This window comes from Schistocerca cancellata, chromosome 5, assembly GCF_023864275.1.
Source record: "Schistocerca cancellata isolate TAMUIC-IGC-003103 chromosome 5, iqSchCanc2.1, whole genome shotgun sequence".
NCBI classification, from domain to species: Eukaryota; Metazoa; Arthropoda; class Insecta; order Orthoptera; family Acrididae; genus Schistocerca; species Schistocerca cancellata.
In genome coordinates this window covers 48,451,863-48,596,041 of record NC_064630.1, presented here as the reverse complement: position 1 = coordinate 48,596,041, position 144,179 = coordinate 48,451,863, and positions in this window count along the sequence as shown.

Below are 144,179 nucleotides of genomic sequence, written 5' to 3'. Positions count from 1 at the left end.
TGTCCCTCAACTCTTATAACTGCCATCTGCTTTCTGTACAAATTTTAAATACCCTTTCGCTCCCTGTATTTTACCCCTACCACCTTCAGAATCTGAAAGAGAATATTCCAATCAACATTGTCAAAAGCTTTCTCTAAGTCTACAAATGCTAGAAACGTAGGTTTGCCTTAATCTTTCTTCTAACATAAGTCGTACGGTCAGTATTGCTTCACGTGTTCCAGTATTTCTACGGAATCGAAACTGATCTTCCCCGAGATCGGTTTCTACTAGTTTTTCCACTCGTCTGTAAAGAATTCGTGTTAGTATTTTGCAGCTGTGGCTTATTAAACTGATTGTTCGATAATTTTCACATCTGTCAACACCTGCTTTCTTTGGGATTGGAATTATTATATTCTTCTTGAAGTCTGAGGGTATTTCGCCTGTTTCATACATCTTGCTTACCAGATGGTAGAGTTTTGTCAGGACTGGCTCTCCCAAGGCCGTCAGTAGTTCCAATGGAATGTTGTCTACTCCGGGGGCCTTGTTTCGACTCAGGTCTTTCAGTGCTCTGTCAAACTCTTCACGCAGTATCGTATCTCCCATTTCATCTTCATCTACATCCTCTTCCATTTCCATAATATTGTCCTCAAGTGCATCGCCCTTGTATAGACCCTCTATATACTCCTTCCACCTTTCTGCTTTCCCTTCTTTGCTTAGAACTGGGTTTCCGTCTGAGCTCTTGATGTTCATACAAGTGGTTCTCTTATCTCCAAAGGTCTCTTTAATTTTCCTGTAGGCAGTATCTATCTTACCCCTAGTGAGATAAGCCTCTACATCCCTACATTTGTCCTCTCGCCATCCCTGCTTAGCCATTTTGCACTTCCTGTCGATCTCATTTTTGAGACGTTTGTATTCCTTTTTGCCTGCTTCATTTACTGCATTTTTATAATTTCTCCTGTCATCAATTAAATTCAATATTTCTTCTGTTACCCAAAGTTTTTCATGGCCTTTCTCGCCACATGCGATACGCCTCTCTCGACAAAGGCGAACAGCAAGATGGCGTAATATTCTGGATCAGAACCAAAGTGCAAAAGTTTTGTTTTTCTGTGTACAAAAGCAGCCACATACCATCCAACGAACGTGAGTACACGAATAGCTAAGCAACAGATCAGTACACACCAAATAACTGGTTTCCACAACACTACCACAACCGCAAGTATATACTGCTGACATACGAAGTTCACCTTGTAGTATTTGTTTACTAACAGCTGTTCACATGGTTGCAAAATGGCTCTGAGCACTATGAGGTCATCAGTCCAACAGAACTTAGAACTAATTAAACCTAACTAACCTAAGTGACATTAAAAGCTACGGTGGTAACATTAAGAGTGCAACGGGAATTCCACTGTTAAATGCAGAGGAGAGCAGATAGGTGGAAAGAATACATTGAAAGCCTCTATGAGGGTGAAGATTTGTCTGATGTGATAGAAGAAGAAACAGGAGTCGATTTAGAAGAGATAGAGGATCCAATATTAGAATCAGAATTTAAAAGAGCTTTGGAGGACTTACGGTCAAATAAGGCAGAAGGAATATATAACATTCCATCAGAATTTCTAAAATAATTGGGGGAAGTGGCAACAAAACGACTATTCACGTTGGTGTGTAGAATATATGAGTCTGGCGATGTACCATCTGACTTTCGGAAAGGCATCATCCACACAATTCCGAAGACGGCAAGAGCCGACAAGTGCGAGAATTATCACACAATCAGCTTAACAGCTCATGCATCGAAGCTGCTTAGAAGAATAATATACAGAAGAATGGAAAAGAAAATTGAGAATGCGCTAGGTGACGATCAGTTTGGCTTTAGGAAAAGTAACGGGACGAGAGAGGCAGTTCTGACGTTACGGATAATAAAGGAAGCAAGGCTAAAGAAAAATCAAGACACTTTCGTAGGATTTGTCGACCTGGAAAAAGCGTTCGACAATATAAAATGGTGCAAGCTGTTTGAGATTCTGAAAAAAGTAGGGGTAAGCTACAGGGAGAGACGGGTCATATACAATATGTACAACAACCAAGAGGGAATAATAAGAATGGACGATCAAGAACGAAGTGCTCGTATTAAGAAGGGTGTAAGACAAGGCTGTAGCCTTTCGCCCCTACTCTTCAATCTGTACATCGAGGAAACAATGATGGAAATAAAAGAAAGGTTCAGGAGTGGAATTAAAATACAAGGTGAAAGGATATCAATGATACGATTCGCTGATGACATTGCTATCCTGAGTGAAAGTGAAGAAGAATTAAATGATCTGCTGAACGGAATGAACAGTCTAATGAGTACACAGTATGGTTTGAGAGTAAATCGGAGAAAGACGAAGGTAATGAGAAGTAGTAGAAATGAGAACAGCGAGAAACGTAACATCAGGATTGATGGTCACGAAGTCAATGAAGTTAAGGAATTCTGCTACCTAGGCAGTAAAATAACCAATGACGGACGGAGCAAGGAGGACATCAAAAGCAGACTCGCTATGGCAAAAAAGGCATTTCTGGCCAAGAGAAGTCTACTAATAACAAATACCGGCCTTAATTTGAGGAAGAAAGTTCTGAGAACGTACGTCTGGAGTACAGCATTGTATGGTAGTGAAACATGGACTGTGGGAAAACCGGAACAGAAGAGAATGGAAGCATTTGAGATGAGGTGCTATAGACGAATGTTGAAAATTAGGTGGACTGATAAGGTAAGGAATGAGGAGGTTCTACGCAAAATCGGAGAGGAAAGGAATATGTGGAAAACACTAAGGAGAAGGGACGATGATAGGACATCTGCTAAAACATGAGGGAATGACTTCCATGGTACTAGAGGGAGCTGTAGAGGGCAAAAACTGTAGAGGAAGACAGAGATTGGAATACGTCAAACAAATAATTGAGGACGTACGTTGCAAGTGCTACTCTGAGATGAAGAGGTTAGCACAGGAAAGGAATTCGTGGCGGGCCGCATCAAACCAGTCAGTAGACTGATGACAAAGAAAAAAAATGTTGTTCATGTTCGAACGTAAATAACTGTGAATGGTTCAGAATGTTATAGAGAAGATTTAGACACGTTATGGGAATAGGCAGGGGCCGACCTCTGGGACGGCAATCGGTGGCTGATTATAGAGAGAGGTATCAGAGTGTGTCTAGAAAGAATTTGATAAACATTCTGATAAACTGAAATTACAAGCATGGCTCTTACATGATAATGTTTTTGGTATTTTGCCTTTTTCTTGTCGAATGGAAACACCTGCTGTTGGAGACCACCATGCGCCACAGACTCGAGGAAGTAAGGAGCGAGTAAAGGAAGGAAGGAAGGAAGGAAGGTAGGACGGAACGAAGGAAGAAGCTCTGTAGTAATCCTGTTCCTCTGCGCTCTCTCTCACTCTCTCTCCTGGTGGTGTGACTTAAATTTAGGAGGTCATTGACCTAGGTTTCGTGACGCAGTAGTATGTAACGCCACCTTCACTCTCACCTGCGTTTTATAAACTAGAAAGCTCACTACTTCTTTTGAAACTGAACTAGTTTATTCCTGTGAAACTATGAATTTGCTTTCTGTCATGAAATGTACCCACAGACACTGAACATAATGTAATTTGACTGTTACTCTGGTGATTAGGAGATGGTAAAACTTTCGCATGTCCAACGAAAGGGGATGGCGGGAGGAAGAAATGTTATTCGAAAGTACCACAGACGAAGTTAACATTAGAGCAACGACCGAAAGCACCGTAGTACACTGTCTCACATTGCTTTACACTATTAAACTATGCAGAAAAAATGTCTTTGTCATTCGTGAGGTACGCTGGGTAGCAACGTGAACAATTAGAAGTTCGTGCGGAAGAAGAAATGTTTCTATGACGCCATATATGCGGACGAGTGAATCGAAGTACTCCATTTATGTCGCACAGTACATTATAGGCAGTAAGGTGAAAAAATCTTTCGATACTGAAATTAACATTAATGTTTCCTTATTAGCGCAAAACGACACATAACCTTCTTGTCGCTATGCCATCTTCTAGATATATACCACATGTGAAGAATGGTATAAGCATAGGTGCTGTGCGGTTTTTACATAAGATAACTGTAAGTGCTGCGCATCTATGCTTATACCATAGAATGTATTTCTTCACATGTGGCATATATCTACAAGATGGCATAGCGACAAGAAAGTTAGGTGTCGTTTTGCACTAATAAGGAAGCATTAATGTTAATTTCAGTATCGAAAGATTTTTTTACATTACTGCCTATAATGTGCACTCACGTTCAGAAAAAAAACAGAACACCTTGAACGACCGGAAATAGGACGTTCATATTCACAGGACATTATATTAGTATGTTCTGCAGAAACGATTAACATTTCAGTCACTTCGGTTCAGCACGTGTCGTGTTGCCTAGTAGGCACAAGGTCCGCTATGCACCCTGATAACTTGTTGCACGCGTGATGGCATCGACGCGTGTAAGACGCGAATGGCGCCTGTAGTACAGCCATCCATGTCACATTCACCCGGTTCCAAAGTTCATCTGTGGTGGTTGGCACTGGGTCACAGTATTGCACCAGTTGTTTCACCATACCCCACACTTCAATTGGCGACAAGTCTAGTGATCCGGTGGGTCAGGGCAAAAGACTGACCTCCAGTGACACCAAGAAGGCATGTGTTCATGCAGCGTGTGGTCGTGCATTGTCTTGCTGAAAAATGGCGTCTGGAATGTTGTGCAGAAATGGTACGGCTATGAGTCGCAAGATGTCATTCTCGTACGTCACACTGGTCACAATGTCATGGTCACGCACCACCTGTGATTTGTGGTTGACCCAATAGCACCCCGCGCCATAAGGCCTTGAGTTGGCGCTGTACGCCTCGTGTGAACACAGCCACTGTGATGCCGCTCCCCCTATTTGCGGCAAACCAAAATGCGGCGATCATTTCCAAACAAACAGAACCTGGATTTGTCCGAGAACACTATCTGATGCCATTTCTGTTCCCAGTGACGTCGTCCCAAACGCCATTTCCGTCTGTTATGCTTTGCACATTCGTCAAAGATCGGAGGAGAAGTGGACGACGCGCACGTAACCCAAGCCGTAATAAACGGCGACAGACAGTCAACCCTGACAGTGTACGATATTTTACACTGTTCCACTGTTGCGCCAGAGCAGAGGAAGACGCAGGTCTGTTCTGCAATGTTATTCGGATGAGATCTCAATATTCTCGGGGCGGTCGTCTCGGTGGTGCAACTTGACCCATCTCGTCGTTTTCTACAGCCTTCCGTGAACTTCTGCCCAAACCCGTTGCACTGCTGAAACACTGCGTCCCACAAGAGCAGCATTTTCCCGGATGGATGCATCACATTCTCTCACGCCAATAATGCGCCTTCTTTTCAAACTCATTGATTTGAGGGTACGGTTCGCGCATATGTCTGCGAGGCATCCTGCGCGTCCGCTCGAGTCATACTGATCCATTATAGTGACAAAGAGAGCCGCTGCCACATTTTTGCGATAGGTGCTGTTGCGCTGCGATATCGATGCTGACGCTGAATCCACGGGCCGATGTGCTTCAAATGCTAATCATTTCTGCAGAAAATACTAATGTACGAGTACACGTCCTACGAATATGAACGTCCTACCTCTAGTCAAATGGCTCTAAGCAGTATGGGACTAAACATCTGAGGTCATCAGTCCCTTAGACTTAGAACTACTTAAATCTGTCTAACACAAGGACATCACACACATCCATGCCCGAGGCAGGATTCGAACCTGCGACCGTAATAGCCGCGTGGTTCCGGACTGAAGCGCCTAGAACCGCTCGGCCACAGCGGCCGGCTACCTCTAGTCGTTCAAGGTATTCTGTTTCTTCTGAACATGAGTCTACATCGAAACTCTGCTTACTCCATAACCGAATAAAAATGTTTCCACACCCATAACGTGCTGTTTGTGTACCAAGTAAGATCAGGCATGGAAACGCGATGCGCAGCGGACACACACGCACACACCCACACACACAAACACTCATAGACAGTGTTCTGCACCAGGAATTAGCTTACAAAAACAGACTAATGTCTTATGGGATAACAGCAATCAGTGATTTTATAAAGTTACTTAAAATCCGTCTTGATTGCAAATTTTTGTTTTATATTCATATGACGTAGCATGTGAAAGTTGCTGGATTTGGACGGGTTACTCCTGTAACTGAAATATCAGATCTGAAAATGGTTCTGAATGAACCGAAACCGGTCATATGAATATAAAACAAAAAATTGCAATCAAGACGGATTTTAAGTATCTCCATAGGAATTAATTTAGTTCAGTGTTTGCAGTCAGGTCGGTGCAGTGTTCTGAAGATTACCTTCCGACGTAGCAGTCGCTATTTATGGAGAACCAGGACCAGTACAGAGTTTCTGCGAACATTACATTTAGTTACAGTGAATTACAAGAGACAGCAAAGTTATCATTATGTTAGGTTTATGACATCAAGAGCCAATCTGTGATTTCTTATTGTGTTATTCTGCCCTATCAGATAAGTGTTTACTTATTGCAGCGAACAATGGCTACCTTAACAAACTATAGCAGTTACCTGCTGCCATAGATGTTTCTTAATGGACTACAGCAGTTTTATGCTGCTATGAGTGTTTGGACTGGGTTAATATTAGCATTCAGTTACTACATTTACAATCGTGTTTATCGCTGCATCTTGAATAATCACAGTATTCTGCATGTGTTAACCATTTAAGACACTCTGGCTACAGTTGTGTTCATTAATTTTTGCCATGTCTTTGCTGCTACAGAAATTTTTTTTTTTTCAATGGAAACCCGAGGTACACATTTATTAATGTTCAACCTTTTCATCATATGCAAGTTCTACCAACTGTTGGGCATCACTATGAAAATATCAGCAAGCCAATGTTGCAGCTTGTGACCACCAGAATAAGGGATATTGTTGGTTCGCTATACTCCAATATATAATTGATTATTGTCGTTGTTATTTTGCATGGTTATTACTGAATGATCATTTTACTATTTATAATACTAGAGAATATTTTGTAATTAGTTAATTTAGTCCATAAAATGAAGCAAAGTATATAAAGTATGTTTTGAAAAGGGTACATATTTTTGTATAAATCTAGCATTTAAAATCATTAAGAAATCACCTGAGAGCATTATCACATAAGAAAAATTTTTCTTCCTCCAGCAAAAATTCAGGTCTGAAAAAGTTAAAATGGTAAGGCTTTGGACGAACATGGGAGATGCATCAAAGATACCGAGATATATTAATGTTAAGGAATTCTTAGATTAACGCAAAATACTCCGTTAGATCTATGTTTTCGTGTGTTTTTCCTATCAGTCTCAGTCTTGGAGAAGCAGTCCTTTACGTCCGAAGTACGTTTTTCTCAAAAAAGGCTGGTTAACAGATAATTTTAGCTTCATTCAAATATATAATAGGCTCCAAGAACCTTATCCGTAAATTTAATGACAGAAAGTCTTTTCTTTGTACACCGTGTCTGTCCAACCTGTCGAATGTGTTTTGTTTCCGACGTTTATTCTATCAAGGCCACCTGTGTGGAAAAATAATCAGGGTCCTGATTAAGCTGTAGGAATTGTAACTTTTTGAGAAATTAACTTCAAACAGACAAAATATTTAAAATTTCAGTTCTGTCTACGTAAAAAAAAAACAGCGAAAGGAATTCTGAACTAACTAGTGAATACTTGTACGGTAGAAGGTATTCATTGTTATACACTCGCGAGGTATGGATAAGTCTTCTGTAAACTCAAAGAGGGTTCCTACGCTAGCCAATGCTGTCCACTGGAAGTGAGTCTTTGCAAAGTAATAGGCAGGTATCTCTTAGGGACACGTACAAGATATTCAGAGAGCAGGCCGCACAGTATTCAGTTGGGACGCCTCATGCCGTTAAGGCACAAAGCTCTCCGGCTTCTGGTACCAAATTAAATAGACCTGATTTATACACTTGTTTTGTGTTTGCGAGATGGGAGTATTCAACTGACAACTTTCAGTAATACAGTGCAGTTGCAGCAATGAGGAGCATTCTGGTTGTGTTTATGAGCCTGGAATTCACCCGTGCTTAAAAGTTATGCGGAACTGTGTTCTTTTCACGCTGCATTTTGCATTTGATATCAGTGTGGGAATCGTTATACCTTTGTCCCCATTTTTCATTTTTTTTTACCCTTTAGCCGCTGGCTCTTCCATAGCCTTTTTGAAATGTGATGAAGTCAACACTGCTGCTTTACCTGCTCTTAGTATTGTGTCTGATGGAGGAAGCAGAGCGACGGGCTGATTTCAAAAGTAGAAATCGCTGTTTCTTCCATTCCATGAACTGCAGTCGACAATGGGCCTGCTTTAGTTTCTGAGGTCATATCAGCATTTGCAGCGTATTTCTGAGGAGGAAAATCCATAGCTGAACGAACCAGAGGGTCATAAGGGTAGATGCCACGTTTCTTGTAAACCATTTGCAGCTACTTCTAGAGTTGCTGCACTACTATATGCCCTACCTATCAATGGCCCTAACCCCTTTGTCTCTCAAAAAGTAAAAGGATGTCCAGCGAGCAAATTTCTATCTCTTGAGAACAGGAACATTTGAATGCGACCGTAAAAGACACGTCGAAATGCTTTAAGCGATGCGTTTTATGATATGGCTGGCAGATTAGAGTGACGTCCCGTCTCGAGTACGATCAACAACATTAATGTTAAGAGTATGAGAGTGATGTCGATCGAAAATAGGCAACCTCACTTGTAGGTTTTCCATTGTTTGTAAAGTGTTCGAATCACTCAGTGAAAAGTGAAAGCTGCATCCACCCACGTTTATGACACTTTACCACAGAGCCCATAGCAATTCAATTGACAAGGTTAGGATCTTTGTTTTTGCACGGAAAAACAATGAACTGAGGTACAAAATGGCCAGTTTGATTCATACATACAAAAAAGGTGAAAAGAACGCCTCTCTCTGCAGAAGATATTTTCGAGACACGCTTTTTGCCTTTGAAACTTACAATCTTACTAGATCTACCGCGAAGAACTGTAAATCCAGTCGTGTTCCAATTGAAAATTCAGGGAAAAGCAAATTGCAGGACTTCTGAGTCATCTTTCATCAGATGAAAGAAAGAATCTGCTGTCTCCTTTGTGAAGGCTGTAACTCTGGCTACATAAAGCTTACCAGGTGTCCGAAATCCCAGTGCAGGATGTTGTTTCAGGAAACTCTCGGCCATCTTTTATCCTCAAAAGTCTTATCCCAATCGAAAAAATTTGGTAATTGATTACTCACTGGACGTTGGAATGCCACAGATCTAATACGTCTTGTCTTAGGTTCAGAATACCTCTGGTCCAGTCCTGCAATAGACTGAAATATCATATTCTATATGTGACGGACCTACAGGTTTTTTGTCAACACACTGATTAATTACTCTATTTACATCTTATTCTTTGCAATTCTTCTCATAGTCCTCTAAAGTTGACTGAAGTACCCGTACGTTGAATCTTTTGGAAGCTTTGAAGTAGTTCATTTCCTTCTTCTGGACAGCTTCCATGGCATTCTGCATAGTTTCAGATTGCCACAAACTTCCTTGGAGGCACCTGGAAAAAAATTCACATCGTATGTTTGTTTAAACTGAGCCCAAATTTCGGGAACCGAAGTAGAACAGCCTATTCTACCCACTGTTAGGGACAATTCCTTACTTTTATTTCGGCGCATCCTAACCTTGAAGTGAATGGTGGACAATACGTTGCTCAAATGGATAAGAAAGCTTTAAACTACTGTCTCTTATGATATGCTTGAAAGTGTGTCTTATTTGACTTGGGGAATGACTTCCATCTGAACTCTGTAGAAACTGTTTATCTAAATCAATGAAACATGGCTGTGGAGAACGAAACGTTAACAGCGCCGGCATCAAACCCACAGTGGTGCATCAGAATGTTGTTGACTGTCTTCAGTTTACATGTTGTTTAAATTTGACAGTTCCAAACTAAATCAGTTGTAATGTACTTTGATTACATTCCTGTAGCTGGTGCTCTCTATCCTTTGACTGTTATTAATCTCAAATGTATTACTTTGACTGGTGGGTTTGAGTACAGTTTGATGAACGTAAGTATGTTGCTCCTAATTTATAAATTTCATTATGAAACAGTTACACAAATTAGATATCCAACATGAAACATGTCTCAGTAGTACTCCATAATTTTTACAAATGATTAACTGAGCAGAACTTTTACTGAATCCGTTGTCGAATATTCAAATTGTATTTTTACAAAAGTGTCATTTGTACCTCGATCTTAGACCATAGATAGTAATCTCTTTCCTATGGCTCCTGTATAATGGTTATTACTATTCAAAACAATAAACTGGTAGCCGAGATAGCAGGAATTCTTTTTATTCCATGATTACCGGCTTTGGAGAAACTAAAGCCGCCTTCATCGGGTCTAGGGAGGACAGAAAATACTATAAAAGTGGGCTTGGATTCCACTTATATAACATGTATACATATAAATTTAGTTACATACCTTAGGACACATACAGGTTACAACATTAAGGCAAACAATGGTGATATTAATAGTTGCCTATAACACGCAGGCCTTACAAAATTGTCGTAAGTAGCACATAGGCGTCCAAGAGAGATAACATTATTAATGTTAAGTGCCTCCATCACATACAAGCGCAAGCTAGGTACTACCGCAACTCCGGCTCTGTTCTTACACTAGAGGCCGCGTCGCGACATGGCGCTAGCAGAAGAGGCGCCAATGAATGTCACAGCTCGCGTCATAATAGGCTCTACGTGTGTCGTAACACTACGTCATTAGGGCTTGTACATAATTCTAGAGATTGTCTGGTCTTATACGTAATAAGACACGATCATACGTAGATATTTTATGGAATCTGCAGGGTTATACACAGCACATCAGTCTGGTGATACGTAAAATCTACCGAGAGTATATACAAATTTAAAGAATATTACAGGGTTACACAGTGCATACCGTCTGGTCATATATAAAAATACCAATAAAACACACCTTACGTGTGAGCGCAGATTTTTCCGGTCATATCAAATGCATATCTGTCTGGTTACATATAAAACACACCGAAAAGAAATGCAAATTTTCTGGGATTGCCGAGTCACACAAGTGCACATCTGTCTGGCATATATAAAACCTAGCAAAAGTCATATACAAATTTAAGAACACTGCAGGGTTACACAAATGCATATTCGTCTGGTTTTATATTAAAAATCATACCGATAAAATACACATTGCGTATGAGCGTATGGGTTTTGGCCTTAACAGAACCACTTAATATATGAAGTACAACTATGTGACAGCCTCATGTAAATGAACCACAGTCATCTAACAAAACCAATATCAAAACGTTATGTCACGTTATGTCGACTTTATACTTATTTAGTCGTATAAGACCCTGTTATGTATAGGCAGATGTGCAATTGTGTAGGTCTGCAGCTTTCATAAGTTTTGTATATGTTAACGTGATACAGTAATCTCTAGAATTATGTACAAGCCCTAATGACGTAGTGTTACGACACACGTAGAGCCTATTATGACGCGAGCTGTGACATTCATTGGCGCCTCTTCTGCTAGCGCCATGTCGCGACGCGGCCTGTAGTGTAAGAACAGAGCCGGAGTTGCGGTAGTACCTAACTTGCGCTTGTATGTGATGGAGACACTTAACATTAATAATGTTATCTCTCTTGGACGCTTATGTGCTACTTACGACAATTTTGTAAGGCCTGCGTGTTATAGGCAACTATTAATATCACCATTGTTTGCCTTAATGTTGCAACCTGTATGTGTCCTAAGGTATGTAACTAAATTTATATGTATACATGTTATATAAGTGGAATCCAAGCCCACTTTTATAGTGTTTTCTGTCCTCCCTAGATCCGTTGATGGCGGCTTTAGTTTCGCCAAAGCCGGTAATCATGGAATAAAAAGAATTCCTGCGATCTTGGCTACCAGTTTATTGTTTTACAAGCATCTAGACCACTCCCACATGAGCACTATGTGCTCCATTCCTATTCAAAACGTATGGGTAAATCAAATTTCGCTCTGATTATTTCGCTTTTCATTACTACCCCACACACAACTGCTATAACGAAACCTCCATTGTTATTTTCTCTTCACGGTTTGATAAATTCTGTGCAACATAATAACTACACCAATGCAACTCAGTTTATAGTGCAGAACTTCAATTTTAAGGTAATCTGCATTCTGTGTGAGGTCTGATGCAAGACAGCAGCGAACCTGCCCCACAAATCCTTCAAGGAGACAACCACAACACCATCAGCCCTGGGTGGAAAAGCACGACAAGCGTGTTGGTCCTGCTTAACAGAGGAACTAACCCTAGCCGGACTGTCGGGGCAACTGAGCGCTGAAGCACAATAGAGTGGCAGCTGGCTGGTGTTGTAGCTAGGCTGGAAGGATAACGGGAAACTCTGAAAATCTTGGACGCAGCAGAGAGCAACAAGGAAGCTTTACTTCGGATATCACGCAGGCTGGGTTATTTCCGAGGATGTTTACTCTGAGAAGGGTGCCATTGTATGAATTCCTAATTAACGGGGATAGGTATTTCCTCACAAACTTTCTGCACTGGACGACAAAAGACTAAAATATGGTTGGTCGGCGTTTGGAAGAATCTGCAGAGAGGGAGAATATTCCGTGGTTTCGAGCATATGATTTGCCTTCTGCAGTTAAGAGGGAGGGAAGCCGTGCTTTGCTGGGAAGCCAGCGGTGGAGAGAAGGAGGTCTTCCGTTTTGAGCCCCCGTGTTTGACTGTCACTTAATATCAGCTTTTGTTGGTACAGACGGACTTGCTGTCTCTGCTCTCAGGAGATTTTACAGTTAGAACGGTTAGGGATTGTACGGTTGCGAACTTATACAATTCTGGACTTCGCCTCCGGGTAGGGAGTCGTCGTTGAGTACGCAGTGTTCAGTGATTGAGAGCACTTATTCTGTCTATCTCACATAGAGACCTTATCTGAATTCTGTCCTTGTGGCTGGGAGTTCGCGTTTCTTGTCTGTGGAACACAGAGAGGAGAAGACGGTATTACATTGTACTAGTCAGAGGACTGCCTTCTATCATCCTTGTGTTTGAACGAGTTTTTTTATTTTGTGTCTGGAGTTCTTCCATCGTCACAGACGTGTACAAGAACCATCACACCGACACACCGGACGCAGTACATACGGTGATATTGCTAATTCATTTGGCTTCTTAGGGCTATAAGGCTACACAGCTGCGACCACGCAAGTTTTATTTCCACTGAGGTTGCACACCACCGTAGATCATCTTTGAAGGTAGTGTCTTCTAGTGTTTGGTGCATAGATGATGTCATGTCCATTATAATTATCCGGGCTGTTATGCCGTGGTCGGTTGATGAATTCTATGGTGATTCCCAACGTTTCGTCTCCGACTGCGGGAGACATCTTCAAGGGGGTCCGTAGCTTGATGGAAGGTCCAACACACACACTGGCTCGCTACTGACTGCCGCTAAATTCCGTGTCCGCGCGCCCCCGCGCGCGGACACGGAATTTATGGGCAGTCAGTAGCGAGCCAGTGTGTGTGTTGGACCTTCCATCAAGCTACGGACCCCCTTGAAGATGTCTCCCGCAGTCGGAGACGAAACGTTGGGAATCACCATAGAATTCATCAACCGACCACGGCATAACAGCCCGGATAATTATAATGGACATGATATTTCCGGCCGTGAAAGTTTACATTTTAGTAATAGATGATGTCAGTCATTTTGTGTTAGTGATATTAGACCGCGCAGTCATAATAAGGAGCAGAGTTGGGCAACTGATCAGTAAATATTAGTTAGGAAATATAAACATTTCTAATATAAAGGGGTTTTTAATCTACAATAAATATATAAACAGAAACAACATTTATCATTTAGTAGTTACTAGTTCCCTTAATCATTCATTTATGTTTAGGTTGTAATTTATATGTTAAAGAGCAATAAGGAGGAAATAATATCACAATTACGAGATCCTAAGATCTGCTTCAGGGGGTGGTGAGACAGGGCGAAATCTTGATTTTCGCGTTCATTATTTTCCGTTGAGCATATTCATTTTACACTCGCCTGGAGTAGCATCTTGGACTCTCACAATTTCCTAGAGCCGAGGAAGGGCGCTACATGCTATATTTTTCGCACTCTTACAACTTTTGAAAGTATGGGATGGTAGAATGCGATGGTGGACGCTTATACTTGTTATTGTGTTATTTATTGAAGAGCAGGTATTTTTCTCTTTTAGTACACACACGGTAAAACACGTCGGCATTTTTCTTGGAAATTTATGTTTCAAAATAATGTTATTGCTAGTATTTTCTGTGCATTCATTGAGCCTCGGATCTGTTGTGGAGTTAGCTGTCATATCATCTATTATTTGTATATAGTAATTGGGATATTTGTGATATTCATATTTAAGTTAAGATTTCTAGAACGACTAGATTCAAATCAGTTATTAGAGGACTAGGGGAAGCTGGTTCTAATGAGTTATTAGATGTAGAAGAGGTGAGTGAACGGAGGCTGAGGCGTAGCGCCGTATACCGATCCTGCCTTGTAGGCGGTTAAGTGGGACATGTCTCTCAGAGCTGGGTAGTGACAGATGGTGACGCGAGACTGGACGCGCACGTAGTTTATGTATCAGCCGATAGAGGACAATATTGGATAGGGGGACAGTGATTTTAGTTTCGATTGTGCCCACTAGAGTGCACTAAAGTAATAGAATGTTTTTCATAAACTGTTCTAGTATTTTCATAAAGTGTTGTTATGTATTTTTGTGTATGTAAAATGTTATAAATGTGTTTTAGCAGTATGAATGGTGCGTGAGTGTGGTTTAAGGTTAATATGAAAATAACTGTTTAACGCGTTGTGTAGTAGGATTTAGTGTGGGAACATTTCGAAGAAATATGGACAAAGGGGATTTTTGTAGAGTAGATTTGCAAAGTAAGTTTATGGTAAAGGGATAGTTAATTCAGGTATAAATAACAATAGTAAATAACTTTATGCATAAGCAAAACTTGAGCATATTAGGTAATTACTTCGGTAAAAAGTGCAGTCGCTATTTTTACTATTTTGCGACTGGTTATTGATGAAAAGCGCGGATTGACGCGGGAGAATGTTGGTTTGCTATTGGCTGTTGGGTAAACTGACCAATGGTAAAGCAATATTCTTCGAGCGCCTTCCTCTGTTGGTAGAGAAGACTTAAAATATTCTAAGGAGGAGTCGAAGCCGAGCCATGAAAGAGATCGGACGTGTGTAGTAGTAGTTCCGATGGAAGTGATAAGTTGCCGGATCTAGCAGTGTTTCATACATCAAAAGTGTTGGAAAGTGACGGCATAATTATTCCGATGTGTGCGTAGAAATTTCGGAATTTTTAAGTGAATTTTGTGACGAGATAAGACATATATTCCGCGTGGCGTATTGAGCAGGTCGGTGGCTAAAAACTGTGACTCCATTTGGTACCGACAGATTTAATATTTGGCGAGCATTATCGATCTAAAACAATCCGTATTTTTGTAGCTATTACGTTTTCGGGAAATGCAAAACCATAAACTTGCTAACGTGAGTGAAAGGGATTGTGAGTGACTGTGTTAAGACTAGCACGGGCTTGGCAGTGATACTTGTTCACCTAAGTTTCAGAATATATTAATAGAGGACAAAATTTCCAACCTTTCATTTCGTGTGAAAACTTTCTCCCGAAACGTAGATTAGTGACTTTAATTGCAGCCTGGTTCACATCTACATCTACATGTACATCCATACTCCGCAAGCCACCTGACGGTGTGTGGCGGAGGGTACCTTGAGTACCTCTATCGGTTCTCCCTTCTATTCCAGTCTCGTATTGTTCGTGGAAAGAAGGATTGTCGGTATGCCTCTGTATGGGCTCTAATCTCTCTGATTTTATCCTCATGGTCTCTTCGCGAGATGTACGTAGGAGGGAGCAATATACTGCTTGATTCTTCGGTGAAGGTATGTTCTCGAAACTTTGACAAAAGCCCGTACCGAGCTACTGAGCGTCTCTCCTGCAGAGTCTTCCACTGGAGTTTATCTATCATCTCCGTAACGCTTTCGCGATTGCTAAATGATCCTGTAACGAAGCGCGCTGCTCTCCGTTGGATCTTCTCTATATCTTCTATCAACCCTATCTGGTACGGATCCCACACTGATGAGCAGTATTCAAGCAGTGGGCGAACAAGCGTACTGTAACCTACTTCCTTTGTTTTCGGATTGCATTTCCTTAGGATGCTTCCAATGAATCTCAGTCTGGCATCTGCTTTACCGACGATCAACATTATATGATCATTCCATTTTAAATCACTCCTAATGCGTTCTCCCAGATAATTTATAGTATTAACTGCTTCCAGTTGCTGACCTGCTATTTTGTAGCTAAATGATAAAGGATCTATCTTTCTGTGTATTCGCAGCACATTACACTTGTCTACATTGAGATTCAATTGCCATTCCCTGGATCATGCGTCAATTCGCTGCAATATCTCTAACGTCGATCAGTTGTAGAATTTTGGAACACGTATTGTGTTCGAGTATAATGACTTTACTGGAGACTAGAAATCTACTCTGTAAGAATCAGCATGGGCTTCGAAAACTACGGTCTTGTGAAACCCAGCTCGCGCTAATCGTCCACGAGACTCAGAGGGCCATAGACACGGGTTCACAGGTAGATGCCGTGTTTCTTGACTTCCGCAAGGCGTTCGAGACAGTTCCCCACAGTCGTTTAATGAACAAAGTAAGAGCATATGGACTATCAGACCAATTGTGTGATTTGATTGAGGAGTTCCTAGATAACAGGACGCAGCATGTCATTCTCAATGGTGAGAAGTCATCCGAAGTAAGAGTGATTTCAGGTGTGCCGCAGGGGAGTGTCATAGGACCGTTGCTATTCACAATAAACATAAATGACCTGGTGGATGACATCGGAAGTTCACTGAGGCTTTTTGCAGATGATGCTGTGGTGTATCGAGAGGTTGGAACAATGGAAAATTGTATTGAAATGCAGGAGGATCTGCAGCGAATTGACGCATGATCCAGGGAATGGCAATTGAATCTCAATGTAGACAAGTGTAATGTGCTGCGAATACACAGAAAGATAGATCCTTTATCATTTAGCTACAAAATAGCAGGTCAGCAACTGGAAGCAGTTAATACCATAAATTATCTGGGAGTACGCATTAGGAGTGATTTAAAATGGAATGACCATATAATGTTGATCGTCGGTAAAGCAGATGCCAGACTGAGATTCATTGGAAGAATCCTAAGGAAATGCAATCCGAAAACAAAGGAAGTACGTTACGGTACGCTTGTTTGCCCACTGCTTGAATACTGCTCAGCAGTGTGGGATCCGTACCAGATAGGGTTGATACAAGACATAGAGAAGATCCAACGGAGAGCAGCGCGCTTCGTTACAGGATCATTTAGTAATCGGAAAGCGTTACGGAGATGATAGATAAACTCCAGTGGAAGACTCTGCAGGAGAGACGCTCAGTAGCTCGGTACGGGCTTTTGTCAAAGTTTCGAGAACATACCTTCACCGAAGAGTCAAGCAGTATATTGCTCCCTCCTACGTATATCTCGCGAAGAGACCATGAGGATAAAATCAGAGAGATTAGAGCCCACACAGAGGCATACCGACAATCCTTCTTTCCACGGACAATACGAGACTGGAATAGAAGGGAGAACCGATAGAGGTACTGAAGGTACCCTCCGCCACACACCGTCAGGTGGCTTGCGGAGTATGGATGTAGATGTAGATACCGGTAGTAATGCAGAACTTTGAGGGCCCTCCTTCGCAACTTACACAGATTAGTGTAATCCCTATCTCTTTAAATAGGAATCCTATTGCTGGGAACGTGGAAAAATGCAAATTTTACTGGCAGCGATTAAAGAAAGTAGTAAATTACAGAAACAGAATTTCAAAAGACAAAAGGACAATATTTGTAAAAGGCTTAGGGATGAGATTTAGAATGATGATAGATGGCTTAAGGATGAACTTTTCCTTCAGATTAAACGAGAAGTGCATGAGGAGATTAAACCTGCGTTAAATAAGAGTCTAGACCTGGGTGGATGGAAACCATTGATATTACTAATCTGAAACAATAAGGATAACAGTCTTACAGAAGAATAGGGCGTGAAGCAGAATCGCTTAAATCACAAATGGAAACTCAGTCATTAAAAATTACAACATAGACAGAGGAATTCGCTACAAATATGGAACAACTGTGTACTAATTCTCATAAAAATTTCGATAACACTCAAACAGTACAGTTTACCGATTCGATTAACTCCAATCCTTACAACGTTTCAAGGATGGACAGATTGATGAACAACATAAACAAGAGGTAAACAGAATAAAGAAATAACTTTCTCATACTGAAAATAAAATCGATCAGTGAGGTCATGCCACTACGTCTAATCGTTCTCATTTTGAAAATGTGGCGAACAAGCAACGGTATGGCTTGGGGAGCTTACTAGTGGACTTAGTATTGAGGAAGGAGTAGTTGCATCAGACAGTGAGACTGATTCTGGAACAAAACACGTCTTAGGTGACTCGATTAGTACAACAAATGCAAGGACAGTTACTAATGAAGATGTCGTTAAGCAGGGTTATCAGTAAACGAAATATAGAAGAGGGTTGTAAAGGACAGGAAGAGAGTATTGTTGTCTTGTTATCAAATAGGCTAAAGAATGTAAATAGGAGAATAAGCAACTAGTAGATGAGGATTGCAACAAACAAGAAGAGAGTATTAGAACTCAGGAAGAGATAATGGGGAACATTATGGATTTTACGGGGAAGCTAGAGAATAGGAAAAGCCTTGAGAGTAGTGAAACAATGCCTGGAGGGCAGCCACGCTCTGGAAATACCGAGTATAATTCTCAGATAGTAACTGTAAATAAATTAGAGACTACCTTAAGAAAGGAGGAAAATGTTAATACACTGACAGGCCAAGTTGTAGTACGTAATGAGAATATTGAACACAGTAATCAGCTAATGAACACAAACAAATTAGAAACTTCTCCTGGAGAAAGTTAAAAGTTTGATTCAGTAATACGTCTGGTGGTTGTACCTATTGAGAACACTGAGTTCACCTGTCCTGCAATGTCAATAAGCCAGTTACTAACTCCTCTAGCGGTAGGTCAAAGTGTTAATGCAGCAGCAGATCAGAACACTGTAAACAGTGAAATACCTAATGGACGAAGAAGCCAAGTGCAAGACGAAATATTGTCTGAAATTGAAACAACATCTGTACAAATTTGTCAAGAGGTGCGTGTAACATTAGAGTCTGATACTAATAACATTAAGATTAGACCTGAAAACACAAAGATCGAATCAGTAAGGCAAAGGATAGTATTCACAGATGTAGTAGCATTAGTGGGGGTGGAATTTTTGGTTAAGGAGTCATGTACATTTCCAAAAAAAAAAAAAAAGGTTCAACTGGCTCTGAGTACTATGGGACTTAACTGCTGAGGTCATCAGTCCCCTAGAACTTAAAACTACTTAAACCTAACTAACCTAAGGACAACACATACATCCATGCCCGAGGCAGGATTCGAACCTGCGACCGTAGCGGTCGCGTGGTTCCACACTGTAGCGCCTAGAACCGCTCGGCCACTTCAGCCGGCTGTACATTTACAGCTCTCGTAAAGGTAACTGTTTAGTTGCGTAATAACCAATAGCTAGGGTAATGTTATATCATAAATCGGTGAATTAGTATCTATTGTAAGCTATCTTTTGAAGGTTTCACCTTTATTTGCGTATTTTTCAGAAAAAGAAATCATTCCACAGAGGCGAATTTTAGCTATGTTTTATTTACTCTATCAGATACTGTACATACGTGATTATTCCAATAAATAACAGTTTGTGTTGTTAGTGCAATCTTAAATACTACCCATTTGACTCCCTAGTAAGTAGCTGAAGTCAGAAAGTTCGGAAGTAAGTCAAAAGTTCATATGGTGAAGAATCAGTCCTTTGTTTTCTTTTGTTTCGTTACGTAAACAACACAGATTTAATCGTTTCTATTTCTCCGAAAGTTTTTAACTAGTATCCAAACTTTAGGGCTGAGCTATCGAAGAAATTTGATATCTTTATTGATATGTCTAGAAAATTATTCTTGTTTAACTCAGACTAAAGCTAAAGTTTGTTTGTTTATGAGATGTGAAATGTGTGACTTTCCCTAGGATTGTTAGTTCTGGGTTGTGGTTTGAAGGTTGTTGCAGCTTCATGCATGTGGGTGACCGTAGTAGCGTGGGAACTGGGGAAATAAACAAGGATCATTGGTGTAGTAGGACTTTCTGCAGAGACAGGAAGATAGGGGAAGAGGAGTACAAAATTGCTGCACTTCAGGCGGAACTAGATAAGGCAAAACAAGGTCTGGAAAGGTTAAGGGGGGAGAAGGGGAAAAAGAGATGGGACGTGACAACAGGTTATAGAAAAAAGAGTAGTAGGATTTTCTCAGACAGGTTTGTTGTTAATGAGGAAAACATGTTTGATCTGTTGTCAATGGTTCAAATGGTTCAAATGGCTCTGAGCACTATGGGACTTAACTACTGTGGTCATCAGTCCCCTAGAACTTAGAACTACTTAAACCTAACTAACCTAAGGACATCACACACATCCATGCCCGTGGCAGGATTCGAACCTGCGACCGTAGCAGTCGCGCGGTTCCGGACTGCGCGCCTAGAACCGCTAGACCACCGCGGCCGGCGTTCTGTTGTCACAGTTGGAAACTTACAAGGCACAAGTTGATGTAGGAGTAGACAGAACACAACAAACTTTCAAAAAATGTGTGAAAAGTAAGAAATCAGAAAAAGTTGTGAAGAAAAGAAAGTTCTGTTGATATGTATTTCACATGGAGAGTTGTTGGACAACTATTGCAGGATGAGCTGTGGTCGTGTTACTAGGTCACAACTTTTTTTTTTTTTTTTTTACATCTAGTGCAACTCCAGGTCAGGTGATAGAGAATGTAGGTTTACTTTGCAAATATTTCACAAAGGAAGACACCGCAGTAACTGTGGGTGGGGCAGGCAACAGCATAGACAGGGCCCCAGTTATTAAACTGAGGGTGACCTGGTAATGATAACTTCAGCAACGAGACATACTGATGTGGGCTGTGTGTCTGTTCTGAGGGGCCATGATCAGCCTTATTTAAAGTCTTCTGTCAGGAGAGGTAATTTAGAGGTGGTACAGCTGCTTGGGTTAGGTATGGGGTCTTACATTTGTATAGTTTCTGTTAACTCTATCCGTAAGTGGGGCTATAATAGGCATAACCTTTTCCTCAACAGTAAAGGGAAAACTGTCTGGGCTAGTAGCAAATATCTTAAGGCACTATTACATGTGGTACAGTACCAGTGGCTACAAGTGACAGTACAGCAGTTATTTTAGGGGAGGAACGGGAGAAACAGAAGAGTTCAGAGATGGGTTGAAAATGGCATTCATATTGATAAAACGGTCACCCAGAATTCAATATTTAATATTCACAATTCATACAAACAGCCCCTAATAGAAACTGGAGATGTTCAGGATCCATCCATCTGTATTCAGCCAGTACACAGAATCAGATATCCCTATTGCATCAAAATATCGGAGGACTGAGGGGTAAGCTTAATGAGTTACTTATTTGAGTTGAAGAACTAGAGTTGAGCAAACCAGCTGATATAAGCTTCCTCTCTGAACATATTGTGACCACTGGTATAGATATGTTATATGTTACAGGAATTAATTTAGCTTCTTACTTCTGTAGAGAAAATACGGAAAAGGAATAGTTGCCACATTTGTTAGAAACTGTTTTAATTTCAAGAATACTGATATTAATACATTTTGGTCAGAGCAGCACTTAGAAGCTTATGCAACGGAAGTAGTATTTATAGTAAGTCTAGTAAGAGCATCTTCAGGAAACTTTAACCTCTTCATAAAACATCTGGAAGCTCTGTTCTGATGGTTTTAGTGTGCATTTATTGAAAATATCTGTCAGTGAACAATTATTGCAAAAAGTAACACTATCATTAAGTTTAATTCCTACTGTGAACTTTGCAGCTAGGGTATGTAAATTCTCTGGGACTGCTACTGATAAAATCTTTGAAGACAAATCTAGGGTAGAAGAGCCATATCACAAAACTAATAGTAAATGCATTATGTGATAATGACATGCAGCATCTTACGTTAAGTGATGGAACTTGTCAGAATATAATATCTATTAAACCTGAGTACAGGAGGGTAATAGATCAATCAAAATTTGGGAATTTCAGGAGATTGTTCAAAGACATGAACTGGAAAGATGTTTACAATATTTCTGTCTCAGTTGGGAAACACAAAGCATTCATTAATAAAGATATTTCCTCATTCGAAAATTGTTTTCCCCTAAAGGTAACTCAAAGCAAACAGAAGTCTAATATTAAAGTTTGAATAAACTAAGAATGGAGGTATCATGAGGGACAAAAAGGGAACTGTATCTAATATCTAGGAATAGCTCTGATGTTAGTATTACAATGCACTGCAAAGAATACTGCAAAATATTGTAGTACATAATCCAGAAATCTAAGCAGCCTTATTCCGAGAAGAAGATAATAACGCCAAGCAACAAAATAAAAAGTATGTGGGATATAGTGAAGACAGAGACAGGTCGGGCCAGAAAGGAAATAGAACAGATAGCTCTAAAAGTAAATGAGGCATTTGTAACAAATGCATGCAGTGTTGCAAACCTCTTAAAAAGTACTTTGTTTCTGTTACTGGCAGCTTGGGGTTATCAGGTTCAGTAAACATTGCATTGCAATATCTGAGACCAGTCTCTACAAATAACTTCAGTAAAATTAAGTGACGGTTATATCTTCCAAAAAAAGTAGCATCTATCATAAAAATTTTGAAATCAAAGTATTCTAATGGTTATAATAACATATCAATCAAGTTAATCAAAGAGTGTTCATGATGAGATAAAAGAAATTAGGCAGATAATTAAAGGAGACGAAAATTTAATTGTGATGGGGGAATGGAAATCGATAGTAGGAAAAGGAAGAGAAAGAAAAATAGTAAATGACTAAGGACTGGGGGAAAGGAACGAAAGAGGAAGCCGCCTGATAGAATTTTGCACAGAGCGTAATTTAGTCATAGCTAGCACTTTGATTAAGAATCATAAAAGAAGACTGTGCACATGGAAGAGACCTGGAGAAACCGTAAGATTTCAGATTGATTATATAATGGTTAGAAAGAGATTTAGGAACGAGATTTTAAGTTAGCAAGGGCAGGTGTGGTCTCTGAAATGTACATGAAAACTTAAGAAACTGCAAAAAGGTAGGAAATCAAGGAGATGGTGCTCGGATAAGTTGAAAGAACAAAGAGCTGTTAAGTGTCAGAAAGAACATTAGGCAACGGTTTACTATAGCAGGGAAAAGGAGTACAGTGGAAAACGAATGGGCAGCTTTAAGAGATGAAATCGTGAAGGCAGCAGAGGATGAAATAGGTAAAAAGACAAGACCTAGTGGAAATCCTTGAATAACACAAGAGATATTGAATTTAATTGATGAAAGGGGGAATTTAAAAATGCAGGAGATGACGTAGGTGAACGGGAAGAAAGACGCTTTAAAATGAGATTGACAGAAAGTGCCCGACTGCTAAGCAGGAATGGCTAGAGGACAAATCTAAGGCTTTATAAGCATATTTCACTAGGGGAAAGATAGATACCGCCTACAAGAAAATTAAGGAGGCCTTTGGGGAAAGGAGAAGCAGCTGTATGAATATCAAGAGCTGAGATGGTAAACCAGTCCCTAGCAAAGAACGGAAAGCTAAAGGGTGGAAGGAGCATGTGCAGTGCCTATACAAGGGAGATGAACTTGGAAGTAATATCATAAAAAGGAAAATGGATGTAGATGAAGGTGAGATGGGAGATACGATACCGAGAGAAGAATTTGGGAAAGCTCTGAAAGATCTTAGTCGAAACAAGGCCCAGGGGATAGACGATATTCTGTCAGAACCACTAATAGCCTTGGGAGAGCCAGCCGTGACAAAACTCTTCCTTCTGGTGTGGAAGAGGTATGAGACACAATTCCGAAGAAATAAGTTGCTCACAGGTGTGCAAATTACCGAACTATCAGTTCAGTAAGTCCTGGTTCCAAAACACTAACAAGAATTCTTTACAGAAGAATGGAAAAGCTGGTAGAAGCCAACCTCTGGGAAGATCGCTTTGGATTCTGGAGAAATGTTGGGACGCGCGAGGTATTACTAATCCAACGACTTCTCTTAGAAGATAGGCTAAGGAAAGGCAAAGTTATGTTTATAGCATTCGTAGACTTAGAGAAAACGTCCGACATTGTTGTTGGAATACTCTCTCTGAAATATTGAAGGTAGCAAGGGTAAAATATACGGAGCTAAACGCTGTTTACAACTTGTACAGAATCCAGACGGCAGTTGTAATAGTCTAGGGGCATGAAAGGGAAGCGGTCGTTGAGAGGGGAGTGAGACAGGTTTGTATCCTAATTAAACATTCCCTATTTAACACGTTGTAACACGGAAGTAACTACCATACTAGTACCAAACTTGGTAGCATTAATGTTACGAGCATGGGGTGCATGATTTCCATGCGTCACAGCGCCACAGTCAGGTTCCAACTACGGCCGTCAAGTGCCGTGATCAGTCATTGTGATTTATGGTCTCACATACCTGACCTGTCGCAGTGCACTTGTTGACATGTCAATATGAGCTTGGACAAAAGGAGCAGGGCATTATTGGTGAAGCTGTATTATCAAAACAACAGTAATGCTGCAGCTGAACTTCGAGAATATCGCATGCTGAAACGATTACGGAAGGATCTCCACCCGTTGTGTGGAGCATGATGTAGTAGTTCGAATCAACTGGAGAACTGGGCGTCACTTCAGGAAGAGGCCGACGACCGTTTACACCACAGGTGGTTGATGAAATCGCGGTTGCTATGGCAGACAACGCTGCGCCTAATTCCCGATAGTCAGGCAGTGCGCGTGCTGTGCGCGTGCTGTGTCACATCCCGTGGTCCACTGTACGGAAGCTGCTTTGAACCATTCTCAAGTGTTATCCGTACAAGATCCATTTCGTACAGCAGCTTGCGCCACGGGACGCACAACGACGGGTGTGTAACACCACAGCTCTTATGCTGTATGGATTTATTTTTTTTTCATTTAATATTACATCAGTAAGCTCCTGTAAATGTCTTTGATTGAACACAGAACACAAAATTGTATACTCTTTTCTTTGTAAAAACTTTGGTGTCTTGATTTGATTCTATGCAAAGTAGTGTATCTGCAATTTATATTCTTTGTCACATTTGGAGGGAACAAAACTTACTGTATATAATTGTAATTTTGTGTGAATAATTTTTTGTAGAAGTGTCAATATGCGAAAATGTTCTGTTTTATTTAATGTATTTGTTTGCTGTTATGTAAACTGCTGATCTTCAATTAGGGCTCTTAGTTATTCTGTATGTAAAAGGTGTAGTGGTTCCCCTCGGGAACAGAACTGTGTAGCGCGCGCAAATTGTGGTTGGCCTAGGTGGAAAAGGTGGAACTGATAGTCAGTCGGGGACGAGCCAGCAGTCGGAGACGAGCTACGAGCCCTTGCACTGCCATGTAACAGATGCATATTGCGCTGGTTCCGAGAGAGGCTTTTCCTGCTACTTTCCAATGCCTCGGATGGATGGATAAATAGCTGGAACTATTCTGGAGATTGTATCTATCATCGCCACCAAGAAATGACAGAGTCCAGCAATTCTGCCTACAATTCCACCTACCAACATGCAGTTACCACCACTTTGCGCAATCATTGCAACGTAATACTATAATGATGTACAGTGAAGGATCAGCTTAATGGACGTGATAATGTGCCGAAATATAAGGTAATTTGTATCTGAATTTATGTACCTACCTTGATTTTTCTCCTCATCATAACACCTCTCCGGTTCCTCTCCGTTTGAGTTAAAGTGATATCCGAGTGTCCTTACTAAAAGAAATTAAAGCCTAGAGTTTTGCTAATTAATGCCTCTTGAACTTAGTAAAAAGAAAGTTAAAGTTAATGTGGCAATAGATTGAGTTAAAGTAAATGTTATTTGCTCAAAATAATTTTCCTATTAAAACTGCTATTTAAAGTGCTGTTGCTAACTTCAATATTAATAGTTCTTAAGACTGAGGCTTATAAGCCAAATGATCACATTATTGTCTGTAGTAAATTCTAAAAGGTGAGTCAGTTTCTTGCAATTTGGTCAGTATTGTGTTTCGCTGTGGTAAAAGTGGGAAACTGCAATAATAGAAAACTATATGTTCATGATTGCTAAGTGTTTGTCTCTCTTGTGTATTGGAAGTGCATATTAATAGTATAACAAGATACACAGTTTGTCTCTTCTATTAATGCGCAGTAACAAGTAACGGAAAGACCACTAATTAGTAAAACCATAATTTCTTTAAGCCCCGAAAGTAATAGTGTGTTTCGCTATCTCTTATAATTTTGCAAATAGTTCTGCTGCTCTAACTGTTAGCTTCAATTTTAAAATATATGTGTGTGTCAGAGTTCATTGCACTCGCGTGTGGTTAAGTCTAAGTTGTGTTTGTCCATTATAGTTACTTATACCTACTTTCTTAAACGAGAACATTAATCTTTCTCTTGCCTAATTAGGCTGGCGACCGTTTCCCTTATTCTATAAACAGTATAGCTAGGCAAAATTTTGTTTGCTATTGTTCAAATATTTGCGTAATTCTCACTTTCATTTCCGATAAGCCACCTCCGTTAGGAACAACACGGTCAACTTAACAAAATTCCTCTCAGAGGGTAACACTGTTCTGTTGCTTTATACCATTATTAATCCAATAAAATAATTCTGTTTTACAAATTGCCTTCAGTTTTGTGGTTATGGTATAACAATAGCAGAAAGGAGTATTATAGGTGGACTTCGCTCTCCACTTCCTCTCAAGGATTGAAGTTGACGAGGCCAAGCCCTGGACTATCCTATGGACAGACGAAGCTCGTTTTTCTCTGACGGGTGAGGCGAACACACAGAATTTCCAAGCGTGAGGATCTTCATTTCCAGTCATTGTGCGTGAAGTTCCTCTGTATGGTGAACACGTCACAGTCTCATTCTTTTTTGGACAGGTAGGCGCTCAAGGACTAAAGACGTGCAGTGTAACTGGCAAGCGTCACTGCGATATGCTTCGCCAGCATGTCATACCCGTCCTACAGAAGAGAAACACGTTGAATGCAACAGTTTTGATGCAAGATGGGGCCCCACCGCACATCCCTCGTGAAGTTCACCTGCTTCTCCGAAACACATTTGGAAACGATCGTATTATCAGCTGATCATTTCCAAATGCTTGGCCGGCACGATCACCTTATCTCACTCCCAGTGATTTCTGATTGTGGGGCTACCTGAAGGACAGGGTTTACCACAGGAACATTCACACATGCGCTGATCCGAAGCGCAGCGTATCAAGAGAGGTAGCCAGTATACCCACGGACAGGCAGAACGCAATCCTGCGCTTTCAGAGTCTTCTGGACACTGATGGGTGCCTTATTGAGTCCCTTTTATAGAAGTAATGGTACTAGTACGTAATGGTGTGATGTACTGTAGTAGCACATTGAAAGACTTTCAACTGAATATATTCTGCACTATTTATCTTCCCCATGTCCTTGACGTTAATGCTACCAGGTTTGATGCTTGTACGATAAGCAGTTTCCATGTTACAGCGTGTTAAATGGGGAAGGTTTAATTACAACTACTCAGTAGGGGTTGGTGAACTGAAATGGAAAGAAGACGAGGATATCCGGTCAGACGAGTATAGGGTAATATCAGCAGCAGCAGAAAATGGTATAATGACAGTAGGATTCGTTATGAATGAGAAGGGAGGGCAGAGAGTATGTTACAGTGAACAGTTCAGCGATAGGGTTGCTCTATCACAATCAATAGCAAACCAACACCAACAACAATAGTTTCGATATACATGCCAGCATCGCAAGCTGAAGATGAAAAGATAGAGAAAGCATATGAGGATACTGAAAGGGTAATACAGTACATGAAGGGGCATGAAAATGTAATAGACATGGGGGACTGCAATGCAGTTGTAAGGGAAGGAGTAGAAGTAATAGTTACAAGAGAATATGGGATTGTGACAAGGAATGAGAGAGGAGATAGACTAATTGAGCTCTGTAATAAATTTCAGCTAGTAATAGCGAATACTCTGTTCAAGAACCACAAGAGAAGGAAGTATACTAGGAAAAGGCCAGGTGATACAGGAAAATTTCAGTTAGAGTACATCATGGTCAGGCAGAGATTCCGATATGAGATACTGGATTGTAAACTATACCCAGGAGCAGATATAGACGCAGATCACAATGGTATAGTGATGAAGAGTAGGCTGACGTTTAAGAGATTAGTCAGGAAGAATCAATATGCAAAGAAGTGGGATACGGTTGAAGTTCTGTGAGACTTGGATACAGCAGTAAAAAGTAGTTCAATAGGCAAGAGAGTTGAAAATGAATGAACTTCTTTAAAAAGGGCAGTCACAAAAGATGGATAGGAAAACAAAGGTACAAAGAAGGTTACTGCGAAGAAATGATGGGCAACAGAGGAAGTACTTCAGTTGATTGATGAAAGAAGGAAGTAAAAAATGTTCAAGGAAACTCAGTAATACAGAATTAGAAGACGCGAGGAATGAAATAAACAAAAAATGCAGGGAAGCTACGACGAAATGGCTGCATAAGAAATGTGAAGAAATCGAAAAAGAAATGATTGTCGGAAGAACTGACGCATCTGGCAAGTCAAAACAACCTCCGCTTAAACTAAAAGCAACAGCGGTAACATAAAGACTGCAATGGGAATTCCACTGTTAAATACAGAGGAGAGAGTGTTTAGGTGAAAAGAATACGTTAAAAGCCTCTATGAGGGGGAAGATTTGTCTGATGTGGTAGAAGAAGAAACAGAAGTCGACTTAGAATATGTAATGTGACAACGTGCCGTCTAGTGAATGCCAGGCATAGTCAAGGCACAACAATAGAGAAAGTAAACGCTTATGCCATCTGTGGGTCAGAATCGAAGGCAAAGCGAAAGCCCTTCCGCCTGGTGGCAGCTAAATTAAAGAACGCTGTGCGGGAGGGATAATTCAGGAGTAGATTTAATAATGAATAACAAAATAGGAGTACGGGTAAGCTACTACAAACATCATAGTGAACGCATTATTGTGGCCAAGATAGACACGATGCCCACGCCTACTACAGTAGTACAAGTTTATATGCCAACTAGCTCTGCAGATGATGAAAAAATTGATGAAATATATGATGAGATAAAAGAAATTATTCAGGTGGTGAAGGGAGACGAAAATTTAATAGTCATGGGTGACTGGAATTCGAGAGTAGGAAAAGGGAGAGAAGGAAACATAGTAGGTGAATATGGATTGGGGCTAAGAAATGAAAGAGGAAGCCACCTGGTAGAATTTTGTGCAGAGCATAACTTAATCAAAGCTAACACTTGGTTTAAGAATCATGAAAGAAGGTTGTATACATGGAAGAATCCTGGAGATACTAAAAGGTATCAGATAGATTATATAATGGTAAGATAGAAATTTAGGAACCAGATTTTAAAATTGTAGGACATTTCCAGGGGCAGATGTGGACTCTGACCACAATCCATTGGTTATGAACTGTAGATTAAAACAGAAGAAACTGCAAAAAGGTGGGAATTTAAGGAGATGGGACCTGGATAAACTGACTAAACCAGAGTTTGTACAGAGTTTCAGGGAGAGCATAAGGGAACAATTGACAGGAATGGGGAAAAGAAGTACAGTAGAAGAAGAATGGGTAGCTCTGAGGGATGAAGTAGTGAAGGCAGCAGAGGATCAAGTAGGTAAAAAGACGAGGGCTAGTAGAAACCCTTGCGTAACAGAAGAAATATTGAATTTAACTGATGAAAGGAGAAATTATAAAAATGGATAAAGGAATACAAACGTCTCAAAAATGAGATCGACAGGAAGTGCAAAATGGCTAAGCAGGGATGGGTAGAGGACAAATGTAAGGACGTAGAGGCTTATCTCACGACGGGTAAGATAGATACTGCCTACAGGAAAATTAAAGAGACCTTTGGAGAATAGAGAACCACTTGTATGAATATCAAGAGCTCAGATGGAAACCCATGTCTAAGCAAAGAAGGGAAAGCAGAAAGGTGGACGGAGTATATAGAGGGTCTATACAAGGGCGATGTACTTCAGGAAAATATTTTGGAAATGGAAGAGGATGTAGATGGAGATGAAATGGGAGATATGATACTGCGTAAAGAGTTTGACAGAGCACTGAAAGACCTGAGTCGAAACAAGGCCCGGGAGTAGAGAACATTCCATAAGAACTACTGACGGCCTTAGGAGAGCCAGTCATGACAAAACTCTACCATCTAGTGAGCAAGATGTATGAGACAGTCGAAATACCCTCAGACTTCAAGAAGAATATAATAATTCCAATCCCAAAGAAAGCGGGTGTTGACAGATGTGAAAATCACCGAACTATCAGTTTAATAAGTCACAGCTGCAAAATACTAACGCGAATCCTTTATAGACGAATGGAAAAACTGATAGAAACTGACCTCGGGGAAGATCAGTTTGGATTCCGTAGAAATGTTGGAACACGTGAGGCAATATTGACCCTGCGACTTATCTTAGAAGAAAGATTAAGGAAAGGCAAACCTACGTTTCTAGCATTTGTAGACTTAGAGAAACCTTTTGACAATGTTGATTGGAATATTCTCTTTCAAATTCTGAAGGTGGCAGGGGTAAAATACAGGGAGCGAAAGGCTACTTGCAATTTGTACAGAAACCAGATGGCAGTTATGAGTCGAGGGGCATTAAAGGGAAGCAGTGGCTGGGAAGGGAGTGAGACTGGGTTGTAGCCTCTCTCCGATGTTATTCAATCTGTATATTGAGCAAGCAGTAAAGGAAACGAAAGAAAAATTCGGAGTAGGTATTAAAATCCAGGGAGAAGAAATAAAAACTTTGAGGTTCGCCGATGGCATTGTAATTCTGTCAGAGACAGCAAAGAACTTGGAAGAGCAGTTGAACGGAATGGACAGTGTCTTGAAAGGAGGATATAAGATGAACATCAACGAAAGCAAAACGAAGATAATGGAATGTAGTCGAATTAAGTCGGGTGATGCTGAGGTAATTAGATTAATGAAATGAGACACTTAAAGTAGTAAAGGAGTTTTGCTATTTGGGAAGCAAAATAACTGATGATGGTCGAAGTAGAGAGGATATAAAATGTAGACTGGCAATGGTAAGGAAAGCGTTTCAGAAAAAGAAAAATTTGTTAACATCGAGTATTGATTTAAGTGTCAGGAAGTCGTTTCTGAAAGTATTTGTATGGAGTGTAGCCATATATGGAAATGAAACGTGGACGATAAATAGTTTAGACAAGAAGAGAATAGAAGCTTTCGAAATGTGGTGCTACAGAAGAATGCTGAAGATTAGATGGGTAGATCACATAACTAATAAGGAGGTATTGAATAGAATTGGGGAGAACAGGAGTTTGTGGCACAACTTGACCAGAAGAAGGGACCGGTTGGTAGGACATGTTCTGAGGCAACAAGGGATCACAAATTTAGCATTGGAGGGCAGCGTGGAGGGTAAAAATCGTAGAGGGAGACCAAGAGATGAATACACTAAGCAGATTCAGAAGGATGTAGGTTGCAGTAAGTACTGGGAGATGAAGAAGCTTGCACAGGATAGAGTAGCATGGAGAGCTGCATCAAACCAGTCTCAGGATTGAAGACCACAACAACAACAACATAAAGTTTATATAGTAACATAATATTTACTTGTAGTCGGTCATATGCATTGTGGTTATAAGGATTGAATGTAATGTTCGAAATATTGCACACAGGTAATTTAAGCACAGAAGTTTTGTGTGCAGTACAGTTAATGATTACAAACACCCTCTAGTCAGGATAAACGTGTATCACGTGCACAGTCAGGTTACAGTCTAAAGGTTTCACTGAGAAGCTAAAGTAAAAAGTCTCTCTAAACGTTACAGTTAGACATTCATACAGGTAACAAAGTTAGTGTATAAAATTTACATTCCTTACTACTCTTTAGGCGACTTCGACAATCCAAATAAATGGTAACGATACTTGATCCGTGTCAAGTTGGTTCCATTGATTTGGATTGGGACTGGATCTTTGCACCACTTCAGCCTTTGTTTTCCAGATATCAACATTTATTAATTACATAAATGTTTCAAGTAGTGAAGTGACCGTTATAAGTCCTGTTTTACTAGCAGTACGTATCGTCTGCATAAAGTATAATGCTACCTTTTCAAGTTTTGATACATCTGTCGATACGTTAGTTCTAGAATTACATAACACCATTAGAACATATATTTAAAATCATATGTGATATTTCTCACACTGTCAACCTCTATTACTTATAAAAAAATCGCGTTCCTTGTTTGATACATATTTACTCATCTACCCATTCTATGGCCCATAGTAGTTTCCTGAACATCCATTATTTTCCATTACTGTCGGAAGTTTATTTCTGGTTTTATCTAGTTCTTTTACAGTGTCTACAATGACTATGTGTGTCTGTATATTAAATTCTCGATTTTCCTCTAAAATATGTTGTATAAGAATCGTAGTTAGTGTAGTTGATCTAAATCTGATCTCTTCTTTGTCAATAAGAATTTCTGAATAAATCTAATCGTTACTTTGCGCCTAATGTTCGTACACGAAATTATTAATTTTTTTGGTTTTTCAATCTATCTCGTATATTGTTTGTCAGCACATACTGAATCAGCTTTGCAACATCATGAATCCATATTAAAACTATCTACGATACGAATTGCAGAGAGCTTGTGCATTGTCGCATGGAGTGGGAGGAGAAACTGCAGTAGACAAATTATTGGAAGGATGAAACGCAACAGTCACAATTATTACAGAAACAATGGGACACACGTATTTCTATGTCAAACTAGGGGTCGAAGAGGAAACCCTATGAAAGCTTAGGCAGCAGCATTCTCGTAGAAAAGCACACACACACACACACACACACACACACACACACACACACACACACACACACACATTGATTGTATTGTATATACAACTATAGATGGCACAGGGAAACGTAGAGCAAGGAGTAAGTTGAGGGAAAGATAAGGGTCGGGTGATACACGGATCTCGAGAAGTCCTACTGTAAAACCTGGTAGGTAGGTAGTTCATGTTGCTCCGTACGAGGCTAGTGGCCAGGGGAAAGGACGGAGCCGACAGCCACTCGTGGAACTGACAGTCCTGTTAATGCCGTCAGCTGTATGGATGTTTCGACATTATCATATTTTTACAGTTTTCTGTGATTACATTCAACCGCATAACATTATATCCATTCTGGAACAGAATTACATATAAATCCTCGTGACCAAATGAGCACATCTGCCCGATAAAATATTACTGCCGATGCATGGCACACGTCAATTGTCCGCTTTTATGCCCGCTTTGTGGCAGATACTGCACCCGCGGGAACGAACGGTGAGCTGTTTTCCATTGTGACTTCATGCGCCGAGTTTTCACGGCAGTCAGTCAACACGTATGTCGTTAGTGCCACAGGCTGTTTTCGTCGATACAAATTGCATTTTTAACAGCACAGCAAACGCTGAAAAGGTGTGATAAGTAGTGAGACGGTCAGAGTGTCGTAACTGGATTTATTTCAGCTCTGTTCATAGACTCCATCTGCTATTCTTTTTCCCACGGGTCGTAATTCCACCAGAGCTCTGCCCTATAACCCCAATCTTGGTTTCCAAATCATTCCTGTTTCTATCCTGCTTATGGAAATACTACACCTGCAGCTTCGTAAGAGAGTCTGTGATGCTTCGGAACCTCTCTGAGACCAGGTTGTCGAACTGAGAATAGAGATCTACATCTACAGCTGCATCTACATTCTGCAAACCACCGTGAGGTGCATGGCAGAGCTACGTCCCATTGAACCAATTATTACGGTTTCTTCCTGTTCCATTCACGTATGCAGCGCGGGAAGAATGATTGAAAGCCTCTGCGCTCAGAAATTATTCTAATGTTATCCTCACGGTCCCTGTGTGAGCGATACGTAGGGCGTTGTATTATATCCATAGAGTAATCATTTAAAGCCGGTTCTTGAAACTTTGTTAATAGACGTTCTCGGAATGGTTTATGTCTATTTTCAGGAGTCTGCCATTTCAGTTCCTTCAGTATCTTCGTCACACGCCACCATGGATTAAAAAATGCTTGTGACCATTTGTGCTGCCCTTCCCCGTTCAATATCCTCCGTTAGTCCTATCTGGTACGAGTCCCACAAACATGAGCAATAATTTAGGGTGGGTCGCACGAGTGGTTTGTAAGTATTTCCTTTAGTAGACTGATCGCACTTCGCCAGTGTTCTACCAAAAACCGAAGTCTATCACCTGCTTTACCCAAAACTGAACCTATTTCATATCCCTACAAAGTATTGCACACAGGTATTACATGAGTTGGCCGATTCCACCAGTGACTCATTGAAATTGCAGTTATGGGATACTGCGTTTTTTCGTTTTGTGAAGTGCACAGTTTTACATTATTTAACACTTAGAACAAGTTTCGAATCTCTGTACCATGTTTATTTATGCAGGTTCTCTCACATAGTGTTTCATTATGGATAACTGCATCATTTTAAAAATGCCTGATTTTACTATTTATATGGTCTGCAAGGTCATTAATATACAATATGTATAGCAAGAGTCCCAACACACTTTCCTGGGGCACACCCGAAGTTACTTCTACATCTGATGATGACTCTCCATCCAAGGTAGGATGCTGTCTCCTCCTTTACAAAATGTCCTCAATCCAGTTACAAATTTCATTTGATATCCCATGCGATCGTACTTTTGACAATAAGGTAGGCGCGGTACTGAATCAAATGCTTTTCGGAAATCAAGAAACACTGCATCTACCTGGTTGCCTTGATTCAATGCTTTCTATATGTCATCTGAGAAAAGTGAGAGTTGGGTTTCACATGATCGATGTTTTCGAAAACTATGCTGGTTCGGATTAAGCAGGTCATTCTCTTCGTTGTGACTGTCATTTTATGCAGCACGAATACATGGAGTTACTTGACGATCTGATTCCTTAAGACATAACAGAGTCGAAATAGGCATAGCAAAGCATCGACGTTTCACTATCTGTGACAGTGGAGAATATTTCGATGGTGAGAACGGCAACGTTGTCTTTCTCCATAATAATGTCAATGGAAGGTTTAAAAGCAAATTTTCCATATTTGTTCGGATTAAGCAGGTCATTCTCTTCGTTGTGACTGTCATTTTATGCAGCACGAATACATGGAGTTACTTGACGATCTGATTCCTCAAGACATAACAGAGTCGAAATAGGCATAGCAAAGCATCGACGTTTCACTATCTGTGACAGTGGAGAATATTTCGATGGTGAGAACGGCAACGTTGTCTTTCTGCATAATAATGTCAATGGAAGGTTTAAAAGCAAATTTTCCATATTTGTTCGGATTAAGCAGGTCATTCTCTTCGTTGTGACTGTCATTTTATGCAGCACGAATACATGGAGTTACTTGACGATCTGATTCCTCAAGACATAACAGAGTCGAAATAGGCATAGCAAAGCATCGACGTTTCACTATCTGTGACAGTGGAGAATATTTCGATGGTGAGAACGGCAACGTTGTCTTTCTGCATAATAATGTCAATGGAAGGTTTAAAAGCAAATTTTCCATATTTGTTCGGATTAAGCAGGTCATTCTCTTCGTTGTGACTGTCATTTTATGCAGCACGAATACATGGAGTTACTTGACGATCTGATTCCTCAAGACATAACAGAGTCGAAATAGGCATAGCAAAGCATCGACGTTTCACTATCTGTGACAGTGGAGAATATTTCGATGGTGAGAACGGCAACGTTGTCTTTCTGCATAATAATGTCAATGGAAGGTTTAAAAGCAAGTTTTCCATATTTGTTTTAAGCTCAAGGTTTTAAAATGCTTGACATTTCTAAAAATAAGCCAATTTTTGATGGTAAAATTTATGTTTTTTCCATATGCTACACACTGAGGGTAAGTCCGGGGGAGTTGAACCACTCGGTGAGACGGACCAGTGGCGTTTTTCACAAAAGCGCCGCTCGAGAGTCGCTCCCGCTACTTTGTGAACAAATGTGGTGCAAAAATGTTGCTGTTATTTTCGTGTTAGTTTTGCAGAGAAAGCACATTCCCTGTTCCGGTAAGCCGAAAAGTTTCATCGTGTAGTTACATAGTTTTAGAATTTAGACTTCGTTTCCGCAATAGTGATGCAGTTCTTTTACTGTGAGCTTGACAGATGTCTAGGCATGAAACTAACCTAAAATAGTCACCGATTTCTCTACCTGCAGATAGCACTGCGATGGCTCGTCTCCCTCAGACAATCGGGAGAGATGCGTTATTTGGGAGAGATGACCACTGGTTTTAATTTGGCAGATATTGAGCGCAACTAAATACAGCTTCAAGGCATGTACAATAATTCCACTGAAGATGGGCGCAGTCGCAGACTATGCTTATTTATCGGGAGATACGTCTGCGCAAGCAAATGGAAGATCATAATCTCACACACAGGCCAACACCCTCTTCTAAACTCATCAAAAGACCTAGTGATCCCAAGGACATCGAAAGAACAGAGTCATCAGCACAAGTGAAATTCCTTCGCTGACACTTCGGACTCCACTCCTACTAAACCAAAAACTTCCAAGATTACCACTTCAAAACCAACTACTCCTAAGCCAACACAGACTAAATTTGCGGAAGAAATATCATCTGTTCCTCCTATCGATAAAATTATGAATTTTAAGAGGAAGGCAGAAACTGTATAGAAATCTCTAAACGCTGCTGAAACTACTGAAACTGTGAAGAGTTGATAAGAAAAGAAAGGAAACAGGAAAAAGGCACAAAAAGATCGTAAAAGATTAGAAAAACAGACTGAAGAGGCTATAAAGGAAAAATACTGCACCTAGATCACTGTGTTCATCAGAATCTACTATGTAGGAATCAACATGGATTCCGGAAACAGCGATCGTGTGAGACCCAACTCGTTTTATTTGTTCATGAGACCCAGAAAATATTAGATACAGGCTCCCAGGTAGATGCTATTTTTCTTGACTTCCGGAAGGCGTTCGATACAGTTCCGCACTGTCGCCTGATAAACAAAATAAGAGCCTACGGAATATCAGACCAGCTGTGTGGCTGGATTGAAGAGTTTTTAGCAAACAGAACACAGCATGTTGTTATCAATGGAGAGACGTCTACAGACGTTAAAGTAACATCTGGCGTGCCACAGGGGAGTGTTATGGGACCATTGCTTTTCACAATATATATAAATAACCTAGTAGATAGTGTCGGAAGTTCCATGCGGCTTTTCGCGGATGATGCTGTAGTATACAGAGAAGTTGCAGCATTAGGAAATTGTAGCGAAATGCAGGAAGATCTGCAGCGGATAGTCACTTCGTGCAGGGAGTGGCAACTGACCCTTAACATAGACAAATGTAATGTACTGCGAATACATAGAAAGAAGGATCCTTTATTGTATGATTATATGATAGCGGAACAAACACTGGTAGCAGTTACTTCTGTAAAATATCTAGGAGTGTGCGTGCGGAACGTGATAGCGTTACGGAGATGTTTAACAAACTCAAGTGGCAGACTCTGCAAGAGAGGCGCTCTGCATCGCGGTGTAGCTTGCTCGTCAGGTTTCGAGAGGGTGCGTTTCTGGATGAACTATCGAATATATTGCTTCCCCCTACTTATACCTCCCGAGGAGATCACGAATGTAAAATTAGAGAGATTAGAGCGCTCACGGAGGCTTTCAGACAGTCGTTCTTCCCGCGAACCATACGCGACTGGAACAGGAAAGTGAGGTAATGACAGTGGCACGTAAAGTGCCCTCCGCCACACACCGTTGGGTGGCTTGCGGAGTATAAATGTAGATGTAGATGTAGATGAAATGGTCGGCAATAGCAGATTTATTTGGCTGCTGTAATCGTGTGTGCCGTTTATGCTCAGTACATCGGTCCTCCACGGTCCTGATAGTTTGACCAATATATGCCATGCCGCAGCTACAAGGAATACGACATACACCCGCCTTACGCAGTCCAAGATCATCCTTAACGGAACTCAAAAGTGCTCTAATCTTAGATGGAAGTCGGAAAACGCATTTCACATCGTATTTCCGTAAAATACGACCGATCTTGTTGGACGTGTTTCCTACGTGACGCAAAAAGGCGGTAGATTTAGGTGTTGACTCAGAAGTTTAACGAATTCCTTTAGACACTCATGTGGATGACATCGCACTTTTCGTTATTTAGGGTCAACTTCCACTTTTCGCATCATTCAGATATCTTTCCTAAATCGTTATGCAATTTGTTTTGATCTTCTGATGACTTTATTAGTCGATAAACGACAGCGTCTTCTGCAAACAACCGAAGACGGCTGCTCAGACTGTCTCCCAGATCGTTTATATAGATAAGGAACAGCAAAGGGCCTATAACACTACCTTGGGGAACGCCAGAAATCACTTCTATTTTACTCGATCACTTTCCGTCGGTTACTACGAACTGTGACCTCTCTGACAGGAAATCACAAATCCAGTCACATAACTGAGACGATACTCCATTAGCACGCAATTTCACTACTAGCCGCTTGTGCGGTACAGTGCCAAAAGCCGTCCGGAAATCCAGAAATACGGAATCGATCTGAAGTGCCTTGCCAATGGCACTCAACACTTCATGTGAATAAAGATCTAGTTGGGTTTCACAGGAACGATGTTTTCTAAACCCATGTTGACTGTGTGCCAATAGAGCGTATTCTTCGAGGTAGTTCATGATGTTCGAACACAATATATGTGCCAAAATCCTGCTGCATATCGACGTTATCTATACGGGCCTGTAATTTAGTGGATTACTCCTACTACCTTTCTTGAATATTGGTTTGACATGTGCAGGTTTCCAGTCTTTGGGTACGGATCTTTCGTCAAGCGAAAGATTGTATATGATTGTTAAGTATGGAGCTAATACATCAGCATACTCCGAAAGGAACCTAATTGGTATAAAGTCTGGACCAGAAGACTTGCTTTTATTAAGTGATTCAAGTTGCTTCTACGTTACTCATGTTGGCAGCTGTTCGCGATTCGATTTCTGGAATATTTACTTAGTCTTCTTTTGTGAAGGCATTTCGGAAGGCTGTGTTTAGTGTCTCTGCTTTGGCAGCGCTGTCTTCCATAGTATCTCCATTGCTGTCGCGCAGAGAAGGCATTGATTGAAACTTCCTGGCAGATTATAACTGTGTGCCCGACCGAGACTCGAACTCGGGACCTTTGCCTTTCGCGGGCAAGTGCTCTACCATCTGAGCTACCGAAGCACGACTCACGCCCGGTCATCACAGCTTTACTTCTGCCAGTAGAGCACTTGCCCGGGAAAGGCAAAGGTCCCGAGTTCGAGTCTCGGTCGGGCACACAGTTTTAATCTGCCAGGAAGTTTCATATCAGTGCACACTCCGCTGCAGAGTGAAAATCTCATTCTGGAAACATCCCCAAGGCTGTGGCTAAGCCATGTCTCCGTAGTATCCTTTCTTTTAGGAGTGCTAGTTCTCCAAGTTTCGCAGGAGAGCTTCTGTAAAGTTTGGAAGGTAGGATACGAGATACTGGCAGAAGTAAAGCTGTGATGACCGGGCGTGAGTCGTGCTTCGGTAGCTCAGATGGTAGAGCACTTTCCCGCGAAAGGCAAAGGTCCCGAGTTCGAGTATCGGTCGGGCACACAGTTTTAATCTGCCGGGAAGTTTCATATCAGCACACACTCCGCTGCAGAGTGAAAATCTCATTCTGGAAGGCATTGATTACCCATACTAACTCACAGGAAGTATCTGCTTCTATTTCGCAACAAGATAAACTACTTCTAACAGCAACAAACACTCCACCGCCAACCGTGTTTAGCCTATCTTTTCGGAACACCGTTAGGCATTGATTGTTTTTGCCGCTAACATACTTCACATACGGCCAGAACCTCTTTGGATTTTCTGCCAGGTTTCGAGACAGTTTCGTTGTGGAAACTGTTATAAGCATCTCGTATTGAAGTCCGCGCTAAATTTCGAGTTTCTGTAAAAGATTACCGATCTTGGGGATTTTGTGTCTGTTTAAATTTGGCATGTTTGTTTCGTTGTTTCTGCAACAGTGTTATAACCCGTTTTCTGTACCAAGGAGGATCAGCTCCGTCGTTTGTTAATTTATTAGGTATAAATTTCTCAATCGCTACCGATACTATTTCTTTGAATTCAAGCACATCTGGTCTACACTTCTATTGTTAATTTGGAAGGAGTGGAGTTTGTCTCTCAGGAAGGCGTCAAGTGAATTTTTATCTCCTTTTTGGAATAGGTATATTTTTCGAGGATTTGGAGATTACAATATTCAATCTCGCTACAACAACCCTGTGTTCACTAATCCATGAATCGGTTTTGATGCTCGTTATTAACTCAGGATTATTTGTTGCTAAGAGGTCAAGTGTGTTTTCACAACCGTTTACTATTCGCGTGGGCTCATGAGCTAACTGCTCGAAATAATTTTCAGAGAATGCGTTAGGCACAATTTCGGATGATATTTTATGCTTACCTCCGGAATTAAACATATATTTTCGCCAACATATCGAAGCTAAATTAAAGTCACCACCAACTATTATTGTATGAGTCGGGTACGTGTTTGAAATCAAACTCAAGTTTTCTTTGAACCTTTGAGCAACTGTATCATCTGAATCGGGAAGTCGGTAAAAGGATCCAATTGTTATTTTATTCCGGTTGTCAACAGTGACCTCTGCCGATACTAACTCACAGGAAGTATCTACTTCAATTTCGCAACAAGATAAACTACTTCTAACAGCAACAAACACTCCACCGCCAACCGTGTTTACCCTATCCTTTCGGAACACCGTTAGGTTCTCCGCAAAAATTTCGGCTGAGCTTATGTCCGGCTTTAGCCAGCTTTCAGTGCCTATAACGATTTGAGTATCAGTGCTTTCTATTAGCGCTTGAAGCTCTGATACTTTCCCAAGACAGCTACGACAATTTTCAGCTGTTATACCAATGGTTCCTGTATCTATGTCCTTTCTGTGTTCAGCCTGCAGCCTTTGTGACTGAAGCCCTTCTTGTGTTTTTCAGACACCCTCAAATCTAAAAAAAACGGCCTGCTACCCGTGTAGCCGCCTCCTGCGTATGGTGGACACTTGACCTATTCAGCTGTACCGGAAATCCAACCAACCTTTGGCGCAAGTCGAGTAATCTGCAGCGTACACGGTCGCAGAACCGTCTGAGCCTCTGATTCAGACCCTCCATTCGGCTCTGTACCAGAGGTCGGTAATCGGTCCTGTCGCCTATGCTGCAAATGGTCAGCTCCGTTTTCATCTTTCAAGTAAGACTGGCAGCCTTTACCACTCCTGTTAGCCGCTCAAAACCAGAGAGAATCTCTTCTGATCCAAAGTGACACACATCATTGGTACCGACGTGAGCAACCACCCTGTGCTCTTCATGGCATCTGGGAGGACCCTTTCCACATCTGGAATGACTCCATCAGGTATACACACGGAGTGCACATTCGTTTCCTTACCCTTCTTGTCAGCCAAGTCCCTCAGGGGTCTCATAACGCGCCTAACGTTGGAGCTCCCAACTACCAATAATCCCACCCTCTGTGATTGCCCGGATCTTGCAGGCTGAGTGGTTTCCTCTGAAGCAGGACAGGCGACACATCTGGCTCAGCGACAGTGTCAGCCACAGACAGATGATATAAAATTCGCTCCTGGTTAGGAACTGGTAAATGTTACAAAAGCGGTTACTTCCCTGTTGCTGCGTCTGTTTTAGTCGGCTACTGCTGCCCTTAATGCCACCTCCTGGCGCCTGTTGGTGTCAATGCTGAGCGGCGATGTGTTTCAAGCATTTTCTTGAGCCACCCATAAGAAAACCACGTGATTTCGATAATGGGCACCACGATTCTGCCTTCCGCAGCAGAGGCATCAAGAGAAGGGGTGAGTTGTGGGTAACAGCGAGAGGGGAGGTGACGACCTGCGCATCGTGTGACACGTCCACTGTGGCACTGGACAGAATTTTGGTGCCAGCATGACATCATCAACCCATCTTACACCTCACGTGAACTTCCGAGGTTTGGCCGTTCTCGCATTCGTCGACACCTTGCTGGCTGAAGCGTCGCCGAGCCCGAGGGTAACCCCGCAGGGCGTAACGCTTTTGTGAAAGGTTGTGGGCGTCTTTGAGCCAAATTTCACACTCCTTCGTCGCATTGTTGGGAAAATGATGGGTTTGGAAAAAGTTACTCTTTTATAGTCTTGCACATCGTACACCTGTACTCGTACTAACTTCATTTGAAGTCGGTGGCAGTCCGTAACCACGCACTCGCTGCGAGCATTATCCTATACTTTCACCTGTGACAGTTTTCGCTACTAATAGTTTTTCCCTCAATATACAATCTTGGCAGTGGGCGGATCTGGTGCCCCTCTCAGCTGGGCTCCCCGAGCAACCATTGAGTCTCTGGATCCTTAAACCGGTCCTGTGCCGCATCACGAAAGAAGAACAACAGGCGGCACTTCAAGTATCAGTTAATTGATGCTACAATGTCTAAACGTCGCCCTTAATTCCCTTGTGCAGCCAGACTGTCCGCTTAACCGTGAACTAGAATCAATGTTCTCTCTCTTTTTCCATTCGTGAATGGTACACGAGAATAAAAACTGTCGCATCGTCTGAGTATAGTGCCGAATCTCACCGGCTTTACCGTCGTGATCGTGACGTAAGATACAAGGAAGAGAGGGTAAGCAATATGTCTCCTAGAAACTGGGCTCTAGGAATTTTTACAGGAAGACTCCTCGAAAGGTAATCACCTTTCCTGTAGCGTCTCCCGTTAGTCATTTAAATGTGTCTCTAACGCTTTGTTGCTGGTTAAACAAATTCGAGATATTCACTTCCACATTGAGCCTTGTTGTCTTTGGGTACTACTGTCTATGTTTCTCAAATGGCCAATATCAAGCACCAAGTCTTCCCGTGGCGTAAAATTACATTCGAAAGTCGTCATCACTGTATTCGTGAAGTATAGCGCTCTGTTAGATAATCGTGAACTACTTATTATGAACTCAGACAATATTTTCAATAGCAACTTTACAGCTAATGTTTTGACTGCATTAATGGGCTTATTTTGATTTATGAATAGTACTGATACTATTTACAGTTTCCTTGAGAGATGTCACGCTACTCTCGTATTTTAACAACATTGTCAGTCAGATTAACATTCATATTTTAGGTCGTGATTTTGGTGTTACCCCATACTATATTTGCTTCGTGTGCTTAATGACGTTTTGTATATGAGAAAATTGTGGGAAGAATGCTCTTGTAACTGTATGTGTAAACTGTAGAGAGCTAGTACCTGGGGGACTGTAGCGGAGGCAACCGAGAACAATGAGCGAACCAAATTGGAGGCCATAAATCCTGAGTGCAGAGACCTGGCTGTGTGAGTGATTCTGAGAAGCAACGCTCAGTGGTTGTGACCTGCAGAGGTACTTCTGGCCAAAGCTCTCTCCTCCTTTCACTTAAAGTCAGACAGAAGGGCTCTAGTTTGCAAAAAAATTTACCCGGGCCTGGCCCCAGTCCCTTCGAAAGATGGCCGGATGGCTTAAAGTGGGTGGAGGAAGCCATTTAAAAGAGACTGCCGTAAACTGAGCTTTTGGGCAAAGGTCATAAAACCCTGTGCATTATCATGTTAGAAACTGGGACGATATGGACAAAGCAGCTGGTGTACATGTCTGGTGGAGGTAGGACTGTAAGCCCTCTTGACGCCAGGATGTCACCAGGATTTTTAGTGAACGGTAAAAACATATATGTAATCGACACTACAGTCTGGGAAGCCTAATAGCCTTCTTTCAAAAACTGGGAATGATTGGCCTGGAAAGATTAGATCATTCTGTAAATAAGAGAGTGTGGACCCATTTAGGTAGCTGATTGCAATTGATTCCATTTGAAGAGAGTTGGGTTTCACAGAGCATTCATGTAAACAAAGTCAGATTGCACCCTAAAATGGATTAATTCAGAGGAGAATTCGTATAACTCCCTCCATAATGTATGCTTTGCCTATCGAACACCATTCCTTAACGATTTGTGTCTGTCATTTTTGTGTAAGAGTTATCAGCTGGTTCTCCAGAGAGTTGTAATTACTAAAGGTTTATGAAAACCTGTCATTGTTTTGTAAACTTAAATACGCCAATATTCTCATTCATGCTCCCTCTACTAAACACTGTTTTACTTTACCGTGTTGGTACATGGGTATACCAGCAATTTGAGGTTCTGCATTATTAAATTAGTTAATCTGGTTATTAATTTCACTTCTGAAAGTGACTACATGCACAGGCCAACGAAAGTGCCATAATTAAATTCACTAATTCATATAGAAGGGTCAGGCGAGTAGCACGTGATTTGAAGGTTGTTGCCAAGATAACACTATTGTTTATGTAATTGTAATAACATTTAACTTCACTCAGACATAGGTTATATTTATGATTAAAGCAAGCCATGGCTTGCATCCTCTAAGGCTAAATAATTCCAGAAACAATTTTAATCTAATCATGTGTTTTATTATATAGCTTTGATCCCCCTTACTCCAGCAAGTACCAGATCATTTGCTGGTAATAAATTTCCTAAAATACCTTTCTACGGTAATGTCTCCAGTAGAATCGGCAAATTTTCGTTTCCAATGAATATTGACCAAAACTTGAGGCATAAGGAAACTATAATGTGGGATAAATTTATGTCACCAGGTGTATATAATATTACATGCGAAGACTGTAACGCTAAATGTATAGGTCAGACGGAATGAAATTTCGGAACCCGTTCTAACTCAATGTCGGCAATAAGTGCGCATTTGCGCGAAGCTGTTGATCTTATAACCGACATTCTAAAGATTATGCAGGTACAACATTTCGAAAGCAAAGATAATACCCTTACTGTTTTAGAAGAGGTTGACATTTACTAAGCTCTAAAACAATTCCCTGATTCCACCCTGAACGCGTAGACAGATCTGCAACACAAGCGTCTTTTAGCAAATTTTGGCTGTCTAAGGACATAGGCATTACTCCAACAGGCAACTATTTTATTATCACAGGTCTTTACCCTCGCAGATTAGCCTTTTGCGTTTTTTCGCTAATATTGTGTTATAAATTTATTTCCAGGCGCGCGGAGTGGCCACGCGGTTTGAGGCGCCTTGTCGCGTATTGCGCGGTCTCTCCCGCCGGAGGTTCGAGTCCTCACTCGGGCAAGAGTATGTGTGTTGTTCTTAGCATAAGTTGGTTTAAGTAGTGTGTAAGTCTAGGAACCGATGTCCTGAGCAGTTTGGTCTCTTAGGAATTCACACACATTTGAACTTATTTTTATTTCCACTCAGATTTTATTAATATGCTACATTTTAATTGTCCACTTTCAATTTTTCTTTTATAAATGGGACTCAATATTTTCTATACTGTGTTACATATTTTTAAGTAGTTTCGCGTAAGTTCTGCTGCTCCCCACCCGTCACTCTTCCATAGCGATAGTTTTGTTTCCGTCGCCTCTGACGCCTCCTGTAACCATCTTCCGCATTGCATAGTTCAGTACTATGTCGCCTGCTGACACTCAACCACCTTCACGCTCATTGCACGGTAAGGCTCTTCTTGTTTATGGTCCTATGCACTGAAATTCTCCAGGTGCGTTACTAGTCTACAGTTTTGTTTGTCCCACATGGTCTTTATTGAGGTTTTATTTTGATACGTTCTATGCTATCCCATTTATTTTATCTAAGGCATATAGATTTTAGCGCGCTGCTTGTTTATAACTTGACATGCACGACGGGAAGTGGCCCTAAAGCAGTTACTGTTCAGCTATGAGTTGGTAGATAGAATATCTGTACCTTCCAAGTATTGGTATTGATACTGTACTTCAGCATCATTTTGTTCTTAAGAAAATGGTTGGTGCTCAAGTATTGTTATGCTATACTGTACTTCAGTATTCTTTTATTCTTCGGAATATTGTTAAGAATTCTTTGTAAGAAAATTTTTTCTTTATTAATTTTTGTACAGACCACTTGAAGATGCGTCTTCAATAGACGCGAATCCGGTCGTTACTTCGAACAGAAGTATATTACAGTCACTGCTGATCACTTCATTGAAAATGTAGAAATTTGGCTCCGGTGGTGTGCAATTTACGCTGGCCGTGGTGGCCGAGCGGTTCTAGGCGCTTCAGTCCGGAACCGCGCGACTGCTACGGTCGCAGGTTCGAATCCTGCCTTGGGCATGGATGTGTGTGATGTCCTTAGGTTAGTTAGGTGTAAGCAGTTCTAAGTTCTAGGGAACTGATGACCTCAGATGTTAAGTCCCATAGTGCTCAGAGCCATTTGAACCATTTAAAATAATTAATCATGTAATTCCTGCAAGTAGCTGGCTGATCTTTTAAAATAACTTGATGGCTCATCAAATTTCTTTAATTATGCGAGTTTTATAATGTAAACATATTTTATAGGAATTGCTCAAGGTTAAGCACAAACGCTGGTTGTAATCACTACTTACAGAGGTCAGAGTCAGGTAATTATTGCTTTATCCCAAAGAGAGAGCATTTATTTTGCGGCCATGTTATCGGTTTTGTCTCAGGTACTGTCTCCTACGCCACTGAGCCTTGGTTCCCCTCTACCAAAATTCTATCACTCTCCATGACTCTGCTTCACTTTCTACAGCTGGCTATCTTCACCCATTCGTACCCTGTATGTACTCCTACCAATGATTCCTAGCCTTTCCCACATCGAACACCTTCGGATCTCCTACGTTCTTTGGAAACTCGATACCAGGCACCCAATCTTTTCATCATTTGTTTCCCAACTCCGCACTTATACTAGTACATACCCCAAACTCACAGCTTCGTACTCTCCATAAATATCAGAATGACATTACAACCACCCTCAATATTCGCCCGTGAAGTATGCTCATACATTTATCCATCCTTTCCAGTTTAACAGAATATTCGTTTTCTCTACTTGTTATGGCTCTTGCTCTTCCGACTCCTATTTTTCGACTTGCTGCCTATTTAAGGCTCCTCTTCTTCATCGCTCGACTCAGCTTCATTTGCTGGACACTATCCCAGACAAAACCTATGTTAGCTATCTACTTCAAAAAAATCCAAACCTTTTTCTCTTCTTATCCATCCATCTCTCTAACCAACGTCGCAATGAGTAGAAGACAATAGTATTCTTTTCTTAGTCAACAACAGAAATTACCCGTAACTTCTTGATAGGATAATGGCTGACTATAGTGCTCTACTTGATTTTCCAGCATATTTCAACACTACTGTAACTACATACAGAAGGCATTGACTTAGTAACATTTTATCACTGGTGAATCATACATCCATGATTATAATTAAGAAACAAATAGAGTTCATTGGGCCATGAAGTGATTTATACACCACATAGAAATAAACAGTAAGAAAAACCTATTTATTTACGTGGAGTATTACAAAATTATCCTAACCTGTAAATGTATGCTTCTTTTATTGCAAATGAGTGTGTGCCATCGGTTACATGCTCATACAGGGGCAAAGGAAAGTGTAGCTCATCCAAAGTTTGCAGAAAGATTTCCACGAGGCGCACCAAGTCGCCATACGATTTGTTGTTGTTATTGTGGTCTTCAGACCTGAGACTGGTTTGATGCAGCTCTCCATGCTACTCTATCCTGTGCAAGCTTCTTCATCTCCCAGTACTTACTGCAACCTACATCCTTCTGAATCTGCTTAGTGTATTCATCTCGTGGTCTCCCTCTACGAATTTTACCCTTCACGCTGCCCTCCAATGCTAAATTATCTTATTGTAATTCTTCCCACCGCGGCCACTTTCGCCAACGCGCCACGAGCGGCCGAGACGGACATCGTGGGGCGAGCGCCCGGGGGGCAGACACTGCAGTCATTCTGCAAGGACACGGAGGGAAGCCGGGGCGGACGCCCGCACCTTGCTGAAGGAGGGACACGATGCGAAGAGCCTGTCTGACAACGAGAAGCGTGCCGAGAACTGATGGATCTGCAGCCATTAGGACGGAACGACAAGAATGTACCCGCAAAAGCATCTGAGTTCTTCTGGCCTGGCGGCAGTCATTTTACCTGCCTTACAAAGCAGGAACGTGCCGACATTTCCAGCACCCCATGGGCACAGCGAGGGGGGTGCACAAAGCGCGGGGAATTGGCGCAGGGAGGCGTGTGAAAGAAGCCAGCGTTCTTAAGAAGATGATGGAGCCCAAACGTGAGTATATCCAGGGCTCACGCAGAGAGAGCGGCTATAAAGAAGTGTTGTGTAGCTGCTCTCCGAACAGCCTCGGAATGCAGGGAACACATCTTAAGAACGTGAAATCGTGAGAAAGATGCTATTTCACGAGGCACACGCTAGCCAACGCCTGATAGGAAATTTCCACCCCACACGGAGAGGCGTGGCGATGAAACGGCGATCTGTCATTAGGCTACATTGAAAATTTAGTCCGCCAATGACAACGCCGAAAGGAAGAATATCTCGAAGAGGAGTTGAGCTGAGAGATGGAGGAGAAGCGTGATGGGAGTGGTGGAGATACCATAGAAACAAGAGGACTTGGGCAGGAATTGTTAGCGCTAGAATTTCACCCGGAACAAGTCCCGCCCACTCACCCCCGGTTTTCCCGGTCTTTGTTCGGCGCCTGGGCATCGTTTCAATTGACCCACGTGGTTTACCGCGTTCGGCTGCACTTGAAGTGAATGTTAAATTAATATCTTGCTAGGTTTTAAATTTTGCCAGATAGTTAAAAGACACTTTACAAAAAACGTGCACAATAGGCCTCAGCTGTGCCAGATACTTCCAAAGCATACGTAAGAGAAAACAATTAAGCACTGAATTCTTTAAATACAAAAACTCAGTATTCAGATGAGTAGCCTATAAAGAAACATACTTCTATGTGAGAAAAAGCACCCAAAGCTACAACAGGAAAAACCTACCCTCAGAGAATAATTTGCTTGGAGAAAGAGGAAGCACAGTATACTCGACATTTAAGTTTCAAAACTCAGACAGTATATGTGAAACAAGCACCAGTGTTCACTACACTTCCAGATGGCATCAAAATTACTTTGTTCTTGCTAGATCGATCCAAGCTGTTTTTGCATGTTATTTACTGAATAGTTTTGCTGAAAACTTTTAGGGGTGGAAGAAGAACTAGCACAGCATGAAGGACATTTTACAGCCGTGAAACACCGCAGCATTTATTTCCTCCATAACTGCTCTGTGATAAACATACACATTATCATTATCATTTTTTAAAAAATGGTTTGAATGACATTTACGAAATTATAAATCTTTTGGTTAAAAACAAACAGGATAAAGAATAACGACAGATTTTTTTCCTGAGACGCTTGCAACAGCATGTAGGACACTAATCAAACAGAAACAGCCACAATTCTTTATAACCTCGTTTATAATGCGCAGGTATGGCACTGGAGGAATTAACATGTTAAAATTCATTACCCATACAAATACTAACGAAATATGGAATATAAGCAACTGTCTTACTGCTCTCATTAGGCATTTCTACTTTATGGCATTCTTATATTCTTTAATTTTGGTGAGCTACTATGAGGGCCTACATAAACAAAACGACTTTCACTTATTTCTATATAAAGTTAATTTTAAACAACAGAGTTAGTCGACTGCATCTGTGGCTTTACTCCCGACATGACAGATTCAAGATAATTGTTTTTGCACTGTATACTTGCTCTGCTGTTTCCCTGAAATAAACGTATTATAATAGGTGAATTATTTAATGAAAATTTGTCCTTATCACGTTATTTTCTGTTTTCTATTGCTGGCGATGCTTTCAGTTCTCTAATCCTTTTGTTTTTGTAATAATGCACATTCGTATTATATTACTACCCAGAAAAACTTAAATTTCTTATCATTACTGAATCTCATCACAGTGTAACACGAGTTGGACTGTGACGATAACAACTTTGATGTAGCTTCCAGTTTGTGGAACTGGCGGCTGTTTAGTGGAGGGCCTTACACTATGGATAGGCACGGTGGAGGAGGGGGGGGGGTGAATGGGCAGGAGTTGTTCCGGGTGAAATCCTAGCGCTGAGGACATGTGACATGGGCGCTCTTCCACCATCGCCAACATCCGCCTTCCAACGCCGTGGTTTCTACACTGCTGGCCATTAAAATTGCTACACCAAGAAGAAATGCAGATGATAAACGGGCATTAATTGGACAAATATATTATATTAGAACTGACACGTCATTACATTGTCACGCAATTTGGGTGCATAGATCCTGAGAAATCAGTACCCAGAACAACCACCTCTGGCCGTAATAACGGCCTTGATACGCCTGGGTATTGAGTCAAACAGAGATTGGCTGGCGTGTACAGGTACATGCAGCTTCAACACGATACCACTGTTCATCAACAGTAGTGACTGGCGTATTGTGACGAGCCAGTTGCTCGGCCACCATTGACCAGACGTTTTCAGTTGGTGAGAGATCTGGAGAATGTGCTGACCAGGGCAGCAGTCGAACATTTTCTGTATCCAGAAAGGCCCGTACAGGACTTGCAACATGCGGTCGTGCATTATCCTGCTGAAACGTAGGGTTTCGCAGGGATCGAATGAAGGGTAGAGCCAGGGGTCGTAACACATCTGAAATGTAACGTCCACTGTTCAAAGTGCCGTCAATGCGAAAAAGAGGTGACCGAGACGTGTAACCAATGGCACCCCATTCCATCACGCCGGGTGATACGCCAGTATGGCGATGACGAATACACCCTTCCAATGTGCGTTCACCGCGATGTCGCCAAACACGGATGCGACCATCATGATGCTGTAAACAGGACCTGGATTCATCCGAAAACATGACGTTTTGCAATTCGTGCACCCACGTTGTCGTCGAGTACACCATCGCAGGGCTCCTTGCGTGTGGTGCAGCGTCAAGGGTAACCGCAGCCATGGTCTCCGAGCTGATGCTCCATGCTGCTGCAAACGTCGTCGAACTGTTCGTGGAGATGGTTGTTGTCTTGCTGACGTCCCCATCTGTTGACTCGGGGATCGAGACGTGGCTGCACGATCCGTTACAGCCATGCGGATAGGATTCCTGTCATCTCGACTGTTAGTGACACGAGGCCGTTGGGATCCAGCATGGCGTTCGGTATTACCCTCCTGAAGCCACCAATTCCATGTTCTACTAACAGTCATTGGATCTCGACCAACGCGAGCTGCAATGTCGCGATACGATAAACCGCAATCGCGATAGGCTACAATCCGACCTTTATCAAAGTCGGAAACGTGATGGTACGCATTTCTCCTCCTTACACGAGGCATCACACCAACGTTTCACCAGGCAACTCCGGTCAACTGCTGTTTGTGTATGAGAAATCGGTTGGAAACTTTCCTCGTGGCAGCACGTTGTAGGTGTCGCCACCGGCGCCAACCTTGTGTGAATGCTCTGAAAAGCTAATCATTTGCATATCACAGGATCTTCTTCCTGTCGGTTAAATTTCGCGTCTGTAGCACGTCATCTTCGTGGTGTAGCAATTTTAATGGCCAGTAGTGTATATAACGTTAATTTTAAACAACAGAGTTAGTCGACTGCATCTGTGGCTTTACTCCCGACATGACAGATTCAAGATCATTGTTGTTGCACTGTATACTTGCTCTGCTGTTTCCCTGAAATAAACGTATTATAATAGGTGAATCATTTAATGAAAATCTGTCCTTATCACGTTATTTTTTGTTTTCTATCGCTGGCGATGCTTTCAGTTCTCTAATCCTTTTGTTTTTGTAATAATGTACGTTCGTATTATATTACTATCCAGAAAAACTTAAATTTCTTATCATTACTGAATCTCATCACAGTGTAACACGAGTTGGACTGTGACGATAACAACTTTGATGTAGCTTCCAGCTTGTGGAACTGGCTGCTGTTTAGTGGAGGGCCTTACACTATGGATAGGCGTGGAGAGAGGTGAATGGGTAGGACTTGTTCCGGTGATATCCTAGGGCTTAGGGCACGTGACATGGGCGCTCTACCAACATCGCCAACATCCGCCTTCCAACACCGTGGTAGCACAGCTTCGGCCACGCGACGGACAACTGTCAGACAACGTGGAGGTCGTAGCTGGACCGCGCCGTAATGCCTCGATTGCTGACGAGGGCAGCCGACTCTCGCAGCACAGCTCCGAGGCTACGCGTCGTCCGATGCAGCGCCTGCCGCCGTCAGCAGTATAAGACAAACGATTACGAAGAATGCTGAGACGATTCGTTCCCTCCTCCTTCCCCTAAATAAATGGTTTAAATGGCTCTGAGCACTATGGGACTTAACATCTATGGTCATCAGTCCCCTGTAACTTAGAACTACTTAAACCTAACTAACCTAAGGACAGCACACAACACCCAGCCATCACGAGGCAGAGAAAATCCCTGACCTCGCCGGGAATCGAACCCGGGAACCCGGGCTTCCCCTAAATAACTGTGCCGTGTCCACGCCCAGTGAAATCGGCCCTACGATGTATAATTTTGTTTTGGTTTGTGTAAACAGCACGAAAATAAATACATTTATTTCATGTTTTGATCATAAGCAATCTTTTCTACTCATACATGAGCCCCTTAATTTTGTGCCCTTTGTGTTTGATTTCATTTAAACGTCGATAAGAATTATTGGCTCCTGACGTGGAGGTATCTCATCAGTCATCCGCTCGTCATTTCACGTCCGACAGCAGAGGGAAGAATTCACAGTCCACCACATTTTAGGCGCCCAGCGTGGGGCGACCTCATTGGTAATTTTCATGGTATCAGATGGTTCAAATGGCTCTGAGTACTGTGCGACATAACTTCTGAGGTCATCAGTCGCCTAGAACTTAGAACTAATTAAAGCTAACTAACCTAAGGACAGCTCACACATCCATGCCCGAGGCAGGATTCGAACCTGCGACCGTAGCGGTCGCTCGGTTCCAGACCATGGTATCAGATGTCACAAAATAATTTCTGTAGTTCAGTACACTATTTATGGAAAGTCTGGTACGTGTATTTCAGAAGCAGATAACCTACTGAGGTCGCACAGCATAGCTGTCAACAGACAGATGTGATTTTCGCAGAGTCCGTAGTGAGCAAGACATCCATATTGACTTTTTCACCTGTTGTTTGATGTATATGAGTAACAATGCTAATTTCTCCATACAGCGGTATCACATGGTTAATTGTGATGTTCACTTAATATGCAGATCATGATGGGAGTATATAGCGGGTACGAAATGACGAGCTAAATGGGTGTAATTTCTTATTTCAACTTCGAATCAGTCGCGAAATGGAAAACCACAGCGAAAATTAAAAAAAAATTATTTGCATCATTTAGCTACAGCTTCGAGCTATTTCACATATAGTCGCCTCTGCGACTCACACACTTATCGTAGTGTGGTACCATCTTTCCAGTAATAGAAGGCAGCCCCTGTGATTTTCGCCAATGCGCTAAGTTGGTCTGCAGATCATAGTCTGTGCCAAAATGATATCCTTATAGCCAGCAGTTCATGTGAGCCAAGCGGTGAGTATGAGGGGGGAGCCAAGTCTGTGCTGTACGGCGGGTGATCAAACACTTTGCATCGAAAACCTTGCAGTGTGCAGCTGAGCATTACCCGAAGAAGAAAATGCATGGCAGTTATGTTATGTGGGCTTCATGAAATCAGGCGAAACCCTTCAACAGGCACTTTACACTTGGTAGGAGAAACTATTGTTATGGACTTCTTCAGGTGCTCACTGTGCACTCTGAGCTGAAAAGTGCGAAGTCTCGCGGTATACAGGCATACCAAAGACACTGCGCAACACATATGCGCAAAGCTTCACCAGACATTCATTGTGGTTTTAATTTCGTGACCGATCCGGAGGATGAAAAGAAACAGCCGTCATAATACAGGGTTTAATGGGTATAGGTGCAGATATTCACACATATGAATGGGTTGGTTGCTTTTGCTTTGTGTGGAACAGCCTTACACGTAACAAACTTCATGATCTGATATTTTCTCCATGGTCGTAACTGTACTACTAAGTGGAGAGTTGTTGTTGTTGTTGTCTTCAGTCCTGAGACTGGTTTGATGCAGCTCTCCATGCTACTCTATTCTGTGCAAGCTTCTTCATCTCCCAGTACCTACTGCAACCTACATCCTTCTGAATCTGTTTAGTGTATTCATCACTTGGTCTCCCACTACGATTTTTCCCCATCCACGCTGCCTTCCAATACTAAATTGGTGATTCCTTGATGCCTCAGAACATGTCCTACCAACCGATCCCTTCTTCTGGTCAAGTTGTGCCACAAACTTCTCTTCTCTCCAATCCTATTCAATACTTCCTCATTAGTTATGTGATCTACCCATCTAATCTTCAGCATTTTTCTGCAGCACCACATTTCAAAAGCTTCTATTCTCTTCTTGTCCAAACTATTTACCGTCCATGTTTCACTTCCATACATGGCTACACTCCATACAAATACTTTCAGAAATGACTTCCTGACACTTAAATCTATACTCGATGTTAACAAATTTCTCTTCTTCAGAAACGCTTTCCTTGCCATTTCCAGTCTACATTTTATATCCTCTTTACTTCGACCATCATCAGTTATTTTGCTCCCCAAATAGCAAAACTCCTTTACTACTTTAAGTGTCTCATTTCCTAATCTAATACCCTCAGCATCACCCGACTTAATTCGACTGAATTTCATTATCCTCGTTTTGCTTTTGTTGATGTTCATCTTATATCCTCCCTTCAAGACACCATCCATTCCGTTCAACTGCTCTTCCAAGTCCTTTGCTGTCTCTGACAGAATTACAATGTCATCGGTGAATCTCAAAGTTTTTATTTCTTCTCCATGGATTTTAATACCTACTCCAAATTTTTCTTTTGTTTCCTTTAATGCTTGCTCAATATACAGATTGAATAACATTGGGGAGAGGTTGCAACCCTGTCTCACTCCCTTCCCAACCGCTGCTTCCCTCTCATGCCCCTCGACTCTTATAACTGCCATCTGCTTTCTGTACAAATTGTAAATAGCCTTTCGCTCCCTGTATTTTACCCCTGCCACCTTTAGAATTTGAAAGAGGGTATTCCAGTCAACATTGTCAAAAGCTTTCTCTAAGTCTACAAATGCTAGAAACGTAGGTTTGCCTTTCCTTAATCTTTCTTCTAAGATAAGTCGTAAGGTCAGTATTGCCTCACGTGTTCCAGAATTTCTACGGAATCAAACTGATCTTCCCCGAGGTCGGCTTCTACTAGTATTTCCATTCGTCTGTAAAGAATTCGTGTTAGTATTTTGCAGCTGTGGCTTATTAAACTGATTGTTCGGTAATTTTCACATCTGTCAACACCTGCTTTCTTTGGGATTGGAATGATTATATTCTTCTTGAAGTCTGAGGGTATTTCGCCTGTTTCATACATCTTGCTCACCAGATGGTAGAGTTTTGTCAGGAATGGCTCTCCCAAGGCCGTCAGTAGTTCTACTGGAGTGTTGTCTACTCCGGGGGCCTTGTTTCGACTCAGGTCTTTCAGTGCTCTGTCAAACTCTTCACGCAGTATCGTATCTCCCATTTCATCTTCATCTACATCCTCTTCCATTTCCATAATATTGTCCTCAAGTACATCGCCCTTCTATAGACCCTCTATATACTCCTTCCACCTTTCTGCTTTCCCTTCTTTGCTTAGAACTGGGTTTCCATCTAAGCTCTTGATGTTCATACAAGTGGTTCTCTTATCTCCAAAGGTCTCTTTAATTTTCCTGTAGGCAGTATCTATCTTACCCCTAGTGAGATAAGCCTCTACATCCTTACATTTGTCCTCTAGCCATCCCTGCTTAGCCATTCTGCACTTCCTGTCGATCTCATTTTTGAGATGTTTGTATTCCTTTTTGCCTGCTTCATTTACTGCATTTTTATATTTTCTCCTTTCATCAATTAAATTCAATATTTCTTCTGTTACCCAAGGATTTCTACTAGCCCTCGTCTTTTTACCTACTTGATCCTCTGCTGCCTTCACTACTTCATCCCTCAAAGCTACCTATTCTTCTTCTACTGTATTTCTTTCCCCATTCCTGTCAATTGTTCCCTTATGCTCTCCTTGAAACTCTGTACAACCTCTGGTTCTTTCAGTTTATCCAGGTCCCATCTCCTTAAATTCCCACCTTTTTGCAGTTTCTTCAGTTTTAATCTACAGGTCATAACCAAGATTATGGTCAGAGTCCACATCTGCCCCTGGAAATGTCTTACAATTTAAAACCTGGTTCCTAAATCTCTGTCTTACCATTATATAATCTATCTGATACCTTTTAGTATCTCCAGGGTTCTTCCATGTATACAACCTTCTATCATGATTCTTAAACCAAATGTTAGCTATGATTAAGTTGTGCTCTGTGCAAAATTCTACCAGGCGGCTTCCTCTTTCATTTCTTAGCCCCAATCCATATTCACCTACTACGTTTCCTTCTCTCCCTTTTCCTACACTCGAATTCCAGTCACCCATGACTATTAAATTTTCGTCTCCATTCACTATCTGAATAATTTCTTTTATTTCATCATACATTTCTTCAATTTCTTCGTCATCTGCAGAGCTAGTTGGCATATAAACTTGTACTACTGTAGTAGGTGTGGGCTTCGTATCTATCTTGGCCACAATAATGCGTTCACTATGCTGTTTGTAGTAGCTTACCCACATTCCTATTTTCCTATTCATTATTAAACCTACTCCTGCATTACCCCTATTTGACTTTGTATTTATAACCCTGTAGTCACCTGACCAGAAGTCTTGTTTCTCCTGCCACCGAACTTCACTAATTCCCACTATATCTAACTTTAACCTATCCATTTCCCTTTTTAAATTTTCTAACCTACCTGCCCGATTAAGGGATCTGACATTCCACGCTCCGATCCGTAGAACGCCAGTTTTCTTTTTCCTGATAACGACATCCTCTTGAGTAGTCCCCGCCTGGAGATCCGAATGGGGGACTGTTATACCTCCGGAATATTTTACCCAAGAAGACGCCATCATCATTTAATCATACAGTAAAGCTGCATGCCCTCGGGAAAAATTACGGCCGTAGTTTCCCCTTGCTTTCAGCCGTTCGCAGTACCAGCACAGCAAGGCCGTTTTGGTTATTGTTACAAGGCCAGATCAGTCAATCATCCAGACTGTTGCCCTTGCAACTACTGAAAAGGCTGCTGCCCCTCTTCAGGAACCACACGTTTGTCTGGCCTCTCAACAGATACCCCTCCGTTGTGGTTGTACCTAAGGTACGGCTATCTGTATTGCTGAGGCACGCAAGCCTCCCCACCAACGGCAAGGTCCATTGTTCATGGGGGGGGGGGGGAAGTGGAGAGTGCCTGTCAGTATAGATTAACTGCGTTGTGTCCATTTAAACATCTGACCTGTTGCGTAGCGAAAATAAGCATTAGTGGTTTGCTCTTGCCACGTGTCCTTGGAGGTACTACCCAATTTAAGAACATACGACTTGTAATAGCTATAATTATTAGTCTGAAAGTGCCGTAAATACTGATTTACTGAATTCATGTACACCGTTCCTTGCTAACCAACAGAAATACCTGCACTTACGCTGTTACACCTTGTATATCGGACGGATGATATGTGAAGCCGACCCTGGACAGTAATTGAAACATACAAGGCACCTGCCAGTCAGACCCAACGAAGAGTGGCTAGGAAGCAGAGTGGCTAAGAAGCAGCCAAATGGAGCGGCCTAAACGTCTCCCGTTAAAGAGGCTGTGTGGCGAGGGGGAAGGGGGGAGGGAGGGAGGTGAAGGCGAGGGTGTCGCTTGGTGTGTGCTGCCAGCCCATGAAAGCCGCTGCTGGTTGGTCTCCAAATGTCGGTCACACCAGATGGGACGGAGGAGGGCCATACTCGCCTATAGGCTGGTTGTAGTTACATCAACATAGGCCTCTTGTGGACAGATCTTGCAAAACCGATATTCACAGGTACTGGAAAAAACACAGATTGTCACACCGAAGGAATACCTTCCGTGAGAAACTTCCTCGGCGATTGTGATCTGTTGGCAACAAGAAGGAAGTGGGCTGGCCGATAAGACTTAGGTGAGCACCAAAACAAGGAAAGGGAGATGTGGTCCTAGTGTGGTACGTTACTGGTAGACTTCAGAGGAGGGACTTCGTTGCTAGCCTTGAAGAGACGCACTTTTGTGCAACTAAGAAATCGCTTGAGACTTTGCTTCTGAGCGCCGTGTCAATGGGAATAATTGCCACTAACTCTGGAAATCGTCACCAGCACAGGCCGCAAGAAAACACGTCACCGCCACTGCCCTAACATTTCCCTACACTGCTCGTCAGTGTGGTGTGCCAAGAGCACAGCTTCACTAAATCTCATTGCCAGCGCGCCATATGCACCGCTTGGTAATTACAAGCACTAATTCCTCCCTGCACAGTCCGTCTACCACTGTTTTGGTCGTCGCAGAGTAACAAATAACACACTAGTAACGATCGTAAGATATTTTCATTAGTAAGCAGTCACCGACAAAAAGTTGGTCATCCGCAGAGACACAGATTCACGAAACCTCATCGCTATTATGCACCGCTTGGTAATTACAAGCACTAATCCTCCATGCACAGTCTGTCTACCACTCTTTTGGTCATCTCAGAGTAACAAATAACACACTAGTAACGATCATGAGATAGTTTCATTAATAAGCAGTCACCGACAAAAAGTTAGTCATCCGCGGATACGTCACACTAATACCGTCAGAAAAAGCTGTAGTCTGGTTAATGATCTCAGTTTGGAGAGGGACCATCCACAAGTTTCCTCACGCACGCCATTCCCAGATTAAAGCACTCGTTGCTGATCAGATGCTATAAAGCTACGAAACTACGAGACGTTGATTGCTATGTTTCATCCGCTGCTCGATATGGTCGCAGACATTTTGTGTTAGTTTAAGATGGGGAAATTTAGTGGGTTAGTCGAGATGATATGCGGGGATTTAGTATTCGTAAAAATAGGACTGACTGTGTGAACATGGCTGTTGTCATCTTGGAAGATGGAATTGTCCACGGCATACTCATCATGAAAATGTAGAAGATGGGGAAACGTACTTGTTCACGTTAAAAGTTACATGAATAATTGAGTCCAAGTCATAGTAACAAAAAAGAACTCAAAAACATCGAACCTAACCTAACATCCAGCTGCACAGTCCCGTTACATTAACACGACCAGCGCCTATGTTCGATGTCAACGTACAATAGCTACACACAGATGGCACGTTGTAACAACAACGACGCTGTACTATTGTACATATAAGTAATTTTTTTTCCATCTGATTTTTCGATAAACTTGTGTAATTGATGTTCTGATTTCAATTTTTTTGTTTCACGCCATTGTGTTAAGAAAACTGTGAATAAGTTTCAATGTGAATATTAATGTTGATGTCAAATGTCAATCAATATTACAATAGAATTGAAATGTAACAAATGTTGAGACTGTTGTAAGATGCTTAAGATTGTAACTGTGCGTCTGGTCCATACGTAGGCCATGTGTTGTAAGTAGGCTGTTTATGTTTTCTTATTGGCGACGTTACGTAGCGCTCTGTATGAAAATCACTGGCTGTGCTGTGTGTAGTCTGTGGCTAGTTTGCATTGTTGTCTGCTATTGTAGTGTTGGGCAGCGGCAGCTGGATGTGAACAGCGCGTAGCGTTGCGCAGTTGGAGGTGATCCGCCAACAGTGGTGGATGTGGGGAGAGAGATGGCGGAGTTTTGAAATTTCTAAGACTGGATGTCAATTATGATTATTAAGGTAAATACATTGTTTGTTCTCTATTAAAATCTTTCATTTGCTAACTATGCCTATCAATAGTTAGTGCCTTCAGTAGTTTGAATCTTTTATTTAGCTGGCAGTAGTGGCGCTCGCTGTATTGCAGTAGTTCGAGTAACGAAGATTTTTGGTGAGGTAAGTGATTTGTGAAAGGTACAGGTTAATGTTAGTCAGGGCCATTCCTTTGTAGGGATTTCTGAAAGTCAGATTGCGTTGCGCTAAAAAATATTTTGTGTCAGTTTAAGAATAGTCTTGTATAATTTTTTCTAAGGGGACGTTTCATATGTCGACCCTTAGAAGAGGATACCTCACTGGAATCTTCTGATTTTTTCTTGTAGTTTGTGTAATTAGTGTAGCTTTTGTTTATTGCTAGAGCGTAATTATAGAGAGAATTTCCTTTGTAGTTGCAGTTTTTCATTGTTGTACACAGTTGTGGCATGCATTTAGATTTGCACCAAGTATTTTGCAGCTGTGCTTGCAATTAACTACATATTATTTTCAGTGCTATGTTAATGTGTTCTCTTATTTTTGCTCTTCAAATTGTGCTTTTCTGTGTTATCGTGTGAAATATTGTGACAATAATGGCGTGTGAAAAACGTAACACTAGGCTCCAAAGTAAGCTGAGAAATAATAGTGACGACGAGCGTAGCTTATCAGCACCACTGTGTAGTGAATTAACAGACATTCATAGTAGTAATTTGGTAACTGTGCATAGGGAAATGGAGCGGGCGGCAAATAATGGTGTAGACGGTGAAACAATTAGTGAACAGGGAAGCATTATCGATCGATCGGTCGGCAACAGCTCGCCTCAGGAATCCGAAATGATAGGACACAATTTTGCAAATACTGTAGATTCAGGTTTTGCGTCCTCACCGTTTTCTCAAATAAGTCAAGATACATTTTCTGCTTGTCAAAATGTGAATGTTGCTGGTGCAAATGCACTGCCGAAATGCGTAGAGGAACAGATTCCAGACACTAATGCATTGTTATTACAATTAATGCAACAAATGGGACAAAATCTTCAAAAGTTAGAAACAATGGAACAGAATCTTCAAAAGTTAGACACAACGTAACAAAATCAGAGACAAACACAGCAAAAGCTTCAAAAGTTAGACACAATGGAACAAAATCAGAGACAAACACAGCAAAAGCTTCAAAAGTTAGACACAATGGAACAAAATCTTCGGAAGTTAGACACCACACTTGAACAGACACGTGAAGATTTAACTACTGAGTTACATAACATTGAATCGAAATGTCAAAAGTCTGTAATGACGTAAAAACACAAATTTGTGAGCATTTTCAACCTATTTTTTCGCGGCATGAAAATGCATTACAGAATCACGAAGCAGCCATAAAAGAACTGCAAACCATTGTTCATGAGAATCATGAGACCTTGTGGGCTAAAATTGACTCAGTTGCATCTACCGATTCGGTTACGCAACTTGTAAAAACTCAGGAAAACTTAAAGGACACAGTAGATTCGATTTCAACACAAATGGATACTCTGAAACTTGGTTCAAAAAAACACACTGAGGACATGTGTTCACTATTGGAGAAAGTAGCTGAACTTTCGGATCAGGTCACTAACTTATCTACAAAGGTAGATGATGATCTGAATGACACAAGACCCGTAGCCTTCACTAACACAGAAGAGTATGAACAAATTAGAAAATTCAAACAAAATCAAAATCAAATCTGCTTTTTAACTTTGTCTTCGCCATAACTTTTCACTTTACATTGCTAGTATGCTTTGTCAGACTTAGAAACTGTTACCATGCAACAATGTTTGAAGTTAAATATCCAGTCAAGAACCAAGAGAACTTATTTAAACAGAAATTACGAATGCATTGTTATTGCGAACAGACGTCACAGTGTTATTGTGTGTGTACATTCTTGCTTGTTAGTTGCATGATTACGTAACGACTATAAGGCTCACATACTTAGAACATATACTGGTACTGCTAATGAGATTTTCATGCAACATTTTGGTTTCTTGAGAGTGGATTCTGGATTTGAGGTGCTTTCTGTGAAATGCCAGATGACACACTGGTTGGTTTGTGTGACAGCTACATGATTTTAACACGACGCTACTAATGAGTGACAATTTACAATGTTGCTTATGCGGTGTATCTGTTTTATATCTGCACAGTTTTTCTGAATTATTCTGGAAAGTAAAACATGTTTAATAATAACTTTTGTGATATAGCTACAATGAGACAGCCTTTTCTGTAGCACAACAATATGTTACAGCACAGTAATTTCTTCATGACAACAATAAGCGTAATAACTAAGATATCTATACGCAAAGCATTTCACTTTTGTTTATCATGAGGTAAGTACATTGAGTTCTGCAGAACTTAGCTTTCGGAGGACGATAACTATGACACTTCCACAGAGATTATCTTACAACAAGACGCACAATTTAGTGCTACAGAACACGTATTTGAGTAATTAATTTTGTACTTAAAACATTTATTTTTAAAGATATTTGAAGTACAATGTTACAAAAGTTTTCCGTGATACATTTGATTCCATTTCTGTAATCTGTAACACCTGAGACTATAATTACATTAATCCTCAGGGGGGTACATGCTTACTTTGTGTGCCATGTGTTTGGCAAGCACAAGGAGCCCTAGCTAATATGGTATTTGCTTATACAACTTTACACATCGGTACCATATTTCTCTAACACACAAATTACACACCTATCTGATCGTTTAACCGAGAGAGACAAACTTTTTTATTACGTCAGTGACACATGTTTACGCAATTACACCGTTGGATAACTTCACACTTACGAAATTGTATTTTGTCTGTACTTTGTGAACTGTTCATATTTTTTCGGACCCATTGTGATATTATGAGAGCTTTGAATGATATATTTGGTATGGGATCACGATTTTTAAAGTACGTTTGAGGCAGATGACACTTTTGACATGAGCAGAGAATTTTTTTTAATTATTGGAGGATGCTACGACGATTTTGAGATTTGACTGAGGTGTTTTGATGTTATTATTACGACGACGATGTGTATTATGCTGCTGAGGTATGTTTATGATCAATAAGCTGATGCTATATGAGTTATTTGATTAAGGTACGTATCTGTTATGATGAAATATTGAAGAAGTGTCGACGAATAAGGTAAGGAATAATGAGTAGTGTTTAGGGACTCTGACTTGTGAAAAAGGTTGTTGGAAACCAAGAATCGTACTTTAAGAGTTATGAAATGTGTGTAAATGCGTGAATGTATCACAATGCCGGCAAAAATTTTTTGGACGCTGTTATATTCATAAGATTATGTTTCTACACATTTGCAACGCAAATTCTCGACCTGTGAAAATTTTTTATATGAGACTGTCACTGTAGCAGAAACTGCTGTCGTAAATATTTCCGTAAGAAAGTTAAGTGATCACCTGCGCGTAATGCGTCGTGGGCACCCAGCTGTGTCAGTCACCTGACAAAAGAAAGCCATTAGGGTGTGCCTTTCCAGAGGCACAGGTAGAAAAGAAAAGGGAGGCCATTATCCTCGCTATTGACATTCCTTTATAGAAAGCATCGTAAATAAGACACCCTCAAACTTGAAAACATGATAACACTGTGGAGCTCTTAATTTATGATATTTACTGCAATGCCTAATGAAATGACGAGAAATATTTTTATGTCTATACACCTGATGATGACTACTGTCTTTCTAGTTGAGAGAAATGCCATATGGCTTGCTTTATGTATTTATTTACTCATTTTGTTTAATATCTAGTTTCTAGCTGCCCTGCAGCATTGGTTAAAATAAAATTTTATAGATGTACTAATATACATATTTTATGCCTACAGCCCCAGTAAAGAATAACTTTGATGTACTTAAAAAAAAAACGAAGGAGCACAAAAAGACATTTCCCTTCACAGGACTTGCATACATAATTTTCTTTTCGACTACTTGGTAATATTTTTCGTAGAATAAGTTGTGGTGCACCACTTTAATTACATAGACATTAAGATGTGAATATACATTTCCCTTATCTGCATTGTTGTTTTTTCTGTAATATTTTTTCTGCTTGAGCTATGTCTTGTTTAAGTATAAGCTACTGCTGTTTGCCAGGCATAGTGTTACTGAATTTGACTTTGTGTTACTCTGCTAAGCCAGTTTACTACTGATTTGTTTTTCTTGTTTGCTGCTCATTGCCTCATATTAGTTGTAATATTGTTGCTTACTTTGCCAATCTGTATTTTTTTTGTCATTGCCGTTCGTGTTAATTGTTTTGTGCTTCTGCATTGCCTCATCCCTTAGTTTAGCATCTGAGCTCAGTAGATTTAAGTTAGCTTAAGAAGGGGTAGACTATATAAGAGAATGAGTTGCGACGAATTTGAAGAAATGCACTGAGAGGTTATGCGAGAAAAATACAGAAAGCATGCTTGGATAGGATTTTTTTGGTGGAAGCAAAGGTTGAAATAAGACGAAAGATCTATGGAATGAAGTTTTGGGTTGGACTACAGTACCAAATGTTACACTTAAAACAAACCCTGTCCATTCCTTTTGTGTCATCCCTCTATATGTTTGTGTACCCGTGTGTATTTGTGTTTTTCCTGTCTTTATGTGTTTAGCTGATGAGAGCTATGTTATAGAATTTTTCTAATACTATGTTATTTACTTTGTAAAGATGTTTAGACATTATTTATTCTGTTTTGTTTTAATGCTCATGTGTGAAGTTGATGTTTCAATAATTATTCTGATCTTTTATGTATTTACTTCTGTCATAATTCCTGTAACACTGATGTATATGTTTGTTTCTATTCTGTTGTAAAGCCTGTACTACAAATGTTATCTGTATTGTTATGTTCTTTAATGATGTATTTTGTACCTTTGTAATTGTATTCTCATGTTATAAAATCGTAATGGACACCGGTTCATCATATTAGGGACTTGTAAGTTACATTTCACTGTACACGTTTCTGTTGGTCATACTATATGGACAATATGTGAGAAGTAGGGACTGATAGTGTTTGCACGTGTGTTAACAATTCAGCAAGGGACTGGATAACAGCATTGCTGGTTCTAAGGACAATTCCAAAAACTTTGTGAGTGCACAAGTGGTGGTTTATGGACTTGCTATATTCTCTGCAAGACTCTTTGATGGTGATTGTGCACCTGAACAGTCGCAACAGATGGCTGCTAGCCATCTCTACAAGGACTACAGTGGGTCTATACCTTTGATGACTCACCAATACCATTATTTCTACCAGGACTACAGTGGGTCTACACCTCTGGTGGCCCACCAATGTCACAATCTCTACCATGACTACTCTGTGATGACCTACCTACCAATATTCTTCAAAACGCCGGATGACTCTGCTGTGGGTTTGCTTTGTTGTGGCCCATTACCTGTCAGCATGTCAAGAGTCAGCACTGTCTTTCCGTTGGAAGGACAACACTACTTCTTCAAGACTGCATGGAAATCCACTACTTCCGTGTGCATTTCCTTTTACTGCTCAGACTTTGAGAAAAGAAACGGCAGTTTCACTGTGATGAATGATCAGGACTGTCTTTATGGACTGTGAGAAAATTTTAGCTTTTGACCAACATTGTATCAATAAGTGTGTGCATTTGATATCTTTATTATTGTAACTATGATAAATTTTTTCAAATCTGTATTGGCCACTGCCCAAAACAATTTGTAAATTTTTTTGTGGGGAGCATGGAGGCTATGTAAGTAGGCTGTTTATGTTTTCTTATTGGCGACGTTACGTAGCGCTCTGTATGAAAATCACTGGCTGTGCTGTGTGTAGTCTGTGGCTAGTTTGCATTGTTGTCTGCCATTGTAGTGTTTGGCAGCGGCAGCTGGATGTGAACAGCGCGTAGCGTTGCGCAGTTGGAGGTGAGCCGCCAGCAGTGGTGGATGTGGGGAGAGAGATGGCGGAGTTTTGAAATTTGTAAGACTGGATGTCAATTATGATTATTAAGGTAAATACATTGTTTGTTCTCTATTAAAATCTTTCATTTGCTAACTATGCCTATCAGTAGTTAGTGCCTTCAGTAGTTTGAATAGTTTATTTAGCTGGCAGTAGTGGCGCTCGCTGTATTGCAGTAGTTCGAGTAACGAAGATTTTTGGTGAGGTAAGTGATTTGTGAAAGGTACAGGTTAATGTTAGTCAGGGCCATTCCTTTGTAGGGATTTCTGAAAGTCAGATTGCGTTGCGCTAAAAAATATTGTGTGTCAGTTTAAGCATAGTCTTGTATAATTTTCCTAAGGGGGCGTTTCAGTGTTAGGATATGTAGAATGCAAAACCTCGGGTGAATACCCTGTCTGTAAGGGAGCGGTATAAGGTGGATGGCAGGCGAGCGCGGGAAAATGCGCGCGGGCACTGCACGGCACAACGGGCACTGTAGTTGTAGGAGTTTGGCGTTTGTTTGAGCTACACCTTCTGGAGCGAGGAGGCTCTCCTGGAAGACATAACTTCACTGAGCTTCGGGTATGCCGTTTCAATTCCCACACAGCATGGCAAAATTCCATAGGCACCAAATGGAAAAGTATTGCGACGCTAAGAAGAATTAAAATGCCGATACATCAAGAGCCATAGCTGTGGTTGCATGTGTGCTCTGTGCCTCGCCATCTCTCCGCCCGCCAACCGTCGATACAAGCAGGTTGAAACTATTAGTATTTTATTCGTGTGGATCAGAGAGTGAACTGTGTTTGTTTGGTGCAATAATAACCTAAATTTTACCAGAACTTTTCCATCATTTAATTATCCTCACAACTAACCTAGAAAGGGTCCTTTCCAAATGTTGTGCAATCCGAGTGTCCCTATATGAAAATTAAAATTTGTGTTAATAATAATTATTTGCAGATCTAGCTACATTAGAATTGTGTTTAAAGAAATGTTTTGTTAATGAACCAGTAAATGAATAATGTAGGTCTAACGAAGTCGAAAGATAACTTTAGTATTGATATAGTAATGAAGTTTATTATTTCGAGACAGATTTAAAGGTATTTAAATTAGCAGTAAATAAGATGAAAAGAGTAGTTCATTATATACTGGAAATCTTGAACGCATAATAAATTCAGTAAACTTTTTTTTTTTTTTAAATACAGCGGTCATAACAGTTTCTGGGTCCCCCTCATTCATTTGAATTCTGAAGTGTTCTAAATTGGTTTCATCGGCAAAAGTTAAAGTCAATATAAAAGACAAAATTTATCAGTGTTTCATCTTCATCAAAATTGGCATTTTGTGTGTGACACGAAAGTGGAATTTCTAGGGTAACCTATGCCCGATTTTAATCAGATTAATAGACAGTATAAAGTTTTGTAGTAGACAGTATAGTGTAGTGTTATGCATTCATGATTTTCCATATCAGTACAGAATGTCAAACTATCAGTTCAATAGATTTTCTGGTTCCAAAATTCTACTATATTATGCAGTGTTACAACTTGTTGTTTTGCATGAATATATACCAACTTGTACAGGGAAGAAACTCAGTTAATGCCCAATTAGGCTGGCGACCGTATTATTATCTAATTGGTAGCATCTTCTGGGTTGCTTTTGATCCATCCTGATGTGTAATTGCATTTCGAACTTACTTGCCGGATCATTGTTATTACAGAGTGGATGTAAGTCTGATTTACCACCATTCAGGTACACGCGGTCGATATCTATACGTAAATCCTTTCTCATAAGGTGAATCCCGCTCACTTGCCATAGAACAGGCTTTAACGAGTACTGTGTCAGGGATTACAAGGTAGCAGCACTAGCAGTGAAGGATATATAATGTGTGTCAGGCGACGCGAAAGACAGCGCAGTGCTTGTCATAATGCAGAAACGGAGCGATGCATCTGACGTCCAAAAGGGCATGATCCTTGGCTTTTGGGCCAATGGTGGAAGCATTTGAGAGGAGGCTAGGTTTGCAAACTGTTCGCTTTCCGCTGCGGATAAAGTAAACTGAGCATGGCAGAATGGCGCTATCCAAAACTGGGGCCGAGGCAACTGCGGTGCACCACGGGACTTACATGACAGGGGTGAAGCAGGGCCGCGTCGATGTACACGGGCAAAGAGAGGTGCAAGTGTTGAGCAACTGAGCGTCCAGATGAACCGAGGGCTGCCATCAGTGACTCCTCAACGATTGTTTAGCGAACGTTGCCGTATTGGCCTCTGCAGCAGGCTCCTGGTTCATGCACCATGCTGACTGCTATTCATCGGCGATGAAGGCTGGAATTTGCACGCCAGTACCGCAAGCGGACATCCACCGAGTAGAGACAGGTAGCCTTTTCAGATGAATCAGGTTTTAAGCTCCGTCGGACAGAAGGAAAACACCCTACAACAATCGTCGGAAGGGTATTCATGGAGAAGGGAGCCTTTTGCTCTGGAGAATGTTTTCATGGTGTTCCCTGGGTGATCTCGTCATTCTGGAAGGCACAATCCATCAACAAAAGTATGCATTTATGCTTGGGGACAACGTTCAAGCGTACCTGCACTTTGTTTCTTCTCGGCAAAATGGCATATATCATCACGACAGTACAACGTGGTACACAAATACAGGGCTATTACAAATGATTGAAGCGATTTCATAAATTCACTGTAGCTCCATTCATTGACATATGGTCAACACACTACAGATACGTAGAAAAACTCATAAAGTTTTGTTCGGCTGAAGCCGCACTTCAGGTTTCTGCCGTCAGAGCGCTCGAGAGCGCAGTGAGACAAAATGGCGACAGGAGCCGAGAAAGCGTATGTCGTGCTTGAAATGCACTCACATCAGTCAGTCATAACAGTGCAACGGCACTTCAGGACGAAGTTCAACAAAGATCCACCAACTGCTAACTCCATTCGGCGATGGTATGCGCAGTTTAAAGCTTCTGGATGCCTCTGTAAGGGGAAATCAACGGGTCGGCCTGCAGTGAGCGAAGAAACGGTAGAACGCGTGCGGGCAAGTTTCACGCGTAGCCCGCGGAAAATTGGCTCATGGCAGAACTGGAGACCGACAGCGCCGACTTCATCTTTCAACAGGATGGTGCTCCAGCGCACTTCCATCGTGATGTTCGACATTTCTTAAACAGGAGATTGGAAAACCGATGGATCGGTCGTGGTGGAGATCATGATCAGCAATTCATGTCATGGCCTCCACGCTCTCCCGACTTAACCCCATGCGATTTCTTTCTGTGGGGTTATGTGAAAGATTCAGTGTTTAAACCTCCTCTACCAAGAAACGTGCCAGAACTGCGAGCTCGCATCAACGATGCTTTCGAACTCATTGATGGGGACATGCTGCGCCGAGTGTGGGAGGAACTTGATTATCTGCTTGATATCTGCCGAATCACTAAAGGGGCACATATCGAACATTTGTGAATGCCTAAAAAAAACTTTTTGAGTTTTTGCATGTGTGTGCAAAGCATTGTGAAAATATCTCAAATAATAAAGTTATTGTAGAGCTGTGAAATCGCTTCAATCATTTGTAATAACCCTGTACTAGTGTACAGGCGCGGTTCTAAGAGCACCAGAATGAGTTTACCTTACTTCCAAAGCCATCAAATTCCCTTGATTTAAGCCCAATCGAAAATCTGTGGGACCACCTTGCTCGGGCTATTCGCACCATGGACCCTGTTGTATTCTCCAACAGTTTATTGAACGTAACTTCTTCTACAATACAATAGCTGGCTGCGCAATAGATGTAGACGTCCGTCGATCTAGCCGGAGATGTGGGTCCTCTCGGTCGGCTCGTACTTCGATCGGCGGTGCAGTACAGCGGCTTCGGTGATATCTTCTCGGAGACTCTGCTTTAGCGGTTGCCATTATCAGCGAACGAAGAGTGGTCTGCCTTCGACCGGCCGGGCCTATATAGTGAGCTAGAGCGAATAGAAACCCGGCGTAGGAATCCGTGACCGGATATGTCGCGGCGACCTCTGCAAGGAAACGTTCCTATTAATCGACTGGAATCTTCGGCGTGTTTACCTGATGTCTTCGCCTGTTTGGCTGTTGGTTTGTTTTCCTCATAGCGTGGCTGTTATGCTGTGCTGCCTGCCATTTAGGGGAACCCGATGGCAGACAGTACAGACCCTAAACCGAGATAGGTCAGTTGGCCACGGGCACGGTACTGGAGTTGGCATGTCTCCACATCCCTGTCGGTGCCTTTTAGAACCTCACTGATTCCCATCCTGCACATCTCGCGTTGCAAAGGGTCGTTATTCTGGCTTTTGATAGATGGTCACATTAATATGACTGAACAGTGTACACCCACCGCATACTGTGGGATAAACACCGCATTACGTGATCGCTGCGGTCGATGCCTTGGATCATTTGAAGAAAGAGGAGAAAAAGTGACTCATATGACCAGAGCACACGCTTCCAGTTAGTTACTGTACATTTTCTGCGTTGATTTGTGAGCAATAGCTGTCTGGTACCCGACTTCAAATGTCCACTACATGCAGATCCCTTCATAATGTTCGCCTGGGAACTCGTTGGGATGAACCTGCTTTCGCTCAAAGCAGTAAATCCCACCGTGTTTGAAATCACCTGTCATTGACGAGGCGCGGCGCTCGCCTCTGGTCCCTGTGTGTTAGGATCATTTTGCGAGCACTGATCTTACGATATCCCACGTCATGTTATTACCTGGTTGTGAATGGCACACCATTCCTTGTATATATGTAGCTTGCTCGCATTGATTAGACCTATAAACGGGAGAATTTCATTCATGGCGTGATCATGGTGAAGTCGTAACAGTTCGCACATACACCCTACATCATTGCTGTAACTTATGTCAGCGATGGTAGATTACAAGACCAACTGGTACCACTTCCACATCATCTGCAGAGCTCGAAAGTGACTAGCGTGCTCTTCTGAGTGGGTGGCCAACATTCTGCCTGGTGGTCTTGTAATGGGCATATACCAAGTGATCAAAAAGTCAATATAAATTTGAAAACTGAATAAATCACGGAATAATGTAGATAGAGAGGTACAAATTGACACACATGTTTGGAATGACATGCGGTTTTCTTACAACCCAAAAAATACAAACGTACAAAACATGTCCGACAGATGGCGCTTCATATGATCAGAATAGCAATAATTAGCATAACAAAGTAAGACAAAGCAAAGATGATGTTCTTTACACGAAATGCTCAATATGTCCACCATCATTCCTCAACAATAGCTGTAGTTGAGAAATAATGCTGTGAACAGCACTGTAAAGCATGTCCGGAGTTATAGTGAGGCATTGGCGTAGGATGTTGTCTTTCAGCATCCCTAGAGATGTCGGTCGATCACGATACACTTGCGACTTCAGGCAACCCCAAAGCCAATAATCGCACGTACTGAGGTCTGCGGACGAAAGTGGCGGCTGAGCACACGATCATCACCAAACGACGCGCGCAAGAGATCTTTCACGCGTCTAGCAATATGGGGTGTTTTTTTTTTGTTCTAATAAAACCCCATGTCATTCCAAACATGTGTGTCAATTTTTGCCTCTCTATTTACATTATTCCGTGGTTTATTAAGTTTCCAAATTTATACTGACTTTTTGATCACCCGGTAGATCAGTGCTATCGAGATAGTGTCAAAAGTATTCAAAATATCCTGTGTCATTGTTTCTAATCTAGCCACTGCTTAAATTTTAAATAAAAAAGAAATCACCCTCGTTCTGGCAACTGTCTTGCCGAACAGGGTGGAGTAGAGGACAGAGTTTAAGAGCAGTCTCTTTCCCTGCGGTTGGGAAGTTGCCCCTTGAAGATGGATGGATCAGCAGTGATCAACGGCATGAGAATTCGGAACGTAATGGAAACCACTGCATTAAAGACACATAATGAATATCCACTGGATATTGAAAAAGAGTCATGATTATCTCTTCATTGGCAACAGATTGCGGATTAGTCCCCATTCGGTTCTTCGGAAGCGATCTGTCAAGGGGGAGGTCACCATGAGAAGAAGGTGGACTAACCAACAAAAGGGTAACAATCTATGAGTCGTGGCATGGAATTTCAGCACGTCGATACTTTGTGACGAATATTTGGACCACATTCATAGGATTAATTCTCCTCATGATATCACTGTTCACACTTCTTATAGTAACATGCGTGCGAACATACCAAGAGACACACTCATGCTGCAGCTATACCATTCACGCAACTCGAACACTTGTTAGAGCGACCATCTGATGGCGCTAGCAGACAAGTGCTGAGTTCTGTGTGGAAATGGAACAGATTGCTGTTGTTTTTATGATCTGTTGGTAATCTAAACATGGTTTCCTGCGGTTCTGAGCGTTCAAAGTCAAAGTTGTCCCTTGGCAGTGACGTGAATCGATGCTGAGATGTGGCCCAATACCAGAAAGTAACTACTGTATCTGGACGTGGCCTAGACGGTACCATTAATGAAGTTGTCCAATTTGTTCGTGTACCAACGTGAACTGTCCAGTGTATGTATAAGGAGTGGTCGTAAAATGATGCTAACCAATGAGTGTCACCCTATGTCTACGTCAATCAGTTTCAAGCCCGACAGGAATTGCCGCTGATAGTGATTTCAGGTTCATCTGAACCAGTTACAGAGAGAACATTGGAAAGAAATTATTCGTACATGCAGTGGGTATTTGGAATTGTATACCTTGCCGAAGGTCACAGATCACAGCGGTACACAAAGCTCCAAGTCTTTGTAAGCTGTCACTGGAAGGAGGCTTTGATTAATTACAGTTTTAATTGGCTATATTGACATGGCAGTCTATATCTGACATAATTAAGTCGTTGCCCACTAAAACAATGACCAAGGAATTCAGTCGTCTACAAAATTAAACAAGGATTTAAATTAACTTAATTTAATACATAAAAACGCAGAAGCAACATTCAAACAGTCACTGAAGATAATAATGTAAGGTCTAGGCAAACCTCGACATGTGTCCTGGTGAGTGTTTCTAATGGCTCTGAGCACTTTGGGACTTAACATCTGAGGTATTCAGTCCCCTAGAACTTAGAACTACTTAAACCTAACTAACCTAAGGACCTCACACACATCCATGCCCGAGGCAGGATTCGAACCTGCGACCGTAGCGGTCGTACAGTGCCAGACTGAAGCGCCTAGAACCGCTCGGCCACAGTGGCCGGTCCTGGTGAGTGACTCAAGCGACTTCGTATCTGTCTGAAACAATTATAGTCGCGTAAGTCGTACCGCGACTGCTGAAGGTTAATGCGTGACGACGGAAGGCGCTACAGAAGGGTATGCATTTGCATCTGTAGCCAGAGTTGAAAGCATGTTGATCGTCGAACTGTAAGCAAGTCTTCGAAGCGAATGTCGAAATTACTGCATATCGTTAAAAGTGACTCGATTTTCCCTACTGTGGCGGCTGTATCTCACGATACTCACAGTCTGCAAGGGTTGAATGACGTGGCTGCGGAATCAGTCATTGAGTCTGTGTGCCAACAACTTGTGTCTAAGTTCAAAGTAGCAGGATAAAATCCGCTCACAGCCATATTGAAGCCTGCTTGAGGAGGCGTTTGGCTGACAGTTTGCTGCTGACAAGGAAAACAGGCTCCTCTGCGTTTTTCCGGCGTCTCGATATTTTGATTTGCTGAACGACAATTCTCAGTGTCGGCCAGCAAGAAGTTGTCATAAGAGACGGTGATTTCCTTCTCATGTTCTCACTTCAAATGTTTAACCAGTAACAAAGTTCGTAATACTCTACGAAACTGCACGCTACTATCTCCCTCTCTCCGTCTACGTTAGCGTGTCGGCCAGTAAGGGTGGAGCTCTGTAAGCACAGTCGTTTTTCTCACTCTCACCCCTCAACTATTGGGGTTAACCGATGGTAACTGCTTTTTTATTGTGTTGAACGTTAGGATTTGCAAAGGTCTGGACATGGTGGCGGTGTTCAAAAATGTTCGTCACTCCACTCTCAGTCGTTATCTGAACTGTCTGTGCATTTTGACGAGTTCTGATTGCTTGCCAGTCGGTCCACAATAGTGCTCTTCCTCGACTGTGCCAAAAACGGCACACATCCCCTGACAATATCTACAGCTCGTTAAAAACGACACAACCTGGATATACAGTCTACACTGAAGAGCCAAAGAAACTAGTACACCTGCCTAATATCGTGTAGGGCCCCCGCCAGCACGCAGAAGTGCCGAAACACGACATGGCATGGATTCGACTAATTTTTGAAGTAGTGCTGGAGGGAATTGACACCATGAACCCTGCATGGCTGTCCATAAATCCTCAGGAGCACGAGGGGGTGGAGTTCTCTTCTGCAGAGCACGTTGCAATGCATCCAAGATGTGCTCAATAATGTTCATGTCTGGGGAGTCTGATGGCCAGCAGAAGCGTTTAAACGCAGAAGAGTGTTCGTGGAGCCAATCTGTAGCAATTGTGGACTTGTGAGGAGTCTTGCTGGAATTGCCCAAATCCGTCGGAATGCACAGTGGAGATGAATGGATGCAGATGATCAGATAGGATGCTTACTACGGGTCACCTGTCAGAGTTGTATGTAGACGTAAGAAGGGTCCCATATCACTCCAACTGCACACTCCCCAAGTAGCTACAGAGCCTCCACCAGCTTGAAAAGTCCCCTGCTGACATGCAGGGACCATGGATTCGTGAGGTTGTCTCCATACTCGTACACATCCATCCGCTCGATACAATTTGAAACGAGGTTCGTATTACCAGGCAACATGTTTCAATTCATCAGTAGTTCAATTTCGGTGTTGAAGGGCCCAGGCGAGGCGTAAAGCTTTGTGTCGTGCGTTCATCAAGGGTGCACGAGTGGGCCTTCGGCTCCGAAAGCCCATATCCATTATGTTTTGTTGAATGGTTCGCTCACTCACACTTGTTGATGGCCCAGAACAGAAATCTGCAGCAATTTGCGAAACGGTTGTACTTTTGTCACGTTGAACGATTCTCTTCAGTCGTTCTCACAGGATCTTTTTCCGGGAACAACGATGTCGGAGATTTGATGTTTTACCGGATTCGTGATATTTACGGTACGCTCGTGAAATGGTCGTACGGGAAAATCCCCACATCATCGCTGACTTGGAGATACCGTGTTCCGTCGCTCGTGCGCCGACTATAACATCACGTTAAACTCACTTAAATCTCCATAACCTGCCATTGTAGCAGCAGTAAGCCATCTAACATCTGCCCCAGACCCTTGTTGCCTTTTTTGGCGTTGCCGACGGCGCCGTATTCTGCCTATATTTGGATTCCTATACCAATTTCTTTGGCTCTTCAGTGTATTGCGCCATGGACAGCTTGCCTCAGAGCACGGGTCAGTCTGACTGTCTGCCGTTGTTCCTTGCAGGTGTCCGAGTGTCTTCTGCGAATTCTGCTTGGGCTCTCTCCTTCCCGCCTCCTATGACACACAGCGTGTTCCATCGCTGAAAAACGGGTGCAAGTTGCTTCAATAGCGGCTTCTTATTTAGGTGTACATGCAGTCCAATATGGAACATTATAATCTACATACACTGGCAGCAAAAAAATCGCAACACCAAGAAGAAGTCTTGCTATATAAACGAAAGTTTTTAGGCGTGTTTCTACATCTGAAAGATGATGCCTTTGAGGATGCAGCTTAGGTTTGTTTTAAATAGATGCTGTAATGGTCGTGAGCGTTAGTTACCTTTAAGACTGTACGTGGTGAGTCGATGTTAGCTAAGAATGCCTTTAAGGCGACAAAGAGGCCTTTATCAACACTTCACTCAGTTTGTACGAAATCGCGTAATAGGGCTACAAGAAGCTGGTCGTTTATTTTGCGATACTTGGCGGGAATGTAGCCACTATACATAATTGCTGGCAGCGGTGATCACGAGAACGTACAGTCGCAAGAAGACCGGACTCCGCACGGCTACACGGCATTACCGAGGGGGAGGGACATGGTGTTCGGCGTGTGGCTCTGGCGCATCGTATTGCATCTGCAGCTGGTGGCACCACAGTGACGCAAACTGTTACAAATCTGCTACTTCAAGGAAAGCTCCAAGCCAGACACCCTGCAGTGGGTGTTTCCCTGACCCCAACCCATCACCATTTGCGACTCCAGTTGTGTCAACCGAGAGTTCATTGGAAAAAAGGAAGGAAAATTGTGTTTGACACGCCGTCGACATCGATGTCGTTAGAGATGGAGCACAAGCTGGGTTTGCGTTAAGGATGTGGAAGGAAATCGGACGTGCCCTTTCAAAGGCACCATCCCGGCATTTGCCTGCAGGGAAATCACGGAAAACCTAAACCTGGATGGTCGGATGCAGGTTCGAACAGTCGTCCCCCCAAACGCGCGTCCAGTGTGCTAACCACTTCGCTCGGTCGGAGAGTTCATTGGAGGTTCAAATGGTTCAAATGGCTCTGAGCACTATGGGACTTAACTTCTGTGGTCATCAGTCCCCTAGAACTTAGAACTACTTAAACCTAACTAACCTAAGGACATCACACACATCCATGCCCGAGGCAGGATTCGAACCTGCAACCGGAGCGGTCACGCGGTTCGAGACTGAAGCGCCCAGACCGCACGGCTACACCGGCCGGCTTCATTGGAGGGCAGGGCGGGTGTCCGTTCTATATTCTGATGAAAGCTCGTTCTCCCTCGGTGCCAGTGACGACCTTGTGTTTGTCAGGAGGCCAATTAAGGGTCTGCAGCCAACCTCTCTGCGTGATATACGCAGTGGAACTACACTCCTGGAAATGGAAAAAAGAACACATTGACACCGGTGTGTCAGACCCACCATACTTGCTCCGGACACTGCGAGAGGGCTGTACAAGCAATGATCACACGCACGGCACAGCGGACAAACCAGGAACCGCGGTGTTGGCCGTCGAATGGCGCTAGCTGCGCAGCATTTGTGCACCGCCGCCGTCACTGTCAGCCAGTTTGCCGTGGCATACGGAGCTCCACCGCAGTCTTTAACACTGGTAGCATGCCGCGACAGCGTGGACGTGAACCGTATGAGCAGTTGACGGACTTTGAGCGAGGGCGTATAGTGGGCATGCGGGAGGCCGGGTTGACGTACCGCCGAATTGCTCAACACGTGGGGCGTGAGGTCTCCACAGTACATCGATGTTGTCGCCAGTGGTCGGCGGAAGGTGCACGTGCCCATCGACCTGGGACCGGACCGCAGCGACGCACGGATTCACGCCAAGACCGTAGGATCCTACGCAGTGCCGTAGGGGACCGCACCGCCACTTCCCAGCAAATTAGGGACACTGTTGCTCCTGGGGTATCGGCGAGGACCATTCGCAACCGTCTCCATGAAGCTGGGCTACGGTCCCGCACACCGTTAGGCCGTCTTCCGCTCACGCCCCAACATCGTGCAGCCCGCCTCCAGTGGTGTCGCGACAGGCGTGAATGGAGGGACGAATGGAGACGTGTCGTCTTCAGCGATGAGAGTCGCTTCTGCCTTGGTGCCAATGATGGTCGTATGCGTGTTTGGCGCCGTGCAGGTGAGCGCCACAATCAGGACTGCATACGACCGCGGCACACAGGGCCAACACCCGGCATCATGGTGTGGGGAGCGATCTCCTACACTGGCCGTACACCACTGGTGGTCGTCGAGGGGACACTGAATAGTGCACGGTACGTCCAAACCGTCATCGAACCCATCGTTCTACCATTCCTAGACCGGCAAGGGAACTTTCTGTTCCAACAGGACAATGCACGTCCGCATGTATCCCGTGCCACCCAACGTGCTCTAGAAGGTGTAAGTCAACTACCCTGGCCAGCAAGATCTCCGGATCTGTCCCCCATTGAGCATGTTTGGGACTGGATGAAGCGCCGTCTCACGCGGTCTGCACGTCCAGCACGAACGCTGGTCCAACTGAGGCGCCAGGTTGAAATGGCATGGCAAGCCGTTCCACAGGACTACATCCAGCATCTCTACGATCGTCTCCATGGGAGAATAGCAGCCTGCATTGCTGCGAAAGGTGGATATACACTGTACTAGTGCCGACATTGTGCATGCTCTGTTGCCTGTGTCTATGTGCGTGTGGTTCTGTCAGTGTGATCATGTGATGTATCTGACCCCAGGAATGTGTCAATAAAGTTTCCCCTTCCTGGGACAATGAATTCACGGTGTTCTTATTTCAATTTCCAGGAGTGTATATCGGTAGGTCTCGTCTGGGGTGCGATTTCATGTGACAGCAGGAGCACTCTCGCCGTTATCCCATGCACCGTGACTGCAAATTTGTACGTGAAGCTGGTGACTGGACCTGTTGTGCTGCCATTCACGAACCGCCTTCCAGGGGGTGTTTTCCAACAGGATAACGCTCGCCACATACCGCTGTTGTAAACCAACATGCTCTACAGTGTGTCGACGTGTTGTCTTTGCCTGCTGGACCACCAGATCGGTCTCCTATCCAAAACATGTGGAACATCATCAGACGACAACTCCAGCCTCATCCATAAACAGAGTTAGCCGTCCCTGTTGTCGACCGACCAAGTGCAACAGGCATGGAACTCCACACCAAAAACTGACATCTGGGATCAGTACAACACAATGCATGCACATGTGCAAGCCTGCATTCAACCTGTCGGCGGTTACACTGGCTATTAATGTACCAGCATTTCACATTTTCAATGGCTAATCTCGCTCTTACATTAACCTGTAACCTTGCAGTGTCAGTAATTTAAATATGTTACCCAGACAAATGTAGTCCCAAAATTTAGTTACTCTAATTTAATTATTTTTCGGTGTGACGATCTTTTTCTGTCAGGGTAGTTAAGTACATGCAACCACTGCTACTGATTCACATTTCATTCATCGGGGTGGGGTAAGGAGTGGAGGAGGAGGAGATTAATTTATTCAAATTGAATTTGACATTTTCTTTGGCGTCTTAAATCATTTATGGGACAGTTAGGAAAATTGATCGCATAACGTCTTCAATGGGCCAAACAATACATAGGGTGGACAGTAGCTATCGGAAGCTTACCATGTAGGCCGTCCAGTTGCGATTTTCCTCTCTTCAAGGAATGGAAGGGTTGAGAGCACCTGCTTTCCAATTAGGCATTTAAGCAGCTGTATGTAGAAGCTGCGATTCACACATTAATATTTTGACGAACGTTATCAGTGACGGAGCGATTAAGAACTTTTATAGAAACAGGTAACAATGAATATTTATTAAAGTTTCCTGTGGCAACAATAGGCTCTGAACAGCACCATGTATAGGGTATCTGATTTCGTATGCGACTCATTTGCGTCGATAAAATGAGTTATGACGGTTTCTGCATAGCCCACCATTAACAAAAATTTGCCATTGTACTGAATGATAAGATCTGAAATCTTATTGAAATTTATGTTTTCGAATGCGAAGATACTGACCAAGAATGTACTACACAGTCTATTCACGTTAGTATAACCACCTGTCAAATGCCTGAATAGCCACCTTTTGCAGCATGAGACGTGCAGGAAGTCAGTGAGGTTGTAGAAGGTACCGACAGGGATGTGGAGACATGCTGACACCAGTTCCTTCGTCAGCTGCGCAGGGTTTCTCGGCTGTGGATCCATCGCGCGAATAGCCCCATCGAGTTGGTCCAACAGATTCTCGATTGGGCTTCGGTAAGTTTGTAGGCCAGGAGAGAACCGTACACCCAGTCTGGTACTCTTCGAACCACGCATATGCAGTGCGAACTGCGTGACACTTTGCATTGTCCTGCTGGTGGGTGCCATCATGCTGAGGAAAAACAAGGACAGATGCATATTTGTATTGATAGATCTTCCAGGGAATGCCACGAAAGTATTCCCCGTGCTATAACGCTCCCTCCTCCGACCTGGCCCGACGATAGTTGCACGCTGTTTATTTCAGACGTTTTACGCTGCGCACGTCAAAGACCACCTGCGCGATGCGGCATGAAACGTGATTCATCTGGAAAGGTCACCCTACACCACTCAGCGGACGTCCAGGTGTGGCAGTGGAGTGTAAATTCCAACCTTCATCGCCGATGAATAGCACTCAGCACGGTTGCCTGCTGCAGAGACCCACACGCCGAAAAGTTCGATGAACGGTCGTAGAGGAGACATTGTTGACAGCCTCGTTGGTTCACCTGGGCGATCAGTTGCTCAACAGTTGCACGTCTATTCACCCGTTGACATCTCCGCAGCCGTCGTTCATCACTGTCATCTACGGCCTGTGGTGCACCTCGATTGCCTGGGTGCCGTTTTGGAAATGCTTCCAGCTTTTGCCCCGAAAGCCAACAATCATGCCTGTTTGGACGTTAGATAAACCGCTCAGTTTCCGCAATACGGCTACGACAGTACTCATTCCCACATCGCCCTGACACGCTTTAGCTACCCTCCACTGCTAGTGCTGCCACCTGCCGCCTGCGAGTGGCTCTTGAACGTTTACGTCGAACGTAGGCGCTCATCACATTAATGTGACTGGGTGGTGTATAAAGCCGAAAACATACGGGTCTGCTTACATTAAGAAGTAATCAAAGTTGTGACATTGTTGAAGTGGTATTAGAGGAGGTAGAGACACCCCAAAAAACTTTAATCGTTCGAAACGTCGATCAGTAGCGTAGGTCAGTGTGTAACGGCCACATAATAGCTCTTTATGTTGTGCTGACCTCTGAGTACTGCTACGCACGAATTTTCTTGCGCTTTCTTTGGAATGATGATTCAGTTGACAGGTTGATGTCTTCTTAGAAACTTCCTGGCAGATTAAAACTGTGTGCCAGACCGAGACTCGAACTCGGGACCATTGTTTTTCACGGGCAAGTGCTCTACCATCTGATCCACTCAAGCACGACTCACGCCCCGTCCTCACAGCTTTACTTCTGCCAATATCTCGTCTCCTACCTTCCAAACTTTACAGGAGCTCTCCTGCGAACCTTGCAGAGCTAGCACTCCTGAATGAAAGGATATTGAGGAGACATGCCTTAGCCACAGCCTAGGGGATATTTCCAGAATGACATTTTCACTCTGTAGCGGAGTGATGATGATGATGATGTTTGGTTTGTGGGGCGCTCAACAGCGTGGTTATCAGCGCCCGTACAATGACTCAACCTTTTGCTCAGTCCAATTTCGCCACTTTCCTGGATGATGATGAAATGATGAGGACAACACAAACACCCAGTCATCTCGAGGCAGGTGAAAATCCCTGACCCCGCCGGGAATCGAACCCGGGACCCCGTGCTCGGGAAGCGAGAACGCTACCGCGAGACCACGAGCGGCGGACTCTGTAGCGGAGTGTGCGCAGATATGAAACTTCCTGGAAGATTAAAACTGTGTGCCGGACCGAGACTCGAACTCGGGACCTTTGCCGTTCGCTGGCAAGTGCTCTACCATCTGAGCTACCCAGGCAAAGGCAAAGGTCCCGAGTTCGAGTCTCGGTCCGGCACATAGTTTTAATGTGCCAGGAAGTTTCATATCAGCGCACACTCCGCTGCAGAGTGAAAATCTCATTCTGATGTTTTCTTTGTTTATTTCTCAGTTTGTACTACATCGACGCGTAGTTGGCGACGATGATGAATAATCTGTTTTAACAAATGTGGTGAAGGATTTATTTATCGTCATACTGAAAGAGGTATCCGTTTGTTTACTGGAAATTCGTTAAAGAAAACACAGAAAAACTATAGGAGCGGACATAATATCGAGTATTCCAGCTTTCCCACGTCTATTCGTGTTGAAATGATACATGTAATGATCGTTTTACATTACGATTACATCATCTAATATTTGGTTATGCATGAAATACGACACGAAAAGATGGATAGTGAATGCAGTGGTTGGTGATCCTTGCCTACTTATGACGGTGTTTAGCAGCAATAATTGTATTTCTGCAGTCTGTAATGAGAAAGGTGACAAGAGAGATCTTTAAAAATTCATTCACTACAAATCAATGGTCTTCCAAGTTCACGCAGATTAGCTTTGTTTCCTATGCCAGGATGCGACTGCATTACGGCGAATTAGTACGGCGGGCAAGTATCCATTGGTGCTATTCCTCTATAGACTGCCGCTGAACGGCAAAGATGCTGATTTGTTCTGCGTCCAGGCCGTACGTGACTAATGCATCCGGAGAACTCGCCACTCACATCTGGCGCTGACGTCCTCGTGCGTGAAGCCACAGCGGACGGACTGCTCTGTATCAACGTCACTGAATTCCCTGCCGGCCATTATGCACTGTGTTCTGCGCACTGGTGCGACAAATATCTCTGGCCGCATCAGGCGTAGTACTGCTGCGTTAACGTGATGCATTGTCGATAGCATCCTCGTCGTCTGCGGCGTCGGATATACGAGCCGCTTGCCAGTGCTGCTCGCTGTGAAATTCTGACGTTCATGTGAGCTGTACAATACATGTTAGTGCTATAGTAGTACGACAGAGTGTCGTTACAATGATTACTTCTCACTTGGAAATGAAGAACGCAGTTTTCACAAAAGCCAAAAAGTCATCCGTTCACCAATACTGAACAACTGACATGCGTGTACTTACCGTGAACGTGGAAGGAAGTAAATCAACACATATTGTATTGTTTCAACAGCGACAGAATCATTGAATCATAAGAAATCTCTCAATCACTCCTACTTTCCGAACGTTCATAAGACGTCGGTTCATCAGTTCCTTTTTCCATTCATTAGAGTTTCGATAAGTTTAATATCATTCTTCACATCCCCCCACCCTCTGTTATACATTATATTACGACTGTACTCGCTTGCTTCAGCCTCGGACGACACCAATCATGTGCGTCGGTACTCGGGTTTAAATGTTGTCTCCTGTTGTTTGCTTGATCTTTGGTGCAGTTGAGGGTAAAAAATTTAAAAAATTAAATCCTAGAAATAAAATCTGGATGTCCGCTGTTTACAGATAGCCCAGAGCCCCCAAGTGCTAACGCAAAAAATAATATTAAAAAAGAGCAGTCACCACAGAGAGACAGAACAACGGACCCCCCTAGCGTGTGGTTGGGCTAAGATGTGCGGATAACACTATGTCTGATGGAGCCAACACACACACACCTCATGCGTGTTCCTACTTCTTTAATTTAAATGTTGACCATATAAATGCAGGCAGGAATTGCTAGTCTAAAACCATGTACGCACTCGAAGCAGTTTAGCTTTTAAAACTTGGTTTATTTCTTTTTATACCATAGATAAAATTAGAGTTCAGAATTCACAAATTAAACAAATCTCCAACCGACGGTTTATGTGCAGTTTAGGCTACTATCAAATTGCGATAAAGTACGGAAAACTGTCTCCAGAAATGTTAACGTTCAACCAGCGCCTCTTCAGAATATAAGTCCCCCACTGTCTAATCGCGAAGAGTATACTAACTACAACTTGCTAGCTGAGTGCAAATTATGTGAAAATTATTCTTTGTTTACTTGTGGATAAAAATATTCTATATCCAACTCAAATGCTAAATATAACTACAACTGGGTTTATGTTCACACGAGTTGTCGAGTGCGAAAATTTCATTTAAATTTTAAAAGTCCGAAGTTGAAAACTTAGGGGTATTCCGTCACTCGCGAAATGAAACTGTCTCACCACCCACGTGGATCGAACCACCGCAGATCTTGCCTCACCAAGGTACTGACCACGACTGTCTCTTTCAAAATGGCCGCTACGCTTATAAATCTTCCTACTATCTTTGTATTACCTTAAAATACTAAAACCATAATTTATCATTTTATTTACATATTATACATGAAATAACAAGTAAATTTTCTTGGCCTTTTATAGAAGAACTTTCATTTTTTTTCTGTCTGAAAACGTTTATTTATAAATAATGATTTTGTGTTGATGATCGCGTTTTTTTCAGATTTTAGAGAGTAAATTAATGTAAAAGATCACGATTCACTATGCTGACATCTCCTACTTACATCCTGTATTGGTCACTGGTCTTGCGATTTTATTTATTATTTATTTCAATAGCAGAAGGCACATTCCGTGTCTATGAGTGCCTGATAGAGCTCAGCGAGATCTATCCGTTGACACCTCATATATTGTAAACTCATGGACAGGTAGGAGGCAATTATAAAATGTTTTTAGATTCTAGTGAAGCCTTTGATACCGCTGACTTCTGTATTTTACTTGCTAAACTTAGCAGCGTACCTTTATCTCCAAGTGCAGTACAATGGGTTTGACTGTGTCTGAATCACAAACAGTGGCTAAAATGGCTCTGAGCACTATGGGACTTAAGATCTGTGGTCATCAGCCCCCTAGAACTTAGAACTACTTAAACCTAATTAACCTAAGGACACCTCACACATCCATGCCCGAGACATGATTCAAACCTGCGACCGTAGCGGTCACGCGGTTCCAGACTGAAGCGCCTAGAACCGCACGGCCACACCGCCCGGCAAACAGTGGCTAAAGTCTGTGACCATAAGTCACAATCGAGACAAGTAGTACTAGACGTCCTCCATAGTTCGATATTAAGTGTGATACTTTTCTCATGTGTGTCAATGAGGTGTCATCATCTTTGTCCTACTATAAATACCTGCATGCTGATTACTGCCAATTATCTTTAAGTGCAAAATTAAATGAGGACAGAGTTTATCTGTTCATTTCGTCCACTTGTTAATTACTTCCTAATGCATGTCAATGACATCCTTTGTTTCATAACTATTAGTCACAACTACTGTATCTGTCCTGGTTTAGAAGTAAACCGTGTAACCTTTATGTCTTGCATCGAAAATACACCAACTTTTACCTCGGGGATTTGCTTCTGATTCACGACGGCACCAGAAGAGATCAGCTTGAGGCAGATAACGCAACTCTGTTTATTACCTTGCTTGCATGTGCAAGATCTGAGAAATCTATGTTGTTATTTTCCTGTATTTCTAACGTGAATTCGATTTCAAGATGAAATGCAATCAGTTTCTCAGTAGTCTTTGATACCTCGCCTATGGTACTATCTCACAATATGACTTTAGAGGCAACATGTCTATAGTGGAAGACGGTTTTGTCCCCATTCTCTGGGGTTTAGCTGGACAACCTATTTTCCAAATCATTCATGATGATTTTAGCCATTATGTTCGACAGACTGTTGACTATAGAAAGACTTTCACTTTGAGAAAATGAAATAAGTTATTTTTTACTTCGCCCGTCTCGCTTGCACTGTCACAACCAAACTATCCCAGTACTGAATAGTTGCGGACCTGGCTGGTTGCCTATAATAAGCGACTTTCAGTTTGTTAATTGATCTTGCTATCAAAATTCAAGTAACTGAACATGAGCGACAGCTCTAACACCTACATTAACTCAGTTACCTCTTGTGTGCTAACAAAACATATAACAATGCAGGGGTCGTGACTACTGGCACGCTTCTAAATAAATCGACCACAAAGAGAGAAGTTAAAATGGATCCAGGTGGAATGACGATATCTTTCATTTTTTGAAGAAAACCGAACTATTTTAATAATATGTAAATCTTCGAAAACCAAGATACGTCATGTTTCTTTTTCAAATCATTAGCAAAATGGAGACATAATTTAATCCATTCCCAAGTACCGACAGGACGAGCAAGAATAATTTTGCTCAAACGAAACAAAGCGATGTTCTTTTTTAGCCAGCGAAACCTTGAGTTCAACAAATTACTTGATAGCAATTTGAATTTTCCTCAGTTTGACGTCCTTAGCCACGTATGACATAATTATCCACTATACACGTGATGACACATTTCTTTGGTAATAGAAAAGGAGACACTGAAATAATTTTTCAATAACGTTACTTTTAAGCAGGAAATTGATTATGAGTTACCAGTTCATCATCAGCCTTCTACCTTTCTTTATGTAAAGTCTATATCGGTGGAAAACCTGTATATATACATAAAATAGCGTTCCTGACAATGCTTCATAATTGCTGAATATGTATGGGAATTGGGTATACGTTCTAATATCGTTTCCCCTGCTCTCTGTCCATCTCCTCCTCCTCCTTCTCTTTGTATAACTCCTCCTTCTACCCCTCTCTCTTTCCATCACCTCCACCCCCTCTTTCTGTCCATCTCTTCCTCCCTCTATCCCCTCATTTCCTACCTCTCTGTCAATCTCTTCCCTCCTCCTCTGTATGTCCAACATCCCCCCTCCCATCTCTGTCCATCTGCTGTCCGCTTTCTCTCTGAGTTTGAGTCTTGCATATTGTTACTGCTAACGAAACCTTGGTGGAAGCTGGATCATTGGTATACAGGGTATGAAAGACCTCTCCTGCTCCAGGATAGTTGACAGTAGCTTCAGTGACAGTATTTTGAATTTTTTAATCTGCAGATGGGTATGATTACAAAATTTCAGGCGATTCATATTTCGTAGTAGTATTATAATCAAAAGCCAATAAGCCATAAAAAACATCTATCCTATTTTCTGTTAATACTGACTATGAAGAAAAAAACAAAACAGTACATAGTTTTTCATAATAGGAAAGAATATACATGTGAGAAACTATTTTCCTGATTGTTCAAATCACAGTTAAAACCGACTGTGAGAAAGAAAACGAAGCCACATATTTTTACAGCACAGTGTAGCACCTCATTTTCTTTCACAGTCATTTGTAATAGAAAACCTGTAATTCATTGTTCAAAATATAATGATGTAGCGTATATTCATCTGAATGTTTCTTACAGAATTACACAAAAATATAAGGTAAGTGGGTCAAGAAGATTTCGAGATTGTTGCTAATGTTTTCCCTTTATATACAGGGCTATTACAAATGATTGAAGCGATTTCATAAATTCACTGTAGCTCCATTCATTGACATATGGTCACGACACACTACAGATACGTAGAAAAACTCATAAAGTTTTGTTCGGCTGAAGCCGCACTTCAGGTTCCTGCTGCCAGAGCGCTCGAGAGCGCAATGAGACAAAATGACGACAGGAGCCGAGAAAGCGTATGTCGTGCTTGAAATGCACTCACATCAGTCAGTCATAACAGTGCAACGACACTTCAGGACGAAGTTCAACAAAGATCCACCAACTGCTAACTCCATTCGGCGACGGTATGCGCAGTTTAAAGCTTCTGGATGCCTCTGTAAGGGGAAATCAACGGGTCGGCCTGCAGTGAGCGAAGAAACGGTTGAACGCGTGCGGGCAAGTTTCACGCGTAGCCCGCGGAAGTCGACGAATAAAGCAAGCAGGGAGCGAAACGTACCACAGCTGACGGTTTGGAAAATCTTACGGAAAAGGCTAAAGCAGAAGCCTTACCGTTTACAATTGCTACAAGCCCTGACACCCGATGACAAAGTCAAATGATTTGAATTTTCGGCGCGGTTGCAACAGCTCATGGAAGAGGATGCGTTCAGTGCGAAACTTGTTTTCAGTGATGAAGCAACATTTTTTTCTTAATGGTGAAGTGAACAGACACAATGTGCGAATCTGGGCGGTAGAGAATCCTCACGCATTCGTGCAGCAAATTCGCAATTCACCAAAAGTTAACGTGTTTTGTGCAATCTCACGGTTTAAAGTTTACGGCCCCTTTTTCTTCTGCGAAAAAAACGTTACAGGACACGTGTATCTGGACATGCTGCAAAATTGGCTCATGCCACAACTGGAGACCGACAGCGCCGACTTCATCTTTCAACAGGATGGTGTTCCACCGCACTTCCATCATGATGTTCTGCATTTCTTAAACAGGAGATTGGAAAACCGATGGATCGGTCGTGGTGGAGATCATGATCAGCAATTCATGTCATAGCCTCCATGCTCTCCCGACTTAACCCCATGCGATTTCTTTCTGTGGGGTTATGTGAAAGATTCAGTGTTTAAACCTCCTCTACCAAGAAACGTGCCAGAACTGCGAGCTCGCATCAACGATGCTTTCGAACTCATTGATGGGGACATGCTGCGCCGAGTGTGGGAGGAATTTGATTGTTGGCTTGATGTCTGCCGAATCACTAAAGGGGCACATATCGAACATTTGTGAATGCCTAACAAAAACTTTTTGAGTTTTTGTATGAGTGTGCGAAGCATTGTGAAAATATCTCAAATAATATAGTTATTGTAGAGCTGTGAAATCGCTTCAATCATTTGTAATAACCCTGTATATGTCCAAATATTTGTTAGAGAATTATGTAAATATTTGAGATTAATCAGTAAAGAAATTTTAGAGATTATTTCTAACATTTCCGTTTTATATTATGTCTATGTATGTACATATACATGTGTTTATATCTTGAAATACCTTGTATAAAAATATGTGGCCTATGTCGTCTCACTACTTATTAGAGCATCATACAATAATTTGAAGTGAATCTATGAAGAACTTTTCGAGATTTTTGGCAACAATGTTTCCCCTTTTACACAGCACATATATATTTATACACCATAAGTATTAAAAATGTGTGGGCTATTTATGTCTGAACGTTTATCGGAGTACTGTGTAAAAGTCTGAAATAAATCTGTCAAGAACTTTTCACATTTTTTCTGACAACATTTTCTCTTATGTTTGTCCGGATGTTTATTAAGAGTATCGCTTAAAAGTTTCAAGTATATTGGTCAAGAAAGTTTCGAGATTTTTGGTAATAACCTTAAACAACGAATTTTCTTTGTATAGTGATAGATATTTTATTTATTTGTTTATATACCACAAATATTTTTAAAAATATAACCTTTGCATGTCCAAAAGTTTATTAGAGAGATTATTGCCAACAACATTTCCTATTATATTGACATTTATATACCACATATTAAAAAGAAATAGAGTATGTCCATCTGACAGTTAATAGATTGTTGTGTAGAAATTTCGAGTATGATGTTCGAGAATGTTTTGAAATTTTTGGTAACAACCTTAAACAACGAATTATTTTATACAGTAGTATAAATATTTTTTATGTACTTATTTTCCACAAATATTAGAAAATACGTAGCCTATGTATCTCTGAGCGTTTATAAGAGCATCACATAAAAATCTTAACTAAATCACTCAATAAATTTTTGAGATTTTTGGTACCAACATTAAACACTGACTTGTCTTTACCTACTGTAGTAGAAAAGATGGCAACAAATTTTTCTTGATTGACAACAAAGAGATGCTTGAAAGTAGTCTTTCGTTAAAAACACTGTTCTCTACGACACCAATGAAATTTAAAGTTCCACTTTTATTAGTTCAAATAAGACAGGCCCATGCAGTTGTGGCCAATTCTCTATCATATTTCACAGACAAAAATGTAAGAACGTAGATAAAGAGTTTTCGTTCAGTATTGTATGCAATATCTATGGGTATTTCAATGTGTTGCATATATTTCGAAAGGTATTTTGCAACGTATTTCTGAAACAGTTTCGGAAGACGTGGCAGTGATAAATAGGATCACTGCCAATACGGGAATACTTGTTTCTATAAGCATTAGAACTGATCAGATTTACGGATCATGAGATGTTTAAATTTTAATTCTGTGCTTATATCAGAATTCGTGGAGGCCTGAGGCATTCATCGCTGCGAGTTGGGATGACAGAGCGCCCGAGGACGCCACTCCATCATGGCGGTGTTTAGAGAGTACCGACGGAATGTTTTGGGGAAGCCAGCGTAAGAACACGAAAGGCACAGTCAAAAACTTATACCCAATTTCTGAGGTCTTTCACCTCTTGACATCAAGCATATGGATGAATACAAGGTATGGACCACGAAGGAAAGTAAAGTAGTCCACCTGAAAGACACATTTTATAAGAGTAAGACTGCAAAACGATTTAGAAAATATATCGGTATGAAGCAAAAATTGGCAATTGACACTAAATAACGAAAAATGTGAGGTCACCCACATGAGTGCTAAAAGGAATCCGTTAAACATCTATTACACGATAAATCAGTCAAATCTAAGGGCTGTAAATTCAACTAGATACCTAGTAATTACAATTACGAACAACTCAAATTAGAAGAAACACACAGAAAACGTTGTGCGGAAGGCTAAACAAAGACTGCGTTTTATTGGCAGATCACTTAGAAAATGTAACAGATCTACTAAAGAGACTGCCTACACTACGCTTGTCCGTCCTCTTTTAAAATACGTGCACCGTGTGGGATCCTTACCAAATAGGACTGACGGAGTACGTCGAGGAAGTTCAAAAAACAGCAACACGTTTTGCATTATCTCGAAATGGGGAGAGAGTGTCTCTGAAATGATGCAGGTGGCGGACACCATTAAAGCAAAGGCTTTTTTTGCTGCGGCGGAATCTTCTCCTAAAATTTCAGTCACCGACTTTCTCCTCCGAATGCGAAAATATTTTTTGACGCCGACCTACATAGGCAGAAACGACCATCATAATAAAATAAGGGAAATCAGAGCTCGCACGGTGGGTATAGGCGTTCGTTTTGCGACATTGACACAATAGAGAATTTTGTGAAGATGGTGAGATGATCCCTCTCACCCGGCACTTAAGGGGGGGGGGGGGGGTTGCTATCTGTGGCCAGAAAATAGCATGTACTTCGAGAATTTTTTTCTCAGGATGTTGTACAGATATCAATGTCAAATTTGCTCAAAATGTTTGTTGATATATCCTCTACAAACTACAACCCGAAATGTCGAAGAGCATTGTCTTCGGAACGAAACAAAATTTCAACGTAGACCTCCAATCGCGGTATGTCACAGGTCAGCTGGCTCGTCTGAAATCAAAACTGAGCTGACGTTAGCGAAGTATATAAGATTCTTTAGGAGCTATACCTCGCTTAAGTTATTTGGACCATAGGAAACAAAATGGCGGCCATTTAAAAAAATAGGGTTTTCTTCACTGATTTTTGATTTCGTCGGCCAAGTAAAAATATTTATAGTTGATGGATTGGAATAAAAGTGCTACAGCTTCTAGACAATTTAGTTAGCTTCGTCGGAAACAAAGAATAATGCCAAACGGCTCAATAGGTTTGAAGTTACCATACCGCGCGATAAAAAAAAGTCGAGAAAAACGAGTTTTAAGTTTTGATTACATATAAATACAATATTGTGCAACGTACGTTCAGTCTGCTATTCCGGGTCCATAAAATACTCCTTCCTCCTCTTCACAGAGGGCGTTCTGCTCGATCTGGGCCATCCTGCGCTGCTCCAGAGCCGCTCGTACGGGCAGTGACAAGCGGTTTTCGGCCGCTTGAATCCGATCGTCGTCCGAACGCTTGGCGAACTGCGTCGAGCAGAGTCCCAGGGAGACGTACATCGTTGTCATGGTCTTCAGAATTGCTGAACACCCTTCGTTGAAGCCGCTCACTGGCAGGAAAGTCGCAGTCTCCACAGTCTTCGCACCAGAATGAAAATGCTTGGGGGCTAACTTCCAAACACATGCTTTCAAACTTTCATTCGAATTTTGTGTGTTTCCTTCCAAGCACCGGTACAATAACTCGTCCTCCGAAAGAAAAAAAACTGGTGCGTGAAAAAGGTCGATTTCAGGCACGTGCATTTTGTTGTTCAACCGCGAATAACAAACATTTCCGTTCCGTATTCGGAAAAACCGTTTCAGGGGTGGATTCTAAACACTTTTATGGATCCAAAAATGCAATTAAAAAATCGAAATTTTGAACCAAAAGATAGTAAATCTCCCCCTAATGTGATTTGTTTAGATTCCTTGTAGACGCAGAAGGCTGAGTTATTTCACAGTATTCCAAAAGAAGAAAAAAGGAAGGAAGGGAGGAAGATAAGGGTTTAACGTCCTGTCGACATCGAGGTCATTAGAAATGGAGCATAAGTTCAGATTGACTGAAAGATGGGGAAAGAAATCGACCATAATCTATCATCAAAGGCATTTGCCTGAATCTAATTAGAGAAATCAAGGAAAATCTAAATGAGGATGAACGCTTCTCCACGGATTTGAACAGTCGTCTTTCTGAATGCGAGTCTAATATGCTAAACTCAGGGCCACCTCGCTCGCTGCTTCGATAGGGGACTCCACTTGAGGAACCGACAATTAACACGTAACGAAACAGTTGCGTCAACCAATTAGTGACTCACGTGGGAAAGATAATTTTTATTTGTACGTTTATTAATTTCAATTCATAATCCGATCTGCGATGTCTCAAATATGCACCAGTGTTCTGTAACTGTAACGCCATCTGTTAGTAGCGCAAGGAACTGTTTGAATAAGTGTTGTCATTTCTGTCTGAGCACTTTAGAATTTTCGGATTATATTATTTGTGTAATAATTATTTTAAAAGTTAAGCTGTATTGAAAAGTAGAAGGTATGTAAAAGGAAACTAAATAAGTAAACCATTTATTGTTCTTCTACGAGAAACTCTACTACTTAGAGATTTTCTTTTATCGTTACAACTTAGAGGGTAATAGTCAGTGACAGTCGGTTCTTTGTCGTTATGGCGTTTGCTGTGTGTGCAGTTGTGAGCTATCTGTCGTGATCGATGATAATTATGGAGGAATATTTGTAAGGTGGCTATACAGGGTGTTACAAAAAGGTACGGTCAAACTTTCAGGAAACATTCCTCACACACAAAGAAAGAGATTATGTTATGCGGACATGTGTCCGGAAACGCTTACTTTCCGTGTTAGAGCTCATTTTATTGCTTCTCTTCAAATCACATTAATCATGGAATGGAAACACACAGCAACAGAACGTAGCAGCGTAACTTCAAACACTTTGATACAGGAAATGTTCAAAATGCCCTCCGTTAGCGAGGATACGTGCATCCACCCTCCGTCGCATGGAATCCCTGATGCGCTGATGCAGCCCTGGAGAATAGCGTATTGTATCACAGCCGTCCATAATACGAGCACGAAGAGTCTCTACATTTGGTACCGGGGTTGCGTAGACAAGAGCTTTCAAAGGCCCCCATAAATGAAAGTCAAGAGGGTTGAGGTCAGGAGAGCGTGGAAGCCATGGAATTGGTCCGCCTCTACCAATCCATCAGTCACCGAATCTGTTGCTGAGAAGCGTACGAACACTTCGACTGAAATGTGCAGGAGCTCCATCGTGCATGAACCACATGTTGTGTCGTACTTGTAAAGGCACATGTTCTAGCAGCACAGGTAGAATATCCCGGTGAATCGAGGAAGTACCGTACATACTGACGAAACTAAAATGAGCTCTAACATGGAAATGAAGCGTTTCCGGACACATGTCCACATAACATCTTTTCTTTATTTGTGTGTGAGGAATGTTTCCTGAAAGTTTGGCCGTACCTTTTTGTAACACCCTGTATATGGAGATACTAAAATAAGAGATGTGCCACTATGCAATAATTAACTTGAAACGGCAGTAAAAGGAACGAGGAAGGATGTGGAAATTACCTATTTGCCACTGAGTAGCAGCTTCGCAGCAACAATCCAGCTCAGTGGAAATTACTTGTAATGTGCTCTTTCTCAATAAAAGTTTGCCTTCGCATTCTGAAACTAAAGCATTAAATACAGGATAAACAGTTGGTTTCTTTTATTAGCAGTTTTTCATAACCCTTCATTACAAAGGATTTTGGCGTTTAAAAATTTCACTAGGAGCATACTGTTTCCGCTATTGCAGTAAATTATTCAGTTTAGTAGCTACACTATATTATCTATATCACTAGTTGATGAATAGTATTATGTGATCCAGTGATTCTATGCAACACGTTGTTAGACACTACGTGACACTTTCCATTTGTCATAGCTGTTTTGATTCATGCTAATTACCAATTACTAGTACGTGAACATAAAAATGGAATAGTGCTACCGACCGTACGGAAATTTAGTTATAGCTTGGCGTTGGGCAGTCCGGTGTCTTTACGGTCATATTTTTGATAAATTAACATCTTTCATAGGAAGTCCTGCCGCCCGCGCTATACGTGAAGACCGTATCGACAAGTCAATGATTAACTTTGTCGTGACCCTTGCAGTCACACGGTGATACGTCGCAAACGTTGAGCTACAGCGACGATTGTGTCTAGCACACTGACAGTGGAGTCGCTGAGGCAGATAGCATAGCCGGAAACCAACGGCTAAATGAACATGAAGTTCCAAAAGAATGACGGGGAAACTGAAGTGTTTGATGAAACGGAAAATTATAACGAGGTAAATTATGAAGCAAGTGCTCTTACAGCCATAAAACAGAAACAAGAGAGTAACTATTTCTATCAAGAGGAAGTAAAGTTTCCAGTGATGGATCAGAATAGGGAACAAGTAAACGGGGAGATCAATGAACTGATGAAAGTAATGTTGCTAACATTAATCCGATATAAAAACACAGAGATAGGAAATAAACAGTAAAATATACGCAACCTTTGTTGAATTAGAACATAGACGCTTTACACGGAGAAATAAGTTCGTTAAAGAAAGATACGAAAACTGAACGCAAGGATGGACTCTTTAGAGAAAATGGTTGATCGCGGGATGAAAGCAGCAGATACGCGACTAAAAACGAACGAAGTTCGTACAGTGCCTATCAGTCATTAAACAAAGTCCTGAAGCAGACTGAATAACGGAAAATAATACTAATGAGAGTGCAGAATTTAGAAATAAGACGTAATCAGAAGATTGATCGTAACGTGTCTCAAGATATTGAGGGGCTTCCATCAGCAAGTAACTTTTCGAACTGAAGGTACAAGAGGTGAAGAAATTAAAAACTATTACTTCAGAAACCTCAGAGAAAGTAGAAATGTTACAAAACTTTAGTTTTGTGGCAGTATTATTCCCTTTAGAGAGGCATGTTTTGGGAATACAGGAATCGATTCAGAAAAGTTTGATTCTAAGAGAACCCTTCGCCCGGTAATCTTCGTGGATTCCCAGAGGCATATTCCGAAAATGATAAAATCAGAAATGCAGAACAGAGGCTTACAACAGACAAGTGAAACTGGGTGATTATGGCTTTTGTAGGGAGTCATACTGTGGAAGAAGTTTTGGAAAAGCTTTCAGAAAAATATTAATCACAGAGCAGGCAGATGGAATCTTATAATGAATTTCTAGACGCACTTCCATGTAGTTTTGGGGATATTAGAAAAATTAAAGTATATTGTGAAGATCTATATAAAAATTAGAGCATATTAATGTGCCAGTCGCTGTAGAAAATTTGTTAATGACCTTGCATAGGAAGATGCCACAGGATGTGGGAAGTCAGATTGTTGCGGGAGATTGTAATTTGGAAAGTGGTTTTTGAACAATTGGCGAAAGCTGATGGTTGGAACAGAAACGGTGATCGAAATTTTCGCAATAATTCAGGGTGGTATAATTAGTGGAAGCAGAATCAATTATGTAATTTGCGAATGACACGTGATGACAGAGGGAGAAGAGGAGGAAGAGGTATGAAGCCGTGGAGGGACACAAATAGACAACTTTTGGACTGAGGTAAAGTGGAATACATGGGCCCACATAGTGAGAGACCTAGCTGATGTGAGATATGAGCATAGGTCCAGTGGTTACAGATAAGACAGATAACTGATGACAGCAAAGCCTTTCAAATAAAGATTATGTACGTATAAAACAATGGGAATAGAGACAGAGGTTGACAATTTTGGAAGAGTAGATGTTTTGTGACTAGGGCCTCCCATTGGGTAGGCCATTCGCCAGATGCAAGTCTTTCGATTTGACGCCACTTCGGCGACTTGCACGTCGATGGGAATAAATGATGATGATTAAGACAACACATCACCCAGTCCCTGAGTGGAGAAAATCTACGACCCAGCCGGGAATCGAACCCAGGCCCATAGGATTGACATTCTGTCAAGCTGACCACTCAGCTACCGGGGGCGCACACAATTTTTGAATAATAGTAATAACAACAGAAGTGGATGGGATAGACAACAGAAGAGTTGTAACATAGAAAGGGTTCAGTGTGCAACAAGGGAAAATGAAAATAGGAAAACAAAGAGATTCTACATTGTGGACAAGGGCTGCCAAGTTGGCGAGAGAATTAATCTACAGGAAGAAGATGTTAATGAGAATAATTTGGTCTGTGGCACTAGAAAAAGTAAAGGTGAATGTGTAATGACTTGTAACTTGGATGAAATAAATAGTGTCTGTGATGTAAATGTTTGTAATACCAGTGTACATATTTCTTCTTCTGAGATGATGTGTAATGAGTGTGTGAACATGCTGTACAGTTTAAGTGATGGTCATAAAGAATATTCAAAAGAAAAGGGAAAAGTAGCAAAAGGAAAATTTGCGAGATGTGTAATGGACAATAGTGATGGTAGTGAAGAGGATAAAGTATAGTATACTTTTGAAGATAGTGAATTAATGATGAGTTGGCAGAATCAGAAGATGATCATGAAGAGGATGGTAGAGATTACGTTCAAGTGGTTATGTTGGAACTAGTGAATGTAATGAAGAAAAAAATGGTTCAAATGGCTCTGAGCACTATGGGACTTAACATCTATGGTCATCAGTCCCCTAGAACTTAGAACTACTTAAACCTAACTAACCTAAGGACGTCACACAACACCCAGCCATCACGAGGCAGAGAAAATCCTCGACCCCGCCGGGAATCGAACCCAGGAACCCGGGCGTGGGAAGCGAGAACGCTACCGCACGACCACGAGATGTGGCGAATGTAATGAAGAACAGAGTATAGAATATATGGAAGTAATTCATGTTACAAATGATGAAGAGGAGGATAAGATCATTTTTTTGCAGGTCAAGGAGAGAGTAAAGGATTATCAGTGTATTAAATCTGTGGAAAAGGAGGAAAAGGGAAATGAACCAAGACAAATAGGAGGTGAGGACAGTGAAGTTAGTTTACAGGAAAACATTAATAACACTGTGAAAATTAATGGTTTAATGAGATGTGATTGGACTGCAGAAGCCACTGAACAAAATTTGTTGAGTAAAAAAATGAAGATGGCTGGTGAAGAAGGGAACGACTCATGATAGTGATTAGCATTCATGATTTAGAGGAGAGCGTTTTTCTGGGCTCTCAGAATGAAACGACAGCTTTGACAGAAGCATTATGGGAACATATAAAGAGAAATAATAAAACTGTAGAGATGCATGTGTCTGGAATGAGAGTGGTTAGTGCCACAGGAAGGCTGAGTAAAGCAATATAAATGGCATGTTTACCTGACAATTGAGATCGAGGGATATGAAGTACAGCAAGAACTTTTAGAGTTACCTGATTTATGTTAAATATAGTTTTGGAAATAGAAATTATAAGTAGCTCCAATTTCAAAATTGATTGTAGAAAGAGAATGATTAATTTTGTGTGTAATAGCGTTGAAGTGTCAGTAGGGTTTAATGAACAAGTGATAGATGAGGATTGTCAAACAGTTTGTATGAGGATGACTACGATGCTGTTAGTTACATGTTATGATGATTGTATATTAGAAGATTATGAAGATTATACTGGATCAAACATTGATGAGATGGAATTGTTTGAAGGGAAGGTAGATGACATTCAAGATACTAATGAAGATCAAACATTTCAGTCATATAACACATTTGTTGATAATGACAAAATATTTTCTGTTGAATTGGGGAGAGTGAAGAATTTTGAATGTCAGCTGAATAAAAAACCACACACTCAAAACTTTGTAGGAACGTAATGGATTTTAAATGGTAAAGATGGAAAGCTGACTTGAATAATTGACCTCAGGGGGTTCACACTCTTTGTAAATCACATGCTTTGTCAGCAAAGGGCTTCAAGAATTGCAGCGCTGTTTTCCTGTTTCATTTTTATGTGCTGCATTTTCTTCTACTCTCCTATCAATCTCCTGAAAATATCTTTCATTATGATTGCTATCTTTCATGTACATTAATTTTGATTATGATGCAAAATATGATTAGTTAAGCACATGATCTTTTCAGTGTGTTACTAGTATATAAAAGAAAATTTTATTTCACTGAATTTCTTATATGACGGAAATTCGTCTGTGGTAAGTAGTTTTTAATTTTGTTCTTACATATAGCTCAAGATGAAGGATGTGATTAATTTGTAAATACACATTTAGCTATGCATGTTAATTGTGCATGTAAGTGTTTATTCACTTGGTCAACAAATAATTTACAAGTGGAGTAACATATGATGTAAAATAGATGCCAATAGTAGAAGAAAGGTTAATGATTAATTGCACACAAATTAGTTGTATGTGGTATACCAATGAATTCTAGGAGAGACTACATGCCTGGGTATAAAGGAGACAGTAAATGTGGAAGGACTATGTCAGTGCTGGCTGTGGTACATTATGATTATGCCAAGGAGCAGTAGTGAAAAATAGTTATTCCATAATTGAGAAGGTAATTGTTCTCGTAAATACCTTGGAAGCAGCAAAGTATGAATGTTGGTGTGAGTGATAAATACTGCTAATTGAATCATTTTTACATTGTTAAACTTTGTATGGAACAAAGGAGATATAATGTCGATTACTGCAGTGGCTATTCAAAGAAGGATAAGCTACTGAAGTTCCACAGACATACCTTACAGAAGGTACAGGTAATAATGTTTGCACATTTTTTATTGGGAAAGATTGATAAAAGTTTGTTTCAGATGTGAAGTGGTGTTAATTCAAACTACTGGCATGCAAGGAACATTTTACTGCAGAGGACAAAGTGGCAGGTAACTGAAAAAAAGGAAGGGCTCAGAGCAGACACCACACATTCACATAATTGATTTGCCTTGTTAGACAATGAATCTACAATTCAGTGCAGATGCACATCTATATTCGACCTACAGTAGGAATCTGAAAATAGCATGCATGGAGGACATGGATAGGGACTGTGGGTAGTTGGCGCTAGGTGGGAATGTGAATCACCCCAGGGGTTTGCCGAGATAGTCCACCATTTGCAATGAACACTGTCCGAGAGGCCTAGTGGTTAACACAACTTCCTAGTAAACAGGAGATCCAAAGTTTGAGTTCCGGTCCAGCACACTGACTCGTCACTGCTGATTCCACAAAAAGTTCTGAGGCAGCTGATATCTTTAGTTCCTTCTCTTTCCTTTCCTTTCCTTTCCTTTCCTTTCCTTTCCTTTCCTTTCCTTTCCGTTCCTTTCCTTTCCTTTCATTTCCTTTCCTTTCCTTTCCTTTCCTTTCCTTTCCTTTCCTTTCAAGCCCATCAACCTTCAGTTTAGATATTATGTATCACAGCTGCCTATTTCGCTCGGTGTCTGTTCTTTTGGACATGTTTGAGTGAACAGATGTCACTCATTCATATAACAAGTGAAATACTGGACTACCTAATATGGGTTGTGACATGAAAGGGACGACCAAGAGCCTGGAGCTGAGCACTAACAGGTGAGCCTGGAGCTGAGCACTTTCTAATTTTTGAGTATCATAGTCTTGAACAGTGTTGGATATGAGGTAGTGTAAACTTATTACCTTAATTTACATAAAATGTGGAGGCTAACACTAGACCTTTTTATTAAATTTGTTAAAAATGATTTATTCAGTTTATATTTGAATACCACACTAATATTTTTTAATGCAAAGACTCAATGTGCTTATAGTTCATAAACCACTACGATGCATTAGTTTTTACATGTGGTAATATTAAGAAACTTCAGCAATACGTATATAAACATTCTTATCTGTGAAACGAAAAATATTAGTGAAGTACATATAATGTAAAATTAACAAACAAAGCTTTTATTTAAGATAAAGTGATGTTTATTCCAGTTTCTTTCACTGAAGTACCATATGTTTGACATGTTTCTCGCAAATTTGCCATTTTTCAGTACTTGGTTAGTAATTAACATACATAAATTTGGATGATTTGTACAGTTGTACAACTTCCATTTAATTGCAAAAGCAATCATCTAGCTTTGTTGACGAGAAATGTGTCACACATTTAATATTTTCTGTGATTTTTCTCTATGTAGTAGCGAGATTATAGTTTGCCTTACAACACAAACAGACACACATTTATATGGGTGCCTGTAATACATAAAAATATCAGTGCTGGAAGAGTTTATATAGTATCTACTCTTTTTTATCACACCGATGTTAGCATTGCAGTATCAAATTATTATTAAAATTTTCAATTAAATTGAATTAATCAAGTTGAGAGTTATAATCTGTATTTTTAAACATGAGTAAGTAAATTCTATATATCATTTGTTAAAGAGAGTACAGGCGGTTACATATTTCTAGGTTCATCTGTAACATCCTTATAACTTTTTCACAATGTCTGAGGCAGTTCAGTTGGCAACCTCTATTGGAATTTACTTGTCTGTAGGAGAGATGTCTCTGCTTATGAGCACTAATAGCTTCGAGAATTTTACCGAAATTCTGAGGATCTCATGTTGTGTAACTCTTTTCAGGAAGCTTCATTTTAAATAAAGGTTTATGTAATCGTATCACTCCCAGGTATTTTGCATTGTGCATTATTTCCCATCAACATCTACTGGTGAATCACAAGTTATCAATACATTTAATATCGGTTTATATCTGATGCTGTATAGGGCATCATGCGTTTTGTCTGTTGGTACAACAAAAAATATACTGCTAGTTCACCCTCTGTCTCTGCTACAAACTTCTTTCATGACTCTTCATCATCATTATCATCGTCATGATAATCATCACTACCACGACCATATTTAAATTCGTATTGATTTTCATCTTCTTCTCATCCTACTCCAATACCTTCACCTTCTGGTTTCATAAATACGTTGTTTTCTCTGTCTTCATCTTCGTCGTCTTGGGCTGTCTTGTTCTTTCGGAATGCCTGCCACAATGTCTGTTGTGGTTGAGAAATGGATTTTCTGGTACAGCGTCAGCTTCAGTGTACCTTTTTTGTAGCAACGCCACTTTCCTGCAAATATTGCGTCAAGGTTTTTACACCTGTCACCTAAGAGCATTATTTCGCCCAACGGAGTTGAGAGGCATGTTGACAACTGCAATGCTCAATCAGCAACTGATGAAATTGTAAGCAAACGCCCAGTTCATAACACTGCTCACAAGGGCGAACGGTTAAGCGGGTAAAAAGTCCAAGAGCTAAACGGTTAAATATTCAAATGGTTAAACAGCACCTGTTACACACTACCCATTTATCTTTAACCACTGCCTGTTACCTGTTATCATTTATTGTATCACGTTACCGTTACCCATTTGCTGTTACCCGTTAGACTTTTCCTCTTACCCTTTTACCATTAACCATTTACCTGGTGATGACGAGCAATGGAAGCAGAAAGCAGAATTTGATATTTCGCATTTAGAAGGTTTTCAGAATAATGGGTGAAGTAAAACTCTTCTGCACCCACTCTGTATTTCTAATTCGTTAATGACATTGTATTACAGAATGTTGGTTTTTTTATCCACTTACGGAGAATGTGTCTTATATTTGTTCTCTTATAAGAGAAATACAAATATCAAACATTGTATTATTTTCTTGCAGGGACAGTTGAAATTCATCACAGAACATATATGTTTTAAAGCAATAAACAGTTTTCGCCGTCGAGCTTGCCTGAAGGATAGCTTCTAGAATATTGAACAGTATTTCAAGAGAGATCTTAATTAATTATGAAACTCAGTATAAATCTCTCTGGTTCACAGTTCTCTCTATCTAGAGCAACATCAGGGTATCAAGAGCCAGCGACTTGATCCATGTGTTCCTTGAACTTCGCATGCTGCATTCTAGTTTACAGTTTATTAAGATCGATTCGAGACCATGCATTTTGAAATTTTTTAAAGTTTGGTGTGCGACCTTGTGTTTCTACTTGTCATTATTTCTTTAAGAAATACTTCTGATCTTGGTTTCATGTAACTAATGGCTGCAAGTTAACTAAAAACAAATCTTTATCAAAATGATTTCAGTCAAATCAACGCAACTCTTTAAGAGTGAGTGTATTTAATGGCACTGCATCAAAAAGTAATGCGTTACCTTAGGACTGAAAACTCCATTGCGCGAGAACTTGTAAGAGGTCCATGGTTAAGTAATTTGTTGCTAGAGCACTCGAGCAGATGTAATTTCGACGGATTGCTCGCGCGCTGCCTGCTATATGTAAGCTATAAGAGAATCTCACACCAAAGAGCAGTGTTGTATGCAGTAGAAATTGTGTAGCAGTAGGAGTAAGTAGTTGCTAGCGAGCAGTCGTGTGTATCGAGTTGGCTGGGCCGGTCGTGGGGAGCGATGGCGGAGCCTGAGCGATATAATGTAAGGTAAAAGCAGCCTCGCGCATATGTAGTATTGTTATATCAAGTCCCATGTAAATGTTTAAAAAAATCTCTTAATAATTATCTTTTTTATAAAAATTAACTTTTGACAATAATTCATCTCAATTTAAAGAATTTACTAATTTCTCCAATCCATGGTCATTCCGATTATTGTAAATAAAAATCAGTTGTTTCCTTTTATACATGACAAATCTATCGGCCAGCATTACACTGGGCTGTGCCAGAAAAGTTTAGTTTCATATAGGAGCAGATATACAGGGTGTTACAAAAAGGTACGGCCAAACTTTCAGGAAACAGTCCTCACACACAAATAAAGAAAAGATGTTATATGGACATATGTCCGGAAACGCTTAATTTCCATGTTAGAGCTCGTTTTAGTTTCGTCAGTATGTACTGTACTTCCACGATTCACCGCCAGTTGGCCCAATTGAAGGAAGGCAATGTTGACTTCGGTGCTTGAGTTGACATGCGACTCATTGCTCTACAGTACTAACATCAAGCACATCAGTACGTAGCATCAACAGGATAGTGTTCATCACGAACGTGGTTTTGCAGTCAGTGCAATGTTTACAAATGCGGAGTTCGCAGATGCCCATTTGATGTATGGATTAGCACGGGGCAATAGCCGTGGCGCGGTACGTTTGTATCGAGACAGATTTCCAGAACGAAGGTGTCCCGACAGGAAGACGTTCGAAGCAATTGATCGGCGTCTTAGGGAGCACGGAACATTCCAGCCTACGACTCGCGACTGAGGAAGACCTAGAACGACGAGGACATCTGCAATGGACGAGGCAAATCTTCGTGCAGTTGACGATAACCCTAATGTCAGCGTCAGAGAAGTTGCTGCTGTACAGGGTAACGTTGACCATGTCACTGTATGGAGAGTGCTACGGGAGAACCAGTTGTTTCCGTACCATGTACAGCGTGTGCAGCCACTATCAGCAGCTGATTGTCCTCCACGGTTACACTTCTGCGAATGGTTCATCCAACAATATGTCAATCCTCGTTTCAGTGCAAATGTTCTCTTTACGGATGAGGCTTCATTCCAACGTGATCAAATTGTAAATTTTCACAATCAACATGTGTGGGCTGACGAGAATCTGCACGCTATTGTGCAATCACGTCATCAACACAGATTTTCTGTGAACGTTTGGGCAGGCATTGTTGGTGATGTCTTGATTGGGCCCCATGTTCTTCCACCTACTCTCAATGGAGCACGTTATGATGATTTCATACGGGATACTCTACCTGTGCTGCTAGAACATGTGCCTTTACAAGTACGACATAACATGTGGTTCATGCACGATGGAGCTCCTGCACATTTCAGTCGAAGTGTTCGTACGCTTCTCAACAATAGATTCGGTGTCCGATGGATTGGTAGAGGCGGACCAATTCCATGGCCTCCACGCTCTCCTGACCTCAACACTCTTGACTTTCATTTATGTGGGCATTTGAAAGCTCTTGTCTACGCAACCCCGGTACCAAATGTAGAGACTGTTCGTGCTCGTATTGTGGACGGCTGTGATACAATACGCCATTCTCCAGGGCTGCATCAGCGCATCAGGGATTCCATGCGACGGAGGGTGGATGCATGTATCCTCGCTAACGGAGGACGTTCTGAACATTTCCTGTAACAAAGTGTTTGAAGTCACGCTGGTACGTTCTGTTGCTGTGTGTTTCCATTCCGTGATTAAAGTGATTTGAAGAGAAGTAATAAAATGAGCTCTAACATGGAAAGTAAGCGTTTCCGGACACATGTCCACATAACATATTTGCTTTCTTTGTGTGTGAGGAATGTTTCCTGAAAGTTTGGCTGTACCTTTTTGTAACACCCTGTACACGCGTTATCCGGCGACATCATTGAGGTAAGAATTTTCAATTTATTCAGTATGATACTTCAGGGCCATGACGCAGCACTGCTGACGTCCAAAATTTACCAGTTGAAATTCACAGTCAATTATTGAAAGTTTATAAGTGAGTCACATTTTTTATAAGGAGATTAGTCGCATTTTATTATTGGTAGTTTGCGGAATTTATTTTGTGGTGGGGTTACAAACTTTTTGTCAAATTTATCATTTTTCCCATTGTAGTTCAACATTCGAAATATATGCAAAATTACGAGTGTTGAATGAATAGTGAGAGCCGAGCTTTTATTTATTTTTTTTTTTTATTTATGCATTTATTTTACCTGGCAAGATTAGGGCCTTCAGGCCCTCTCTTACACCTAACCAGGCATACTCAGATTCAACAAATTTCAGTTTCTACAGAACATTAAGGACATATAACATGTTATACAGTATTAATGTTACAGAAAAAATTAGAGATTATAAAAGTACTACAACGATAATTATAACAATCAAAAAGTAATTATAATAATCAAGAATAATAATAATAGTAATGACTATGTATAGGAAAGTGAACATATTTTTTCTTTTATGAATGTCAGTCCTATAGCTAGTTGGGAATTTTCTCGTTATATTCTTGCAGCTTGTGAGTTATTCTCATCAAGCAGAGACATGAGACGATAGAATGGGGTGAAAGAGATATAGAAAAGGTAGATAAGTTAGAGGAGGAGAAATAGAATGGTAAAATTCGAAGCTATGATGGAGAGGAGAAAGAAAAAGATGAGAGGGGCACGACAATGGTGGCTATACCGTCCCTAATATGTAAGTCTTGAGTTCCCTCTTGAATGTTAAGTGGTTCTGGATAAGACGCAGATCACAGGGGAGCGCGTTCCATAGTCGTATGGCTGAGATGGAGAATGACACAGAGAAAGATTTTGTGTTATGTAAAGGTACAGCCAAGATGCTAGATGTATCCGATCTGGTATTGCGGTTGTGGAATGATGATAGGTGTTTAATGTGAGAAGATAAGTATTGGGGGCACCAGTGGCTAAGAAATCGTTGAAGTAAGCACATCGTGTGGAGATCGCGTGCCTTATGTGGGCGTATCCAACCTAGCTGGGAGTATGAAGGACTGATATGATCATACAACCGTATATTGCATACGTATCTAACGCAAGCATTCATCACTAGCTCGAGGCATCTCGAATTTTCACTGTTTGTGCCGTGTTGAACTACATCACAGTAGTAAAGATTAGGCAAGACTAGTGTTTGGACTAATTTTTGTTTAACATGGGTTGGAAATATTTTTCTAAATTTTTGAATTGCATGTAGGGATGAGAGCGATTTCCGGCAAGCTGTGACTGTTTGTTCTTCCCAGTTCAGGTGTTCATCCAAGATTATTCCAAGGTCTTTTACTGTTTTTTGGTATGGTAGTTGGGTACCACTGAGGAGTATTTGAGGGACTGTTTCGCGAAAGTACCGACTGATTAACTTTGGATGAGATATAAGTATGACCTGGGATTTCTTGGGGTTTAGTTTCAGACCTAGGTTCTGTGCCCATCGAGAAACAGAGCAAAGATCTGCGTTCATACTCGCTACTGCGTCAGCAATGTTCTTGGGGCTTGCACTTATGTACAGTTGGATGTCGTCGGCATATAGATGGTAGTTGCAGGAGTGAATCACTGAAGAAATATCATTAATGTACAGTGAGAAGAGTAATGGACCAAGGACGGAGCCTTGGGGAACTCCAGAGCGCACGTTTTTCCATGATGACTTTTCCGACCAACAAATGACTTGTTGACTTCTGTTTTTGAGGTAGCTGTCGAACCAGTGTATAGCGCTGTTTGAGAAATTCAGCTGTTTCATTTTAATTAGTAATATATCAAAGTCAACTGTATCAAAAGCCTTGCTAAAGTCAAGCAGTGTTAGGATGGTAGCTTCACGTCTGTCCATAGCATGTTTAATGTCATCAGTTACTTTGATTAATGCAGTTGCTGTACTATGGTGCTTTCGAAAGCCTGACTGATATTTGTTGTGGATGTTATGAGTTTTGAGGTAATCCGTCAGCTGTTCATGGACGATGTATTCTAGGGCTTTAGATATTGCAGGTAGTATGCTGATCGGCCTGTAATCACCTGGCGACTTAGGGTTGTCAGTCTTGGGTATAGGTTGAATTAAACTTTGCTTCCACTCAGTAGGATATGTACTACTGACAAGAGACAGGTTGAAGATGTCTGTGATAACTGGAGTAATAGTGTCTACGACGTTCTTAATCATGCCAATGCTCACTCCATCGTTTCCTACTGCCTCGGAAGAGATTCTCATAATTGCCTTGTGTACTGTGCCAATAGTTACATGTTTTAGGTAAAACTTGTCTCTCGAGAGATTGATATCTTGGGGCTGGTAATTTGTCGCTGCGTGGCAGTTTATAGCTGTTGAGAAGAAATCGTTGAATTCTTCTGCAGACGCTTGATAAACAGCGTCAGATCTTCGCTTCCCTATACCGAAACTGCTTTTGACGTGAGACTAACATTGTTTATTTTGGTAACTCTCGTCGTCAAGTGCGCTTCATGCCGTAAGTTAGATGGTCAGTAGTGCCTACGAGTGTTTTGCAATGCGACATACCTATTATATACTGAAGCGCCACAGAAACTGGTTTAGGTATGCAACGCCTATATAAGAGAACAAATGTCGCAGTTGTTAGATCGGTTACTGCTGCTACAATGCCATGTTATCTAAATTTGAGTTTGAACGTGGTTTGTAGTCGGCACACGAGCGATGGGAGACAGTACTTCCCAGGCAGCAATGAAGTGGGGATTTTCCCGTACGACCATTTAACGAGTGTATCGTGAATATCAGGACTCCGGTAAAACATAAAATCTCCGACATCGCTGCGGCCGGAAAAAGATCCTGCAAGAACGGGACCAACGACGACTAATGAGAACGTGACAGAAGTGCAACCATTCCGCAAATTGCTGCAGATTTCAATCGAAACATCATCGATGTGGGCTTTCAGAGCCGAAGGCCTACTCGTGTTCCCTTGATGACCACACCACACGAAGCTTTATGCCTTGCTTGGATCCGTCAACATCGACATTGGATTGTTGATGACTGGAAACATGTTTCCTGGTCGGACGAGTATCGTTTCAGATTGTATCGTACGGATGGAAGTATGCGGATATGGAGACAACCTCATGAATCCATGGACCCTGCATATCAGCAGGAGACTGTTCAAGCTGGTGGAGGCTCTGTAGCTACTTGGTGCGTGTGCAGTTGGAGTGATATGGGACCCCCAATACGTCTAGACACAACTCACAGAGGTACATCCTGTCTGATTACTGCATCCATTCATGTCCATTGTGCATTCCGACGGACTTGGGCAATTCCAGCAGGACAATGCGACACTCCACATGTCCAGAATTGCTACAGAGTGGCACCAGGAACACTCTTCAGAGTTTAAACACTTCCGCTGGCCACCAAAGTTATTAAGCATTTATGGATTGCCTTGCAACGTGCTGTTCAGAAGAGATCCCCATCCCCTCGAACTCTAACGGATTTATGACCGAGCTGCAGGATTCATAGCATCAGTTCCCTCCAGCACTACTTCAGATATTAACTGAGTCCATGCCACGTCGTGTTGCTGCAACTCTGCGTGCATTCGGGGGCCCTACACGACGTTAGGCCTGTGTACCGGTTTCTTTGGCTCTTCAGTGTATCACGCAGAACAGAGAGTCAAATACCCTGATTATCAGCAAGAAAATAGTTGTCGGAACAGGCAGAACACCAAGGCAGCGAGTCCAGCTCTGTCAATATGTGATGGCCTAGGAACACTGCACATGCATTATAGAATTATTTTACATGTGGAAAATAATTAATTTGAGACGTCATTGTGCCCTACGTCAACTATGTTACTGAAACTTTGTACCTATGAAAGTGCTGGTTTATGTAGTTCTTGGATTAATATTTTTGAAAATGGAGCAAAAATTCGGAGAATTCGTATACTTTTGAGCAACTTGTAAAATACATTAATGTAATGCAATTTACACACTTGATGTAATTTTTTGGTTGAATACGCAGAAAAAAGGTCAAAACCTTTGGATACTTCTAAGCATCTAGCGAAGTACTTTGAGATACTGCAAGCTACAACGTTTACGTAATTTCTTGAATGAATTTGGAGCGTTCGGATATTTTTAAGCATGCTGCAAACTATTCAAAGACTGAAATTAACACCCTTTACATAATTTTTTGGTTGCGTACGGCACTGAAAAAATTCAGAGCATTAGAATACTTTTGAGCATCCTGTAAAGTACACTGAAAATTACACATTTTCGTTACTTTGGGTTAAAAATGACGCAAAAAATGAGCCCGTCCGGATAGTTTTGAACACTTGTAACGTATTTGGAAATCTGCGAATTCGGGTACATGGCTACTCCACAGTGCAGGCTTACCGGTAAGTACCTGGCACAGGGCTCATCGAACAAGTTTCACATTTTTTTTTTTTTTTTACTTTTCCACTCTCTAACAACGTACGGTAAAAACGAACACTTAATCTTTCCGTACGAGGTTTGATTTCTATTATTTTATAACAATGATCATTTCTTCCTATGCAGGTGGGCGTCAATAAAATACGCTCCTGGAAATGGAAAAAAGAACACATTGACACCGATGTGTCAAACCCACCATACTTGCTTGCTCCGGACACTGCGAGAGGGCTGTACAAACAATGATCACACGCACGGCACAGCGGACACACCAAGAACCGCGGTGTTGGCCGTCGAATGGCGCTAGCTGCGCAGCATTTGTGCACCGCCGCCGTCAGTGTCAGCCAGTTTGCCGTGGCATACGGAGCTCCATCGCAGTCTTTAACACTGGTAGCATGCCGCGACAGCGTGGACGTGAACCGTATGTGCAGTTGACGGACTTTGAGCGAGGGCGTATAGTGGGCATGCGGGAGGCCGGGTGGACGTACCGCCGAATTGCTCAACACGTGGGGCGTGAGGTCTCCACAGTACATCGATGTTGTCGCCAGTGGTCGGCGGAAGTTGCACGTGCCCGTCGACCTGGGACCGGACCACAGCGACGCACGGATGCACGCCATGACCGTAGGATCCTACGCAGTGCCGTAGGGGACCGCACCGCCACTTCCCAGCAAATTAGGGACACTGTTGCTCCTGGGGTATCGGCGAGGACCATTCGCAACCGTCTCCATGAAGCTGGGCTACGGTCCCGCACACCGTTAGGCCGTCTTCCGCTCACGCCCCAACATCGTGCAGCCCGCCTCCAGTGGTGTCGCGACAGGCGTGAATGGAGGGACGAATGGAGACGTGTCGTCTTCAGCGATGAGAGTCGCTTCTGCCTTGGTGCCAATGATGGTCGTATGCGTGTTTGGCGCCGTGCAGGTGAGCGCCACAATCAGGACTGCATACGACCGAGGCACACAGGGCCAACACCTGGCATCATGGTGTGGGGAGCGATCTCCTACACTGGCCGTACACCACTGGTGATCGTCGAGGGGACACTGAATAGTGCACGGTACATCCAAACCGTCATCGAACCCATCGTTCTACCATTCCTAGAGCGGCAAGGGAACTTGCTGTTCCAACAGGACAATGCACGTCCGCATGTATCCCGTGCCACCCAACGTGCTCTAGAAGGTGTAAGTCAACTACCCTGGCCAGCAAGATCTCCGGATCTGTCCCCCATTGAGCATGTTTGGGACTGGATGAAGCGTCGTCTCACGCGGTCTGCACGTCCAGCACGAACGCTGGTCCAACTGAGGCGCCAGGTGGAAATGGCATGGCAAGCCGTTCCACAGGACTACATCCAGCATCTCTACGATCGTCTCCATGGGAGAATAGCAGCCTGCATTGCTGCGAAAGGTGGATATACACTGTACTAGTGCCGACATTGTGCATGCTCTGTTGCCTGTGTCTATGTGCCTGTGGTTCTGTCAGTGTGATCATGTGATGTATCTGACCCCAGGAATGTGTCAATAAAGTTTCCCCTTCCTGGGACAATGAATTCACGGTGTTCTTATTTCAATTTCCAGGAGTGTAAATCAGAATGCTTCAAACTTTCGGGTGTACATATTGATGAAAACTTGAAGTGGAAGAAGCATATTACCGAGCTTCTGAAACATTTAAATACAGATACTTTTGCTCTTCGTATAATTGGTAATCTTGGTAATAATCGTATCGACTTCCTGATATATTTTTTACGTTTCAGCTCTTACAGAATATTTTTCTGGGGTAACAGATTACGTAGAAAGAAAGTATTGATTGTAGAAAAGCGAGCAGTGAGGATAATATGTGGTGTTCACCACGGACGCATTTCAATTGCGCCGTCACAATACACACATTCGCTTATGAAATCCGTCCTGAAGAATCCATTAGAATTTGAGAAGAACAGTGATGATCACATCTAAAACACTAGAGTGATAAATTACTCTCATCATCCATGGTTAAAGCTGACAGTGGTCAGGGAGCGGTTCAGTATGCACATGACAGTCCACTACGGACCATGTTTACGTTTATTTTATTTCCTTTACGTGTTTCGTGTTTGCAACGCCCCCCAGGCAGCACGCAGTCTCGTGGTGGATGGAGGTCAAACTGTAATTCCTTGAGTCCTTTTCAACGTATTGCTATTTCTTCGAGTGTTTCTAAGATTATGCAAAGGGAATGAGAGTTGTGCCCGCGGAGGATACATAATGAGACCTAGCTCCCCCAATTTCCGCAGGGCGCCATGAATAGTTCGACGTGTAGCTCATTCGGCAGACTGCGTTTCCAAAGCGGCCCGCGGCTCACTCCACACACACACACACACACAACACACACACAGTGTGCGGCGCTGGCAGGAATACTGCCTGGCAGTAAGCCTCATTACGGGCTGAATGGCTGCGAGGTAACGCCCGCCGCCGCGGCTGCCAGCTCGGCTCAGCTATTCGGGCAGAGTGGCTCCGCGGCTGCGACGGCGGTGCGCCGAGCGCCGGCGAACTTGAGACGGCGCTCGCTCGCTCGCTCCTTATCGTGGCACTAAAGTACCAGCGGCCCGCCCCCCCCCCCCCCCCGCCCCCCACCCCGCCGTTTATTATTGCCATATTAAGAGCGGCTGCGCTCCGCATAAACACACCGGCAGCACAGCGCGGTGCAGGGCGGCTCCGCTAGCCGGCCGGTACTCGCCGGGGGGTCGCGCCGTCGCCGTCAAGTCTGTAGCCACGGTGGCCGTACAGCGAAACGCTGCCTACAGAGAACTCAAGCAGACGACAATCCCGCTGACCGACGCTTGGTGCACGGACTGCGAGCTAGTGCCCAGCGTAAACAAACGTAATATTTACGTGTGTTTGCCAAACTATGCAATAAATTGCAGAGAACAGTCTTATTTTTTCTTTATTGGATTACGATTCTCCCCGAAGGGGGCGGGCTTAGTACGCCGCTCTACAGCCTTTCAGAATTTTTAAAACATAAGATAAGAAACAATAAAAAACAGACGATACAATGGTGACGTAAAATGTAAAACTTTGGAAAATTGCGGAAAGATAAAACATAAATCTAATGGTGGGCGATGATAATAAAATACACAGGAAGCAGAAATGGAAAAAGCAGACAGATAATTAAAAAAAAAAACACGGCAACAGTTTGGATTCTGTTCGCAAGAGATATTAAAAAAATCACACCCTGTGACAGCATGATGTACGTTCGCAACACTTTGGAAAACACGCACAACACTTAACAATCACTAGGAACACTGCACTAAAAGGTCAGCACGAAGATGACACTCCACAGGCAAGGGCAGATGGGAGGGGGACCTGGACAGAGGAGGGGGAAGAAAAAAGGGGGGAGAAAGGAGGAAAAAACGAAAGGTGTGGGGGGGGGAAGGGGACGACGAAGGGAGAGGACAGAGGACTCAGAAGGGGGGAGCAGGGTATACGTGAGAGGGAATGGGGAAAGGCAGAGGAAGGAAAACGGAATAGGGCTTGGGGGAGAGAAAGAAGGCAGAGAGAGGGTAGGTGGGGAAAACAGGACGGGGGGGGGGGGAGGGAAGAAGGGAAGAGTGAGCCCGGGAAAAGCACGAAGGAAAGGAGGGGGTTGTAAGGATCAGAGTTAATAGGAGGGATAAATGGAGGGGGAGAGGGAGTTGACAGAGGAGATGAAGGATGTAGAGATGGAGGGTAGGGGGGACACAACAGTGAAGGCATGGCAGAGGACAGGGGTTGGAGAGGAAAGGAGCAACCAGGGGATGAGGAGGATCAAGGCGGCGTGAGGTGTAGAGTATGCGGATACATTCGAGGAATAGGAGCTGATGGGGGAAAGGAATGAGGTCATAGAGGATCCACGTGGTGGATGGGAGGCATATACGGAAGGCGAGGCAGAGTGCATGGAACTCGAGGATTTGGAGGGACATAGAATTTGGTGGGGGGGGGGGCGGATATCCAGGCGGGACTGGCATAACAGAGGATGGGACGGATTAAGGATTTGTAGGTGTGGCGGATAGTAGAGGGATGCAACCCACATGTCTGGCCAGAGAGGAGTTTGAGGAGTCAGAGGCGGTTGTGGGCTTTGGATTGGGTAGAGCGGAGATGAGGGATCCAGGTGAGGTGACAGTCAATGGTGAGACCAAAGTAGGTGACGGTGAGGGAGAGGCGGACAGGATGGGCGCAGATGGTAAGGGAGAAATCCAGGAGCGAGAAGGAGCGAGTGGTACGACCTACGATGATTGCCTGGGTCTTGGAAGGATTGATTTTCAGGAGCCACTGGTTACACCATGCTGCAAAAAGGTCAAGGTGATTCTGGAGAAGGCGTTGGGACCGTTGGAGGGTAGGAGCAAGGGCAAGGAATGTGGTGTCATCGGCATACTGTAGGAGGTGTACTGGAAGGGAGGGGGGGGGGTTGGGTGTTGGTAAATATCTGCCGTGACAGGAGTTAGAGGAGAGGGGAGAGGACAGAGCCCTGGGTTACACCTGCAGAGGGGTAGAAGGTATGGGAATCGGCATTATGGATGGTAACGTAGGAGGGGCGGCAGGAGAGCGAGGGGGCTATCAGACGGATGACAACAGTCGAAGTTGCAATATACATTTACTTTATTACTTGATGACTTGTTTTGAACGTAAGCTCATTATCAAAAAAAGAAAGACAGAAACGAAGTATTAAGTACTTTGCACATTACGGAACAGTGCCACCAACAGCTGGCTCATACCAATATGCTACACAGTAACATACGACAACCACATAACTGTTCATTCTAGTTATGCTCTAAAGCTATCAGCACAGAGGACGAGGCAGTTGGGACGAGGCCAACGAGAGGGGTGGGCCGCGGCGAGAGTACGTCACGAATGTAGGTCTCCGCTCGCTCAACTCAGCAGACAAACTACGTTTCTACACCTGTTAACTCGTAACTAGGTGTGTAGGTACAAACGAGAATTGTATCTTCTACTGGACTCCGATATTATGGAGTGTTACTGGTATTAGTCCTACAATGATCGGAAGTCCATAGTATTCCGTCTTCCGGCCACAAGTGGCCCATCGGGACCATCCGACCGCCGTGTTATCCTCAGCTGAGGATGCAGATAGGAGAGGCATGTGGTCAGCACACCGCTCTCCTGGTAGTTACGATGGTTTTCTTTGACCGGAACCGCTACTATTCGGTCGAGTAGTTCCTGAATTGGCATCACGAGGTTGAGTGGACCCCGAAAAATGTCAACAGTGCATGGCGGCCCAGATGGTCAGCCATCCAAGTGCTGGCCACGCCCGACAAAGCTTAACTTCGGTGATCTGGCGGGAACCGGTGTATCCACTGCGGCAAGGCCGTCCCCGGAAGTCCATAGGCCTACTTATAATTTGTGTCGGCTGTACTGCGGTACAATAAAATTAAAATAACGTCAAAATGTGTTGGGTCTTGCCCACTCATCTCGTATAGGGAGCCTAAAGGATGCTGCGTTCTCGGAATGCTATACAACGGTTCAAGCAAACAACATTAGTAGTTTTATTTCTATAAAGCAGAATTGACAGTACTTAACTTGAATGTACAAAATGTTGTTGCAAGCGAGGGGAGACATGGAATATAATTCAGAGTGCTTTGCTGTATACAGCCGGCCAAAGTGGCCGTGCGGTTAAAGGCGCTGCAGTCTGGAACCGCAAGACCGCTACGGTCGCAGGTTCGAATCCTGCCTCGGGCTTGGATGTTTGTGATGTCCTTAGGTTAGTTAGGTTTAACTAGTTCTAAGTTCTAGGGGACTAATGACCTCAGCAGTTGAGTCCCATAGTGCTCAGAGCCATTTGAACCATTTTTTTTTGCTATATACAATGTTCCTGCAAGTTTGACACACATCACTAATAACTGATCTGCGAGTGCGGGTCTACAACTGTGACTATACTGTCCACCAGTGTCCGTATACTGAGCCGATCTGAGCGGCCGAGGCTGGCACGAGCGCGCTTATATTCACTTCTGGCAGGTGTCGCTCATGTCGGGGCGCGGTTCTAATCAGCTCACTATTGCCCGACGTCGTTTCACCGCCTTCTCTGGTATCGCATTCTTCGTCTTCGTTCCGGCGCTTGTGGTTACGCCAGAATATTCCTCCCCCGCCCCCTCCCCCCAACCAAGCGAGGTGGGGCAATGACTAGGACACTGGACTCGCATTTGCTCCAGGCCGATACCGGAGTGGTTCCTTTGAAAGGGAACGGCTAACTCCCTTCCCCGTCATTCCCTAATCTAACAAGACCGATGACCTCGCAGTTTGATCTCTTCCCCCAAATCAAGCCAACACAACCTCCCCCCCCCCTCCTTCAGGTGTACAACTGCCCCTGTACTGTCCACTAATGTCACTATACCGAGCCAATCTGAGCTGCCGATGTGGCACCACCGGCGCTTACATTCACTTCTTGCAGATGTCACTACTGTTGTGGCGCGATCCTTTTCCGCGCAACTTTGGCCGACGTCGTTTAACCGCCTTCCCTGGTATTGCATTCTTCGTCTTCATTTCGGCGTTTGTGGTTATACCAGTACAAAATGATTATCAGTCGCATAAGCCACCGCTTCTTGTATGGAATGAGGACTGTTAAGCAGGAGAGACTACACTCCTGGAAATGGAAAAAAGAACACATTGACACCGGTGTGTCAGACCCACCACACTTGCTCCGGACACTGCGAGAGGGCTGTACAAGCAATGATCACACGCACGGCACAGCGGACACACCAGGAACCGCGGTGTTGGCCGTCGAATGGCGCAAGCTGCGCAGCATTTGTGCACCGCCGCCGTCAGTGTCAGCCAGTTTGCCGTGGCATACGGAGCTCCATCGCAGTCTTTAACACTGGTAGCATGCCGCGACAGCGTGGACGTGAACCGTATGTGCAGTTGATGGACTCTGGGCGAGGGCATCCAAACCGTCATCGAACCCATCGTTCTACCATTCCTAGACCGGCAAGGGAACTTGCTGTTCCAACAGGACAATGCACGTCCGCATGTATCCCGTGCCACCCAACGTGCTCTAGAAGGTGTAAGTCAACTACCCTGGCCAGCAAGATCTCCGGATCTGTCCCCCATTGAGCATGTTTGGGACTGGATGAAGCGTCGTCTCACGCGGTCTGCACGTCCAGCACGAATGCTGGTCCAACTGAGGCGCCAGGTGGAAATGGCATGGCAAGCCGTTCCACAGGACTACATCCATCATCTCTACGATCGTCTCCATGGGAGAATAGCAGCCTGCATTGCTGCGAAAGGTGGATATACACTGTACTAGTGCCGACATTGTGCATGCTCTGTTGCCTGTGTCTATGTGCCTATGGTTCTGTTAGTGTAATCATGTGATGTATCTGACCCCAGGAATGTGTCAATAAAGTTTCCCCTTCCTGGGACAATGAATTCACGGTGTTCTTATTTCAATTTCCAGGAGTGTAGCAGATTCCAGTAGAAGATGCGAGTCTCGTTAATACGTACACGCCCAGCTACGACTTAACAGGTTTACAAACGTATTTTGTCTGCTGAGGTGAGCAAGCGAGAGAGTTCAGGCCTCCTGGATTTCCGGAAGGCTTTTGACACTGTACCACACAAGCGGCTTGTAGTGAAATTGCTTGCCTATGGAATATCATCTCAGTTATTTGACTGGATTAATGATTTCCTGTCGGAGTAATTGACGGAAAGTCATCGAGTAAAACAGAAGTGATCTCTGGCGTTTGCTAAGGTAGTGTTATAGGCCCTTTGCCATTCCTTATCTATATAAAAGATTTGGGAGACAATCTGAGCAGCAGTCTTAGGATGTTTTCAGAGGACGCTGTCGTTAATCGACTAGTAAAGTCATAAGAAGATCAAAACAAATTGCAAAACGGTTTAGAAAAGATATACGTATGGCGCAAAAATTGGCAATTGACCCTAAATAACGAAAAGCGTGTGGTCGTCCACATGAGTGCTAAAAGGAGTCGGTTAAACTTCGGTCTAATCTAAAGGCCGTAAATTCAACTAAATACCTAGGAATTACAATTATGAACAACTTAAATGGGATGGAACACATTCAGTATGTGATCAAAAGTATCCGGACATCATCCAAAACATACGTTTTTCATATTAGGTGCATTGTGCTGCCAACTACTACCAGGTGCTCCATATTACCAACCTCAGTAGTCATTAGACATCGTGAGAGAGCAGAATGGAGCGCTCTGTGGAACTCACGGACTTCGAATGTGGTCACGTGATTGGGTGTCGCTTGTGTCATACGTCTGTACGCGTGATGTCTACACTCCTAAACATCCTTAGGTCCACTGTTTCCGATGTGATAGTGAAGTGGAAACGTGACTTCGTCTGTTGACTGACAGAGAACGCCGACAGTTGAAGAGGGTCGTAATGTGTAATAGGCAGATATCTATTCAGACCATCACACAGGAATTTCAAACTGCATCAGTACCCACTGCAAGTACTATGACAGTTAGGCGGGAGGTGAAAAAACTTGGATTTCATGGTCGAGTGTCTGCTCATAAGCCACACATCAGGCCGTTAAACGCCAAACGACGCCTCGCTTGGTGTAAGGAGTGTAAACGTTGAGCGATTGAACAGTAGAAAAACATTGTGTGCAGTGACGAATCACGGTACACAACCTAGCGATCCGATGGCAGGGTGTGGGTATGGCGAATGGAGGAAGCTTGCATCCCTCGATATTCTGCGTGGCACTATCACAGCAAAGGCCTTCCTTGATGTTTTAAGCACCTTCTTGCTTCCCACTCTTGAAGAGCAATCGGGGGTGGTGATTGCATCTTTCAACGCGATCGAGCACCTGTTCCTAGTGCACGGACTGTGGCCGAATGGTTACACGACAATAACATCCCTGTAATGGACTGGACTGCACAGAGTCCTGACCTGAGTCCCATGGGATCTTTTGGAACGTCGACTTCGTGCCAGGCCTCACCAACCGACATCGATACCTCTCCTCAGTGCAGCACTCAGTGAAGAATGGGCTGTCGTTCCCTAAGAAACCCAGCACCTTACTGAACGTATGCCTGTGAGAGTGGAAGCTGTCATCAAGGCTAAGGGTGGCCAACACCATACTGAATTCCAGCATTACCGATGGAGGGCGCCACGAACTTGAAAGTCTTTTGCAGCCGGGTGTCCAGATACTTTTGATCATCTAGTGTAGAAAATGTTGTGGGTAAGGCTAACCAAAGACTGCATTTCATTGGCAGGACACTTAGCAAATGTAACAGATCTACTAAGGAGACTCTCTACACTACACTTGTCCGTCCTCTTTTAGGATACTGCTGTGTGATGTGGGATCCTTACCAGATAGGATTGACGGAGTGCATGGGAAAAGTTCAAAGAAGGGCAGCACGTTTTGTATTTTCTCGGAATATGGGAGAGAGAGTCACTGAAATGATACAGGATTTGGGATGGAAATTGACCGTGAGTTTACTTTCAAAACTTTTTCTTAAGGTTTTACTTTATTTACTAGCGATTCATCAAGAACATTAACACATTTAATCACACTATGTGAGCGTGGAAGTAGTTGCCAGTGGGTAACTGATGAAAACAAATCAAATTTCTTTCAACAAATGGAAATTTTATTCCCAATATACTTTTTGTTTAAACAGATTTAAGATTTCAACCAAAAAGCACTCTCTAAATATCAAGTTACAATTTATTCAGAGGCAGAAAGAACAAATTTTTGACAGTATGAGCTTTCGGGCTGAGAACCTTGCCGCTCCCTTTTGACACGGCCGTAGTCACGACCGCTCGCAACAACCTCTGAAAGACTACACTGATGCAAATCTGCAACACACCAGATTACTTTAAACTAAAAATTTTAACAACTCACACAAGCACATAAACTATACATCCCGCTGGAGGGATGGAAATGGTACAAAACACTAACATTAAAACATTAACTTGCCACCGAAGATGAAACTTGATTAAAAAAAAAAAACTCTTACGGAGGAAGGGTGGCAACTTTATATACTAAAATGACCATTTAAATAAAAACCCATGAAATGCAGTCTTACATAAAATATAAGAGGTTGGCCAAAATTCTCTACATTACACATATACCGCCTCTCAAGATGATAGGCATGATAAAAAAATATTTCAGGAATTCGGCCGTTACGCTGCAAGCAATAAATTCGTTAACACACCGAATCCGACAAACATGACAGAGGCAGCTATTAACGAACGGCAGACCGACAGACAGACACTAACTGCCTAACAAATGCAGACGGGAAACTGTCGAGCAAGGTGGGGACGAGAGACTGACCAAGAAAACTAGTAGAACTTAACAAGTAAATGAAACAACGTATCAAGAATCACTTAACTTCTAATAAACTGCGATGTCTGGTGAGGACCTGGTGCAGCACCCCCAAAATGCTCTCCCGAACCATCCGCTGCCAGCCGCTTGAACGGACGTCTCACGGCGTCGCAGCTCTCACCGGCCAGACCGATGTCGTGGGTTGACTCCTGCCGCGAAGCCACTACCCTCGCTATACGGCGCGGCCCACTGGACTGACGTGGCGACCTCACATGAGCCGACGCTCAAGACGGACAAGTCGTCTTGTGTCCCAGTGCGCGACCGACCAACCGATTGATCCAACCGCCAATGACTGTTGCCTGAACAAACTCGAGCAGACTGGCGGCCTAACACAACATAGCACTCCGGACGACAGACCGACACTGACTGCCCCACACTGACCCGGCTGACCAACTGCACGACGGCGAGCTCATAGCCCCCTTAAATGCACGTGAACAGGCAACGTCTCCCCTTTCCCACCAGAGGGAGACACCAAAGCTGCGATTGCCACAGCGGCGCCACCGCCAGAACCGAAGGGCGACTGCTTCACACTACGCGCTGCGGCGCGCTCTTCAAAACAGCAGTTTTTACCACGGCTCAGACATCATTAAAAGAAAGGAGTTTTTCTTTGTGAAGGAATCTTCTCCCGAATTTCAAATTTGCAACTTTCTCCTACAAATGCGAAAATATTTTGTTGACGCTGACCTACATAGGGAGAAACGATCACCATGATAAAATAAGAGAGATCAGAGCTCGTACGGAAAGATATAGGTGTTCGTTCTTTCCGCTCGCTATAGAGAGTGAAGTAATAGAGAATTGTGAAGGTTATTGGATGAACCCTCTGCCAGGCACTTAAATGTGATTTGCAGAGTGTCCATGTAGATGTAGATGTAGACCTACGTGACGTACATGCGTGGGCCACCAGTCGGGAGAGCCACGAGTCACAGGACACACGGCTGTCGGCACACGGCGGGAGTGGGTTAATCTGATGTTGCTCTCTCAGCGCTCTCGAGCGGCAGTTGTCGGCTTTATTTGGCTCGAAAACCATGCAGTTAGTTCACAAAGATGGACGCACGTAGACTTCTTACACAAGCTGTCTCTAGCACTTTTCATTTCTTGACTATGTGCTACTCATGTTATTCTGTCTGTGGTACACATAAATAAAAACTTCTATGTCCTTGAACATGTAATAAGACAAAAACGAGAGATAGATGTCCATTCAATAAGGACACCAGCTTGTGAAAGTTCACCACACCAAACAAACTCACTCCTGATAGAGAGTACAGTTATATTTACATCACGTCAGATATTACAGAAAATGCTTATATTAATCTCACACGAAAGCCCTTCAACCTTTTAGAATGCGCAGAGGTGAAAGGGAAAAAATGTATACAGCAGGAAGCGAATCGTCTTTTGTTTCATCCTCAGTGTGTAGCTTAGCGCCTCAACCAACTACTACTCGCGCTATTCGTCCAAGAGACTCAGAGAGCCATAGACACGGGTTCCCAGGTAGATGCAGTGTTTCTTGACTTCCACAAGGCGTTCGATACAGTTCCCCACAGTCGTTTAATGAACAAAGTAAGAGCATATGGATTATCAGACCAATTGTGTGATTGGATTGAAGAGGTCCTAGATAACAGAACGCAGCATGTCATTCTCAATGGAGAGAAGTCTTCCGAAGTAAGAGTGATTTCAGGTGTGCCGCAGGGGAGTGTCATAGGACTGTTGCTATTCACAGTATACGTAAATGACCTTGTGGATGACATCAGAAGTTCACTGAGGCTTTTTGCAGATGATGCTGTGGTGTATCGAGAGGTTGTAACAATGGAAAATGGTACTGTAATGCAGGAGGATCTGCAGCAAATAGACGCATGGTGCAGGGAATGGCAACTGAATCTCAATGTAGACAAGTGTAATGTGCTGCGGATACACAGAAAGATAGTTCCCTTATCATTCAGCTACAAAATAGCAGGGCAGCAACTGGAAGCAGTTAATTCCATAAATTATCTGGCAGTACGCATCAGGAGTGATTTAAAATGGAATGATCATATAAAGTTGATCGTCGGTAAAGCAGATGCCAGACTGAGATTCATTGGATGAATCCTAAGGAAATGCAATCCGAAAACAAAGGAAGTAGGTTACAGTACGCTTGTTCGCCTACTGCTTGAATACTGCTCAACAGTGTGGGATCCGTACCAGATAGGGTTGATAGAATTGATAGAGAAGATCCAACGGATCCACAGGAGCATTTAGTAATCGCGAAAGCGTTACGGAAATGATAGATAAACTTGCGACCGAAACGCTGAATCTTTCCATCAGTAAATGGGGTATGTTCTCCACTGACTCGGTTGTTTTAACCCCCTCCACTGACGGAATGACCCACTTCCCAATTCCGTATGTATAAAACCAATACGGACTTGTAGCTGTCACGCCTTTGCGCTTACTGCTATGTATTTTAACTGTAAATAGCTCAGTCCCAATGGTAAGAGGCAGTAGTGAATTCACGTAGTTAATATTTGAATCCAGCACAGCTGCCACAAGCTCAGCTCACTTTTACTCCACTCCTACCCTCGCCATTGCACCACATTAACTAGGTGCTACGTGGACCTTGCTAAATTCACTTGCGTATACATTTTTGACCGTTACTCGCCAGTATTTACCTAATGAATAGTACACTCCTAACCGGACTATTTCCCTAAGAGCTGTGATGATTGAACAGGTTCGATCCACGGCCTACAGTGCCCTACAGTTCACTCGGTAACACTGCCTACCTGACCCACTTAACTTGGTAGTGAGCTTATGTATCCAATCACCACTGCTAGCAGCAGTGGATAATCCTATCAGCACGACGAGAGCAGCAGACTTACCGTCGAATCCTCCTGCAAATACTTATAACTACGGTCGCCAGCTCTGAAGGAGCAAAAGAATAAATCAATTTTTGGGCTCGTTTCAAAGTGAAATGGCTTGAGTTGAATTTAAACTTAATTCTGAATATTACTATTTCTGATCATTCTAGATGATTTTACAAAGCAAATACTCTCTCAATTTCTGTGAGTTGGCTTGGTAATTACTACCAAGACAGGTTATGCAACTTCGGTTAACAAAATTCTATCCTTCAACTTATTTACTGATTTTGGATATTACTCTTTGGACCATTGATACAGAATCAGTTAAGTGACTTTACTTGAAAGGTTGCTCAGAAAAATTTAAGTAACTGTAAATAGGCGACTCATTCTGGTGTGACCATTGCTCTTTTCAACATTCTTATACGCTAAAGTATTCTACAACCAAAAGAATTGTAAATGAAAGAGGCGATGGTGGCCTCAGTCTGATTTCACTATACTATGTTTGAGGTTACTACACTTTACAATGAACAACATGCGTCGTAATTTTACTCATTACTATATTCTGTCCTCTGCACTTGCATAAAAGAAAACTGGTATTCTCCTTTTACATGTATACAAAGTTCGACTTAACAATTGCAAGCAGTCTTGCCTTGGGTAGACGTGTCGGTGCTGGTGGTGAGATGCACGTGGCTAACGCAGCTCTTCACGCCTCATGCCCTTAATGGCGGCTGGAACTACGAGCTGTAGCACTCGTATAAGCTACTGCACGTCCGCCATAAATTCTGGGCGCAGGAACTCTTACAATCAGCCCCAGTGGCATAGAGGCGGCTTCGACAACCATTCGTCGCGTTCTACTCCACAAACGGCGACGATATTCGCCTCTTCACTGTTGCACAATCACTTTTGCGTGAGCACAGTTACGCACATCCGATCACGTCAACACTCCCCAGGCCATTCCATTGTTCAGTCTCTGTGTCTCCAGCTACCTCTAGCTACGCTCGTATCACCAAGAGTGGGGGCGTTCCCCTACCACCTTTTTACCGAAATCATTTAGTATTTAAGAATATTTATATTTACTACCCTGGAGTCCATATCAGTCATAATAATTTACTACTAGCGCTTTGCAACATTAAATTATACAGTAATAACTTATAATTACCAAGAAAAAGAATACATTTGACTCCGAGAGCTTAGTGCTGGCTGACAGGCCGCGCTAACTCCCAGTTTCGTCAATAGATGGCATCAGGGTGCACTCCCTGGCAGTCTCACACAAGCGCGCCCGTTTCCGACGCGCGGGCTCCAAATTACTGTCAGCCCACCATCATTTCAGTTCCGTTAGACATGCCCCACTTCTTATTGAAGTATCTTACAGTGATAATTCAATAAGAAGTCTCTCCTATAATGAATCTGAAATGTTCGATAAGCTTTTTACCAAGGGTTTTCCCTTTCTTACTGATACACCTCGATACTTATATTACATATTTAAAATGAAACACCAATTCTTTCTCTCTTTCCTGCTAAACATTACATAAATGATTTACATATATTCTTTCCAATTTTCTTACTTCTAAACACAGTACACTTTATACATCTTTTTTTTTACAAAGTTTTAAATACACTTCTTTTATTTCAGGCAAGTAAAACACACATTATGCGCCTATTACTTTGTAGCCCGTCCTTTTCACTTTACCTCCTCACTTTTCTACCTCTTCCACAACACTTATTTACACATCTATTAAGGCTTTCTTAGAAGCTCAGTCTTTCCCAGTCCGTTTAGTCTCTGCTTAAACTAGAAGTTTCATTAGAATACTGCAATATATTTTAGTGAGCATTTACCTTTCACATAGAACAAAAGAAACACAACTATTTACATATTGGTTTACTTTAATATTTATTTATATATTTATTTTCAATCTGATAGAATTTGTGGTTCATTCCATTTGAGATCCACTATGTTTCTTACTCCCAGGCGTTTGCCTGTTAATGGGTACTCTAAATAATAAGCATTCACATTGGGTATGGACACTATTTTAAATGGTCCATTATATATATATTTAAATTTGCTGATCTCGTTATTAATTTCACTTGACTTTTCATGTGTTTTTACAAGAACGAAATCACCTATTTTGAATTTGGGATTCCTTACTTTTTCGTCGTGACGACGAATTCTCGCATCTGCTTGTTTTCTCATCTTGTCTTTTACTAAGTTCTTTTTACTATCATAATCTAATTCAACTCTATTTGGAAATTCTAGTAGGTCTTCTACTAGACTTTTACTTCTTGTCTTTCTCAGGATTTCTTCTGGAGTAAATCTAGTGCTCTCGTTTGTTAATGAATTCATGATTTCTTCGAATTCACTCACATACATGCCCCACTTCTTGTGGTTACTATGGCAGTACGTCCTAAATAACCGACCTATCTCACGCATATATCTTTCTGCTGGATTGCTTGATGGGTGATAAGCTGAGATATGTACCACTTCTACCTGTTTCTCAGTTATCCCATCCTTCCACATTTTTGAGCAAAACTGAACACCATTATCTGATAGTATTCTCTTTGGCTTCCCTACTTTCACAAAATAATCACACACCATTTTATCATACACAGCTCTGGCAGTAGCTTTTCTCAAGGGATATAGCTTTATATACTTTGAGAAAAGTTCAACTGCTACAAATATGTACACAAAACCCCCCATGGTTTTCGGTAATGGTCCAAAGATATCTACTGCTACTATTTCTAATACTTCATCAGGTTTTATTGATTGCATGGGCCCTTGATTAGTTGCATTTGTTACTTTCGCCTTTTGGCATAGATCACAAGATCTTATCCTCTGTGCTACCCTTTGTGCCATGTTGTTAAAGGTAATGCATTCATCTAACTTATCGGTACACTTCCGTGCACCACAATGGCCATATGCCAAGTGAACATAATCTATCAGCACTTCAGTGTGTTGTTCCGGCCAACATACTCTCCACTTCCCTGGATTATTTAATCTTTGAAGATACAGTACACCTTTATGTATTTTATATGAAGCCCTTATGTTAGTTGCGTCCGGATTGTCAAACTTGACCTTTACCGACTTGAGTGCATCATCATCACTTTGATATCTTCGCATATTCCGACATATATCCCTAATTTTTTCTCTTCCTTCCGCTTTTTTGAAGTAATTCACCTCAAAAACATCTTCCCTATTCTTTACACTTTCTAGTGTCTCACCTCCTTCTGGTAATCTCGACAAAGCATCCGGTACTGCATGTTCTTTCTCTTTAACATACTTGATCTCTATGTCAAATTGTTGTAAAAACAGCGCCCATCTGGTCAACCTGTTATGTAACAATCTGCAGTCCTTCAAAAATATTAAAGCTTTGTGGTCTGTATGGACCACAGTCTTATGTCCCCATAAGAAAAGTTGAAATTTCCTAAAACCCCATACTATAGCTAAAGCCTCCTTCTCTGAAACTGTATAGTTTCTTTCGTACTTGGACATGGTTCTACTCGCAAATGCTATTTGTCTATGAGTTTTTTTCCCATCTATCATTACCTCCTGAAATATGGATACTCCCAATCCATAATCTGAACTATCTGTTGCCATGTGGAATGGTTCACACAGGTCAGGGTGCCATAACTTTATGTTTTTAGCCAAATTGTCTTTTAGCCGGTTGAATGCTGTTTCACATGCCTCAATCCATATATACACACTGTTCTTCTTAAGTAGGTTGTTCAGATGTGGGCTATTGAACACTTGATCATCCACATACTTACGATAAAAGGAACAAAGTCCTATAAACGACTTTAGTTGTTTTTTATTCTTGGGAGCCGGACAATTTTTTATTGCTTTGACTTTGTTGGGATCCTTTTCAATTCCCTCTGGTGTTACTATGTGACCTAAAAACTTTATTTCTTTCTTCACAAACTCGCATTTTTTCAGGTTCAGGGTCATTCCTCCTTTAATTAAAGCTTTGAACACCCTGTCGCATAACTCCATGTGCTCTTCCCATGTCCTTGTAGCAATTAACAGATCATCTACATAAACCGTGATTAGCGATCTAAGTTCACTACCTAAAATTTTGTCTAAAGCCCGAATGAACACTGAAACGGAAGTATTTAGGCCAAATGGTACCACTGTGTAATGGTCGCATTTGCCATTGAATAAAAATGCCGTGTACTTCCTAGACTCCTCACTTAATGGGATTTGCCAGTATCCTGCCGTTAGGTCTAAACTAGTCATGTACTTTACACCATTAAACTTCTGCAATAAATTATCTATGTTCTCTGGACGATCCAACTCCCTCTTCACTACTTTATTCAGAGTACGAGCATCTATCACTATTCGTACACTTCCATCCTTCTTACCTACTATCACCAATGGGTTATTATATGGGCTAGAACTCCGTTCAATGACCCCACATGAAACCATTTTATCTATTTCTTTTTGAACTGCTTCTTTCTTAGACAAGGGTACATTATATGGTGGTTTAAAGAAAGGTTCATGCTCCTCTACCTCCATGCAGTACTCATAATTTATCACTCGTCCCGGTTTGTCCGAAAATACCTCCTGATTTTCTTTCAGAATTTGCCATAGATCCTCCCTTTGGGCATCAGATAGTCCTTCCGTTTTATCCACTACATTTCGAAGGAGTGTCTCCTTATTTCCATCTTCAACTATCTGCCTCACCAGAAACCAATCGAATTTTTGACCTATTCCTGAATCATGATCATCTCTAAATTCTACCCATCTCAGCTGGTTCTCTTCCATTACTCTAGATGATTCAAATAGTATTTCTAATACCGCACTATCAACTTTACAAACTATTATCCCTTTGTCACAATCTATAATTACTTTTTGTTTTATTAACCAGTCAATGCCTAAAATGATCTCGGCACTGAGCTCTGGAACTACTAAAAATGCATTAGAAAATAGCTTGTTTTTTATCTTAAATTCCATCATCACTTGATGTTTAACAGGTTTACTACATTTCCCTGTCGCCCCTATCACTTTAACACCTGTTACTGGCATCATGACTACTCCTCGTTGCTCTTTAATCATCTCAAAAAATGCGTGCGAAATAGCACTTATTTGAGCACCCGTATCCAACAATACATATAAATCGTACCCACATACATTAATAGGTAGGATTGTTTGCATCCTATTGTCCTCTTTCATACTTTCTTTATCTTCCCATAATAAATCCTTTTCCACCGCCAAGTCTTGCCATATTATTTTTCCGGTTTTTATACTGACCATTCCATCCGGAGGTTTCTTTCTCCTTTTCATCCTAAATTCTTTCACCACTTTTTCCAATAGTCCTTCGTCTAGGCTCTTTAATGCCATCGCGTTCTCATTCGAATCTGTCATGCCTGAACTCTCGGTTGCGGAATCGGAAACTTCCTCTATTTCTTTTTCTCCCTGGATGCTTTCTGATGATTCTGACGATAATTCCTCCTCCTTAGAAATATGACCTTCTTCGGGTTTAAATAATTCTCGCAAATTATAATCCATTTCAATACTTTCCCTTTGTTGGATAGTGCATTCGCCACTCTTACTTTCATTATTTTCCCCTACTAATGGAATTCCAGTCTCACTCAACTCATTTGCTTCAGTACTACAGGGATCACAACACTCTTTCTCTTGGTTAGATACACTTTCTCCAATTTCTTTAAAAGAATCTTCATCACAGTCATGTACTCTTGCTGTCACTAGGTACACATCATAATCGGTATGGCTCTCTAACACTGTCATATTCGGGTCCAAATTAATCACTTGAGTGGAAGATCTTTCTAATTGTGCTGGCTGGCTTTTGAGCTGATGTATATATTCTGCATACGAGGTAATTTCTGAATCGGCATGCGTCTCTGCACTATGCCCCTTTTTCTTATCCACCTTTTCCTCTTTAATTACTTCTCGATGCGATTCGTCGACTATTCGTACGAACCTTTTACCATAAGTCACATCACTCCTCCCTTGCCCCTGCCTCTCTGCACAGTTGCCATCCCTACCGACAAACAACGCCTTCTCTGACTCTTCCTTCATCAATTCGTCACTCTGACCTCGAATTGTACTTCTTTCATTCACGTGAGCCTTCACATCCGACCGATATTCTTTTCCTACTTCATTTCCCTTAATAATTCCTCCCTGCTCTCTCTTCTCTGTTTGTATCCCTGCATTATACTTCGCAAAGTTTTGTTTATGTAACTGCTCTTCAGGCGAACGACGCACTATCCTACTATAGTACTGACTACTCCGATCTTCCCTATATTTGGGCCATTTCTTTCTTTCCGCGCGAGTTAGGCCCTTGACCTGCGCGGTATTTAGTTTTCCTGATTTTGATAATGCATCCTGTTTCCCTGATAGTGTCCTCTCCCTCGCTGAGAGTTACCTTCTTGACCTCTTCCTCTCATCATGTTAATTTGCGGTTCATTCCTACCACCTTTTACTATTCCATTCCGGTTTCTGAAACCTCGAAACTCTCTAGTTTCACGCCACCTATCTTCATTCTCGATTTTTTCTAAAAATTCATCGAATGTTCGATGAGTGCCTCCTACATAACGCTTTGAATCGTCAGGTAGCTTTTTCCACAACTCCCACACTATCTCCGATTCTGATCTACGATCTTTAAGATACTCCAAACGCTTGAACCATCCTTCACAGTATTCTTTCATGAGCCCACGCCCATGTTCTGGCATTCTGGCGACAACGAATTCTCTCCACAACCTATCTCTCTGTTGTGTGCTCCAGAATTCCTCAAGGAACTTTTCTTTGAAGTCTGTAAACTTCAAATTGTCGATATCCAAATTCAATCCCCAACGTTTAGCATGACCTGCTAAAGCGTCTATTACTAAATTAATTTTTTCTTTATCCGACATGTCTGTTGGTAAGACACGTTCACAATTTTTTATAAAATCCATTGGATGCCATCCACCTTGTTTCTTTTGAGGATCGTATTTTTCCTCCCTACTCAGTATTTCCGATTTTTGCATTACCAATGGGATACCACTACAGTTAAGAAACGTCTGATTCTGAACTTGCTGACTTAATAATTTTATCTCATTACGCAGTGTATTTTCCTGCTCCTGCACACATGCATCAAAACTCAACATGGTATTGCGCAGTGTTTCAATATCAGCTGCCGTTTCTTTAACAATCTCTTTCTTTAGAACTGGTACTATCACCTGTAATTTACTTTCAATTATCGGTTCTAATTTTTCACTAACCAAAGGTTCCACTGATTTCTCTATTCTCTGAATTTCGGTATCAAATCTTTTCTCTATTTCTGTGACTTTTCTCTGAACATTTGTTATTTCAGCCTTAATGCTATTTACTGATTTGTTTACCTCTGTGATACGTTGGCTTTGCGTATTCAAAATATCTAAATTGGCTTTTATTTTACCAGATAGGTTTTCATCCAATTGGGATATATGACTAGCCATTTCTGCTTTCAAACTAGCATTCCCTTCTTGAATTTGCGCCATCATCCTATTTAACAAACTTGTTAATTCCATATCCTCTCCCTTGTGACTTGCATCCACAGATACATTGGGTTCACTTTTCACTACCTTTGGTTTCACTTCCCGTTCCTCCTGTCTTATGGGTGTGGATTCATCTATAAGATTTTCCAACCCTACAACAGTATCTATGGTCCCTAATTCTGGGTCTGACCTTGTAATGTTTTCGTCTTGCTTGTTACTATTCGACTCCATCTTATGCTGCTGTATTTCGTGCCTAATAGAAATGTTTATTAAACCAAGTATTACTTGTTTAACTCCTACTATTGGACTTTCTTTTGTTGCTTTGCAGGTTGTCGTCTTGAACTTACCAATTGTGGTATATTTGTCTACAACAGAATTTTAAATTTAAAATTTTCTTGAAACTACAAGTTTATATAAAACACTTTTATTGCAGCCATTATTCTACAAACTTGGTTAGTCCTGTCACGGTCGCCACATGCGACCGAACTGCTGAATCTTTCCATCAGTAAATGGGGTATGTTCTCCACTGACTCGGTTGTTTTAACCCCCTCCACTGACGGAATGACCCACTTCCCAATTCCGTATGTATAAAACCAATACGGACTTGTAGCTGTCACGCCTTTGCGCTTACTGCTATGTATTTTAACTGTAAATAGCTCAGTCCCAATGGTAAGAGGCAGTAGTGAATTCACTTAGTTAATATTTGAATCCAGCACAGCTGCCACAAGCTCAGCTCACTTTTACTCCACTCCTACCCTCGCCATTGCACCACATTAACTAGGTGCTACGTGGACCTTGCTAAATTCACTTGCGTATACATTTTTGACCGTTACTCGCCAGTATTTACCTAATGAATAGTACACTCCTAACCGGACTATTTCCCTAAGAGCTGTGATGATTGAACGGGTTCGATCCACGGCCTACAGTGCCCTACAGTTCACTCGGTAACACTGCCTACCTGACCCACTTAACTTGGTAGTGAGCTTATGTATCCAATCACCACTGCTAGCAGCAGTGGATAATCCTATCAGCACGACGAGAGCAGCAGACTTACCGTCGAATCCTCCTGCAAATACTTATAACTACGGTCGCCAGCTCTGAAGGAGCAAAAGAATAAATCAATTTTTGGGCTCGTTTCAAAGTCAAATGGCTTGAGTTGAATTTAAACTTAATTCTGAATATTACTATTTCTGATCATTCTAGATGATTCTACAAAGCAAATACTCTCTCAATTTCTGTGAGTTGGCTTGGTAATTACTACCAAGACAGGTTATGCAACTTCGGTTAACAAAATTCTATCCTTCAACTTATTTACTGATTTTGGATATTACTCTTTGGACCATTGATACAGAATCAGTTAAGTGACTTTACTTGAAAGGTTGCTCAGAAAAATTTAAGTAACTGTAAATAGGCGACTCATTCTGGTGTGACCATTGCTCTTTTCAACATTCTTATACGCTAAAGTATTCTACAACCAAAAGAATTGTAAATGAAAGAGGCGATGGTGGCCTCAGTCTGATTTCACTATACTATGTTTGAGGTTACTACACTTTACAATGAACAACATGCGTCGTAATTTTACTCATTACTATATTCTGTCCTCTGCACTTGCATAAAAGAAAACTGGTATTCTCCTTTTACATGTATACAAAGTTCGACTTAACAATTGCAAGCAGTCTTGCCTTGGGTAGACGTGTCGGTGCTGGTGGTGAGATGCACGTGGCTAACGCAGCTCTTCACGCCTCATGCCCTTAATGGCGGCTGGAACTACGAGCTGTAGCACTCGTATAAGCTACTGCACGTCCGCCATAAATTCTGGGCGCAGGAACTCTTACAATCAGCCCCAGTGGCATAGAGGCGGCTTCGACAACCATTCGTCGCGTTCTACTCCACAAACGGCGACGATATTCGCCTCTTCGCTGTTGCACAATCACTTTTGCGTGAGCACAGTTACGCACGTCCGATCACGTCAACACTCCCCAGGCCATTCCATTGTTCAGTCTCTGTGTCTCCAGCTACCTCTAGCTACGCTCGTATCACCAAGAGTGGGGGCATTCCCCTACCACCTTTTTACCGAAATCATTTAGTATTTAAGAATATTTATATTTACTACCCTGGAGTCCATACCAGTCATAATAATTTACTACTAGCGCTTTACAACATTAAACTATACAGTAATAACTTATAATTACCAAGAAAAAGAATACATTTGACTCCGAGAGCTTAGTGCTGGCTGACAGGCCGCGCTAATTCCCAGTTTCGTCAATAGATGGCATCAGGGTGCACTCCCTGGCAGTCTCACACAAGCGCGCCCGTTTCCGACGCGCGGGCTCCAAATTACTGTCAGCCCACCATTATTTCAGTTCCGTTACAAACTCCAGTGGAAGACTCTGCAGGAAAGACGCTCAGTAGCTCGGTACGAGCTTTTGTTAAAGTTTCGAGAACATACCTTCACCAAAGAGTCAAGCAGTATATTGCTCCCTCCTACATATATCGCGCAAAGAGACCATGCGGACAAAATCAGAGAGATTAGAGCCCACACGGAAGCATACCGACAATCCTTCTTTCCACGAACACTACGAGACTGGAATAGAAGGGAGAACCGATAGAGGTACTCAGGGTACCCTCTGCCACACATCGTCAGGTGGCTTGCGGAGTATGGATGTAGATGTAGATGTAGATGAACTACGCCAGTGATATCGATTTCTGTGTTACAGTCTACTATAGGCGTTCGTCGCCGAAATTTTAATTGGCAGTTACAACAAATTTTAACAAGAACGGCGTGTTTTCATGATCCTTCAATGGGTCGTTGCCCCAAAACAGTTTAACCTCATAACAGGTGAATTATAACGCTAAAATAACTAAATACGAAAATTCTTTAACCACCAATATGACACTTCACGTCATTTTAGAGCAAAAAATCGTACCAGCAATGATTCATTCTCGAGACATTCAATGTGCAGATCTTTAGAACAGCATATTTTCGTTGGGTGTAACTTATAACACTAAATCTATTGAATATGTACTTCCACTGAACACAACAAATACATTATGGCGTCTTGCTTTCTGCATGTGACCTAGGTGGCGTTCTTTCTTTCTATTAGTTCTACTTCAAGAGGCACATTGCCGAAATATTTTGTATTTCACGTGTCGAAATGACTCCTCAACGTGAAATAACAGGAAATGATGTCACAAAACTCGCAGAGCACCTGATCAACGTTAACTATGTTACTCATCCCGTGTGCTTGTATTTCAGTGACTATCTTCCGGTAGCACTTTATCGTACTGAGCTATCCAACGTTTTGGATGTAATGTATTGTTATTCTCTTTGTACACTTGGAAATTTTCAATCGATAAGAAATGTTTCTAGTCGGATGGTTCGACATTTCCTGTTAACGAATTTTCCTCATTTCTTCAGCACGCGTCTCCATAAATCGGAGTCTAAACGATCGTTGTGCAATCTTAAGGCCTTCTCTTGTGGCGTCAGATTCACGGAGTAATGTTTCCGTGCGCTGCAGACGCACACAGTTATGTTCTGGTTCGGTTTCTGACATACTTTGCGTCACCGACGGCGCGCGCTCTGTCGTGCGCCCTATGGCGGCTGCCGTGTTCTCCTGCGGCATTTACCTTTGTGCTGGTGATGCAGCTCATATTTGGCATCGAAATGTCGTAATACGTGCTCTTCTCTCCTTCTATGACATTCGAGAGCGCTGCCATACCAGACTGTGAATCTAACTGCGCAACGCTCTGCCGTCCTTGCTGGACGGCTGTTGCTAGCTCTTTCTGAGGTGAGGTGATCTGTGTCTGCTCTTCTTTAATCTCTGACATTTCTGCATGTTTGTTCTGGATCTGTTCGATGCGGTTTACGTTCTCGGTAATTTCTTCTTGCTTTCCTGAACGATCCTTCCCCCCCCCCCCCCCTCCCCCTCCCAGCTTTTGGACCATACAAGAACCTTTTTGGTTTTTGCATATTTCGGTTTTTGACCTGATTAAATTGTTATTTAGTTAACATAGCGTCCTTGCGTGCACCTTGCGCTACGAATTTTTCCGCCCTGGCATCACGTTTTACCTCATTCGCGACCTCTTGCGTTTCTGTCGATGTTTTCTTGACACTTTCTAACTCTTAAACTCTTATTTAACACCCGCGACTTCCTCCTTTACCTGATCTATACTTTCCTCTAGCTGTTCAGCTACCATTTCTATCCCCTTGTTCTCCTTAGTGACTAATTCCTTCATCTCCCACATTTATTTCATGGACATTTTCACTCTCTACTGCCTCTTTCTCTCTGCTCCTTATCTCTTCTGTTACTCTTCCTGTACGAATCGCATGAGCGTCAGAAACTGACATTCTTCGATAATACCTCCAGGACTAGACGAAAGCGATTTCATCGCTCTGTTACGTTTTGCTCGTGAGTCTGATCTGCCATTTTCACTAACAGTATGTCTTCTCATGTCTGTAGATTCTACATGGAGCTCTGCTGTGGTTTCACCGTAATGCTCGTTGTCTGGCTGAATATTCTCGTCATAATCAGACTTTTCCACAGGGTCAGCTACTACATTCGACAGAGAATTCTCCGAAATTTTCTCTTGATCAATGCTACCAGTGTGACACTGCCCCATTTCTGATGAGATTCGAATATTCTCCGTATTTTGGAGCAAATGTGTCTTGTTTCTAATGAGCATGTGTTCAGGTTTCTACTCCTTAGAGATTTCTATTGCTCTTCGTTGCAATGCCACACAATTCTACACAGAAATTTGCTCTGGCAAGCCACTAATTCTAAATCCCTAACAATGCATATCAAATAAAACCAACCACAATCTCCATAACATGCCAGACTCACAAATAATCTGCCATCCCACATGTTCACACTACACCATTGTCCATCAGGAACAATCAACAGGCGACACAGAGATCACAACAAATGAATCAAAATACAAACACTACAAACAAATTTACAAATATATAGCGCCAAAAATTCTGACATTATGCGAAACTAATTTATCTCAGTGCAGCAACTGAATTTTAACATTGGAAAACAGAAAGCTTGTGACGAAATTGCAGAATTTATAGAAGGTGCCATCAATTCAGGGTCCTGGTAGGGTCGCCAAATTGTAAGACTACACAGATCTTGCAGCATGATTTGGAAGGCTACAGGCGACTATGAGTTTAGACACTGATAGCAATCATTTTAACTAGTAAGCCTTCCACTTGTCTACTTGGCCCAAGTGTCTGCTTACCTAATTTTGCCCTTTGGCACTGGTTGTTGTTGTTAGCCTGTATTAGAGGTTATCACTTTTATCAGAATCTAAATAAACTTGAATGCTGAAATAATTTAATGAAATGAATGGCCCTATCATCACTGCATTCAATTATTGAGGGTTATTAATATATCAACACAGGATTGATATTTTATGAAAAAATATGGCAAACGTTTATTGCTCGTAACATGGGACAAAGTTAAGCGAGATGAAAAATAAATCGTGAACCGTTGACAACACAAATAGACACAAGAAACAGTTAACACTACACTGGGTGGTGAGTGGTTGGCGAAGCCTAAGGTTTGTCTCGTTAATCTATTTACTCTGGCTCAAAACATGGATAACACAATCTTAAATTATCTAACGCTGAAGAGACTTTGATGGATTTATTCTACACAGAAGTTATACAACGTTGGTGCAGCTGAGAACGAGTGGTAAGACTGAGATTTTGTTTGCCCTAACAAGCTGGAGCAGCAATACCACACCCCTTTAGCGAAGTGTAGCACTGTTTCAAGTGACGATCGTGGTGCAATTCTCTGCAGAGTATCGATCGTGGTCACAAAATACGCAAAGTCGCTGCTGGAGATCTGTTGGATGAATCGCAATTACTCTCTAATGGAGCTCCGAAGTCTTGGCAGATTCCAATGTGTGACACTCCTGTTCGCCGGCCATACCATGGACCAGTTTGACTCACTTATGTAGCAGTCCGGCAAGGAGATCAAACGTCAAGGCGGCTGACCTGATACGAATAAGATTGTCCTCGGCACAGTGAATTGACCGAGATGGCCGAAATCTAAACTGTCGGTACAGCTAAGTCCTCACCATAGGCTCCCCAGTCAAGACCAATGCCAGTGTGAGGCTCCACGCAGGACGAGTATTCCATGTGCAACCCACTCATAACAAGAGTCAAGATGAGAATCCTCCCCAGACCGGAGTCTGAATCAGAAGACCTAGACTCTCCACTCCATCAAAACTCGGCAAACTCCCCAAAAGCGCTCACACCATGTGCCAATCACAAGACTTCACGAGCTCCATGTCTCCCCTCTAACTTGTCTGCTCTACCCGTCGACCAGTCGTAATCAAAGTTAATATATTCTTCTCTTTTCTGGAGAAGGAGCCAATCCCTGACTTGGAAATCCCCGTAGAGAGACGATGATGATGTTTGGTTTGTGGGGCGCTCAACTGCGCGGTCATCAGCTCCCAATTTTTACTCCAGTTTTTTTATCGAATCCCATATAGCCACTGTCAAGAATGATGATGATGAAATGATGAGGACAACACAAACACCAACTCCCCAGGAAGAGAGAATCTCCAACCCGGCCGGGAATCGAAACCGGGACTTTGTGATCCAGAACAACATTGCTCGCCAGTAGACCACGAGCTGCGGACCCTGCAGAGAAGGAGAGAGGGAGAGAGAGAGAGAGAGAGAGAGAGAGAGAGAGAGAGGAAAAGACGTTACGCTCCCAACTAGTTTTTGCTGACGGCCACTTTAGGCAGCGTGTTTTGAGTTTGCCGGCCGGAGTGGCCGAGCGGTTAAAGGCGCTACAGCCTTTACATTCTAAGTTCTAGGGGACTTATGACCACAGCAGTTGAGTCCCATAGTGCTCAGAGCCATTTGAACCATTTTTGTTTTGAGTTTCCGTTTAAGCCTAAAGTGAACAACATATTTATCACAAAGATCTGGATTGGCCGAATATTGCACCATGTTTGACGAGGGGCCTCAGATAGACTAAGAGAAGTACTTTTGTGTACCAACATAGATCATTTCTGATCCGCCATAAATGTTACATTACTTCTAAAATTGTTTTGAAGGTCTGAGGCTTCCCAAAAATCTCGGCAGGTAGAGGGATAACACCACCTGGTGGTTCCCTCGATAGCGCCCAGTCCTCGATGAACATGGAAACTCACTAAAATTTGGTACGTTGGCCACTTTTTGCATTGCTTGAATCGGGGAAGATTCAGGTTGTATTTGTGCTGCAGCTGCAGCGTTTAAGATGTTGTGCAAGGTATGCAGCAGTTGATTAATACGCTACCACTGCAACTTAACAACTTGTGTTAATGACAGTTTTGGCATGTGAACAGGGACGCATATAGCTACATAGTCTTATAACTTGTGGGATCCTGCCCACTCGTCTCTTATAGGGTACCTAGGAATCTGTTTTCTCGGATCACTAGACATCATACAAGCAAATCATATTAACGGAGTTTATTACAGTTATTGAATTGACAATACTTAACTTAGCCTTCTACAATGTGTCCTTCGCAATATACAATTTCCATGCAAGCCATTAATATAAGTCACAAGTCTCAGCTAAACAGTTAGGATGACGGGTCGTCTTCCAGTGGGGCTCTTCTAGTCCGGCTCCACTACTGCGTCTTCTCGCTGGAGCGGCGCTTACATTCTCTTCGGATAGAGGGCGCTCCTGTCGTGGTGCGGTCCTAGTCAACGTACTATTGGCTGACGTCGTCTCACAGCCTTCTCTGCGGTTACGTTCCATGCCGTCGTGCTGGCGCTTGATGTTAAGCCGGAACATAACTAACGCAGAAAATTAAAGCTGAAAAAACATAAAAGATTAGAATAGCAGTTCCATGGCGAAGATGGAAAACTAATGCTGCCAAATTAGATGTACAAAGTAACAGCGTACACTGGTAACAAATAAAATTTTTAGGGGAAAATGCTGACTGCTAATTTAACTGGAATCAACATACAGAGACAACTAGCAAAGAAAGTATCATAAGCACTTTATCACCTCAAGGCTATGTATGAAATGATAATTAAATGGACACCCTAGCTGCAAACAGGCGTTGATGTACTTCATTGGGGACATGTTGAAAATGTGTGCCCCGACCGGGACTCGAACCAGGGATCTCCCGCTTACATGGCAGACGCTCTATCCGTATGAGCAACCGTAGGCACAGAGGACAGTGCGTCTTCTGGGACTTATCCCTTGCACGCTCCCCGTGAGATCCACATTCCGAACATGTCCATACCACTACATTCGTAGTGCGCCTACTAGATGTTTGCCCATCATACTCGTTACTCGTGGCAGATTAATCTACCAAATTCCGTACGAGTTCGGGCATAGCGTGTGCGTTCGCACAAGAAGGTCAATGGCCGGGAAGCCATATTTTAAGTATATATGGCGGTAGTATCTGTTCCCGAAAGAACAGTTACCGTGAATGACCATGCAGCTTTGCTAGAAATGAAATGATAATTAAATGGACACCCTAGCTGCATGGTCATCCACGGTAACTGTTCTTTCGGGAACAGATACTACCGCCATATATAGTTAAAATATGGCTTCCCGGCCATTGACCTTCTTGTGCGAACGCACACGCTATGCCCGAACTCGTACGGGATTTGGTAGATTAATCTGCCACGAGTAATGAATATGATGGGCAAACATCTATTAGGCGCACTACGAATGTAGTGGTGTGGACATGTTCGGAATGTGGATCTCACGGGGAGCGTGCAAGGGATAAGTCCCTGCAGACGCACTATCTTCTGTGCCCACGGTGGCTCATATGAATAGAGCGTCTGCCATGTAAGCAGGAGTCCCTGGTTCGAGTCCCGGTCGGGGCACACATTTTCAACATGTCCCCAATGAAGTACATCAACGCCTGTTTGCAGCTAGGGTGTCCATTTAATTATCATTTCAATTCTAGCATATCTGCATGGTCATCCACGGTAAATGTTATTTCGGGAACAGATACTACCGCCATATATAGTCAATGCTATGTCATTAATAAGTGACACCAATAAGTGAAAATTAAAATTCCAGAAAGCAAGGAAGAAACATGACAAAGAAATGTTCAAGTCACTTTAGGAAGCACGACTTTTCGATTACTGTACCCCACATGAAACGTAGAACAATAACAAGCACAGGTCGTGAGGCATAGTCCTAGGGGCTCATTGCTGGGGCACACGAATTATTTGCACAAAGCTTTAGGTTTGGCTCGGTGAAGTTACTTTAGCCGGGAGTGCGATGAGCTCTCATCATTCTACAGTCGCGCGTTTCAGCCGCGGCTTCTTGTGTCTGTGTCGCTGGGTTGTGTGGTTCCCTCTGCTCTGGTGTAGGAATAGCGGCACGACTACGCCCTGTCAGCTGCTGTCCCTTCGTTCGACGTGCTGACCGTGTCCGCCAACGTGTCCGTGACCAGATGTCGCTCCTAACTAAGTGACCAGATGTGGATACTCACGGTAACCCCGACACAATCAGGCCACAGAGTTCGCATGTAAGTGCACGGCGACCTGGCGTCGAACTGTTGGTGACAGGCAGCGTTGGCTGCTCTTTCCTTCACAGACTGCTGCGGCGAAACTTCTCCAGTCTTAGAAGGTAGCGCAATACATGTTAGCCACATTTCAAAACATCTATCGCTCTGACCTGCAGGACGAGAAAATGGCAGCACAATCTCACGATTAGTACTGCAAAACGAGAGCATTAGATGTGCCAAATAAAGTGACAAGTTACAGAATAAGGTCTTAACAGCTACCTGTTGCAAGTGCAGAGGCTTTTAATATCTCAGCGTCTGACCATTCGACCTGGGTTCTGAAAAACAGCAATTACTTATCAATGGATAGGAGTTTTTGGTCCCTCCAGCAATCGTGAATGGAGCTGCAAAATATCCGCATTTCTCTCTCAATAATTTTTCAGCTATCCTTTATGAAGGGTGAAAAAGTGCTCTTGGTTATTCATTAAACATGACGGTGCATATAACCTACAACAGACACTTTTGACTGAGCCAGCTAACCTATTAAATCATTACTTGGCTAACAGTTATCCTCTTGAATACACTACTGGCCATTAAAATTGCTACACCAAGAAGAAATGCAGATGATAAACGGGTATTCATTGGACAAATATATTATACTAGAACTGACATGTGATTACATTTTCACGCAATGTGGGTGCATAGATCCTGAGAAATCAGTACCCAGAACAACCTCCTCTGTCCGTAATAACGGCCTTGATACGCCTGGTCATTGGGTCAAACAGAGCTTGGATGGCGTGTACAGGTACAGCTGCCCATGTAGCTTCAACACAATACCACAGTTCATCAAGAATAGCGACTGGCGTATTGTGAGGAGCCAGTTGCTCGGCCACCATTGCCCAAACGTTTTCAGTTGGTGAGAGATCTGGAGAATGTGCTGGCCAGGGCAGCAGTCGAACATTTTCTGTATCCAGAAAGGACCGTACAGGACCTGCAACATGCAGTCGTGCATTATCTTTCTGAAATGTAGGGTTTTGCAGGAATCGAATGAAGGGTAGAGCCACGGGTCGTAACACATATGAAATATAACGTCCACTGTTCAAAGTGCCGTCAATGCGAACAAGAGGTGACGAGACGTGTAACCAATGGCACCCCATACCATCACGCTGGGTGATACGCCAGTATGGCGATGACGAATACACGCTTCCAATGTGCGTTCACAGCCATGTCGCCAAACACGGGTGCGACCATCATGATGCTATAAACAGAACCTGGATTCATCCGAAAACATGACGTTTTGCCATTCGTGCACCCAGGTTCGTCGTTGAGTACACCATCGTAGGCACCACTGTCTGTGATGCAGCGTCAAGGGTAACCGCAGCCGTGGTCACCTAGCTGATAGTCCATGCTGCTGCAAACGTCGTCGAACTGTTCGTGCAGATGGTTGTTGTCTTGCAAACGTCCCCATCTGTTGACTCAGGGATCGAGACGTGGTTCCACAATCCGTTACAGCCATGCGGATAAGATGCCTGTCATCTCGACTGCTAGTGATACGAGACCGTTGGGATCCAGCACGGCGTTCCGTATTAGCCTCCTGAACGCACCGATTCCATATTCTACTAACAGTCATTGGATCTCGACTAACGCGAGCAGCAATGTCGCGATATGATAAACCGCAATCGCGATAGGCTACAATCCGACCTTTATCAAAGTCGAAAAAGTGATGGTACACATTTCTCCTCCTTACACGAGGCATCACAACAACGTTTCACCAGGCAACGCCAGTGAACTGCTGTTTGTGTATGAGAAATCGGTTGGAAACTTTCCTCATGTCAGCACCTTGTAGGTGTCGCCACTGGCGCCAACCTTGTTTGAATACTCTGAATAGCTAATCATTTGCATATCACAGCATCTTCTTCCTGTCGGTTAAATTTCGCGTCTGTAGCAAGTCATCTTCGTGGTGTAGCAATTTTAATGGCCAGTAGTCTACTATCATCCAGGTGGCATATATCGTCATCGGATGAAAGTCGACGACTTCTTTTCAGGTGTATTTTTTACCGGTAGTTCGTGGTTTGGAACTTAAATAATGGCAACTATTTATTCACAACCGACACAAAAGAGTTACATCTTTGCATCTGTTACTGTTCTCCAATGTAGTCACCAGCGTTTTATAGAACCCGTTGCCAGTGATGTGGAAGGCGTAGTATACCGTTAGCAGAGCCTGTTCTGTTGATGGAGCGAATGGAGCTGTCTACTGCCTGTCGAATCTCTGGAACAGTTCTGAAGCGGTTGCCACGAAGTGGTTCCTTCATCATCGGAATCAAATCAAAGTCACAAGGGCTTAGGGCCGGGTAGTATGGTGGATGGTACAGTACTTCCCAGTCCCGTCGACCGAACAGAACAGCCACAGCTTGCGCTGTATGCATCCACGCTTTGTCGTAAAAATGATGGGTGGGCTGCGCAGAAAGTGTCATCGCTTCCTTCACAAAGCTGGTCGCAGGTGATGCTCCAAAACCGAACAGTAATACTGTGCAGTGACGTTCTGCCGTGGAGGAAGGTAATGCGTTTGGATAACACCATCACAGTCGTACACGAGAATTACCATAACCTTAGACTGCTCCATTGGCACCATCAACAGAACAGGCTCTGCCGACGGTATACAACGCCTTCTACATCGCTGGCAACGGGTTCTACATAACGCTGGTGACTACTTTGAAAGACAGTAACAGGTGCAAACATGTAACTCTTTTGTATCGGTTGTGAATAAATACTTGACACTAATTAAGTTTCCACCCTCGTAAATATAAATGATCTAGTGAAAACGTCAGAAACTGGATGACGCTGTTCGTAGATAACGCAAATGTTTCCGAAAATGTAACGACATCTGACGACTGCAGCGAATTTCAGGAAAATTTGGTGAGGACCGTTGATTGGTGCAGGGACTGGCGGTTGACCATGATCGTAGATGAATGGGACGTGTGCCATGTGAATGAGCATCACTCGCGAGGAGAACATTCAATGGGGGATCAGTCAGTGTTACCAGAAGTTCCCCCACACAATGTCAGGTGGCTTACGAAGTGATGATGTTATGCTGCTAGGAGATAGGACTCAGTTCCACTGAGGACGTCTGGCTCTTTTCAACTTCTCCGCGAGAATTTCCTCTGTTCTGGTAACTATTAAAGAGGAATAAATTCAGTGAAAACTACTACTCCGCTTTAGTAAGCGCGTATGATCTCTCATGGCTAAATACTCCTTATAATGACGAGTCACACTGCAACCGCCTAAAATTTTTCTTATTAACCCCCTTCTGCAGCACAGACAGCAGTTAGATGTGATTTAATTGAACAGGCTCTACACATTTCAGTACGCTTCGTCGGTTAGGAGTGTTATTTTCTGGCACCAGTTAGGCATGTACTCAAGACTTAGAAATTTCGCTGGAGAGTGAAGCGTGAGACTGCCAGCGGTACTGCAATTCCAGCTCCGTGACACGTCTACCTGCTTTCAGTGAGAGGCTCTCTGCACATCCACCCTAGCGACAGTTAGTTGCTGAGTGCCACAGCACGTGCTGTGCCGTAAAACCGCACAAAGGAGTTATGGTTGGGAGAACTGCGTAAGATTCTTGGTCTAGGCCTTCATGCGGAGGAAGGTCTGGGGAAGATGTTGTTACCCTATGAGGCCACACTGACGTAGCAGGTGCTTCTAAATAGATTTTGCTAAAGATTATTTAAAATATTTTAATTTTCTTGATCGCAATTACGTAACAATAATTAGATAACTAATTTCGATCAAAAAAAAAAAAAAAAAAAACATCTTTAGGCCTGAAAAGAACAAGCACGCAGACAATAGCTATAAGAGACAAGATATTTTTACGTTGATTTTATTCCAGAAAATAATTTGTTACGATATATAAAAAAATGGCTCTGAGCACTATGGCACTTAACTTCTGAGTTAGTCAGTCCCCTAGAACTAAGAACTACTTACACATAACTAACCAAGGACATCACACCCATCCATGTCCGAGGCAGGATTCGACCCTGCGACCGTAGCGGTCGCGCGGTTCCAGACTGTAGCGCCTAGAACCGCTCGGCCACTCCAGCCGGTTACGATATATAAGGGAAGAGCTACAACATACCCAGTTTAGTCAGAAATTAGTGTTAACCGCAAGTGAAACGGTTAAAACACAGCATTTGAGTAGCATGATGCGTCCCATCTAAATACACTCCTGGAAATTGAAATAAGAACACCGTGAATTCATTGTCCCAGGAAGGGGAAACTTTATTGACACATTCCTGGGGTCAGATACATCACATGATCACACTGACAGAACCACAGGCACATAGACACAGGCAACAGAGCATGCACAATGTCGGCACTAGTACAGTGTATATCCACCTTTCGCAGCAATGCAGGCTGCTATTCTCCCATGGAGACGATCGTAGAGATGCTGGATGTAGTCCTGTGGAAAGGCTTGCCATGCCATTTCCACCTGGCGCCTCAGTTGGACCAGCGTTCGTGCTGGACGTGCAGACCGCGTGAGACGACGCTTCATCCAGTCCCAAACATGCTCAATGGGGGACAGATCCGGAGATCTTGCTGGCCAGGGTAGTTGACTTACACCTTCTAGAGCACGTTGGGTGGCACGGGATACATGCGGACGTGCATTGTCCTGTTGGAACAGCAAGTTCCCTTGCCGGTCTAGGAATGGTAGAACGATGGGTTCGATGACGGTTTGGATGTACCGTGCACTATTCAGTGTCCCCTCGACGATCACCAGTGGTGTACGGCCAGTGTAGGAGATCGCTCCCCACACCATGATGCCGGGTGTTGGCCCTGTGTGCCTCGGTCGTATGCAGTCCTGATTGTGGCGCTCACCTGCACGGCGCCAAACACGCATACAACCATCATTGGCACCAAGGCAGAAGCGACTCTCATCGCTGAAGACGACACGTCTCCATTCGTCCCTCCATTCACGCCTGTCGCCGACACCACTGGAGGTGGGCTGCACGATGTTGGGGCGTGAGCGGAAGACGGCCTAACGGTGTGCGGGACCGTAGCCCAGCTTCATGGAGACGGTTGCGAATGGTCCTCGCCGATACCCCAGGAGCAACAGTGTCCCTAATTTGCTGGGAAGTGGCGGTGCGGTCCCCTACGGCACTGCGTAGGATCGTACGGTCTTGGCGTGCATCCGTGCGTCGCTGCGGTCCGGTCCCAGGTCGACGGGCACGTGCACCTTCCGCCGACCACTGGCGACAACATCGATGTACTGAGGAGACCTCACGCCCCACGTGTTGAGCAATTCGGCGGTACGTCCACCCGGCCTCCCGCATGCCCACTATACGCCCTCGCTCAAAGTCCGTCAACTGCACATACGGTGCACGTCCACGCTGTCGCGGCATGCTACCAGTGTTAAAGACTGCGATGCAGCTCCGTATGCCACGGCAAACTGGCTGACACTGACGGCGGCGGTGCACAAATGCTGCGCAGCTAGCGCCATTCGACGGCCAACACCGCGGTTCCTGGTGTGTCCGCTGTGCCGTGCGTGTGATCATTGCTTGTACAGCCCTCTCGCAGTGTCCGGAGCAAGTATGGTGGGTCTGACACACCGGTGTCAATGTGTTCTTTTTTCCATTTCCAGGAGTGTATGTAAAATGTACGACAGTGGAATCTCATGAGCGACATGTGCTCATTAAAAATAGAAGAGCAACAAAGCGCTTCTTAATCTTTAATGACGACAGGACTAAGAACAGACAGGCAACCAGACAAACAGAAATATAAAAATAATTGCGTTTTTCGAAATAGATAATCAGTTATAAAAGCATGCATACTTTGCTGGATGAACACGCGTTCAGGTATGAAACAAAATTCTGCGGCCTGCATCATTACGCGAAGCAAATTGTCAGTTAATGTAGGTACAACAGACTGAGGTGACAAAACCCATGAAACTGTGATATGCACCTATACAGACAACGGTAGTACTGCTTACACAAGGCGTAAAAGGGCAGTGCACTGACAGAACTGTCACTCAGGTGATTCACATTAAAAC